Source organism: Chenopodium album, chromosome 23 (assembly GCF_948465745.1).
Source record: "Chenopodium album chromosome 23, dcCheAlbu1.1, whole genome shotgun sequence".
Lineage (NCBI taxonomy): Eukaryota > Viridiplantae > Streptophyta > Magnoliopsida > Caryophyllales > Amaranthaceae > Chenopodium > Chenopodium album.
The window spans coordinates 38,714,531-38,857,316 of record NC_137856.1 but is presented as its reverse complement, the minus strand read 5'-3'; the positions used below and the strand labels follow the sequence as shown (position 1 = coordinate 38,857,316).

The following is a 142,786-nucleotide window of genomic DNA, read 5'->3' as shown; positions in this document are numbered from 1 at the left end:
TCAAGGTGACATTTCCTGTAACATAGAAAGGGAAAAAAAAATGAATATTATACTACTAAAATGAGATTACAAACGTGTTACAAGTGAAGCATTTGATAAATGGAACAATATAGTTTGAACATAAATTTAAATTTGAAAGAATTTACCATACTATTGCCAACACCACATATGAAATGAGTAAGCCAACATATGCTGTATTTATATATTATCTAATGTGACCTACACTGTTTTTGATCAATGATTAGGAATAACTAAGGCATTTATACACCCAAGATTGCTGGGTTTTCACTTTTTAAGATTCATAGCAGATTAAATGACCTATAAGAACTACTAAAATAATTTTTTTTTTTTAAAAAAAGAAGGAAAAAAAAAAAAAAAAGGCAATATACACAAGAAGTTGCTAAGACAAGGTAATTTAGCCAATTTGAGCAACTTGAATTTACTTGGTATCCAGATGAATAATGATACAATGGCAGTATGTTTAGGATAAGTTCAGGATCAAGGTTTTCATTTTATAGAGAGCCAACTATGTCTGTAGTGTTCATCTTGCACAACTAATAGCTGAGAACAATCAAAGTGTTTTCCAGAGGCAGTGTGCTTGGATACATAAGAGCATAGTACATGCTACAATAATACAGAGTACAAGGTAATGTCTCAAAGAAAGCAAGGTCATCTTCATTACCATCGTTTAGACGGAGGTGAAAAAACCTTTGTTGTTCATTGGCAAGCATGAAATGAAGATATGTAATGCTTAACATAAGACTCATACCTAGAAAACTAAGCAAGCCAGTAACATGGGTTTTTATAGTAATGGTATTCACTGCCTAGGAAGTAATTACTCAGCAGTGCTGAAAACACACCATTTAGATGCAATCCCAAGCTCAGCTAGTCATTAGAGCAAGGTCATTGTCGTGAAGTGTATAAGCATCGAAATTTTAGTTTAGGTGTAGCACTCTAGTGAACCAAAGTACCAAACGATCTACAATAACAACCACCATGCCCTAAAGATGGGTCCAACCTATATGTGTACAACCTTATTCCTAACTCGCCAAGACTAAGGTTAATATGAGTAGAAGCTAAAGATCAACCTACTACTCCTGAACATACTACTCCTGTCCCAATTTAGAGTACTCAACCAATCTACACTTCAATTCACTTGCTTGAACATACTACTCCTGCCCCAATTTAAACCAAAATGATATGAACTTGAAAAATCAGCTAAAGATCAACCTATCATCTAAAATGGATCAGCTGATATATCCGAAGTTTGCGATTTCAAAGTCAATAACATAGTCATCAACATCACCACCAACACATCAAAACAACCAAATTACTACATGTATTACATAGCTTACCATTTATCATAGCAAGCAATCTAACTTAATATCATCTCACTATAGATCCCACCTACCTCTAACAAGTATAAGTGCCTAATGACATCAAGTTTCAATCTAAAATTCTTAGCTTGACTATTGCTCAAATCCATAACTTCATAACCCAATCGAAATCCAATAGAAAGAACAACAATTTAACCCAAGGTCAAAAGCATACATTTCATCAACCATTGAATTTACCCATAAACATACATCTCATCATCAACATCATCCCCAAATATATCCCCAATAAACAACCCATCTAAAATCATAATCAATTGCAAAACCAAACATTTCCACTCAAAATCAAAACACCCCAAATTCCTCATGATTATCCAACACAACCTAACCCACAAAAATCATAATCAAATTTCATTACCCAACTCACAAATTCCAAAACAATCGAAAAACTAAATTAAAAAAGAGTAGAGAACAATAAATCATACCAGCCTTAGTAGGTTTAGGGCATTTATAACCATCATTAACAAGAGAAATATTAGTAGGCAAAGGAACATTAGGAGGAGCAACCCCAAATTGAGTCCCCTGAAATTCAACTTTAACAGTCGTTTGTTCAGAATCACCAGCAGTTTGAATCCCAGTTTTAAGATCCGCTTGTGGGTACCCACCAAAAATTGCCCCCTCATCTCCGACAACCTCCGGCAAAGTCGCACCGGCGGCGGCGACAGCATTCGAAGCAGATACCAAGACCTCTTTATGCTGAAATCCGACAAAAACCCTCCAAGATTTGAGTTCAACTTCGTCGTTATTAAGAATTGTGAGAGTTGATTTGAAGCTAAAAGGTTGTTTAGAAGGGGTTTTGAAGATGGGGTGGAGTTTTTTGCCGGAGTTGTAGGTGTATGTTAGGTATATGCCGTTGCAAGTGTCGGAAGATGGGGGTGGTGCGGCGGGTGGTTGGGCGGAGGAGAGAGAGAGGAGAGAGAAAATGAGGAGAAGAAGAAGGGGTGAAGTATTGGCCGCCATTGATGAATGGGATTGGAGCTTGAGGAGAGAGAAAGAGGGGAAGAAATAGTGAAGAGAGAGACGCGTAACAGCTGAGTAGAAGTAGAAGCAAGCTGTGAAATTGAGTAAAAGGGTATTTTGGGAACTGGAAAAAGTGGAGTGGTTTTTGAATTTGAATTCTTGTGTTTGATTTAGTGTTGTTTGTGTGTAAGAAAATGTGATGAGTGAAAGTGATGGTTTTATTACATAGAATAGACGAATGTTCTTTTGTACTCGCTTTCTTTTCTTTACTTTTGGGGGGCGTGGATTGTGCCGTTGAACATTGAAACGTTCACTTGCTTGTGGGGGTAGGAGAGGAAGGCAGTTAGGTACTCGAGAGTCGAGAGTCGAGAGACTCGAGACGAGAGTGATGAATCTAATAACACTTGTTGGTATAAAATTGTATTTAAATGGTACACTGTAATGTTTAATACTACTACGAGTACTAACTAAAAGATAATTAAAGCCTGATTAAACCTTTTATACACCCTCGATTAAATTAAGGCGATATCAAGATTTGAGAGCTAAAGAGCTAAGACTTAACTTATTTATTTAGGTTTTTTTTTTAAGTGCAAAGATAAGTGCTCTAGCCTACCAAATGTAAGGGTGTCTATTCGGTGTTCGGATTGAATTTGGCATGCGAGCGCAGAGCGTGGGGCCAAGATCTAACCTATTCATTTGGTTGTTTTTTATTTTATGTTTATACACATGTACAAAAATTAGAGGCTCAACCAAATTGTCCATGGAGCCAACTTTAGAAAACTAAGGAACTCGGGGTTGGGCCAATACTGAGGGTTGGGCCATGGGGACTGAGCCTCCACCAATCTCCTGGCTTTGCCCTTGATTCTATTAAAAAAGCTCTCATTTTTTCTCTCATCATATGACATATGTTAATAGTACTATACATTATATACTTGTATGAGTTGTATGTATTACCATGCTCAATATTAATTCATTGTTGATGAGAATTGATAAAAGTATATGGTAATTTATTTTCAATGGTGATTTATCATAGACGGGCTTTGTTTTGGACCGAAAATAATTGCTCAATTGAACATTGTATGAGATATCAATATTGTGCTAAACATATACATGAATTAGTCAATCACAATTTTGCAAGAATTAATATTTTACATTTTTATAAGAATTTTTATTTATCAATTATTTTTATAAGATGGTTTGTGAACGCAAGAAAATATATTGAATATTTAGCTAGGTAGGTGCATTTAAAAAGTCAAACACAATTTATACCAAATAAACTAATCTATGTTAAACAAGTACTTATGATGAAGCTAGGAAACCTACATATACTTATAAAAATTTAACATATCACCGCCTAATAGATAGTAGATTAGATGCCAAGTGGTGTGTAATAATCAAGATATAAGATCAAATCACGTCTACATTAAAAGAAAATTCATATATGGATAATTTAAAAGAAAGAGATAAAACAACATACCTTCTTTTACAGGTTTAGGGCAAATATATCCATCATTAGCAAGAGATATATTATGAGGCAAAGGAACTTTAGGAGGCTTAACTCCAAATTGTGTCCCTTCAAACTCAACTCTCACAGACATTTGATCTACATCCCCGGCAGTTTGAATCGCGGTCTTAAGATTAGCCATCGGATACCCGGAAAACACCGCCCCTTCATCGACAAACCCGGGAAGACTCGAACCATTATTGAGCACAACATTAGAAGCAGACACAAGTAACTCACCGTGTTGAAACCCTACAAACACCATCCATGACTTAAGCGCAACTTCGTCGTTGTTAAGGATTGTAAGCTCGGATTTGAAGCTGTAAGGTTGTTTAGGGAGTTTTTTTATAGGGTGGATTTTCTTGCCCGAGAGGTAAGTGTAGGATAACCAAATGCCGTTGCATAGGTCCGAGGAGGGGGCCGGGGCCGGTGCTAGATCGTCTAGGGGCGGGCTTGGGGGGGATTTAGGAACGACTTTTTGAGCCGAGGAGGAGGAAAAGAGGGAGAGTGTAAAGAGGAGGATAAGGAACATGGCGCGCGGAGGTGCCATGGATGATTAGAGTGGTCGAGGTCGAGGTCGAGGTCGAGATCGAGGTGAGATCATGAGAAGTAATTAAGAGTTGAAATAATGAAATGATGTTGTAGAGATGCAAATGCACGTAGTGGAGATGAAGAAGCTAGCTAAGTAGAAGCTGTGATTAGGTGTGCCGGCTTCTTATATATTTCTCTCAACGTGGGTGCACGTCTTAGGTGTTACTCAATTTATTCATAATTAATTTAAACGAATCTCTACATTTGTTTGATCTAATAGTTCAAGGAGATGACTTCATCAGTTGATCGAAATATCGAACCGCATGACACATAGAGGTATTAATTTGGAAGTTTGGGTCGGGTTTGATATTGTGTCTATACAAATCGAAATTTAAATCGGATATTTTTTAAGTCAGTTTCGAATCGGGTTAAAATCTGACAACTCTGTATACAATACCAAAGGCCCTAAAGCTTATTATCCAGCACATCATGGTCCACTTAATTTAGGCAGACGGCCCAATACAATTGCTTTTTTCACAACTTTTATTAACCCAATGGAAAAGTCCATAAAATAACATCTTCAACAAAATTGGCACAAAAAGATGGCAAAATGTTGAAACATTTCAACATTACATTATTACAGTAGTACCAATACATACTTCTTCCGTTTTTTAATATTTGCAACACTTTCCTAAAATGGAAATGTCATAATACTTACAATAAACTATAAATGGAAAGTTTTTGGGAAGAAGTTGTATTATTTCTCTTATTTAAAGCACATGGCTAACTAAATTATGCTCCAAAAAACCTCTCACCCCATTTTAAAGGGTATTACATCATGTGAACCTTACTTTTCTTAAATAGCGTGAAAAAGTGTGTGTTGCAACTATAAAAAAAACATAGGAAGTACGAGATATTTAAAATCTAAGAATATTTTCTGATATTTGATTCAAAAAGTAAGGTATATTAAAGATTCTAGTTTCACTATTCATCCTATCCGAAATTGTGGATAGATTGAGTTAATGTTGAGATACTACCGTACTATATAAGTGAATTGAGGGTATCATTTTAAAATCTTACAAGATTGTTTTCTCACAATCTTAAAACCCAAATAATTTAATATCTTGTGCTTGTTAAACCCCATAATTGTAACACTGCAACCATTAGGTTTGAATACCATGAATCAACTTAATGTATTTATCGGCGAGTATTTACCCACCACTAAAGGCTCTTACACTGGTGAAGTGGTGATAGTGAAATCCAACAAAAACAAAGTATTAGCGAGTATATATTTAGGTGTTTGCCGACTTGTAAAGTTTGATTTTTCTACAGAAGAACACAAGGTGATAATTTACTAATATCTAGCATAGTTATATCACATAGAAATGGATACAGCTAAGCAAACAATATCTATATTCTTATACATATGGACAGACATTCAAACTAAGCAATCATGTAATATTGACTTGTGATTTAAAGTAAGCCATTTCATGTTTTGCTCTACTATAGAGAATAGAGATCCGCCACACAGCTAGAAAGAGGAAACATAAAGGTTTTTTTTATGGGTTAAGGGAAAAGGCCAGGCAAGATAAAATTATAAAATTACAAAAAAGCAGAATAATCAATAATGATTATATATGAGCAAATTAAAGCTTCTTTGAATATCATTTAAAATTGATTACACATTTTGTAAAACATTCACTACAGAGTATAACTGTAAGATTGAGTGGGTGACAGATTGATGGTATGTAATTTTAATTTCCAATTCATGTCATGTCATTTTACGTGCTTCTTTAAACATGCAAGTTCATTTTATATGTTCGTATAGACCAGAGTTATCAAATAACTAACATACGATAAAAATGTACTACAAGCAATTTAAAATTGGTGACATTGTAAATAGCGCACAACTATATATTATCTTTATGTGAATTACTGTGAAAACTAAAGAAGCCAGACCTAATCCCTTTTTTTTTTCTTTTTTTTTTGACAAGTTAAAACAATCAAAATCATCTATGAATGTCATTTATCAGTTACTTAGCCTAGTAATTAAGTTTAAATTTATTATTTGACACGGTCTCAGTTCAGAAGACCGAGTTTTTATATACTTCGTATATATTAAACGATATTGATAACATTCTAACATGCATGTTAATGTACGCTATTCGTTGTTAATTGCCAGTTGATCGCTTATTGCAATCTCCTACATACGATCTGCTGATGTTGCGTGTCTTTTGGCTGCCAATGCTATAAGATTCTTTATATAGTAAGTACTTCGTATTATTTAAAAATAAGTATTGACCAATTATATACATCACACGATATTAGTCATGCTACATAAAATTATTAAATAGTACGGAGTACTTATAAAAAAATATTAGAAAAGATACGAAAATAATCCACAGGGCACCGAACCAGGCTGGAAAATGTAGCTGGTCGGCGGTCTTATTCCGCAGGCGCATGTATTCAGTTACGGAGTATATCTTTATTCTTTATTTTACTATTTTCACAACGGTTTTAAAAATACTTTACGAAGTTCTCTGTAGAAAATTTTAATTTTTTTTCATATATATATATATATATATATATATATATATATATATATAAGGTAAGAAAAAAGACCTTACTGAATTGGCATCTCTCACAGATTTAGCCAGCTTAGCGACTTCAAAGTTACAAGGTGAATTCTCCACCAGCTTGGTTTTTTTTTTTTTTTTTTTTTTTTTTTCTTTTTTTTTCAGCTATATAAAGAGTCTTATGTATATATATAAAAATTATTTTCCCTCAAAGCGTACTCGTATGCGTACAGTTAGGCTTTCTATTATTTAACTTTATTGCATATATTTTAACTAATATTGTATGATATCAAATAAGTTTGAAGAATTTAAATTCTTTTAAAACAACTTTTTATACATGTGCGATTTGTATAATTTTATAATTTTAGATAAAATAAGTTATGATAATATACCAGTATAAGTTTAGGCAAAAATAATTTCATAAAATGACTGGAAGGAAAATTACTCAATAGACTATAATGTAAGTACTCCAAGTTGAATTTCTTTAATTATGATCACTTTACACTAAACCATCAAGCTCAATAATGGTAATTTTATTAATTTGAGCTCAACTAAATCCAATTTGAATATTTTATATGCTTAGCCAAACTCAAACTCAAACTCAAGTTCACTAAATCACTCAATACTATCGATCAAATAATCGCTAAAGATGAATATATAGTTTCACATTGATACCTCTTCTGAGTTCTTACAGTACTTATGCACTTTAATTATAACGCAGGAGCAGCCCCAATCATGTAGAATAAAAATGGGTACATACATGGTCCTTGTTTGAACCAAGTTAGCTAGTGTGTAAGTGTGTTGTGTGCAACTGCAAGTGCATTGTCCACTAGTTTTAAAATATCACTCGTATGTTTGCATTAGCCTGTCCCAGTGGCCAGTATTGTAGTCTTGTGACTTGTGAGTACCTCGTGGTGTTAAATTTGCTATATGATACATATTCTTGTGCTCGTTCTCATTTGCTATTATGGGCATACCTACATATTACGGAGGTTTTTTTAATTTCTAAAGATTAATTATGTAATAGAATTATGAATTTAAATTACAAATCGGCCAACAAATGAACATCATAATCGTCCCTAAACCTTTTATATATATATATATATTATTGAAAACTAATCCTCCCTAAACGCGTTTTTCTCTCAACTCCATATATATTGTTCAATACCATTTTCGGAGTGATAATAAACAGTAACGAAAAAACGTAATACATAAAATTAAACGCTGATTCGCTAATTTTAAAGACTAACACCATATTTTACTGCAACATTGCAAGTTTATAATGTACTCCGTAGTACAATTCACATTAAATGTACATCACACCGTTTATTACCACTTATATTAAACAACTGGATGATTTAAAACGAATTATTTGGATAAGATTGGTCGATTGGATCTCTATGTTATCAACTTGTGTACTGAACTACGTGTTACACGTGGTAGAAATAAAAATTCTATAGTTAAATAGATTACAATTACAGTCAACATTTTCTTCCAAAAAAAAAAATAATTACAGTTAACAAATAAGAAATGCGAGTAGTACAAAAAGAAAATATAATAACGCTCTGTAACTCGTACTCGTAAATTATGTAGTCGTGAAATAAAGTGGACGGCTAAGATTCACAGTACAAAGACTCTTTCTGCTGTCTTTCATTAGCACCTTCCTAAATCCTACTCACCACGTTCAACTCACGTCTTCTTTTTTTTTTTTTTGGTTGTAAATTGTCATTTTTCTCTATGTCATACTAATTTAACCAATACTTTTCATACACGTTTCAAAGTTTCTTTAAATAGGCAAAGTTCAATCATAATCCTTAAACTTCATTAGTGAAGATTAAATCATAATGAAATTACTTTTGAACTAATTATTTTGCCCTTGTTAATTAATGCAAAATAAAAAGTACTTCGTAATAAGTTTTTCACTCGTTATAATAATTATAAACCTTGCTTATAGAGTTAGTTTGCCCTAAATGGAATGTGTCGTGGTCAAAATTTTAAAGTTAAGATGGAAAACAAATTGAAACGTACTATAAAACTATTGAGTGTTTCGAACAATGTTTAAAACTATTACATATTTTTGATGTTTTACTATTATGTTTAGTGAGTGTTTCGAGCGATGTTTCAAACTATTACATACTTTTGATATTTTACTATTATGTTTTATCATATTGAATAGAATAACCATCACAAATTGCGCAAAAATATCCTGACATTAAAAAAAAAAAAATACATGTAAATGCATAACTTGTCACTTGTCTCCTCTCCTTATTTATCCTTGACTCGTGTGTATGTTGACACGACAACACTGTTGAGGAACCAGTGACACAAAAGAATGAAAAGCCTCATGCAATGGATTATCAGTTATAGGTCACCTTCTACAATGGTAGGATTACTCACAACAAGGAGAAAGAAATGTAAAGAGTAATATACTATTATAGGTTCTCTTAGCTAATTTAGGTTTTAATATGTTACTTTAGGTATATCAACATGCTTAAAAGGAAACTACTAATTAAATATTAATATACCATTTTTGTACATTTTTAAAGCATCTTTTATCACATTTCTTAATTAGAACACTTAATTTTTAAAATAAGCATCACAAACAATCTAAAGTTTACACAAAAAATTAATAATTTAGACGAGATTTTATTTCAAGTTGTAATTAAATCGACTACTCCAGTACTCCATAATTAATATTCAAAGTGATTAATTAATCAACTACTACTAAACATAAAACCTTGAACCGAAAACAACTCTCTTTGTAAAAGATAAAAGAAATCAACTCCAAAAGTGAAAAACTTAATATACATGTCGGTGTCTTTTGACTCTTTTAAACACTCACTCAACACCTTTCTTTTCTTCCCTTTCATTTCATACCAATATAAAACCACCTTCACTCTCTTCCACTCCCACTTTCACTACTTCACTCTACTTCCTCTCTCTTTACTCTCCCTTTCTCTCTCCACAATGGAACACCACCGGAAACCACTCCCTCTCCTCCTCTTCCTCCTCCTCAACATCCTCCCCCTCGCCACCGCCAACTTCCGTGTCGTTGCCAACTACGACGTCGCTTGCACAATGTGCAACACATGCCAACCGTGTAATCCCCCGGCCATCTCCCCACCACCGCCGTCACCACCTCCGCCGTCTCCACCACCACCGTCGACCACCACAAGCGGTTGTCCTCCGCCGCCTACGCCACCGTCCAGCGGCGGCGGTGGCGGCGGAAGCAGTGGTGGCGGGAGTTACTACTACTCATCTCCACCCCCGCCGTCTCAACCTTCTTACATCTACCCACCACCAAGCGGTGGTGGGGGTATTATCGGGGGCGGAGGGGGATATTATTACGCGCCCCCGTATCATTACGGGCCAGCTCCACCCCCTCCGAATCCGATCGTTCCGTATTTTCCCTTTTACTATCATACCCCTCCACCAGGGAAAAATTCTGGCTCTAGTGTTAGAGCCTCTATTTTTTCTACCACATTTTTTTTGCCTTTATTCTTTTTCTTCTTCTTGTTATAAATAATTAAAAGATAGCATCATCAAAAAAAATAAAAGAAAGAAAAAAGAAAAATTAGCAACTGCAAAAGTTGTACAGATCTGATGCTAAAAATGGGAGGAGAGAGAATTTTGAGCTGAATTAGCTACTGGAAAAGACGAAAATGCCCTTGCAATATTGATTATGCTCGGGATCCAAGGTGGTGAAAGTTGGAATTTGCAGAGAAAAAGAGCTAACTTTGTGGATGGCACGGAAAGTAAAGTAAAAATGGGTATTTCATATTTTCTTTTTTCTTTTTTTATAATTATTTTACTTTAATTTTCACTCATTCACATTGTCTGTAGTCTACGAGTACATTTTTTTTAATAATCTGTAATTTTAAGTACGATTAAGATTAATATTTACGACATATTGCATATTATTATAGTCATAACTTTTTGTTATTAGCTCTTTCAAATCAAAGAAAATCTTTGAACGACATTTAAAGTTGTAACACTACTTATGTATGGATTCTCCGATAATTGCACCGTTTTTGCGGATTTAATTGTTACATTACTAGTTCAAATTGTGAATTATTCATTCGATAAATTATTAATAGTGTATTACTTAGTACAAAGAATCTATGAGAATATTGAAACATGTGGTCTTTCTCAGCTCCTATCTTTTTATTCACTTTTTGTTAAAAAGAGTCCATTTATTCTTTTAATAAAATCTTAGAGAAATAGACATTTAGCAAATGTAATTGTAGTTTAAACAATATATTAAGTTAAATATTTGGACTGATGTTATATTAATCATTTAAACACTCCTAAGGTGATTGTATTTTCTTTCATGATAATTATTGCCAAAAAAAAAAAAAAAAAAGTGGGGTCCAATGCATGAATGTCAATTGTCATCCCCCATTATCTTTGCTTAGCTTTTCTTTTGACAAATGCTAACATTTTATTTTAGCCATTCATTTTTGTATTTAACTATTTATAATGTTTCAACTGTAACAAAAGTTCTTGTACTTTTGTTGCTAGTAATTTATTTTGGTGTATATCAAATTATAGTGTGTATAGAAGCTCTTTAAACTTTAAACCAAACTTGAAAAGCTAATAAAGTTTGTATAGTACTAGTCACATTCAATCGTCTAAATAAACTCTATTATGCTTAATTGTCTAATTAAAGTTGTTTCGTAATGCTAATTTAGCTTTACGTAACAAGTACGATACCGTCATACCATGTACTCATTAAAGTGTTAAACAACAATCGCCAATGGCTCTTCGAGTAACAAGAAATGCGACATTAATCGTACATCGATGCGTATATAAGTGTGTGGCTATGTGCAAGTGGTTGATATTTTACGAGCTAAACAAATGCCACTTTGAGTAGATTGTTCATCGGTTTCACTCAAGTGTATAATAGAAATTTTGAATAACCATGACACGACCTAAGATGAGTACGTACGTAGGTAGACAAATTAGCCGAAAAGAAGGGTAAAGGTTGTGTAGATGAATGTTGGGGCTGATAAGAAGATGCAATTAATGTGTGGTGAGTTCATTTTTAGCATATAATAAGCTAAGCAATAATGACATGTTGATCGAGGTTACATCATAAATTATTAGCCTAAGTTAGAAATAAAGTCGTACCTAGTAACGACATTGTCGATAGAATTTGGTATGGCGAATTTGACATATTATAATCTTATTATTCTCATGCATCACGAGAAATGTTTTTTATTTATTTAATTTTAACGTAGAGAGATCCACAAGAGCAAATGATGTACACTCAATTTCGTAATTTTATTTTTGTGTGTAAAAAAAGGTACTCGTATAATAAAATAGCTGTTGTAATACACTTTACTCACTATAATTCTATGAATAGTTCTAAGGAGCTATGATTATACTAGTGTACTAAATTCGAAATAGGTAGTAGTATGAGAATGGAGAAGGGTCTAGATGATTCTAGAAAACTCCATATGTAATCTGATTTAGTCTGACAGACCGATTTCCAGCATTTTACTGAAACTTTGCTGATTTTCTGCAAATTTCGGTTAGTTTTCCATTTTGTTTGGATTTATTGATAATTTTCCAAATTCAATCATACATTAATTTTAGCAAACGAGGATATATAGTACAATCTCATTTTCTGTATTTGAACATTGTTATCTCTGCCTTTCCTAGCCTGCGCGAGTAGGGATGAACACGACACGAATAGAGCGACTCGTGAGTACTCGTAGTTCATAATAAATTTGTGTTTGATTTATTTGTTAATGAGCTGAACATTATAGTATGAATATGAAACTAGCTAATCAAAATAGGTCACATAAGATACTCATTAGGATAAGATAAATATTTATATGAAAAGGTTAAAGTATCAATTGAATGACAAAGATAGGAGAATATTTGAATGACTTTCCAATTAAGATTTTAACACTTTGTATTATTAGTTAAAGTGCCAAATAACAACATTATTATTCTTTATTGTGCTTATTGTTGGAACGTGTCATACAAACGAGGTTTTTAAATTTGTGTCAATCAACCTTGATCACTTTGGAATTCAATAAAACTACAACAAACTAAAATAACTATGTTAGAATCTAGTCCGTTTAATTAGATCATCTCCTCGTCAAGTGACTCAAGGCTAACCCTAGAATTTAACCACCTAATGCGTCTATTAAAATATAAGAGTCTTGTTGAACAATCCACATTACTGAATACATAATTAAATCACTTATTTGATCTGAATGAACTAACAAAAGACAATACAAATTACAAACGAAGATTAAAGGATTTATATGTACAACACATCTGATCACCGCTTTCAATTTTAACCAATAGAGCAAGATTTCATTAATAAATTGACCACTAATTGCAGTGGGAGAGGGTGTGAATGTGATGCATGGGTGTAATTTCACAAAGACGTTGAGTTAATGTAAATAGAGTGTGGTTATCTTTAATCCCAAAATTCAAGCCAAAATAGGGAAAAAGTGGGACCCAAAAGAGCAACCTTTTGATACAAGGGTGTCAACTTTGGTACGCATTTTGTCCATCATACCGTCCACCACGTGAACAAATAGGGCCCATTTTCCACCTTTTTTTTTTCCTCATCTTCGCGAAAATGCTTCTACTGTGATTGTGTACTCAATAATGCTTACTCCCACTACTACTTACTTAGCTTACTCCCTCAATTGGCTCAATACACCGGAGATAAGCCGTGTCCGCATTGTCATTCATTACGAGTATTATGGTTTATACTTTACACCATGTGCGTCTGAAATGCATAAAACTATTTATGAATTAAATATAAGTACCATCGCTTTAAAAACATATCGCATTCTCCTGGTGTGGAGGGCTTCCTAATGTTTCCTCATTTTCTTTTTTTGAAAAAAACATAGTATATACGAGTATTATATTTCAGTGTATTAAACTAGCCTAATGTATGAATGATAATTGTCGTCATTTAGGGTCTGTTCTTATACGTTGAAATTTAGTTCAGTTCAGTTCACCTCCTAATTTCCTCTCTTATAAAATATTCATTTCAATTCAGTTTAGTTCAATTAATGAGAACATACTCTTATGCTAATCTAAGGAAAATAAAACTCCGTAATGTAATATTAATTATACTTTTTAACTAAAAAAATCAATAGATATGTTATCCTACACATTTATGTTGTGAAATGAAGGTTGAAAGCAACAATATATGAGCATCTTGGTTGGGAAGTGAAAAACGATAAAAGTGGGTGAATCGTGCATAAATAACAAATGCAGTACAAAATTAAATTGAGATCTAAGCCATATTTCAGATTTTAGATAGATGATCAGCCAACTAGCCAATTTGGCAGCGCTATTGCTGGTGATTTGTCTATTCATGTGCCTTAAGCCCTTACCTTTGTACCCCTCTTCTTATCCACTTTGTTTTATTGTTGCATATGTATAATTCCACTAAATTTAGATTAATCATAAATGTTTTAAGGACATTATTTATATGCATGCAAGTATTTAATTGAAAATAAAAACTCGTCTTAGTGTGTGACTTGAACAATAATGACTTGAGTTGTTAGTTTATCATACTGAATTATTTAAATTTCAAAATAACGAAAAGTTGCTTACTATGTAGGAACTAATCACGATTCCTTTGGTTTTTTTTTTATGCAACTTTCCCTATTACAGTCAATTTTCAAACTCTATTCTTGTGATAAGTTCAATCTGTAATACTTCATTAATATTCTTACTAAGTATTATTTTTTTAAAAAAATTGTGTATATCTAAGCGTGAAATGTGTTTAGTGCATAAGAGGAGTGTCACGTGATACATAAACTTTCTTAAAACTTTATGAGTACTAATTGTACGAGTATATATGTGCTATAATTAATAAATTAGAATAGTACTATCATTAATCACCTTTTTAGCAATTCCGGTATGATTAGGCAAGGTGGACCAGATGTCACTTGATTATAAAACAGTATTCCTACACAGAATTGGAATCAATTAGTATTATTAATCAAATAATAATAATAAGTGTGGTGTTGAGAAAGTAAATAGTATCTTCCTTAAAAAGAAGTTTGGATTCATTTGGGGCTAATCAAAGAGACATAAAGGACTGAAAACAGGTGGATAAAATGCATATGCACACGAATAATAATTAGCAGAAAATAGATACACTATTACACTATCTTCTGATTAACATTGTTTATTTCTCTTTGTTTTAGTATGGAATTATCATCATCAATTTATGACATTTTATTGCATTATGTTAAACTCGATCTAACCATTCCATTCACTCGGTATAAGATGATTCTTCATATTGTCAACTAGAGAATGAAGGATCTTTATCTAGGCTAATAGAGACTCGAAGTCTTGAACCCTAATAATGTGTTTTTGAGATATTAAATAAATTTAAAACAATTATTGTGTTAGTTTTTTATATGTAAGAGATCCGCCACTGTTTAATACTGTACAATGTAAACATTGATTTTCCGAGGATTTAATTATTGTACTATGAACATTTGCACATGAACAACATTTTTTTGTGAGTGGGGGTGCTCATGAGTCATGACCAACTTATTGCTCAACATCGTTAAATTTGGTGCATAAGTGGCAATGCTCTAAATGTAGTATAATGTCGATATCTAATTGCTCTTGGTATATTGTCTTATCACCTTTTGTATTAGGTCCACAATTCCACATGTATGCTCTTGTCAACAAGGGAATTCGGGTACAATCTATCCTTATGTAGTAATAGTGGACAACTTAGTAATGGCCTTGTGCTGTATATTACGGTAGCTTGTATATTCACTTTTGTTTTACTCTGATGGATGCGAACTAGGTTAGTTTTACCCTACTGATGACAGTGTTGCAATGATATTTCAATCTAGTACGAGATGAATTGTTGATTCAAACAATTGGTCATCGCGCTTGGTAAAAAAGCCAGTGACGCGAAGCTACCGTGTGCTGGATTATGACTGAACACCTCTAAGTCAGAATCCGGCCAGAAGCGACGCATGCACCCACCGCCCAATTGCCGCCCTACAATAGGGGTTTCGGCCCCCAAGGGCACATGTTGTAGGCTAAGCTCGCGCGGTGGATGCGCCATGAGAGCCATCTCAAAGTACAATTTCTACCGAGCGGCAGGTTGAATCCTTTGCAAACGACTTAAATATGTGACAGGGTATTGTAAGTGACAGAGTAGCCCTGCTGCCACGATCCACTGAGATTCATCCTTATGTTGCTTCGATTCGTCCCCCCCCCCCACCATATTCCCTAAAAACACATATGCTAAAAAATGCTAAGTACGGGATCAAGAGGCGTCACAAAGCCTAAGTGTTGGGATGTTGGATGGTACAAGGGGTCGTGTGGCATATGCACAAGACATGTGCACCCAAGGACAAGGCATACCGGGTTTCGGGCACTATTTACGACTCCCAATGCTCTTAAGACATGATGATTAAGGATGAAATAGATGATTCTGGGCACTATTTATGACTCCCAGGGGTCTTAGGGAGCCCATGGAAGTACTTGGATGCATAATCTCGTTGGGTGAAAAAATGATATACGGAAGCCAAATATGAAGGCTATAATACATGAAATCGAAGCGATTTAGGAGGTGTCGGGATCTGGTGTCGGAATATCACGAACATTACGAGATGCATCTCGGGGTCATATAATATTGTTTCAACCCATACATGACCATTATTCGGCTACGTACATGCCCCGTGAAAGTTTATAGCCAATATGAGAAGCGTGTACGAAAACAGGTAAATTGACCGTTTTAGGGCAAATTGGATGGTTCCAGCCACCCGATTGGACTCCCGGAGGGTATGAGGGACCATGGTAAACATCTTGACAATTTTTATTTCTGGGCGAAAAAAGGTAAAAAAATTCCAAAATTGAAGGCTATTATCCACGCTTTTTGAGGAATTTTGGAGGTTACTGGACCCGGTGGCGAAAAGTCTTGAGACCTTAAGGGATACATGTCAGGGTCATATAATGTCGTTTGGAACAATATAAGACCATTATATGTTGTCATAAATGTCCGTGGTAAGCTTGATTTCACGAAATTGGTGCAAGTTGCGAACGGGTAAATTGACCGTTTAAAGGCATGTTGGATAGTTGCACCCAACGAAATGGACTCCCGAGGTGTATTAGGGTCCATAGTAAGCATCTCGGCAATATTAATTTTCGGATCAAAATAAGTGGAAAATTGTCAAAAATTGAAGGCTATAATTCACGATTTCGGGTCAGTTTTTCATTTTTTTAAAAAATGAATTTTTTCAAAAAATGAACTGAATGTGTTGGATGACTTCCTGAGGTCATATAAGGAGGGTTGAAAATATAAGACACCGATAAAGATACCCATAAAGTACCAAGAACGAGTTTTGACTCTATTTTAAAATTCATGAAATATAGTGATATCATATAAGTGTAATAATGTGATGTGACTTGACTATAATAATGTCATATATTTATAATGATGTTATATAAGTATATTGAAGTGATGTGACTTGACTATAACGAGTCATATTATGAAAGTAAATTTTTAATGATGTGATGTCATAATATGACGTGACTTGACAATAGTGATGCCATAAAAGTATAATTATGCTATATAAGTGATGTAAAATGGGTAAAATTGTGATGTGATCTAAAGAAGAAGAAGTCATGTCCTCGGTGAGTCAATGCATATCCTTTGTCAATTTACTAGGACAAGTTTTACTAGGAGCACATTTTAGATGTGAGATTCTCTTACCTTCTCCAAATCCTACGTGACTTGGATTCCTTTCTATTAAGAATAAGGAAGAACGACCAAACGCACACACTTGTACCTCACATATAATATTTCCGACTAATAGGCTTGAATGCTTGATCCTTGAATAGTTGAAGCCATGAAATTGGGGAAAAACTTTCAAATGTGTTTGTATTGCTACTGTAAAATTTTAGGTTGTGCATAAAAACAAGGATACAGACTTAAATAAACATGATTTGCATGTTATAGTTTAAACTTTAAACTTAGGACTTGTAAAATGTGAACATGAAGAAAAACAGCCCACATATACAAATTTCAAGATCTGATTCAATGTGGGCCTTGTATATATGAATAAGCTAAGAAGAGAGTTTGTTAATCTTGGATTGTACAATTGGTTTTGGATCCAATCTGAGTATATTGGGCTTAAATGTACTTGGACTGAGGCTGGATTAAATATTGAACTTTAAAGTATCTTACTTTTTTTGGAAGAAAGTGAATCACAATCTTTTTTTAGTTGTTGGTATTGTTTACGGTGAAATACTCTGTATGTTTTATTCCCCAAATTTGAGCATATTTTTACATAATTGTTTTAGAGTTTTAAGCCTCTCACTAGATGTAAGTATGTAACAGTTAAATTTGATATCAAATCATACATAAGCATAAAGCATCATATATAACATATATGATCACTTTTAAACTTCACATTGTACATAAGCATAATTTGTAACAATGCCAAATATAAAAAACTTAATCAACAGACAAACTTTCCTAAACAAATATCATACACGAAGTACAATTTTATAGAGCACGGGATTCATTTACATTGCACGCACACGCATTGTGTGTCTCTAAGCTTGTTTGGGACAACGATCAATGCATGCATGTAACTATCATTGTTGGAAAATTATAGCTGGAAGCCTGGAATATGAGACAGTGGGTCATGCGACTCAATTGATTAATCGAAGGACTATTAAACCTTCCTAGTCATTCATTATATTGATCAACTTTAATGGGGTAAATATTGTAAGAAACCTGCATAGTGTTGTTATACACTTATAATGCAGATGTAGATAATATGGATTATGGATTAGCAATTTAGGTAGGAAGTAAAATAAATACCAAAATTAATGGCAATAGACAAGCATTTATTCTTCTTCATATTCATTAGTACAATAGTACATATTGAAGATTGAACTGATAGAGAACACAAACTTGAAAATTGATTTGAAAGTCTCCGGGAAATTTTTGGTAATTTATTGGGTGACATGAAATGTCGCTATCAATCTTAATTTTTAAGTCAACGTCATAGTATTTATGGTAAATTAACCGTAAATTAACATAAGATTGTATGACTTACACGTAAACGTTATTCTCACAAATTTAAAAGAAACTATATAATTCATATTCCGAATATTCTATTACAAATGAAATTAGTATAAGACGATATCACGACTTAAAAGTGTGTCGAACTGTAAAAGACTCAAGGGCACAATTAAGTGAACACAAAACAAGGTGCGTAACAAAAAGAGTGAGCATACGACTTTGTTAAGGATATTTTTCAATCACTGGTAAAATAAGCACACGTAGTTAACAACTTTCCTAATTAGATTCTTTATAACAATGAAAAAGAACAACTCCTTATTACCCTTCAAAAAAAAAAAAAAAACAACTCCTTATTACACTTAACGAAACCTCATAATTTTGCCAATGCGCCGCAAAAACCCTCATCATTTTGTTAGAATTACAAGTGATAATTGACTAATTGTGCTACTACGCCGCAATTATCATAATATTGTTGTTGACCCATCAACCATAATCCATCTATCTCAATCAATGAAATACTCCCAAGTCTCCAACACAGAATTTTTTCTAAAATTGATCATACTATGACGATGATTGATAAGTTAACGCAAATAAGGAGCAACAACTACTCGTATCAGTGTACCCGAGAACAATTAAGAATTCAAAATTAACATTTATTAACAACTTTAGCTCACTCAAAACACGAAAGAGAGAATTTACTCTTTCAATCTCCACAATAAAGCCAATTTTATCACAAAAGCTTTAATAAAAGGAGAACCTTCTCTTTTTTTTTTACTCAACTTTTTCTTGATTCTTCAACCTCACTTTTTATCCATCTCACTAACTAAAAATTACTACTACTAATTACTCCTTAATCACCTAATTAATATGGAATTAGTTAACAAAAAACCCATTTTAATCTTGTACTAAATTCTAAGCATAAACAGAACCATAAGAAAGAGCCATTAAAAGAACAGCAGCTTGTTCTTCTTCACCCAATTTCTTCCTTCCTCTCTGTTGCTTCTTATCAACCGTTGATCTTTGCATCATCACTTCCCTTCCAAGCGCTATCAGCCGTTGATGAAGAGGGGTACCACCGAATCTACCAGATGATGATGATGACGACGATGATGATGTCATGCTGCTGCCATTGTTGATCTTCCTTGATTTCTTCTCTTCTGATTTAAATCCCAAAATTGCCCTTCTCTTCTTCCTGCTTCTGATTCCACATGCATTGCAGAGTGACTGCAGATCAAATCATAGCCGTTCAAAAAAATATCATCAGATGATCAGAATTAATCCAACGGCTATTTTTAGGAGAGAGAAAATTGATGAAAATCAAAATAAAACAAAGGTATACATACCTTGGGGCCCGCAGGTCCGCCTCTCCATAGTGGGGTTTTTGAGGTACCACAATCTGCACATCGTTTGATCTCATTCTCTTGGATTTCTGTTGATGAAACTCCATCTGGGTCTGATGATTTCTGCACCGTTTGATCAAAATTTATCAGTAAGATCATCACACCAGATAATTTCTATTTTCCGATTAAAATGATCAAAAAAAAAAATCAAAAAAATACAGAGGGTTTAAGGGGGGAAAAACAGGGGAAATGATCAACTTACTTTGTCATTTAGATCCACCATGATTACTGAACTAAATCAAAAATCCAAAGCAAACCCAGAAAAATTAACCACTCGAGAAATAATGGGTCGAGCTCAGATTAATCGAATGTTGAGTGATGAACACTAAAATCATAAACCCTAATCAACTTCCAGAAAACAGAGTAGAAAATTAAATAAATGATCAACTGATCAAAACGAAGGGAAAACTTAAAAGGGGTAAAATGTGATCAAAATCAGTGATCAAAGAACACTCGAAAAAAATTGGAGGAGAGAGAAAATGAAAGAGATAGAGCGGGAAGATTTGAGGAGAGAGAAAATAAGAAAAAAGGGGGAAAATTTTAGGGTAAAGATTAAACCGACATGCAAATATAGGAGGAATGGAGGAGAGAGAAAAGACCGACAGAGGAGAGTTATCCGCAGCCGAATGAAAGCAGAGGATATAAGAAGAATAAATAAATAAAAAGATGGAATTTTTTTTTGAAAAATAAAATAAAATAATTTTTAGGGTGTGTTTGGCTGCTGCTGCTATAGTTTGGGTAATTTATGGAGTGATCAAGAAACCCTAGGTTTTTATTTTGTTGGTTTTCTCTCTCCTTCTAAATTGACTAATTGAGGGTGTTTGAAATGACATATTTGCCCTTGGTCTGAAAACATTTTAATGTAAAGTTTTATAAATAGTCCTCCCGCCAAACATTTGAAGTGTGCAAAATTTTGACTTTGTTTTTGGGTTTTCATGGTTTGGGGTTTTGGCTCCATTTTCAAAAGTTTTTGGTTGTTTGATTTTGTGTTTCACATTATTGGGTTTTTTATTTTATTTAAATCGAGATTAAGCTTAATTCATCTTATTGTGAAGTATTATTTGTTCAAGTTAAGGGTTGGATAAGACCGCAATTGTCTAGCATGATTCTCCTACTTTGATACTCGTATATTCTGTGTAAAGGGTATCAAATGTTTAGATCTAATGTCTAGTATCGGTTGAATTATGCTTTGACATTGCCTTACTTGCCTATTTTTATACTAAAATGTTTTGAACAAGTGTTGCTAAATGAACCAACTTACTCTTAGTCGTTGATAAACGTACAAAATCAAAATAAAACCCCAAAAACTATAAAGAAAAATACTTTTTAGTATGGTTAACTAGTCAGTGATTTTAAAATTATCACCTGGTTACACATACTCCATATTGTAATTTAGTCATTATAAATTAATACTCCTATTAGTCTTCTAAAAATACTTGTAACGTACAGTTATTTTTTATGGACTAGATTATAATGCTGTTTTGACCAAAAAAAAAAAAAATAATAATAATAAATTATACTTCCTCTATTATTTTATTATTGCACCACTTGTCTTTTTATGAAGTTTTACAAATATTGCACCATTTTCTCTTTAGGAAAAAAAATTATTTGTGTTCACACTACAAATACCTAACATACCCTTGTTTTTTCACACTTACTTTTTAGTTTATCAATATGTCACATTAGCAATTTTGCATTTTAACCTCTCTTACTTTTTTCCACTACCAAAATATTTGTACCCAACCCCTATGGTGGAATAATAAAAAAAAACGGAGGAACTAATAAAATGAGAACTAAATAATGGGTTTAAGCGAAAAAAGTTGTAAAAAAAAAATTATTTATGTCTGTATTGTGTAAGAAAAAAGGGCAAATCAATTTTTTTTTTTTTTAATAATCTATTTTGTGTCTATATGGGATTTGAGATTTTGAGCTACAACTCCACTAAATTATGGGCCTGTTCATATTTACTTAATTTCAGTTCAGTTCAGCTCCAATCAATTCAGTTCAGTTCAATTCAGCTCCAATCAGTTCAGTTCAATTCAGCTCCCAATTTCCCTCTCTCATCAAATATTAATTTCAACTCAGTTCAATTCAGTTCAGTTCAGCTCCAATCAGTTCAGTTCAATTCCAATCGGTTCAGTTCAGTTCAGCTTAGTTCAGTAAATGTGAACAGGTCTTATATCTGTACGAGTATTTTATGTATTTTAGGCTTAAAGTCTCAATTTGAAAGGAAAATTCAAGAAGTCAATTATTTTTATTTAATTCAAAGATATAAAGAAACTTGGTTATTAATCTTATTATAATAGTCAAAGTTACAAGCCTTATTTGGTAATTTTGGTTGACTATTGGGAATTGGAATTGTATATGAAATGCTAAAATTTTAAAAAAAAATAAATTAAATGAATCTTAGCTGATTCAGTTACACCTAAAATGATGTAATGTTAGAGAATAACCCAAAAAAAAAAGGGTGGTATAAAATGTTTAAATGAATAAATAAGTTCAGTCGTATAGAAGCTAGAAATCTTACTGTTTACAAATTTATGAATAATTATTTTGTGTGACCGAGTCCTTGTTAATAGTTACTTTGTTCTTTAATACGTGGATCAAATAGTGTGATTAGCCGTACACAAGACTAAAGACGCACGCGCACGGAGCAAATAGACTCTTACTCTATAAAGATGTGAAGCCTCTCTGTAAGTTTATAACCATTTGAAATGGAGAAAAAGGAATATCCGACTCGTACTGTATGGTTGTATACAGTACTATAAAATTGTTTAAATTTTCAGGTTTTATGGGCAGTTTCATTGCTGATTTTTATAATAAATGCTTCGACCTCACTGACATAGCCAGCTCATCTTCAATTGGAAAAATCACCATAAAGCATGGAGTTTGTTAGTTTGACCACACACCAACACTAAACATTTTCTCTTTTTCTGTTTTTTTTTTTTCTTTATTTAGATTTTTAGACTTGTATTGAAAAATTAATAAAATAGAAAAGGTACCAAGCCCGCCAAATATTTAATATGGGCGCGCAAAATAGATTTCATCTAAGCAAATGGAGGGAATTTCTCTAATTTTAGGCGCCAAAATTTCTCACTCCTACTTTCTTTAATTAAATTATTAGTACATTAGTGTCTATCATTGTCATTACTTTTAAAGTTGAAAATTTTTATTGTTGTTATGTTTCCCTCCATTTTGCCTCTTGCTACAATTGGTAATTACTAATTAGACATTATATGATTACCAAGATACTTGCTAAACTTAGCATTAGCCATCATCAAGGATTGAAATGGATCTAATATCAATCCAATTTGGTATATAGCGGTAATCGTTTTAATTTAGAATCAAAAAGTTTAGTGGAGATTAGGTTTAGATCTCACAATTTCTATATAATTCAATATGTGCCCTTGGGTTGAATTCAATTTTAAGCCTAATGCCTTAATTACAAACTAAGCATCAACACAACTCAAAAATCTAGTGCGAAACAAGCTTTATTCTTTAAAGATCTACATATCACAGATATAAAAACATAAATTCACTTATACACATGAAAACAACGTCATGATAAATAGTAACCCGTATCTTTTTTTTTTTTTTCCTTCTCATAATAGGAATCATCAAAGAATTCACATAAGACGCTTACATATGGCATGTCTAACCTTATTTAATAAGTAAATTAGTCAATTAGATATATAATTAGAATTACATATCAAATTTTATTAATTCAAAATAGATAACTCGTGTTATTCATGATTAGTGCATATAAGAACCAAATAGATTAAGCGCATGATAGGTTTATTATTGTCAAAGAAAACAGTAAATTTAATATTTAAAGGCTAATAAAAGACAAATGTAAACTATATAGGTTAAGATAATAGTGTAAATACATTGAAAACAAAAATTATTGTCTAATGAATAGCTAACAAATAAATATTTTGTCATGGATCAATCAATAACAAGGATAATTGATCGGGTGGCAATAAACTAAAACAAGTAGCTCAACTCTAAACCACTCCTAGAAGATTTTGAACTGGATCCTCCCCCAAAAAGGGGGGCGGCTGAGGTGTATGAGATTGAGCCCTATCCCTTGATTACCTTTTAATCTACTAGTATAACAAACAATCACGTAGATTAGATCTTAGAATGGTCGAGACTCGAGTAATTATCATCAAACAAGACAATATTTATAACAATATACTTTTTGTTCTCTTTTTCCTAATACATACAAATGTAATTGGCCTCCCTCAAATAATATCTATGTTTAAGGAGAAATATCATGGTTGTATTTTTAGATTGGGTTCGTTTATTATCATTCACATAAACTTATACTTCCTCTGTTTTTAATTAGATGCATTAATTTCCACTCATCAGCTTTTTTTTTTTATAGTTAATAAATTACCTTTATATCTCTTCTATTATACATTAGTACATGGTTTTTTTTTTTTTTTTTTGTTTTCTCTCTATCTCGTTGTACAATAAAATTTTTCAAGGAGTCCATAATTATAAAAATGATGCATGATAAAGTAATTAGATTCCATTTTACTTTTAAAATAAAACATAAAAAAAGAAGAGAAAACCTATTCGATTATACAAATTTTTTCGTTGTTAGTTTTCAAATAAATACTACGTTTGTTTATTCCGTATTAGTTTAGCAATATCATAACACTATTTGAGTAGGCCTAACTTTGTGTAATAAGCCTTTACAAGTTTGCTTTTATTTTTTTTCAAATCAACACAACATCATGATTATTAACTAAAAAAACGAAAGTTGCTATACTCGTGCGAAGTAATTTTTTTTTGGAGAAAAACTCATACATTTGCTGCCTTTAGGAAATAGATAATATTGTACATCTTCTAACTTCATTTTATTTATTTACTAAATATCGATAAGATTTAGGTTTGATCTATTCTTTCATTCTTTGTAACCTATGGGTGACTATGGTGAGATTCGAACTAGGGTCACAAAGACGATCATAGGATCTAAACAATCACCTATGAATCTCATCTATATTACGAAACTAAATGACTCAAATGATGGGAATGGAGGAATTTTGTATTGTGAGAGAGGTACAATTACAAATAACTATTGCAATGACAAAGTTATTAAAAGAAGGATGTTAACATATAATGATGATAATGAAAGCTCAAGACCACTTTCTTTGTCCTCAAAAAAAAAAAAAAAAAAAAAAAAAAAAAAAAAAAAAAAAAACTAAGAATGGACCTCAAATTGTCCCTACAATTTATTATACTGGTATTATCTTATACTCAATGTTCAAAAATACGCGCACTTTTATTTAATTGCATTGGAAGTGTTATTGTTATTACACACTCATTGTATTTTTTATTATACTGTTTTTTAGGTAAAATAGAATCTAGAATATGCAACAAAATGTCAAAAATCCATAGAATTATTTTTTTTAATTATAAGGGCAGTTCATGTACTCTTTTATTTGGTTAATCATTAGATTATCATTCAGTAGTACGGATTCACTTAAAAATATTTAACTATATTTGGTTATGGTTTCTACTATCTGAAGAAAGGAACAATAAAACAAGGCTTAAGAATGGTAAAGGGTTAAATAAAGGTGGAGACAAAGACAAAGAAAACTGTACTCTTCCTCGATTGCATGAAATCATGCCATTAATGCTTATATATAGCTTTATTTAATGGTTTTGTTCACTAATAACGATTATGTAGTTTATTCATTATCTACTCTATCTTCAAAGTTCATGTCATGGTAATTGACTCGAGCAATTTGCACTTTTCAAAAAGGTGGACCGTGTTTTAAAATGCTTGATATACAACTTGTTATACTGCATCATATCGAATTTGTGCATTATTCATAAGCTAACTTATTAATTATTCTTTTACTAATTTATAAAAATAAATTTTATTGCAATATTTTTGATGTAATATTATTATGTAATATGTTGTTGCATTGATCACAAATGTATTATCATAGCATCAATTTTGAATAATGTATAATTCAATAAATTAATGATGGAAGTTATGCACTGGCATCAGATTGATGCACTTATTCAAACAACTCATTTTTCACATAATCAGAATGATGCACTTAATCAAAAACACAAGAGGTATCAAATAACTCATCTTTATTCACGTACCTAATCCTTATATATATGCTGGTATATTACTTCATCTGTTTTTAAATACTTGCTCCACTTTTTTTTTTTGGCCGTTTTTAAATACTTGCTTCATTTCCTTTTTTGAAAGCTTTTACAATATATAGTCATTTCTCAAACTTAGTGGACCCAACATAATATATTATCTCCTCCTATTCTTCCACTACTTTTGTTTTTTACAACTTTTATTTTCTCAACTACCCCACTATCACTATATTTTATTATTTTCTCCAAATTCTCCTAAAACTCAGCGCATGGAGAAATGGAGCAAGTATTTAAAAACGAAAGGAGTAATACGGAGAACAAAGTAAAAGAGATTTCAAAAACTTACCCACAATTTACCGATTCGAATCTACAATTAGTCGATTATGCGCTTGAAACCGAAGCGACTCATTCCTTTTCACCATTAAGCAAACATCTCAATCAAGTTTTACTAGTATGAAGTTTGACTTTGATATATATGTCCCATTTAATCCCCAATCTCACTACCAAAAAAAAAACTAAAAAGCTAGAATAATTTGATGGGATAAACTTTGGTGTGATTTGCTCAATAGGATTAGATCATAAAGACATAGTCAACACACACAGCTTTTATCTGATGTAAATGGGCTACCATCGACTGCGAATTCATAAACTTTTTCAGAAGTTCTTCGAAACTGGGCCCTTGTGCATATGTGATGTTGCATCTAACAACCAAGTGACATGACCAGCAGGGCAACTATATCATTTGTTTTTGGTGCGCTTCTAACAGTTTCAATGCTGCTTAAAAGGTTATTTATGTGGACAGCAGCAACGGTAATTCAACAGTAGCACCAGGCAGGCGGCAGCAACGTCGCTATGGTAGAACTGCTTAACCACGGGAAATCCTTTGATATACATGTTCTCTGATGAGGTTATATACTCTCTTCGTCCCCTTTTGATAGTCCCTTATGAGCAAATTTTAGCCCAAAATGTTCACCCCATTTGCCTTTTCCAACAACCACTAATATTAATTTTTTACTAAAATTCCCTCCAATTTACAACAATACTTGTGCAAAGTTATATTTCCCATGTGAAATTTATTTTCTCATGTACTTTTATTACTTTCTCTCTCTACTTTTTTGCATACCTAATGTCAATTTACTTTTTCAATGTACTTTAACTATTCTTATTTGTGTTTATTAATTCCCGTGAAAAATGCCCATAAGGGACTATCAAAAGGGGACGGAGAGAGAATCTAATATCCAGCTGATATAATTACTGCATAGACAATGTATCATGAATCTATCTATCAAAGAGTTCTAGATTTATTATGGCATTTAGGTTCTGTAGCGTATACAGCAGTAAATTTTCGAGTCAGTTAGAAATTATCATTAACTTTTGAGCAGCAATTGAAAATGTTGGTATATGCAACTAACCATTGATGAATGCCAGAAATATCATACCAAACACCTTCAGGCCTCAAAACATCAAAATTTTTATGAGATATCGAGCATCATAACACATTTCGATACTTCATACATGCGTATAACACAAATATCATCTAATATTTCTCTATGATCATTTGACATATATCCTTGAGGTTAAGAAATGTGTCACAGGAAACAAAAACTAGGGTTACCTGAGAAGGATAAACTGGCAAGTGCCAACCGAAAACAAATATCCTGTGAGAACCTATAAGGCAAATTAACTATTACTACTTGTATTGAACACGAAATAATGGAAACTACAAAACCCCTCTTTTTCAAACCAACATACCCTACCAAACTCCCCCAAATAATAATAAAAAAAAAGACCCAATAGAGAATCCACTATTTGACATATAAACCCCAACACAGAAGGGTAACAATACACGGAGGAACACCATACCAGAGCACTATCACCATTAGTTTAACATCTGGCCCTTGACAGACCCATTGGCCGCCCCTCCTTGACCACAGACTTGACACATGCAATATGACATAACCAAACCCAGCCCGAGCAGAGCTGGACCTCGAAGTCCATCTGATGCCAAGCTAGAGTCCAAGATCCATCTTGTTAACTTCAACATACTGCTACTAATGCATCCATCCCAAACCTGTGTTTGATTGAATAATAATTAGCCTCAAGGTATAAAACAAGCAACAGAAACATGCTGAAGAGAGCGAGACTTCCAAACTTGTTTTATGATATAAGTCTAGTGATTAATTGCCATGGAAACAAATATTCAGCATCTTTTTAATGTTTTAATTCTTACAAAAGAGGCTTTCTTAGTTTCTATAGAAAATTGGAAACAGGGACTAGAAAAGCTAGTTTCTACTGAAAAGATTGTTAGAAACAACTTGAAAGATTGTCGTGAATGGTTTCAAGGGACATAAACACCTGCCTACATACTGGGGCCGTTCACTTCATCTCAAGTACCCATGTCAAAAACTCAGAAAAGTCCTCAAGCAAGTTTTTCATGCAAACTAGATATACAAATTACTTAAGTTTTCTACCTTGGCCCTCAGCTATATCTAACTTAATCATGTATCGCACCTTTGGTTTCTTTTTTTTTTTTTTTTTTTTTTGGGTGTATGTGTCAGTGTGTGCGCGCGCTAACAAATAACAGATTTAGGGGTTGCAAAAATCCAGTCGGGAATCAATCAGATAAGAGCCACGCTACCTTCAGCCAAACTTAAATCCACCAGAGGGGCCTTCATTGCTCCACATCTGGAACCCAGCTTGGGTACTATCACCAGATGGTACAGCAGAAGCCTCTGCCTCTTCCTCTTCCTCCAACCAATATGTCTCGAGAATTTTCACTGCTTTCTCATAAATCTCATTGTTATCATGACTTTGAAGATTTTCAATCTTTTCCAATCCCTCAGCTTCATCTATCATCTGCGCATAGAAATTAACATCTCCGGTGGTGCCTGAATTCTTTTCTGCTTCACCTACCTTCAGAATGTTCTCCAACCCTTCCAGACACACAGTGATGATCCTTGGATCAGGGCACACTAGCAGATCACATAATGGCTTTATGCACCCATGATTTACAAGAAACCTAGAACAAAAATAGCCAGCTTAAGGTTACAATCTTGTGCACAACATAGATGAGAACATAATGCTCCAACACAATAAAAACATACTTTATTTGCTCTGGAGCTCCACCGGATGTAGCATTAGATATCGCCCAAGCAGCTTCTTTCTTTATATCGAATTCTGCAGTTTGAAGCAAGTTGACTAGAGGGCCAACCAAACCAGCTTCAATGACAGCCTAGATTATTCGGTAATAGCAGTAAGCACAGAGCCCTACTGAGTAGATAGTATCATAGAAATGCACAAAAAAGAAAAAAGTAGAGAGGCTACACTATGTAAATAGAAAATATACTCATATGTTACAGGGACAAAACCATCCCTCCAAAAAAGTTTGTAGGATAGGACTGGTTGCAATACCTGAATCTGTGCCTTATTTCCAGCTGTAATGTTTGATATGGTCCAACAAGCTTCCTTTTTTATGCTCTTTTTGTGATTATTACTCAACAGGTTCAAAAGACATGGCAATGCACCACTGTCGATGATAAACTGCAAGGATGTTAAATTGCAATGATAAGCCAAGGTAATTTCAATGTAATGTTAAAGATATAAATACAACAAAATCTCCCACAATGCACATTCCAAATAACAAAAGCTCACTATAAATTAGAGCAAAACAGGGAGCAATAGAAAGCAAAGAATTATGTTTCTTGTTCATTCATCTTAAAACAAAAAAAAGACCTCCCAAATCAAGGAAGCTGATCAGTGTAGACGTAAATTCACTCAATTTTTATTCCCTTTTTGGGATGAAGTCATGGCTGCTTTGTTTCCATTTTGATTGGAAAGAAAGAGATAAGTAAACAACTAAACATGCACACCAGGATTCCATCCTAGAATAACATGACAATGTATTATTACTACCTCAGCATACTTGTCTTTAGCATCACCCATAAGGCAGCAATCAGTGCATCACATAGATAAGATGTACAGATATTGCAGTCAGATTATAGATAGAGCAGTGCTTGATTATATCATTGTTTACACCCTATGTACCAATTCAATCTGAGTACTGATATTCAAATAAAGTAATGCCTGATTACCAAACTTAAATAAAAACGAATAACATTAATATCATAATCTCCCACAGGGAGATGCTTTCTTGTACATTCATTCTTTTGAAAATCATAAAACCATGGAATGATCTAATACACCAAAAATACTTTCTCACACGCATTTCAGTTTTCAAATAATTCAATTCAATAAAAATATGGTTTCCCCATTATCCTCTGTATAAACAACCCGTATGAGCCAGCAACAATCATTTTTATGTTCAGTATTCAACAAGTGGAACTTCCAGATTAGAGCAACAGCAACACAGGTATTTCTCATAATAACAACCTATGTTACATTGACACGGGTACGGGTATCCGATATTGGTACGTATCCGAGTGTCGGATACGCCATTCTAAAAAATTTAGGACACGGGGACACCGTCTTAACATTGGACTCGGGTACGGATACGGCAATAATTTTGTCCATAATATATCAAAAATAGTACTGTATATACAAACACTCAAAAGAAAAACACTCGAAACCTTGCTTGGGAAGCCAAAGTAGTGCCAACAAACTAGTAATAATCTAATACTAGTAATTTGTACCACTTTTCTTGGGAAGCAACAACTGCCCACACAGTTTTTTTAAAAAGTTTTAAAATTAAATTCAATAAATAAATAAATAAATATACTGCCCACTTTTCTTGGGAAGCAACAACTGCCCACACACTTTTCTTGAGAACCGTCTTCAACTGCCCACACACTTTTCTTGAGAACCGTCTTCATCTTCTTCAAAGCTTCAACTCCTTCAATGGCCGCCGTACCCGAGTACAAAATGGAGTATCCGGAACGGATTTCATACCCGGATCGGTGTCGCGTTGTATCGACCCGGGTATGCCGGCCAAAATGCCGTGTCCAGGTAACATAGATAACAACACTAGTTCCACACTTTCACTACTGATCAGCAAATCATATACAATTCCAAATATTCCAGCCATGAAGCAGGAAAGCGCTTCATTTATAAAAACCCCACATTAATTCTAATCAAGGAAGTTTCTTTTTGGCTAATCAAAATAGTTTCACTTTTAGATACAACTATATAACGGATGTTATCCAGCACACATCATCAAATAAGAAAAAAAAAAACAAAAAAGCATAAACAAAATAAGCATACAGTATAATGACATCACTTCATTATAATATAAAGTAAAACACAAGTACTGAAAGACGCTTCCTCACATATAGAAAGAACTAGACACATCTGACCCCAAAACTAATTCAAACACGACCAGCAAGGAAAATATTAAGGAAAAGGAAGCAGACATTTAGCTGTTGTAACTAGTCACAGTCATCATTAATGTTATTAACATCAAACAAAAACAAAACAGAAACAGGACAGGTAAATAAATGTGAGCTGTCCATCAGCATCAAAGCTAGTATTACAAACGGTCCATCTATGCATCACTCATGCAAAAAAGGTAAGCGGGCTTAACAAAATCTAACCTGCGTTTGCGAATCATCTCCAGTGACAATATTACCAACTGTGCGGAGGGCGGGAATCAGCACCGAAGGAGATGGGTGCCTGGACAAAGACCCAAAACTTGTAACTAAAAGCAAAAACAAGAAAAGAAAAAAAAAAACGTTTCCCTGTACAGATAACAGAACAAGGGTACATACATGAGGAGCTCAACCAATCGTGAGCATACACCTGCCTCAATCACAGCTTGAATCTTCTCATTTGGTCCATCGGATAGGTAAGAAAGTGCCCAGCATGCATCTGTCAACACCTCTTCATCATTTGAATGAACGAGTCGTTCAAGGGCAGGAAGAGCTGGCTTCACCTATTCATGGATTTCATAGAATAGGATTTCAACTTTAAGCCATTTAAAAAGTGATAAATATGCATACAAGAGCACTGACCTGCTCGAAGGGAGGTTGTGGTTTTCCTCTACAAAAGTTAGACAGAGTCCATGTGGCATTTCTAAGCATGGACAACTTGGAATGCTCATTGAGTTGACCAAGCAATGGAATCAACGCACAACTACTGAGAACCAGATCCCGACATCTAGGAGAGTCCCCAGCAACATTACCCAAAGCCCAAACTGCCTGCAAATTCCAATAATGTCAAGACCAAAGAAGCAAAAGTAGCAACTGTTGGGACTTAAAAATACATCAATAAAAAAAAAACAGAGAGAAATCCAATAATTGCTGTCACACCTGCTCACGGACATCATCACTAGGAGAAGCAAGAAGCTTCACAAATATTGGAACAGCCCCATGATCAATCACCACCTTAGTGTTCTCTGAGGTCCCTGATGCAATGTTTGTAAGAGCCCATGCAGCTTCAAACTACACAACAAAATCCAAATATTCAGTAAAAGAGCAACCAACTTGCCCATAATACTATAACTAGATATGAATAACAACATATACAACAGGAATAAGGACCTGTAACTGTGGATAATCCTCCCTTTGAAGAAACTCCACAAAGCGGGGTACAACTCCAGCTTGTATAACTTCCTCGATCGGTGGGCTTCGTTCTACATAAATCAAAAGCCCAAGCAACAGTCAATAACAATGACAGATTACTAAATTTTACAAGCACAAAATAAAAAAAAGATAGCACGCCAATACCAATGGAAAGCAGTTTTCGGAACTGTGTTGTGGCCTCCAACTGCAATTGATTATTATCAGAACAAACCCCAGCCACCATATTTGGCAAACTCTCTAGCTGCAAAAATACAAGCAGCCATTTCAAGATTCAGAGAATAGGAACAAAAAAATTCATAGCAAGAGTTAGTACCAGGCACTGAACAAGAAAGGTTGTCTTTTGAAAGAAAAAAAAAAAAAAAGTAATATACAGGTCAAGATTAAAGGAAGAGGACAGATTGAAACAACAGACAAATGTTACTAGAACTCATACATCAACTATTGAATTCTGAACAGAGACTACTAAATTCCAAATATAAATTCACTACCACAGTACCACTCAATGAGGGATGGGACATCAAGCCAACAAATTCATCTCTTAAGACCAACCAAATCAACACTTGGCTCACATTGACAGATTTTTGTTTATAATGATCTTCCTTTACTATTTAATAAATCAATACTCCCTCCATCCCTTGAAAAAAAGGTCACATTGGACTTATGGTTGAGGTCAAACCATGTCAATCATTAAAGCTAAAATTTTGCAAAGGATTCCTCAAAGTAAATTTCTAACTGTTTTTCACATAGTACCTCATTATTTCATTTGAAAATTTAGTCAGTTTACTCAGTTATTGAACGATTACTCTAGAAAAATGCAACAAAATTGTAAAATATTCACATTTTGCATCTATCTTGAAAGCAACTACGAGTATCATGATAATATCCACACAAGAATGGTTCACTAGTGCATTTAATTTTTTCCCAGTTAAACTTAAATCTACTAGTTGAGTTAGTGGTTTAATGAGCAAAAATGTAAAATCGCCAACTCAAATAACAATTTAATCACAATAGAATTTTTTTTGAATTAGAACGAGAAGTATAGAAGCAAAAAAAAACTTCACAGTGAGACTACAGAGATTTAAACATGCACATTATACGAGTATCTGCTGCTAGACTACTAAACTCCCCACCAACTGAGCTGCTTGATGTCAAATGTACTACATTATATTATTATATTTTTTTTATAAACCGTGTATGTTGTGCACAATGCATGAGAAAGAGAGGAAAGAGCGCATAAATTTCTTAAACCGCTAACTCATTTACTGAATTTATCCTGTACCACAATTTTCTTTAAAAAAATTAAATTACAAAAGCACTCTAACTGAGCTAACAGTTTACATTGAACCAGAAAAAAATGCAGTATCTGCTGCCGCACAACATGGTAATTACTTTACAATGCAAATCGAAAGAATACTGAATTATAGAGCTTTAAATGTCAAAGACAATAGCGACCAATTTTTATTAGGGGTGGAGAACATAGCGAGTTTCTAATTACTAGACTCAGCGCTCCACATTCATTCTACATATTAAAACATTTTGCAAGCAACACTATAATGTCAATAAGAGAAGCATCAAGCAATTGACTACGAGCATCTAGAACTAGGATCAAAACAAAAAACAAACACCAAAATTTCCTAGAACACTCTACAACAACAACAACAACACAATCAATACTCCACAATTTTGGAAAAAAAAAATGATAAACAATCAATTAAGCAAAGCAACTTGAAATTTCACACAAAACCGAATTGAAATAACAACACAAACAACAAAGCTTGAATATCAATCAAACGCTGAAAATCAATCAACTCAGATAAACAAATTATCAATCAATTACTCAAAATTCAAGAAATTAAGTCGAAAAGAATTCGAAAACAAAAGATCGGAGCAAGAATTAGACCTTCTTATTATCAACAGTAGAAGCATGAAGAGAAGGAGTAAACTGCTGCTGAGCTTGAAGACCTTCACGACGCTTCTTGAGCAAGCTTTCCTCTCTCTTATTCTTCCGGATCTCCACCATATTATCCTCTCTTCTCCGGCGACCTTCATCGGCGTCGACGGCGACTTTGTACCGATTCCGGCGAACTTCCGTCCTAGCATTTGGCCTCAACGACATCGTTTCGTTCAAAATTCAATCAACCTACAATAAATCAGCAAAACATAAACCCTAAATTACTTTACCAATTCAAAAAATCACAGCAAATGAAACAAGAATTAATAAATGAATCAATCAAAATTAAGTGAAAATGATGGTGAAGATGAAGAAATTGGAGAGAGAATGAGTAGCAGAATTACCAGTTGAGAGGAGAGAGAAAATGAGACTTAGAGAGAGAAAGCAAAAGGAGGCAGGGTTTTGGAGGTGAAGAGAGAGAGAGAGAGTGAGGGAAATGTTAATGATATAAACCGTCATTTTCAGAAGGATGAATTTAAAGATAATTGAAGATTATGTTTTTAGCTTTCGTCTAATCATTTTCTTGGTAAAAAAATTAAATTAAATAAAATAATTGTTGTAATTCTTGGATTTGAAATTTTGTAGCCGCTCCCTCCTTTACTCATTTTTTATTTTCTTTGAAAAAGGATTGGATAGAGAATATGCTTTTTGGACTGTGTTTTGGAATGGGATAACCCCTTAGGTATAGCCCAAATCCAAGGCCCAACCTTATGCAAGTTAGAAAGATGGTCTTGGGTTCAAAATCATTTGTTTCATAAACCATTTTCAAGAGAAGTTTTAAAGGGTATAATAGTAACTTAATACAATAATAAAGGTGATGGGATTACATATTTACAATACTTGTATAATTTTCACGTTTTAGGGCATGTTCTCTTCAGATTATTTCCAGTTCAGCTTACTTCCAATAAGTTCAGTTCACTTCAGTTCTTAATTCACTTCTATCATAAAATATTCAGTTCAAATCAGCTCAGTCCAGTCAATTACAACAAGCCCTTAGTTGTACCATTGTATTCATTTTGGCACCACTACAGCCTATTATTATACTATTACACTACCAATGGCACAATTTCACACCTAATGATATACTACCTCCGTTTCATAAAATCTGCAACAAAGAGGCATTTACATTTCCCAAGGCAAAATTTGTTAAAAGTGTATTAGCAAAATTAAGGGCAGGTTATTAAGGGTTAAAAAAAATTTGGGATGTTATAATTAAACCACCACCGACATCCAGAACCTCTGCCCCCACCAAGCCACCAACCAGAATGTCCACTTCAGCACCCAGAATGGCCACCTACCACCACTAACACCCACATTCTCCACCACTAACATCACCTTGGACCACCCTACCACCGCCAACACCCACATACTCCAGTAGCAGGACCACCGCGCAAACACCTTTTCCACCCTAACCACCGTATACCCACTCTCTCACCACCACAAGATCCGAAATATGCCCAAAACCCACCCTACCCAACTCACAACCACCAAAAACCCATCGCGTAACCACCTTCTCACATACCACCACAAGATCTGAAACCACTCAAAACACACTGTGCGTTCTCACCCACACCACCAAGATCGGAAACCCCCACGCACCATAATCACCAAAAACCCCACCCTAACTAACTCGCAGCCACCAAAACTTACCCACCACCAAAACTTATCCCCGTAACCACGATCTTTTCACCATTTTTACTTTAGATTTGAGATTTCAAGGAGGAGCGGCAACGACTTTGACAAGGGAAGCAAGAAGCCGGCGACTTTGATTAGGGGAGGAGAAAGCGCCGGCGACGATTGTCATGAGTGAGGGTGACGACTGCCACGAGTAAGAGGCGGCGATTAGATCTGAGTGGTGGGGATGAAGTGTGTTGCTGGTGGCTAAGAGGGAGGAGAGAGAAAAGGTATGTTGCTGGTGGCTGAGAGGGAGGAGAGAGAAAAGTTGGTGGTGGTCTGGTGGATGTGGGTATATGAGGGAGGAGAGAGAATATGGGTTTAGGTATTAATTGTGAATAATTAATTTAGATTAATAAGTTAATAGGTAGTTTATTGACGTTAAGTAAGGGTATGTTGGTAAATTCACACAAAAAAATTTACTATATTAGGAAAGTTTTTTTTTTGTTGCACATAATGTGTAGTTTCCGTTTTGGGAAATTGTTGCAGATTTTATGAAACGGAGGTAGTATGTATTAGCTTTAAAAGTATAACATTGTAACAACCTTTAGTACCATTATATAATCATTTATAGATTTATTCCACTGTCAATAATACATTTCACATATTAGTGTTACCAATGTCAATTTATAAAATATCTACGAATTAGTCCCCTTCCTCCATTTTCAACCACTATCTTTTTATGATCATATATGTAACACAGTTATAATACCAAGATTTGTATGTTGGATTAAGCTAAGGCGTTTGGTTGCTAAGGGGCCGGGCCTCTTTTGAGTCTTTTCAAGATGCTCCATAAGCTAAGGAATGGGACAATTTTATTTTTGTCCATGTACTTTATATTGTTGTCTTTGTCGAATTGAAAATAATGTTCATGATTGATTAGATCTTAACACGCGACGTAATGTAAGATAGACCATAACCTCAAGTATAATAACAATGTGTGAAAAATTCTTTTAATGTATATTTACACTCTTTAAGACAAATGTACATTTGGTATATTATGTATTCCGTATACAATTTTCCTCTTTCAGTATAACAATCTCAAACACTCTTCAATTATTGCATCTTTATTTACACTAAACTACCTTGCTTGTTATTTATTAGGACCGATTGATGTTGTTGTTGTGACAACATAGACGTCTGATCTTGTCTAACAACGTCAGTAGGTGCATCTCGAGCCACTCGACTATGTCGTGGTGATCGAGGTGGAGATGCATAAGTGGAAGAGGCTTCCAAGATCTCTCGCCGGATAGTCTCTTGTTGTTGGCCTAGCCATTGGACTCGTAACGCTGTGGCGTATAGACCAGCTGCTAAGAAGACTGATAAAAGGGAGAAAACTCCTGCAGCTGTGAACACACCTTCTCGTATTATAAGGCAGCTTGATTTTGGTGTAGACCAATCGTTTAAATGCCCTGATTCTACACTTAATCCTATTAGTAGCATTATTTCTCCAACTGCAAAACACAACCTGAAATTGGAAAGCATATGGTTTAATTTTTGTCCTAAAATCAATTTCTAATGAAAAACCCTAATAAGGTTTAATCACGAACTCTTATTAGAAGAAAAGTCATATATTGTTGTATGCCGAACTCAAATTTATTATTCTATCTAGTTGTACTGTGTTAATTATTATTTCAAATAAATATAAAAAGAACTCGCAACAATAGTAATCATGTATGTAAAAGGTGTACAATAACGAGTAAAAACACGTAGGTAATTATCGGCTTTACTGCCATAAAGGAGCATGAGGATATAATCTCCCACCTGTGATATGTTTATATTCCTTTATGCTCGTACGAAGAACATATTCTTATGCGTTACGTAAAATCTGGAACTTTAGTGAGGCACCAAGCAACTTTTGGAGTTTTGATAAAATAAAGATAAGTTAATGGGTTTTAATTTTACTATTTAAGTACTATTTGGCCTGGGATGTGTATATAACATGAGGACACGAGAAATTGCTATGGTTGTTACAATATTCTTTTTCTAAAAGGAAATCCCATATATTATCATTCTTAACCACTGAAATTAATATTCATAATAATAATAGAATATTGAATATATACATATATAATTAATTTAATTGTAATCAATATCATGTATTCATGTCACAATGAAATAATAATGTACCTAAATAATTATCATGAATGCATGACGAAACATGATTCCACAAAAAGAAGCCACCTACTGCACTACACTATTAAATTTATTTATTTTTTTAAGCCATCAAACTAATGAAAAATAAAATTATTTCTAATTTAATACGACACACCTAAAGTACTTGTGCATTGTCTTAAACTCCTTTTTTAATACAAAGTACATGAAAATTTTGGTAATAGCGATTAATGAGATTGTAGAAAAGTTTTGACCAAAGTTGGCGAATGACTTTTTGCCACTTTAATTTCCATTATTTAGTTATTTTAAAGTCCTCTTTTAGTTAGGTATGTAGATTAGTTTGGATTTTTGGAATGAAGCTAATGGGTTGTGATGTTAATTGACCCACAATCCACATATTTAGAGACTGGTCAAAGCTTGGTCAAGTTAAGAGAGGCCAGAATTGATTCACCGGCCACCTTACTCTACGGTTAAGGATTTGAATTCTCAACCCTACCTCATACATAATGCCCCGGCCCAACCTTTAATTTTACGACCAAAAACATCCATATAACATATAACGCTTACAAGAATGAACACACAGACATAACCGATCACATTATCATATCACGATATGAAGGCACGGGGATAAACTTACCAAGTAGAAATGAAGAAGAAGCCAGCTTGCCAAGTTAGAGACCTCATAGGTATAGAAGATTGAGGGTCCCAGCTTACATACACCGGAGGAGTAGTTTTGCTAATAGCAATTAGTAAAAATGAATGCTGAACAAGCATTGCAATAGCCAATGCTACAAATGCAACGGATGCGCATATCAAAGGCACTTTACCACTTCCACTATACATACACTCGTAATCCCCTTTTTCCTTATGCCCTTTCTTTGTACCATTATTATTGTTGTTTATTAACATCCATGTCACCTTCAATAAACGTTACATCATAGGTTAAGATCACGATTTTGTAAAATTGATAATAAAACAGAATAGAAACTACTAGTCTTTTCATACGACTTTTTAATTGCTTGTATTTATTTACTTCTTTTTTATTAAATTAACGATATAATTCGTGCAAAGTATAATTTTAAACGTGTATATATGAGTTTTGGTTTTGGTTTCATATTCAGCCTATTTAAGGCTATAAAGAACACAATTCAACCTGTATTTACCATACCCGGCCCCCCAAAACCCCCCTCATGCTATGGAGCTTACTGTTTATTCTTGTTAAAGGACCAACCCATGAATAAGTTATATACTCTATTAATTCTCTTATGATTAAAAATTTCAAACTAATAAATAAGTAATTGGATGAGAATCGAATATTTTAATAGAATACCATCAAATTGTTTCCAAAATTCGTTATGATTGCAAGTTTGGACATGAATTCTTAAGAATTATTCTACTAGCCTAAGTTACAAAATTACATGAGGATGATTGAGATTTGAGAACAATATATATGCAAGTAAATTAAACATGGCCTATTAGCAAATTTTTGACGAAACTAATACTAATTTGCACTCCTACTAATTCTACAATATTATTTTCTGTAATTGAAAAAAAAAAAAAAAAAAGGCATGACACACTAATTTAAATTGGTTGGAATGAAATGCACTAACTTAAAACAATAACTATTAATTCCGAACAAAAGGAGCAGTAAACATAAGCACATACCTCGGAACGAGTAGCTTCGGCGAAGAGGGAGAGAATGAAGCAAAGAAGACCACAAAGGATACAAAGAATGGTAAGAAGAGCTCCAGTTTTGCTGGAGAGTTGTAGGCCTTGTGGTTTAGGAGCCAAGTCTGCATGCGTTACACCTCTTGCTCTTGTTGTACCAGGCATCCTCATCATCTATCAATTTATGAACTAATTAATATAAGTCCAATATATAATGGTTCGTTTAATTTAATTACATAAATGATGAGAATTGAGAATGAAAAACTGGGAAATTTAGAGGTTTTAGAGAGAGTGATGAAGGTAGGAAGGAAGAATGTGTAGGGAATTGCTTGGAGAAAAGGTTGCTTTAGAGTTTAGATGAAGGAGATTCTTTGTGCCAAGTTAAGGCCTTCTATTTCTTTTATACTTGCAACCTTTTTTCGTAAGATTTCACACCTCGTCTAATTTATACTCTTATTTGTTTCTTCTCGAACATGTATGTGCCTTTTAATTTAAAAAAATTATTTTTTAAATGTGTTTGATGGTTATAAGTGCTTTAATTTTTCTGTTCCTTTTTGTTTGTCTTTTATTATGTTTCACAAGTTTACGGTTTAATTTTAATTCTTTTAACTCCGACAAGATTATGTGGAACATTAGTATCTGATCATTATTATCTTCATATTATAAATAAATTCTAATATTTAAAAATCACTAAAAATTAAGTTATTATTTTGAAATTATACACCAAGGTCATACATGAATATGTTTTTTTTTTTTTACTCTTATACATCACTGAATACTTATTATGACAATGATTTCTTCCTATCAAATAATGGAATTTGAATGAAATAAACAAAAAAAAAAAAGAATTGAGGGATTACTACTATTATTATTGTTGTTGTTGTTGTTATTATGTTCAATGTAAAAATTCTTGGTAATTTAATATTTTTAACATTTGTTTTTGTATTACTTTTTTTTTTTTTGTTGTGTGTTGAAACTGTTGATTGTTTGTTTGTTTTTCTTTTTTTAAAAAAAATTTATGGTGAGAGATTTAAATGATGAATTGATGATGGCACTGTTTTAGTACGCCGTTGCTTTATTTAGCACCATTAAATTATTAGGTTTTCATTTATTTTTGGTCCCTGGTATGGACTACTCCCTCCAATTATATACTTGTATACATAAAATAATTGTCAGAAAGTGCAAAAACAAAATAAAACAATTTTCTTGAAATTATAAAATATATGTATGGGTCCTAAGCCTCCTAACCACTAACCTAATAACCTTATCTATATTCTATACTACCAATACACTTTTACTAATTTCATTTGTATAATTGAAGGGACCAAAAATAAATTGTTACTCCGTATAAGATACATTAAGTCTCATTCAGCACTCTCTCTTAATAAATATCCTTCGTTCCGTACAAGAAGATAAAGAGAGATCAAGATCATTATGGACGATTTAAAGAAAAATGTATTGCTAGTTCAAAAATAAAGGCATGTGTCAATAGACAACATTTCGACAACTAAAGGACATGTGATGATACAAGAGAACTTAATTAATCTAGATTACACATGCATTTTAAGTGAAATTAATTTCTCGTTGTATGTATAGTACGGGTATATATATATAATTGAATTTATTCTCTATATCTAAATTAACCCTTATTGTCGATTGATTTACTTAATTAGCTTGTTTGACCAACTAACTTTTTAGCCCTTATACTTAGTTGTTTATATATACGACTAATAAGAATAGTTAAATATCAATATCAAAATTGATAATAGAGCTGACCAGACCCTAACTCCTTAAGAGCCATTGTGCCAAGTACATCAAAGACAAAAGTGCTGCCACAATCAAGGCAATACAAAATATAATTCAATCATTAATCACCTAACTACTTTTGAGATTATGTTCTTCATCACCAATTATAACAATAATTAAAGTTTTTAATTCTATATTTATTTCACCTAGAAAAAAACAATTAAAAGTCTACGACATATATGAAGCTTCTACGTATTAGTTTTTTAGATTCGTGATCTTCAACCCTGCTTTTCTATAATCAAACCATAATATATCTTAATTTTTTTCGTAGTGGTTCATTCAATATTCCACTTCCACAAACACACTATAATTGGTATGCCGGAAAAAGGTTTTCTGACCAACTAGGCTTTATCTTATTATAATAACTATAATAATTATCAATGCAAATTGTAGAAGATAATTAATGGTGAGGAGATTTGAAACTGTAACTTATCGTACACATACCATTGCATTAGTCTTAACTCTTAAGTTCTTAATCACTTGATCAATATCTCATTAGCATGTGCCCGGAAATAGCCGATTTGACTCACTAATAACTAGTCACAGACTCAAATTTTATTCTTAAAATTACCAAGTAATATATCACTATTGATCATTAGCATTGACAAGGTCCCTTAAAAAAAATGGTTAAGTTATTTATAACCTCTTTTTTTATCAAAGAGTGGATATCGACTAACTTTGTTGGTTAAAACATCATGGAATGATATACAAGATATAAAATCAATGTATTGTTTATATTTTGTGGTTCTTTCTATCTAAAAAAGAGAGCTCACGGTAAATATCTTGGGTTTAAACGTGTACGGTAGCAAATTTTACCCCACTAGGCCACCACCCCAAGTCCCCAACAACTAAATTTCATACGTATTCCGGCATACAAAAGAGGATGCAATGGATGGATTAATCAATCGCATAGCCATCGTTTTGGGTGTTTCCGATAATATAAAACTTCTATTGATTATTCACGCACACAACACAAAAGTGATTACCATCCTAAGTCCTAACACATGTTTAAATTTTTATTTATTTAAAAATAAAAAAAAATAAAAAAAATAAAAAAAAAGAAGTAAGAATAAGAATATTCTGAAAAAAAAAGGAGATAAAAATAATTGTAACGATAAATGAACATTGTCCGTTGAGTTAGCAATTCCTTGTCTCTCAACTTTCAGACAAGTAGCCTCTATTCAGTATAAAATCTTATGCTTTTATCTTTCTCCTGTACCAAAAACATAAACTTAATTTTCAATTATATCATCTGACCTAACAAATATGGTACTAGCAAAATTAATTATAAGTATAATAATGTTCCTTGTTAAAAGCATAGTCCGTATTCAACATAATTTCCTTTGACTCAATCATAAATTGACTTTTCTTATACTTTGTTATTATGTATTAATATTTTTGTACAGTAGTACTAGTACATACTTTAGCTTAATTACCTAGCTCCATGCATTTGATAGTTATTATTCAAAGAATAAGTTCTGATAAACATTTTGAGAAAACACTGCCTCTAATCATGATAAGTCGGAACCTTTATCGGCTTCTCTGTCGTAGGGTTCGAGTAGGGACTGGACAATCAATATAAATGTTGTTTGGTACTGATAGAGGTCTCGTTTGCTCTGTTGCTAAGCATGACAGTTGATAACTTGATATGGCTAATCAGGGGTACGTATCATGCATATAACTTGTTAAATGATTGTACTCGGGTCCCCTGATGAGCCTTGAGCTTGTGTCTTCGTCTGGAGTTTGTAGGATCACGAATTCGCTTGTATTGGCTCTCATTATCTCCTCTCATTTGGAGATGTACTTCCTCTGTTGCTCTGTCACATATCAGCTGTTGTACTTAGCAACAGAACAAATGAGACCTCTATCAGTAACAAACAACATACTCAGTTGACTTACAAAGCTGCTGCCAGAAAACTGCACTCAAGATGGATATAGAATATACTCCATACGTGGAGAGCTTTCGCAGCAATAATAGGTTAAATAAGGCACATGAATAACTGATCTACTGACTGCTCATGAAAAATCAGGATGATCCACATATTCGGGCCATAAAAATGTGCTTAAATCCGGTAATTCAAGCGAAAGAAGCCTAAAAAAAACAAGCATGGCAAGTTTGATAAACTCTAGAATTGACCACAAAAGGTGAGTATATATATACATTTGTTTTGATAAAATAGGCAGAATTCTACTTACCCCTATATGATCTTAATTTACAAGAAGCCAAATGCATCTCCATCTGTATGCAAGCTATTACCTTCAATAATTGAATTATCACATGCATCATGAGCATATTGTTCACAACAAGGAATAGCACGCCTTCTTTTTCGAGACATAATATCATCAAGCCCAGGATTTGGATTTTGTTCTTTCAACTTGACCAGGAAAGACTCGTGAGGATTTCCAAGGGCAAAACTCTGAGCAATACCATCAGAACCTTCGACTCCTGGTATAATCAGTGAACCTGTTGAGCTGTTGATACCCATCTCATTTGCTTCGTGATGATTGTTCAGTTTAGGGAGTTGTTTGATGTGAGCCAGTACCATTGACATATGCTCACAGGCAAAAGTCAGGCGTTCTTCAGTTACCACAGATTCTGAAACAATTGTGGAAGTTATGGATTCCAGAATTTTGACCTTCTCTGTTTGCTCTTTTTCAATGTGCTCATTCAATACAAGGCGCCACCTAAAAGGCAGATAAGGGTCTGGGATGCGAAAACAGTTATTTGCTGAGAGAACACGAAGAATATGACGACAAAGGATGCCTAAAAATTCAAACTGATGGCAACTACAACGAATGAGTTCTTGACTAGAGTCCCACATCACTTTGAATCCTCCGTCCATCTCTGTGTGGTGTCTGACCTGGAAGCAACCTTCGTCAACCATAATGGAGGCATATTGAGGGGCTGAAACGAGCTCTTCTTGGAGGAGAGAAAAGGCAAAAGGCGTGAAAACAGTAGCAGCATGCGACTCCATTGGGGAACCTGTTTTTAAAGAGACTTTCTGATTTTGCTGCATCTTCAGCTTTGATCCACCATGGTCATCATACTCTGCAATATTGGCTACCTACAATTACAAACATATTAAGAAAGAGGCTCAATATAGCAAGTAAACCACCTTTCTCTTAGACAACAATAACAACTTGGTGGTGTCACCAATATGACTGATAAACCATGACAGCAGAAAATACACTCCTTGATTATGACCCAAATCGAGATGGACCTTACCCGAAAATTTATGTGACATACAGTCTTATAATGATTAATTTAATATAGTAAGCAAATTAAAGATAGACCCCAGTATGACTCAACCTAAGACCCGACCTGTAACCAAATGAAGTAACTCATTACTAGAATATGATCTAATCCAAACTGACTCGTTTGCTACCTTTAATCACTATTAGCAAGATTTGAAATTCTGTAGGTAAAAAGGTAATATAGCTTTACAACTTGCTGATCTGAACTGGTAGAGAAACTATTATCCAAGAAACGCTAGTTTCTAAGGAAATAAATTACAAAAGGAAACAACATTGTTTAGATAGGAGTATGCAGACACAAAGTTGAGAAACTACTTGAAAAACTTTTTTGCACGAATTACAGCAGATGTACGCAAAGTAGTGCTCTGTAGAATGACAAAAGAGAACTTACTTTATCAATAAAACAGTCAAGTGTGGATTGTGCACTTAATATCCTTTGAATGAGATCATTAATGGATTCTGTCACGGATCTACTCATGAGTCCAGCAAAGAAGTAGCGCCTCAAGTAAGATAGAGCCCAAAAGTCCCGTAATGCATAAAGGCAGATGATGTGTTTATTTGACTGTAGTCCATATCTATCAACCATCTCCTTCCATCCAGCTTCAAATTCATCAACCATTTCCAAGCTATAAAGACGATAAAATTCGGTCTTCCAACCATCATAATGAGACCCAAGTGGCAAAGAAAACCAGTCTGACAAGTTGGCAATTATATGCCATATAGAGAATGCATGTTTGGTTTCAGGCATTTCACAAGCAATTGCCTCTTTGAGCCACATATTTTGATCAGTCAAAATGGTTTGTGGTGCTTTTCCTTTCATAAAACATAAAAATGTCTGCACATATTAATTCAAAGAGATAAGAAATATAATTACAATGAAGGAATAAGCAACAGAATCAAGCAGGATTCTTCTTGTGCAGCTGCAATGGTTATAAACTAATAGATTTAATATTTAAGATGTTATAGGTACCTTAACTCCGCCAGTGGGTTTCCCGCTGCCAGTCCCAAGCCTGGATAAAGGAGGAGGGTTACGGTAGGCCAGTGACAGCCAGTATAAAACTTCGTCACATCCCATGACATGAGCCAAACAGATATTTTCGTGGGGGCGTTCCCTACTCAGCGACGCGCTGCACTTCCTAGACCCGGGTGTAGTGATAAGTATGCAAGGGTTGCTAGGTCGTCGCCCAGAAGCGACGCGCCACATTGCCCGAGTGTGGTGTCAAATGAGCAAGGGCGTGCCATTGGGGCGTTCCCTACTGAGCGACGCGCTGCACTTCCCAGACCCGGGTGCAGTGATAAGTATGTAAGGGTTGCTAGGTCGTCGCCCAGAAGCGACGCGCCATATTGCCCAATTGTGGTGTCAAATAATCAAGGGCTTGGAGTTGGGATCAGGAGGGAGCGTGGGAGAAAAGAATTTAGTTTGCGGATTGGTTCTTGGAATGTGGGGTCTCTTACGGGAAAATCAGCAGAATTGGTAGAAGTAATGAAAAGACGACGCGTGAACATCATGTGCCTCCAAGAGACAAGATGGACAGGAGAAGGAGCTCGAGGCTTGGTTTTGGGGTATAAGGTATGGTATGTTGGGCAAGAAACGAGCCACAGAACAAGGAATGGTGGAGCTAGGAACGGAGTTGGTGTGGTTCTCGATGAGAGGTTGGCAAAAGAGGTGATCGAGGTCTATCGGAAGAACGATAGGTTGATAAGGCTGAAGTTGCTATGTGGCAAGGAGATTGTGAATGTTATCAGTGCTTATGCTCCCCAAGTGGGTTTAGATGCAGAAGAGAAACGACAATTTTGGGAGGACCTAGACGAGGTGGTGCAGGGTGTCCACCACTCAGAGAAGTTATATATGAAGTTGTGGGAAAGGGTGATTGAACAAAGGTTGAGGGCATGCACAAGCATTTCAGATAACCAATTTGGTTTTATGCCTGGGAGATCTACTATGGAGGCAATCCATTTGATAAGACAAATGATGGAGTTTTATAGGGTAAAGAAGAAAGATCTTCATATGGTCTTTATTGATTTAGAGAAGGCATATGACAAGGTGCCAAGAGAGATACTTTGGTGGGCAATGTTGAAGAAAGGTATCCCACGAAGGTATGTAGACCTAGTTAAGGATATGTATCGGGATGTGTCAACAAATGTGAGGACATGCGGAGGGTTGACAAAAGATTTCCCTATTACAATCGGATTGCATCAAGGGTCTGCATTAAGCCCTTTTCTTTTTGCAACGGTTCTAGATGAATTAACTAGACCAATTCAAGATGAGGTTCCATGGTGTATGCTGTTCGCAGATGATATCGTTTTGGTGGATGAGACTAAGGATGGGGTTAATGTCAAGTTGGAGCAATGGAGGCAAAGGTTGGAATCTAGAGGGTTTAAGCTAAGTCGGAGTAAGACTGAATATTTGGTATGTCGTTTTGGCACTCAGAGGGGGACAAGCAATGAAGTGGTGAGTTTGGATGGAAAGGATTTGACCATGAGTGAATGTTTTAAGTACCTAGGGTCGATCATCCAGAAGAATGGTGACATTGATCAAGACGTGACCCACAGGATTAAGTCAGGGTGGCTTAAATGGAGAGCGGCCACGGGAGTGTTATGCGACCGCAGCATTCCCTTAAAGTTGAAGGGAAAATTCTACAGGACTGCCATAAGACCAGTGTTGCTCTATGGTACAGAATGTTGGGCTTCTAAGAAAGAGCATATTAAAAAGATGGAGGTTACGGAAATGCGCATGTTAAGGTGGATGTGTGGAAACACTTTAAGAGATAGAATCAGAAATGAGGTTATTCGCAAGAAAGTAGGTGTGGCGGGCATTGTAGATAAATTAAGGGAAAATCGTCTGCGTTGGTTTGGACATGTAAGACGGAGACCCGAGGGTGCACCGGTGCGAAGAGTGGAAGAGTGGGACCATGGAGGGATTAAACGAGGAAGAGGGAGACCAAAGATGACTTGGTTGGAAGGAGTGAGGAAGGATATGAAGTGCATGGATTTACGTGAGGATGAAGTTTTGGATCGTAAGGGATGGAGGAGAAAGATTTATGTTGATGACTACACGGAATAATCAAATTTGGTTCATGTTAGCCGACCCCACTTTTGGGATTAAGGCTTTGATTGATTGATTGATTGATGTTATAGGTACCTTCAATGCCCAAGTAAAGGACTCCAGGTTTTCATCCCGCAAAAGAACACAACTATAAAGACAAGCCTTTCCATGATTATCAACCCCAATCAAAAGGCCTAAAAGCATATCATAAGCATCCAGACGATGATTAGTGTCCAGCAATATTGCATCCCCAAAGGCTTCATACTTTTGGATGGATGAAGGGTATGACCAAGCAATATGCTCTAATCTATTATGACCATCTAATTTAAAATCATACTTGAAATAAGAATTTTCATCTTTTAATCTCTTACACATGCTGATGAGGTCAATAGCATCGTTATCTTTATCAACATGTCTGAAAGACTGTAGCAGGTCTCTGATATTTACTTCAGTGAATGGTAAGCAACCTAATTTAACGCCTTTCTCAAGCTCCATCAATCTCAACATCTGGCGGGCTGACATTCCAGCTTTTGCAAACATGCAAATCCGACTTTTGTCATCAGCAGATATGGTGCAATGAGATGGAGGGATTTGTACTTCAACAGATTTAAGAAGTTCGTGATTGTGATTGTTACTAAATCCAGTGACACGCCATTCAGGGACATCCAAATCTGACCGTTTCACTATTCTCGTGTATGCTTGACAGCCACATCGTGATGATTTCCTATTCCTTTGTAACTTTCCTTCCTCACTAGGTTTCGCCTGTGGATGTCCACCACGATGGCAGGTGAAATCCCTTCGTGTGACTCCCCGACCCACCCCATCTTTTCCCCTAGTGCGGTGGCGCCTGATTGAAAAGCCACATTGCTTGGCAAAGCTGCAATAAAATTCATAGGCAGCATCTTGAGAAACAAATCTCTGGCCGATAAATGGAACTAGGTTGACTGATGTTTGTCGTGACAATATAGCATCCTCTGGTATCTCCTCTACAGACTCAATGTTGTCCTGTGACAGATCTGTTTCATTCTCAGAGGATTCCATATTCTGACTTCCATTAACAGTCATTTTTTGCAGCAATCATTCAGAACACTGAAAGCAGGTAGTAAGCACATAAGCAGATTAGTTCTAATGAAAAACATTGAGATTTTTTTTTTTTTTTTTTTTGAAAAAAAAAAATACAGTAATAATTTTCATTTTCCTTAAGGTAAGAAAGAATAAAATGCAATTTATACAAGAATAGGCACCCCCATTTCCAACAGAGCACACCACCACAGATGTTGCTACACTCAAAATATAAATATATAGACCGAAGGTTACAAAAATCTCAACCTCCAGACCCCTCTTTACTAGAAATGACACTGTGGCTTCTTGTTGTGTAGAGATAGGGCTTACGAAAGTTCAATTGTGCTCAAGTTACACTAGGCTTCAAGTTTTTAAACACCTCAAGCTGAAAACCTAGATTTTGCTTTGTTCATATTCTGGCAGTGCATCAATTCGAATCTAAAAATTATGAAAGATGGGAATGTGTTAATGAGCCTGCCTGTCACTTATTATACTATATTTCTTCCTTCACTCCTTCAATGATAAAGACACGATAACTACTAAGCTTAACCAGCTAGGTAAGGTGAGAAACAGGGATGGAGTCTAATATGCATCATCCTCCACTGAAAGTAGACACAAATAAAATACAAAGTACAACGTCGGGAACCAGGATACCATCACGTAATCAAGACTAAAACAATCACCTAAAAGATTTGGCAAATCCCAAGCAAATGTGTATTAATCAAACCAAGTACTTTGTCATAGGCACAAAATTTAGAACATTGTCAACAGAGAAACATCTCACATATTTCTTCTCCATGCTTCAACTACACCATCAAACAACGAACTTCATATACAACGAATTTATCTATGTGGATGTCAACTAACTTAGCCGGTGAAGTCTTGGTAATGCAGCCCTAGGATTAAACCTCGTCCTCTTAATAATCCTTTGTGGCTCTATTTACACCCAAAAAAAAAAGAAAAAAAAAGAGTGTCTGTACATTCTTACCCCATTAGTAAATTGGTGATTTAAAGCTCAAAAATAGTTCAAACATCAAATTTCAAAGTTCAGGCCATTGTTTCAATTAATTTCGACGACGGGCAACAGTCTCCTCCTCAGCTTAGTACAATCTTTCATTACTATAAATTCTAAAGATTTCCATGTAAATGCTAGTTATGAATACCCCACTGAGCCTCATGCAAGAAGCATCAATTAAGCTCAATTACAAGCCACTCCAATTGTTAATTTCTTGCTGAAATAACACCCAAAAACAATCACCAAATAATCCATTTATAATATCATTTTTCTACGCGAACAAATCTAACAATAACTGAAAATTTCTCTTGAAATTTCCAAAACATCATTTGGGTTTTGGGTGTATAACCAATTTTTAACCCCAAAAAACCCAATATTCAATTCAGAATCTCAGATCTAAATAATACCCAAAAAAAAATCAAGTAAAATATATATTAAAAAAACAATCTTTTTAATCATCATCAAATCAGAGCAATTCAAACAAATTAAATGACTAAAACATGAAGAAAATTTAGTAAAATTAATTACACCCAGAACATAATTATATCAATAAGCAGAAGCGTAATTAAAGAACATACCTTTACAATTGATTTGAGGCTGAAAGGCTGGAAATTGTAAAATTAACGGTAAAAAAATGGAGGAGGGGAGAGTGGAAAAATGGCGGGGACGAAATTTATGAGTTTGAGGGGTGGAGTAGAGCGCATGAAGGGGGAGGAGGATAACCTTTTAACTCTGGGAATCAGCTATCGTGCGCAGGACCGGTTCTCAATTAATCAATTTATACGCAGTAAATGAGATTAACCATAGTCATTTAAGTACTTGTTAGAGTCGTCTGCTCGTCTCAACGTATATTTTCAAGAGCAGTATAGTGTGTAATTTATGTGGCTGACTAAGGGTCTGTTCATATTTACAGAACTTAGGGATGGCAATCCAGTCCGAATCCGACCCTACTCTGCCCCGATCCGAGGTAAAAAATCCGCTCCGAGTCCGAGAAAAAAGTAATCCGAGTTCGACTTCGTTAAAATAATCCGACTCCGAGTCGGAGGAGGGTCGGAGTCGGATCCTAGAAAAAATCTGAGAAAAAAATCCGACCCCGACAAATGTCCGACTTTGACGGATTATCCGACTCCGACTCTAATAGATAGTGGATTTTTGTGTGGGTCATGGTGGCATTGGGTGCGGGTTGTCAAGGCCCAAATAGCCCAACATCTCAAAGTATATTAAATAATGTAAAAGAAACTCAGAGTCAGGTCGGATCGGAGTCGGAGTCGGAGGTCGGATATTGAAGTCGGAGTCGGAGTCGGATTTCGGAGTCGGATGTCGGAGTCGGATGTCGGATTAACATCCGACTTCTTGTCGGATCGGAGTCAGATTTAGCATAATCCGCTCCGAGTCCGACCCGTTGCCATCCAACAGAACTGAGCTGATTTGAACTGATTGGAGCTGAACTGAATTGAACTGAACTGATTGGAACTGAACTGAACTGAACTGAATTGAGCTGAAATGAGTATTTTATGTGAGAGGGAACTGAACTGATTGGAACTGAACTGAACTGAACTGATTGGAACTGAACTGAACTGAGCTGAACTGATTGGAGCTGAACTGAACTGAAATTAAGTAAATATAAACAGGCCCTAACACACACCAAAACACTAAATGGGTCCATTCAAAAAAAAAAAAAAAAAAAAAAAAACACTAAATGGGTAAACCCAGCCTAACTCCTGACCAACTAAGCAATCCATGACCGATCAAGTAATATTGTAATAACTCCTGAATAAGTAACTCCAGTTATATGGTGTGACCGGCCACATATAAAACTATGTGTTTTTTTATTTCAAAATTTAAAAGTTTATATTCATTGATAATTGAAGATATTATTTGTTGAAATTTTGCGTTCACAAATTTTCTGATCAAGCTAGGGCTCTTTAAAAGGTAGAGGGATGTTATTGTTCTATGTAAAAGGTAATTGTCGTATAACTCTCACAAAGTTTTATTAGGGATTTCATCGGTGGAAAGATTCATATGGTCTAGTCGTCTAGATTTGGCGGGTGGTGGCAAATGGGGCGAGGTTGAGATTGAAATCATATCCGCATGGGTGGTGGGAATAAGGTGACTTATAAGTTGTACCTGCCCCAAATCCGATCCGCCCCGTCCCAACCTACTTAAAACAATATAACAATTGCCTTGTACTTACTTTTTATAAGGAAAATTAATTCTAAGAATGGGAATTTCATCTTTAGATTGAATTATATATAGTGAACTTGTCTAATATTCAAGGATAAATTTAGTTTTGAGATTTGTTGATTCATTGAGGTTTATCTGTAACAAAACGGTATAAAGTTTTAATGGATGCATACAAGTATTACAAGGCCGGCGATTTGAGATGGGGATTTAGTCGAGGAGGGGATGGGGATTAGGCAAGTGGGCGGTGGCGCAGTGACAAAGTAGTGATGGAGATGAATTTTGGATTCACCATGGGAAAGGGATGAAAATATTAGGTGGGGATGGGAAGACAAAAACCCACCCCGTTTCCCGTATTGACATCTTTATTGTGTTTAGTTTTGTGCTTATAAAATGTCATAAATATGCATATGCATAACGAGATATTTGGAGTGGCTGAATGATTATCATGAAAGGGGGAAATTTTAAACATCAACATAACTAAATGTGGTTAAAAATTACAATATATCATGCAAATTTTGATAATTGATTTAAAATTATAACTAAGTACAATACAATGCCACTAGAAAGTAGAAAGCAACAGTTACAAAAACAAAACAATGGATTGTAATGTGTTTTTAAACCACTAGGTATTTGAGTTGTTATTGGACTTTATTTAAAGTAATTTAAAAGTAATTTCTTTAAACCACTAGGTATTTGAGTTGTTATTGGACTTTATTTAAAGTAATTTAAAGAAATTTCTTTAATCTCCTAATTTTGGAATTCGATCATGATAATGATTGACTTACATTTATCTATACCGTGGACACTCTAAATTTAGTTGCATCTATTTTTTTTCTTAAGTATAAAAACACACCTTGTAACTTTAATTATTCTTTTATCTTTCTAATTTGTCGTCTTATTCTCCTACATATCTCCCATCCCAACTTTTTTGCCGTTGTTTCTCAAGAGTTGGGGTGGTGGGATTACATTACAATTTAATTCAATTAAAAAAAAAAAATAAAAATGAAAGGGCCAAAAACATTACAAAATGAATACATTGTTCATGATGATTTTGAGCAATATAAGCTACAAATCATAGATCATTACATGTTGGAAATACAAAATTTTGATAATGCAGCTCGTTATTGTACCTACAATGATAGTCCAACATTTAGTAATTATAATCCACCCGTAAAATTACAACCTTCTCATAGGTATGTAATCACTCCTTATTTCAAATCATCCTTAACGACGTCGTCTTCGCCATCTTCACATCGTCGTAGGACTCATAATTGGAGCTTTGATGAAAATGATTTGAGGAGGAAAACAAGGATTACTACATATAGAACATATACAATGGAAACTAAGTTTAAAGCTTCTGTAAAAAATGGTTTTCGTTGGGTTAAAAGAAGGTGTCATAGAATAGTTCATGATCATTAGAGATGGTTTAATTAAATTTATGCATGGATTTCTATACATCAAATCCGAAGGTCAATTTGATCAAGAAGTGATTTTGTGGCTTAAATGTGCTCGTAATTTTAGTTTTTTTGGCATGCATGCAATATGAAGATGTAATCTTTTTAGATTAAATTTCTTATTATTCTGTTTTTTTTTTTTTTTTTTTTTTTTTTTTTTTTTTTAAAAAAAAAAAAAATTGTATAGGAGATTGCAAATACATTATGATGTAGATGCTAAGACAATAGAACTTGTAATTCATTTACATTGCTATATATTTAGAATTGATGATTAATTTACATGTTCTCGTATTGTTTAAGGATTATTATGTATTGTATATAACTTTGTAAAATGATAAAGTTTGATGCCAAAAGAAAATAAGGTCAAAAGAACAAAATACAAGTATTTTTTTTCTAGAAAATAAGGTTAAAAGAGCAAAATACAAGTATTTTTTTTACTTCATTCAAAATTATTCATGTCACCCTTCAACCTTCACCCATCACCTATAAACCAAGCCAATAGAATCATTTACTAGATTAGAGTCTAGCCCAATATGTGGATCATGTAGATTTAGCCCAATCCCTTTAATACTTTGTATCTTTTTTGGTGCACATGAGGGGCTAGGCCCCAAAAATGAAACAATGGAAATAAAATCAAGGAGGAACAAAACGTGCACATAGCCAATCCAACCACATCATCATAAAAAATTCTACCTAAGGTTGAAGGAGGAAGGGATTTGAAACAACTCGATCTTTAATGGAATGTCAAAGAGATGATTAAAGAAATATACTCACTCTAAAGTATATAAATTAGAAAGAGTGAACTCATTAGCCAAAGTTGGGAACTATTGCAAATCAAATACGAAGTAAGTACTAGTATTATTATTTTATACGATGTATTATTTAAACATTTTTTCATTTAATTATAAGTTGTTATTTAAATTCAAATTAACATTTTAATTTTATAATTAAACATTCATTGCTTGACCCCCATGTTAACGTAACAATAAAATTCAAATCCAATAAAAATATACTACCAAAAAATTATTTTGAAAATCCTTCAAAAAATAAATTATGGGAAAATAAACTTCTCTCACTAGATTTGGTCCATTATGTTCGAATCTAAGACGCACCAAGGCAAAAACATGGGCCCATTTCACCCTTAACAAAATCCAAATCCCAAATATTTTAACCCCTTTTTGTTTCACCCATTTTCCAAAATTGTTTTGACTTTCTTTAATCCACGTGTCATCACATTACTTGTCTGTCATTCCCCATCAAAATCCTACCCCTTGTAATTTTATCACCCTTGTATAATAAAAAGTATACTTTTTGTCCCTCTTTCTGTTTTTTTATCTGTAATTTGAAATCTCAATCTAAGCAAAGAGACGTTACAAAATGTTTGGAATTATTTTTTTGTTTTTCAATTTTAATTTTTTAAAAATCCCAACTTTTTTTTTCTTCCCAATTTAATCAATGCTTTGCCCCCCATTTAATGCTTGAAACATGCTTCACTCTCTCACTAAAAATCACAACTTTCTCTCTCTAAAATTTCTGGTATTTCCAACAACTGCGCACCCCTTTAATTTATTGCTTTACAAACTATTCATTCTCCTCTGTTTCACAAAACCCCAGAAAAATATAGACGTTGTCAAACATTTATATAGGAGAGAGAAACAAAGAAGGTTTTTTTAGAGACGTTGGAGAAATTCTTCTAAGGAATTCCTCATTTGTAAGTTATAATCATTTTTGTAATTGTAGTTTTAAATTGGGTTTGAATTAATTGTTTCTTCAATCACTGATTTTGGTCATGGAATGTGTGGTTTTACAATCAAGTTTCTGTCTTTTGTACTGTTTGGTACTGTGATTAATGAATTTTGGTGGTAAATTGATAATGTGAGATGGGTTTTGCTTGATTATGAGATTAGTTAGCTTTATTAAAGTTTTTAGTTTTGTAATTAGGTGGTGGAAGGAGGTTAATGATGATGTTGTTAATTGATTTGGATTTTAATTAGCTGATTGATATGATTGTGATTACTTTTTGATGGCAAATTTGCATGATTAATGGTTAATATTTACTGTTTTAACACTGTTAAACACTGCTGAAATTGTTCAATTGTAAATTGGAAATTGATGTTACTTCCAATTTGTAATTGTGAATGTACATTTGAAGTAGATAATTTGCAGAAAATGGCTGTTAGGTGAAGATCAAATCATGTTCAAATGTGCATGCCCAAGTTGTTCATTAGTGTATTTAATTTTTTGAGGGTTTGCACTAATAATGTTATTAATCAAAGGGTGTTAGTTATAATCCTTGGATTTGGCATCAGTTGAAAGGGCTTCATCTTTGTTACCATCAAATTTGAGCATATATTAGTATAGAAAAAAGTTGTGTGACAGGTAAATTAATTGGAATGTAGATTCTTGTAATGAGCTTTATTAGAGATGATTGAGTAATTCTGAAGTTATTTGTGATTGCTGTTAGTCATATGTGCATTGAGTTCATAATCTAAACTAAGGAGTTTGGAGCTATATTAGAGTAGAAGATACTGCTCCAAGCGAAATCGTTTCGAGCTCGATGCTATCTTAGTAGAAGATACTAGGGTGTTAAAATTGATGTACTTGTGGATTATGCTACCTATATCTTAGCTATACATGTGCACTGAGTTCATTATCTGAACTAAGGGAGCTGTTAGAGTAGTAAATACAGGTTTGACTGAAATTGTTTTGAGCTTCATAATATCTTAGTTTATAACTAGGGTTTTATCATGGATTATTTATGGATGATACTACCTATATTTTAGTGCAATTTGTCTCATTACTTGAATTGTGTTGAGCAGTTTGGAATATCCATCATTCTGCATATGATTAGGTTGAAGATTCATCCACCTATCACTGATTGTTGAAGTTTTTGTAACTGGGCCTGGATCTTTAAATGTCAAGAAGTGTTTTGAGTTAGTAAATAGCTAAAATGGGTGGTGAAAAGCATGGGTCGAAGAGTGGACGTTATGTTGGCGGCTTCTTTCAGCTGTTTGACTGGAATGCCAAGTCTCGAAAGAAGTTGTTTTCGAGCAGATCTGATTCACCAGGTACATTACAGCTACATTCATATATGTGTTTGTGTTGTGATTCTTTAATGTGAACTATAGATCATTCATTTTCTTTTGTTTGTTTTGGACAGAATACTCGAAGCAAGGGAAGAAAGGCGAGGAGAGTTTTCCTATGACAAGAAAGCGTGTGGTGAGAATTTATTCAATGACTGATATCTGCTGTGATTAATTGCCATTAAATTGATTTAAGACGAATTGATTAATTATTATATACCAGGAAGAAGAAGAGGAGTATGGTGCATTTGGTGCAGGATTCAGTGCCAGAGGAGGAAGTGATTATAGCTGCGCATCATCTGTCACAGATGATGACGGTTTTGGATCAAAAGCTCCTGGGGTTGTGGCCAGGCTCATGGGATTGGATTCCTTACCAATGTCAATAGGAATGGAGTCATATCCTTCCCCCTTCTTTGACTCTATCTCTCTAGGAGAGGCTCCATTTAGAGGAAGAAATCTCGACTTTTATCATGATCATCAAATTATGCATTCAAGCCACCTATTTGACAAAATGGAGCCTACTACTAGGAATAATGACTTTGAAACTAGATCTGTGAAGTTGCCAAACAGACCAATTGAGAAGTTTCAAACTGATACTTTGCCTCCAAAGTCAGCCAAAACAATCCCAATCACTCATCATAAGCTTTTATCGCCAATCAAGAGCCCTATTTTTATCCCGTCCCAAGATGCAGCTCACATAATGGAAGCTGCTGCAAAAATAATTGAGCCTGGCCCATCAGCAACTCCCCGAGCTAAAATATCTTCAGCTGGGTCATCCTCGGTTCCATTGAAAGTTCGAGAAATAAGGGAGAAACTGGAAGCAGCACAGAAACCGTCCAGGGCTCCTGTATTAACCCAAAGGCAAGTTGAATCCAATGCTGCCAAGTATCTAAAAGGACAGCCTATGAATAGGAGTTGGAATGGTCTAAATGAGACTTCATCATTTAGGGCATCCCCGAGTAGAGAGGATAGTTCTGCTGCTGTAAAGAAAAAGGGAAAGTCAATCTCGCTTGCCATTCAAGCAAAGGTTAATGTACAGAAAAGGGAAGGTTTGACTTCAAACAGTAGGAGTTTGGGAGATTCAGAAGAACAGGATGATAACAAGTCAAGTCAGTCATCAAGGAACCAAGCAAGTGGTCCAAAGTTCTCAAATAGGAAATCTTTGAACCAAAGTGCTTCTTCCGTGCTAAGACAAAATAACCAAAAACAGAACTGCCCTCCACATAGGGAGAGATCTTCTGCTCCTAAGGCTTCGGTTACTACTACTACTGGTAAAAAGCCATATTCTGAGGATACTTCTCATGGCCGACAAAAAAGTTTAGCTCGAGAAGCTGGGACCTCAAGAACAAGTTCGAGGAAATCTAGCTTGCATGCAAGGGACGTTGTTGATAAGGGAGTTCCTTATGCTGGAGTGAGAAATGTTCCTAGAAAGAAAAGGTCAATAGACGGGAATCTGCAATACAATAAGAATCAAGTTCCTGAAAAACCAAGCCAATCTAGTGTAATGGCTGATAAGCAGTTTAATTGGATAGAAGAAAGCCGAAGGAAAGGAATGGATGTTGTTTCATTTACATTCACTGCTCCTATCACCCGATCACAGCTTGGTTCAGAGCCTTCTAGACAGTTGGTTGAAAAAGGCAGCAACATTTGCTTTGATGATGGAAGCAAAATGCTGTCCAACTCGGATTTGACAAGGTTATCTTCTCCTGGATTAAACGGGATAAAGGGTGATGCTTTGAGTAAATTGCTAGAGCAGAAGCTAAAAGAACTAACATCAAACTTTGAGAATTCCCATAGCACCATTGTCAAAACGAGTACAGCTGCAGAATCAACAGTGGTACCTGGCAGTGCAGAGAGTGCCACAGGGAAGGCCCGAGAAAAAATGTCTCAACAAGAGCCACTAGATACGGATAACCATATCTATCCTAGATTGTTTGACTATGATGAAGCTGAGCAGCAGTTCACAAGGAAATTCAGTTTTCAGGTACAGAATTTCATGCATATTTTGATTTCCATCAATTTTATAGAGACCAACTTTTTTGCATTCAAAATCTACCCCTAGTTTATTGTCCTTTCTCTAAACCATTATCCCATATAAAGTTAGGAAGCAATGGCGTACTGATTTCAGCTCTATTCTATTGACAAGATACACTATTTTTTTCATCAGGCAGGGGAAGCAATGGAAAAATACAGCCACGACAAAGTTGAAGCTAAAAAATGGAATGACTGTCACTCACCTAGTCCTGTTTCCATTCTTGAACCTTCTATTTTGACAGAAAGTTGCTGTTCTTCAGAAAGCATAGCAAGTAGCATCACGGAAGGTTAGAACAATATCAAAATCATTCACCACTTCCAATACATGCACGTTCTACTCTTATACGAAGTATAATTTTTTTATATGGTAATGACTAAATATGAAAATTGAATTACAAAGCTTTATCTAGAGTCTATGACATGCAAAAAAGTTATATGTACAGGTGGAAAAGATATTTAATGAAAACTTAAGTTACGAATTTACCTAGAGAATATGGGCTGAAAAGCAGTAAGCAGAGAGGTACCAAATTGCTTAGTTTGGCTCTGGGTGAATTTTTCCTAGAGATTATGGGCTGAAAAGTAGTATTCACTCAAAGTTTCAGTAGTCACAAAAAATTTCAGATCAAGACAGGTAATCCGGGTGGTGAGGTGGTCAGTTTGCTAGATTTAGACTACCGAGTGGGAAAAGTATATCTATTCTTTTATATGCTATTAATATATTGGAATGCCTCAAACTACATGAGTCTTGTAATCTCAGTTTGTAATTTGTACTTGTAATCTTAGTTTTGTAATCTAGACTTTTTATCTTAGTGTATTAATACTGAGCATTTCATGGTTATTTTCAGAGAGCAAACAACAATGTTCATCAGTTCAGGCTCAGCAAGAAATTGGTCTGAATTCTTTACAAAAGTCACAAGCTAGGGAAGCTGATGCAGAGGTATCAGATTCAGCTTCATCCACATCATCTCAAATTACTACAGAAAAGTACTCCATGAAATCAACAGCATGGGAACTAGGATATGTAAAAGACATACTCTGCAATGTGGAGTTGATGTTTAAGGATTATGTAGCAGGTCGAACACGTGAGATAGTAAATCCACACCTGTTTGATCAGATGGAAAGACGAGGAGGAGGTGGAAAAGATGAGTTTAAACTAGAGAGGAAAATGTTGTTTGATTGTGTCAGTGAATGTTTAGATTTGAAGTGTCAGCGTTTCGTGGGTGGGTTTGAAATGTGGAAAAAAGGCATTGCAACATTGAAAAGAAAGGAAAGACTGGCTGAAGAAGTGTACAAGGAGATCCAGGGTTGGAGAAACCTGGGAAATAGTATGGTGGATGAGCTCGTCGACAAAGATATGAGCAGTAAATATGGGAGATGGCTAGATTTTGAAGTCGATGAATTTATGGTTGGAGTAGACATTGAAGACCAGATATTAGATTCTTTGGTCGGGGAGATAGTTTCTGATGTCTTATCTTTACAATAATAATTTGGCGTGTAAAATGTAATTTATAATCAAGTACAATTCTTTTGTAATACCACCTATTTAGTGGTTTCATTCTTGATTAATGATGGTTTTTGCAAAAACTTGGTCAATAATTTTTTTTTATTCTCGACTCAAAAATTCATTGTGGTAGCAGAAATCCACATCCATGTTTTGCTCATTGTGTAAAACTGCAAATAGGGTTACTCAGAAAAAGAAAAAATAGACCGAGAAAAATTAAATTATTATTACAAGGAGCAAAAGCAGAAGTAACAATTGAGTATTTTATCAAGGTATCGTGTAGCCAGTAACAATTGCTCATCCTAACGACAATGTTATGTGCTGAAGATTTGATAGATATTAAAACACAAAACAGCAAACTTTTGAGTATTTTATCAAGGTATCGTTCAGTCAGGTATGGTTTATCAAAACACAGCAGCAGATGAAACAAATTCACCAGATATTTCCCCAATAACAAAAACATTTACAGATATGATCAATTAGAGCTATACAAATGATAATGTTATTTGCTTTGATCTGAAAATTAATTTTCTAAATACAAAAGAACTCTGTAGGACACAGGACATTTATCGAAGATCGATTACATCAAACCTCAACTTTGGGTTCAAATAAACGTGTGAGCAGTGTTCATATAGTGGACTACCATCTGATGGTTCCTCATGAGGATGAAATCCACGCTGATCACAATTCCGGATCACAGAAACACCACCAGGATCAGACAAGTGAAATATACCATGCGGACTGCAATTACACAAACGAATCAAGTCAGTAAGCAGCAGGATATGCTAAGCTAGAATGCAGTGTATTGACTCTGATCTTTAAAACTTCTTCAACAGACACACAGAACCATGCAGTTCCAGGAAAATGGAAGTTTTTCATAAACCCTTCACTCTAAGTTGTCCAAAGAACTTCACATCTGCAATCCTTGCTGTTAAACAGTATTTTAAACTCAAGCTCCCTTGCCCAAGAATCTTAAGCAGCCATCTTTGAAGTAATGTTTCTTTTTTTTAGTGTCTTTTATTTGTCCCTAAATGACTATGAAAGGAAAAAGAAAGGCAACAACACATTCATAATAAATTTATACTTGTGTGAGGTTTGAACAGGCAACACGAAAATATATCACTATTTTCTCACTGTTTCATGAAACAACATTGGTGTCCAATATTCCAATCTCCTAACTACAATAAGATCAAGGGCTCAAAGTCTTCACATAACATTTTTGCTTCTCCACCCTTTCTATTTTCATCTTCATATATCATGACTACAGTCTATTGTCCCTATCATGCCCTCTTTATGTCACAAATTGCACCAAAAATCCAGGTAGAGTGACTAAAAAGTATTCCCTCCAGGGAAAAAAATAACTAAGTACACTATTCAGAGATAATTTCCCATTTCCTTAATCAGAAATATATAACGATTAGATTTTAAAAACTCCCCCTGTCCCCCACTTAAATGCAAGCACTGGAGAGTAGAAGGGAATCAGAGTGATTGGGACAACAAAAACAAAGCCTTAGTCCCAAAATAATTTGAGGTTGGCTAACATGAATTGTCATAACTCATAAGGGCAATAGATTCCAGAAGGAGGGAGTAATGTTCATGAGACTTACAAGCCCAGAAAAGAGCAATATTACAGCACAGCAAGGCCAACAGGCTACAGGTTAATACAAAACAAAAAAAAAAAATATATATTTATATCTTCATTTCAAAATGAGCTAAAGGAATGTTTTTTCATGATAAGTTTCTCTGTTTTCTTAAGCTTTTATTGTGTCCATGATTTTCAGGCCAGTTTTGCATTCTGCAACAGTTATGCACATTAAGATGTAACATACCTGGATGAATCTGTGGGTGCCATAACGATAGCAACTGCTTCCGGCAACATAATCTGACAAGCAAGTTAAAGAATGATTAGTTTAGCAAGGTATCAACATTAGCAAAGCGGAAAAAACACCTCTTAACATTTATAACAATGGTATCTCAAATACAATCCTGGAAAAAGAACTGCTTTGTTTTTAATACTTGACCTATATAGCCCCATTGGCACACAGTTTGATAAAGTGATTAGAGAAGATAAACATATTGCAGATATGTTCATACCCTAAAACCCAAATTTGTCCTCTAATTGGTGTTTTATTTTGGTATTAAACAAACCATTTAGTCGTTTACCTTATCTAATTCCTTCTTTAGATTGCGTGCTATAGGAATAGGAGGTCTTGCTAATACAGCAGTAGAATGATACATAAAGGCATGTAGAGTCTATACTCTATACGTTTGTAGCATAATAATTGACTTAAGAAAAAAAAAACCACCTCAACTCAAGAAGCCTTTTCTTATACCTGATATGAGTAATGAGTATGCAGGTCAACCGAGGACATAAAACATGTCTGTGTCGGGTGTGTCTGTCAGTACGAAGATAATAAGAGTATTAGTACTAGAACATCAGTGAGATAATAAGTAATATTTGAAGGTGAATTGCATAAGAAAATCCAACACTCATGCAAAGCATAGTGCTAACACCTTAGCTCATAGCCAACTAGACAAGCAGACAATACAATAAGATTGACGAGGAGAAAAAGGCAAATGCATAAAATTAAAACCATTATTATCAAGATTTTAGAAACTCACATGAATCCATCCAAGAGGAAATAGTGATGCTTTGTCCTGAACCTCAAATATTTCTTCCTCATTTAATGTCTGGCACTGTAAAACGTAAAAACAAATTTGTTCAGCTCACCATAGTAGTATTAGTGATAAAACATCAAAGTAGACCGAACAATCTCTAGGAAGAACTACCATATCATCTGACCCTCTAATGAATTATTTTGTATAGCACTATAGCTGAAGCCGAGTCATAAATAAAGTTGAAAGAGTAAGATCATATTTCCTACTTAAGTATCCCCCCATTCCTTTTAATCTACAGTAATGTTATGAGGTATCCTTGTAATGATATACAGCATATACGTGACTATCTGTAAGCATTTGCACCCACACAGGAAAGCAAGCACAAATACGGTTGATAAACACACACACACAAAGGCCAATAAATTTCTTAAAATTGTTCTCAGATAGTCCAAAAACTCTACACATGAATAATAGATGCCATTTCCTCCATTTATGTATATAATTAACAAGTACTTCCAATCCAAGGTATCCTTTCTGTTGGCCATCATGCTGAACTCACAAACATAAGAAAAATGCTACATGATTGGAGGCCACATTTAGCAGATCCTATCATCTACAGTATAAGTTATATCTGTTCACCAGGTTCCTTTTGATTCTCAAATCACACATATAGCTGGACACAACAATGATAACAAACTAATCCAAACACCAAGGGTCTATTGGAAAGCAAGCAATAACTTACTGAATCAGAAGTTGACTCTTGCTTTGGAACAATTAAAGTAGTAATGTGAAACACTCGGTTTTTCTGCATCCAGAAGAAAGTTTAAGCACTTAAGATAAACATTAAAGATATATAGTCTCTAGCAAAAGGAACACATGAAGAAATTGAGAAAAACAAACCAGGGAACCAGCTAGAACTCCACACGTTTCAAGATTTTTTGCAGTATTTTGTTGTGCTAGCCTCAAGAAATCTTCCATCATTCTCACAGGCTGCAATAAATGAATAAAATGAAGTCCTGAAACAGAAAGAAATGCAACAGAACCTAAAATTAATCTCTAAAAGATTGAGTAGTTGAAACCTACAATATGCAGATGTTGATATGAATTAGGATTCTGTGTCCCATTCTCTGAAGGCTTAGCTGGTCCAGGTCTTGGATCAGCCACTCTTGACGGAGAGATAGGATGGTAATCTGGATGAACTTGAGCAAGTACAGGGGGAGGAACTGGCTGCCTTATAATTCCCACAGACAAGTCCTCTTCACAGGGTGACCAGCTACCATTGTCTAAAGAGAGGACTGCTTCCATATCTTGTCCTAAACTATCATCCTTCTGAACTTGAGCTTCATTTTGTGTATCTTGAATGAGGCTGTCCATCACATGGGTTAGAAATAGTTAGAAGCAGCATGTATTTTGGGGAAAGGAAAAGATGAGACCTCTTTAAGTTTCAATAATCATCTTATTTAAGAGGCACAATTAATCTTTTTACTTTTTACTTTTTATTTTTTAACAAACATAAGTTTGAAGTAAAAGACATTTTCACAGCAAAGCTGCCAAAGTTCTAACCATAAATTTTCAGCTGGAGTTAAGTCAGCATGGCTAGGGTAAGACACCTGAACAGAAAAGAAGACAGATGAGAAAAAAATAAATATTATAAATAATATATATATATATATATATATATATATATATATATATATAAACAAACTTATCAAGGAAAACACCCTAGCAATTGAGCACCTTAATCTCTGTACTAGGTCCTTGCCATTGACGACGAAGTCCAGTTGGACCTAAAAAGGAGTGCCTCGACAACGTTTCTTGATTTGGAAGTGGCACCGCTAGAGACCTGTTAATAGTCATGATAAATAAAGGTCAATCATAAGAGTAGGGAATACATATAGACCAGGTAGTAAGGAAATTATAAGTAAAACATGACAGGATATCAACAAGTAGTTTAATAATAATATAGCACAATAAAGGAAAAAAGCAGCAGCAACTGTTGCTTGCACTAATATGTAGAAACCAAAATTTGTTCCCCTTTCCAAAACAATCAAGAATGAGGGAACTCGGGGTAGTAAATGTGAATCCCAAGGGTGCTCCCACGAGATGTGATATAAATAATTATTGCATAATCAAAAATTAAGATAATGCCTATAACATATTCCATATGGTACTGCTATCCTTGTTCAAAACTATACTTCCTCTTTAATGATGCAACAAGAATGTTTGCTACTTAAATACCTTTGAATAGACTATCACATTTGACTTATTAAAGTGTTTTCTTAACAATCTCAACAAGTGCCAAAGGTTTGAATAATTATACATACAGAGCTTGACCTTACACTAGACACAATAGAAAAAAAAAAAAATTAAAAAAAAAGTGGACATTTTTTGGGGGACAGTCTAATATAAACGTGGAAGTTGATTTTGGAATGAGGGAATACCATTTATATGCAGAGGTTTCATATTGTTCAACTGTGGACTTTGTTGTGCAACACACTAAAGCGAATATGTTAGAGTAAGAACAAGAGTGCAATTAGTTGAATTTAAGAAAGGACTACAGACTTTTTTTTTAAAAAAATGTATTCTTACAGCTTAGAGAAACTTTTCTCAAAAGGCATCGAAGTTGAAGCAGCTAGAAAATCATTGTTCTGTTTCCATGAAGACTGAGTTGTTTTGCTATCTGGCTGTAGCTGCGTTGAAAAAAACAATAAGTTCTAACAACTCTGAGAGACAAGGACATATAATAACATTGAAAAAAGGGATAAAAAATATGTTGCCCTTTAAGACAAAGTAAATCAATCACCAAATAAAACACAAGAACTAAGGTCAATCAGTAGAACAGAACCATTACAATCTTGATACCCCAACGGCTGTTGAGGATCTCACAACTGGAGAGACCAGCTTTCATTTACGTTTCTATAAAGTATTCACTTTTTATTAATTTATCCCAGTTCACCCCTTGTCAATGATTTTAATAGAAACCAAGTAAACCAGTAATTTATGAGAACATGAAAGCCAAACAATACATTCAAGTAAAATGATACAGGGACAGTAAATAAAATACATGGAAGTCTGGTGAAAGGCTGACCACTTAGCAAAAATAAAAGGATTCAACATGCATCAAGAAATTCAGCATAAAATAAAAAGAGAAGATATAGTTTCAAATATATACAACTCTAAAGATCAGGAGTAAAGTGATAAGAACAATTCGATTTACTCTTGTACTGAATAAGAAATAATTTAAACAGATACCTGTTTGCTCCCAAAACTAGGAGCATAAGCAGAAGGCCGTGCCAAAGATGTTTCTGAGCCATATGTGGTCTTCTCTCTGCCATCAAATTGTTTTAGTTGTGTTTCTGTATAAGCCTTGTTAAGTTCATTCACTCGACGCTGAAACTCAGGCTTCAATGATTCCAGCTCATTAATAACTGCCAGCAATTTCTACAGCAAAAAGCAGCAGGAAAATAACACTAGTCAGCAAGGATAATCACATACATTAGTTGAGAGTTTGAGACTGACAAAGTGGAAAAAGCCTAATACAGCATACCTTTCTGTAATGCACTCTTTCTCTAGAATGTAAAGCCTGGTAATCCCGATGGAAGGGTATTGTTTCAGAGACCAAACTAAAAAAACAATGAATGGGTTATGGATTTACATATATTTTTTTCAATATGGCACCATGATATAGACAGGCATATATGATAATACTTACCTTGAAAACCTAACGAGCATAACATACAAGTCCACTATATTATTCTCTTCTCGATACACATCGGCCTGAAAAAAGTAAGAATAACACATCATTACTTGAAGAAGAAAGATAAAGCTCAATACTGCTGGAGCAGCAACAGGTGTGCAAGAGAATTGGGTTTTATACAAGAAACCTCAACAAGCAGGTTTTATACATGAATAAGTTGGTACAAGAAAAGAAAACAATGAGTGCTATAAATAGTGTCCACTGAAAAAAAAAACCTCCAGTCAGGCCGCACAACATACTCCACGGGCACCACTGCACCATAGAGATAACTATAGCACATGTGCATATCCATGTTAGTATGTTACCACAACTTTTCATTGTATCTTAAGTACCCACATCATACACTCAATACTCCAAAATAGACACACCACAGTACAAATTTTGGTAGAACATGTGTCATTATTTTGAACAGACCAACAAGATGAAATATCATGCAAATACGTGCACAAATGGGCTTAAGATTAATATGTGGCAAGCATTAGCAATCAGCTAAACCTGAGTTTGCTTCAACGTAAATGCCTTTAGGGAATGACATATTTTATAAATTTTACGCATGCTATGTCCCAACACTAGTGTTCAATTTTCAAAACAAAGCTCCTATGCAAATGATAAATTAACTACATTCAGCTTTACCCACAGACATCAATATGAGTGAATAATATAAATCTTCAATAGCAATCTACAAAATAAAAAATGGCGGCATCTGCATTCTTCTCAGTGTAAATATGGGAGGGTGGATAATTGGGGGAAGATGGGTTTCACCTTGATCTCTACCCCACATATGAAAGACATAGCTCTAGTGAGACCCATGCGTAGTGACATTAGACATTCAGTAAGACAAGTTGAGCATATAGCTATATTCAAAAATTCCATTCCAGCTTAGACAGATGTTCCAAGAGTCAAGAGTCTGAAGTAAGACAACAATATCCCATAGCATGTAACTGCACCCGTAACAAATTCCCATCTATTCATCCTCTCCCACAACCCGTAGACATTCACGGTCCACCCACAAACTTAATGTGGATATAGGCAGTCACTTATACACATTAATGCAATTCGCCACCCAACCAAAGCTATAATCTTTATCTGTGCTCCAAATAAATTCTCCCATTCCAACATCTCACTCCAAAACATAGAACTACAGGTAACCAAATTCAAAATGTAGTTATATAATCATTCATCTAACTACCAAAACCGCGCCTAAAGTTGGTATCTTTTCCTACATCAATGCTAATCCTTGATCATAGTACCTATCAACGCAAATTCGCAACATACCCTCTTGCACGCAATCAAAGTAAATGAACTCCCCTCTTATCGAAGTTTAATTCAACCTTACTACTGTTACAACATTAAGATTTAAGAATGATATGAATACAAACCTGCAATTCTAGGGCAACACAGCAGCAAAATCGAACTATATACTAAAAGAAACTAGTTTTAGCTCAATCGAATCGTAAAATTGAATAATCTGCAATAAATTTAAAACCTGAACAATGCAAAAAAGAAATTAAAGAAACCTAACCTGTTTGAGAAGAGTATCAGCAATTCGATAATAATACCCCAAAGAAAGCCGATTATCAACATCAATCTTTCTAGTAAGCGTGTCCATATTAATCGGCTTCGCCGGCGTCGATAATTGACGACGATTCATGATTTACGGCGAGATTAATCGGTGATGTGATCAAATCCCGATGAAATTCCGGCGATGTAGAATTGAATAATCAATTTAAGAAAGTAATTAATTAATTAATCGTACTTCAATTCAATTCATATATGCACACGATGAATTGAGAATTGGTGATTTGGAGAGAGAAATTGATTGTTAGGTTAAGTTGGAGTGGTGAACAAAGAAGACCAGAAAACGGAGTTCAATGAAGATTTTTCAGAAGTACTCGGAATGTCGACATTGACAGAGTGGGGAATAAAGCCCAAGTGCTAAGATAGTTTCAATCCCTTTTGTATAAACCCGGTTTACACTAAAATACTCAACGGGATTTTATCTTTTTAGCGGAGGTTTTGTGCTAGATTGACCTTTGAAATTTTATTTGGATGGAAAGTTCTTTCGATACCCTAAAAACTTGATATACGAGTTTAATCTTTTTGATCAAGGATCGGCCTAGAAAAGCTTGTTAGATCGACCCAACATCATGCTAGTTACAATATCAGAAGACTAGAGCACGTCTACAAAATCACAATGTTAGGGTTCAAATTCTTCTTTACCTTTAATGATCCATCACTTACAAGTTACAAGTTACAAGTTTACAGCACCACACAACTTAGGTTTCCATCCTATTGTTTCGATCCATGTATGAATAGGGCAAAAGGAGGAGAAAAGTCAGAAAACCAAAAGATATTAAGAAGTTTCAGATGCAACTATGCAAGGATATAATCCAAGTTTTTTGAGGAAATTTTGAGGTTTTGGAGCCCGGTGGGGGAAAGTTTAAAGACCCTAAGAGATACGTCTCGAGGTCAAATGATGCCGTTTGAAATCATATATGATCATTATATGTTGTTATAAACGTCTGTGGTAGGGTTGAGTTTACGAAATCACTACAAGTTGTGAACGGGTAAAATGACCGTTTAAGGACATATTGGATGGTTCCACCGACCTAATTGGACTCCCGGAGGATACATCTCGGCAATTTTTATTTCCGGTGAAAAAAGGTAAAAAATTACAAAATCAAAGGCTATAATTCACGCTTTTTGAGGAAATTTTAAGGTTTCGGGGCCCGGTGGAGAAAAGTCTAGAGACCCTAAGGGATACATCTCATGGTCATATAATGTCGTTTGAAACCATATATGATCATTATATGTTGTCATAAACGTCCGTGGTAGGGTTGAGTTTACGAAATCATTGCAAGTTGTGAACGGGTAAAATGATCGTTTAAGGGCATATTGGATGGTTCCACCGACCCAATTGGACTCCCGGAGTGTATTAGGGACTATAGTAAACATTTCGGCAATTTTTATTTTTGAGCGAAAAAAGGTAAAAAAATTACAAAATTGAAGGCTATAATCCACGCTTTTTGAGGAAATTTTGAGGTTTCGGGGCCCGGTGGCAAAAAGTCTAGAAACCCTAAGGGATACGTCTCGTGGTCATATAATGCCGTTTGAAACCATATATGATCATTATATGTTGCTATAAACGTCCGTGGTAGGGTTGAGTTTACGAAATCATTGCAAGTTGTACGTGAACGGGTAAAATGACCGTTTAAGGGCATATTGGATGGTTCCACCGACCCAATTGGACTCCCGGAGTGTATTAGGGACTATGGTAAACATTTCGGCAATTTTTATTTCCGGGCGAAAAAAGGTCAAAAAAATTACAAAATTGAAGGCTATAATCCACGCTTTTTGAGGAAATTTTGAGATTTCGAGGCCCGGTGGCGAAAAGCCTAGAGACCTTAAGGGATACATCTCGGGGTCATATATAATGCCGTTTGAAACCATATATGATCATTATATGTTGTCATAAACGTTTGTGGTAGGGTTGAGTTTATGAAATCACTGCAAGTTTTGAACGGATAAAATGACCGTTTAAGGGCATGTTGGATTGTTCCACCGACCCAATTGGACTCTTGGAGTGTATTAGAGACTATGGTAAACATTTCGACAATTTTTATTTTTGGGTGAAAAAAAGGTAAAAAAATTACAAAATTAAAGGCTATACAAGGGTCAAACTGAAACAACCATTTAATTTATTCCAATACACCTAATATATGAAGAAGATTTAATTTGGATGTGATAATTATTCTCAATATCTTTGATTACAACAAACACTCATAAAAGATACTTCGAATGATGTTTTTACATTAAGGTACTTTGAAATTGTGGAACAGGGCAAAAAATAATCATTCCTTCATTGAATACATTTGGTTAAATCAAGCATAGCTACATTGTCTTTATTACATTACAAATGTATTCATCATTGTTTTTATGGTACATTTATTTTCATTCAAGCAGCTCTTGGAGACTCTGAATGAAGCAACTCATGTAAGAGTCCTCAAGACCTTCCTTCAAAAGAAATTCTCTCCACTTAGCATGGTTGGCCCTAACCTCTTTCCCAACTTCACTTTCTGCTTCCATAACCGTCGAGACCGCTTTTTCAATGGCCTCCTTAGTGAAGAAGCCATCATCATTCTCTCGTTTCTCAACTTCCACCCCAATCTTCAACTCTAAGCTCATTAACCTTGCATTGAGGAATTGATCCACTGCTTGAGGCATCAACACCAATTGGCATTCGCTTACCATACCCTCGGATATAGACCCTGCACCACAATGTGTCACAAAACAGCCTACTGAAGGATGTTGCAGGATCAGTTGTTGCTGCACCCAGCCCCCGTGCACGATTCCTCTTCCTTTTGTTCTCTCTACAAACCCTTCTGGCAAGGCTGACTCTATTGTTTCGAAACCTTTAGGCGGCTTTAAGGCTGCCAAAAATGGTCTACCTGCAAGAATCAATTAAGCAAATTTTTATGGCTACATTTATGATTTATGGACTAGACAAACCTATATACATATTTATATATATTCCCAAAAAAAAAAAAAAAAAAAAAAAAAAAAAAAAAAATTATATATATTCAACGAAGTCAAATTTATATAATCTTAGTCTAAAAACATTAGTAAGGGTTAGTTAAAAATCTTAAAATACAGTAGAGAAATAGATAAGTGTAAATAAAGAAAAATTAGGTGAAGAGAACTAATTAAATTTTAACCCATAACTTTGAAAAATCATAGTCAATAAAGCATACATGTGAAACACGCCCTCATTAATTAATAAAATTATGCAAAAAAAAAAAAAAAAAAAAAAAGGGTTAAAAAAATGTACCTGTGAGCTCCATTCCTAGAACAAGCTCCTGAAACTGATCCTTTTCCAGAATGCATTCACTCCCCAGAGCACAATATATGACACTAGCAGGGCCAAACTCCTTTAGCCAACTATCGAAACGATCATCGAGCTCGGAAGCTGGTGACTCAGGCACCACAGGTCCTATCAAAAGGATAGGCTTGTGCAAAATCTGTTGGAAAAAGTGACAGTAAGTCCCTTCCATCTCCCTACAAGTTTTAGCAGCAATAGCATCTCCTGCATCACAACTGAGGGTAATTCTTTCAGTAAGCGATATCCCTCCTCCGAATTCCAGCTTATTTAAATGTAACAGTGCCTGAGCCTCAGAGGGTTGTAGCCTGACATTTGTAGAAGGAAAATTGGGTGGTGGCTGTGTCATTTCAACCACCGTAAACTGGTGACTTGCAGGCTGATTTTTACACCGAGGGTTAGCATAAGCAAGATTCACTAAGTAGGTCCCATAGTAACAAATGGATTTGGACTTGTGCTTGGAAGCTACCTCAGGTAACCAAAATGCAAAGTCATAGAATACGAAATCAGGCTTGAGGTAGGATAGATGGGAGTCGATGGTGTTTCGAGTCATGTCCATTGCATCCATGAGGCGAGGCCATGTGGAGGGAGACGCATCGTTGGTGGTCTCCACTCCAGGAGGTAGCCCAGATACAGTCGGAAGAGTGATAGGGATGAAGGTGATGAGATTGGGGTGGTGGTTGTGTGAGGCTAGTTTGGACTGTGTTTTAGTTGGAAGGAAAAAGGAGATTTTATGGGTTTTTTCAGCAAGTTTGTTGGCTAAGTGGAGGAAAGGAGTAAGATGACCAAAAGCAAACCATGGATACATTGCTATATGCAAAGGCTTGTTTCTATGGTCACCCATTTTCGATATGTATGAAATTGAGTGTCAAGTAATGGTATTTCCGGGGGGGGGGGGGGGGGGGGGGGGAGGAGTAGATTACAAAGGGTGAAGTGGTTGGATTGAAGAAAATAATATTAACAATGGAGTAGTGGTTGCGAAAAAGATGGTGAGAGTTTGTCAATATTTGATTACTTTAGAGTAACCTGGAGTCAATTATTGGTAGTGTTATCATTAACATCTAACTTTTTTTTTTTTTTTTTTTTTTTTTGGTGTTTAGAGAGCCACAAGGGCGGGGGTGAGAATCGATCCCAAAATCTCTTGGAATCGGGAGGGAAGCTCTTACCACTTGAGCTATCCCTCACTCTCAACATCAAACATATTATAGTTTGCTGCTTTTACACTTTACCTTTAGACTCAGATTTCTTCTGTAAGGGGATTCTGTATCAACAAGCGCGATTCAGCTATGTGTATCCGAATGCGTTCAGTTTTCCCCTGCACCAGCACCAAGTGAACCAGAACCAAAACAATAGTGTAAAAAAAGCATAATTATAAGCTGATCAATACATTCAGAAGCAATGATACAATCATCGCGATAATAACCCATGGGAGTCCACTGGAAGGCTTCAACCACTTAGTATATTACAAACAAAATAGTTCAACTTATATACATCAAGCTATTCAGGCCATTCAGCACACTATAAATAGAGACAATAGAGTTTCATACAGTCATGTGATGAGAAAAATTCACCATGAACCGATTAACGTCCTTGAGAACAGCCACACTTATGATTTGATTCCTTAATCCTCAGTACCACCCATTCCTCACACACACACACCGCCCTCCGAAAGAAAACCCGGAAACAGCCATAACTCCTAACAGGCAACCAGAATAGTAAATGTAATGAGCCTAATCGTTCTTGGACTAGGAGTATGTTAATTAAAATGGTGTATAAATTATTTGTACTGAGTACAAGATTTAGCTAACAACAAACCCCTTAACACAAATTAACACTAAAACCATCAAAATTCAACCTTGTAAAATTGTTCAGCCCAGAAATGATAGTTAATGATTGATAAAGCAACATCAAAGCCCCAATTTCAATTTTACATTACCCTTTTCCCAATTTTGCATCAGATTACTCAAAAATTTAAACAGAAATAAAGTAAAATTCACCTTTCATCAAACAAAAATATCAAAATACAAAAACATAGGAATAATTACCAATATTAATGTGATAAACATGAAATTGAAAATAGAAAACTAACATCATAAATAATCAAAGTTTTAATAAAACTATATTACAAGTAAGCAGTAAGTAAAGGGATAATTAAAAGCGGAATAAAACGAACCATGACAACAAATTCGTGGATGGATTTGGGTTGAGCTGAAGAGTCAGTTGCCATTGATTAGTGAGACCTAAAACTTTGAGAAATGAGAGATTGATAAAAAATGCCCAGAAGACAAATTATCCATGTTAGGTCGGACAAGATGTCTTCTTTTATCTCACGGATGACGGATTCAGTCTAATAAGGCACATTCTCATACTTCCTTTGTCCGACTGTCCCTATATTAAAAGACGCATTTTCAAACGAATCTATCTCTATATGCATAAAATTATAAATAATAAAATATATTATGAGACAATTCCAATAAGATCTCACATGAATATATTATTACTTATACGGAGTATATAAATGAGAATTTATGGTCAAAGTTATAATACTAGTAGTTTGATCTATATATTTGCTACGGGGCAAAAAATAAGGGATGGAGGAAGTATCTCCTTATTACGAAATATCTTACTATGTACGTACGAATTGAGTTGCCAAGCCCAAACTTATGCTAATTCGATGAGTATAGGTTACTTTGAGTTCTGAGCCTTTTTGGTGTATATGCATGAAAAAAATGGATTTATATATAGATGAGTAGATGACCTATTACCTAATTACTTTGTACTACCTCCGTTTTTTTTAGTTGATACGTTTTGACTTTAACACTATTCATAAACTCCCCTTTGATCGTATTGTGTGCTTAATACATGATGAAAAATATACTCATGTGGGATCTTGTTAGATTCGTCACAATATATAGTTTCAAAATATCAACTTTTCATAATTTTTGCTTATCGGTAATTAAAGATATGAATGGTTGAAGTTGTGCATTGACAAACGTGAGTAAAGAAACGTGTCAACTAAAAAGAAACGGAGGAAGTATATATGCATGTAAACTGTCCAACTGAACTAATCATAGTATCATACAGTACATGAATTGAGTAAATTGATTAAATATAGCTCACACACATGATGTGATACATGAATGGAAAGGCTTCATCACTTGTTATACCACAAACAAAATGGTTCAACATATTCACATACAGAGATTCAACACAAAATTAAAGAGACAATAGAGTTTCAAAGTTTACACCATTATTAATATACAAGTTTAAGAGACTAGGAGTCATGTGATGAGAACAATTCATCACAAAATACCGGCTTGTTCTCCAGACTAGGAGCATTAGCAGAGGGGCATGCCATAGATGTTTCTGAGCCGCCATCTGAGGTCTTCTCCCTTGCATCAATTTGTTTTTGTTGCGCTTCTGTATGTGCCTTGTTAAGTTCATTTACTCGACGTTGAAACTCAGGCTTCAAATTTTCTAGCTCCTCAAGCACATCCAGCAGTTTCTATATATAGTAAAAAAACACTCATGAACAAGAACATACAAATGATACAATCGCGTAAAACATTTAAGACAAACAGTATGGGATAAGCCTTGCATAACTGACCTTTTTGTAATGCCTTCTTTTCTCAGATTTTAAAGCTTGATAATCGCGGTGGAAGGGTATTGTTTCGCTCAACAAACTAGAAAATGAAGAATGAATTATGAATTTAAGGATTGTTATTTTCCAATTTTGCAACATGAAATACTTACCTTGAAAACCTTATGAGCATAATATACAAGTCCACTATATTCTTCTCTTTTCGAAACACATCAGCCTGAAAAAAATCATACATGTTTCTTGAATAAGACATATTATTCTACAACCATAAAAAAAACCCTCTAAAATTACCTTCCTCAAATCATGAATGTGAAGATTTTCCATAATTATGAAACAAAGTTTTAAATAAAGTGGTGGAAAATTAACCTGTTTGAGAAGATTATCAGCTATTCCAAAATAATTCCCCAAAGAAATCTGGTTGTCAACTTCAATCTTCTTAGTGAGTGTATTCATGATGATCGGCTTTGCTGGTGTTGACGGTTGACCATGGTTCATGATTTCAGACTATGCGCTCGATTTCCGATGAAATCGAAAAAGTCAACGCCTAGATTGAGCTAGACAACCCCTTGTCTTTTAAGATAAGAAGAACAAACTAATAAAATAACACTATAATATGAATTTAATATTAAGTGAAATTGACCTAAAATTTAAAGTGAAAAAAGTCCTTAAATGTAATCCGTCCACTTATTGTTCCTAATTGTCTTTTTAAAAATGTAAACTATAAACCATATTTAAAAACTTATAAAGTATTATTTATTGATGATTGATGAACCAATACGGAGGATTTAGAAAAAATGCAAAGTTAAAAATCAATTAGACAAGTATTCCATATTGAGTGTATATACGAACATTAAACAATGTTGGTGGATAACACACTTTAATTTTTGTTTTTAAGAAGAAAAATAAGTATTTCATCTTCTAGTCTACTGCTAAGTATGGAATTCTTTTTTATATTGGATAATTTAATTTAAACTCTAAAATAATTTCTTTCATACTATCACTACAACATAAACGAGCAAAAGCAATGGTCAAATGCAACGGTTAAATCTAATGCAACGGTTTAATGCAACGGTCATAGCTAGCTCAACAGTCTAATGCAACGGCTATAGGTAATGCAACCGAATTTTTGCCTATTGCAACGGTTTTAAAATAACCGTTGCAATAGCTCTTCAAATGCAACGAAATTTTCATCTATTGCAACGGCTGTATAATGACCGTTGCATTAGTTGCTCCGTATAACTTATTAGCATGTGCGATTGTGCGTGCCTTTCTTGAGCAAAATTACGGAGTAGTAGTAAAATAAAGTGTACCCAAATAAGCTCGAGAAACCCAAATAGGAAAAATGAAATTTTAATTCTCTCTCCTCCATTGAAGCCCACAACTCTCTCTCTTCCAGTGAAAAGCTCACACTCTTTCTCCTCGATCTGATGAAGCTTTCACTCTTTGCATTCTCTCTCCTCTTATGAAACTTTCACCCTTTGCATTCTCTCTCCTCCATTGAAGTGTGAATTCTCCATGGTACTGTTCGCAATCTAAATCCTCCATTGAATTGACGTCTTAGCTTTCTCCTCTGTTGAAGCAGATTATGAGCTTTCTCTTCATTTGAAGCAACATTTGAGGTAATATTTTCAATCAATCAAAACCAATTTCATCATCTAGGGTTTATCGCTATTTAATTGCGTCATTGTATTCAATTTAGGGTTCAAAGCTTGATTTGAAGCATAATTAATTTACCGCTATTGTTTAGCTTGTTTCAATGCTAAATTTGTTCCTTTTTTTCGATTTGTTCATTCTTTAGTCAAGAAATTGAGAAAAAATGGTAATAATTTTTTAAATTAGAAATGCTGACCTTAATTGGTTTTATTCTAATTTTTGTGGGGTTTGTTGGATTTTTTTTTTCTAGGTTTATGATATTTGTTCAATTGTTGATTACAAAAAATTTGATGGGTAGGGATTTAGTAACTGATTTTTCTTCTTTTCCTCCTGTATTTCTTTATTTTAATTAATACCTCAAAAAATGTCCTTCAAAATCTCAAATTTCTAAAAGATCAAGGAAAGGAAGCAAGGAAGAAGGGCTAAACTAGGGGCGTACTACTCATCAAGAGAGGTAACAAGAAATATCCCTTAGATTAGGATTTACTTAGTTTTGGGGATGGATTGATGATTATAAATGCCTAGGTTTATTGTGTTTAAAGAATAAGGAAAGAAACCCATTTTTGCTATAATTGTACTGTGGGATTGGGTGTGTTTTCCTAGAGTTTTTCTTATGCTTTTAATGCTTATTTTCATGTGTAAATCATGTATATTTGATGTTTATGCCTCTATCAAAAATTTTAGAAGGTTTAACATGATTTTTAATGAGTTTTGAGGTGGAAATTTGGGTTAGGACAGAAAGGAAGGCTGCTGTAATTTGTGCTTGTATTGTGGGTGTTAGATGCCTTGTATGTGATCATTCTATGCCTTTTAAGCCTATAATCTTGCTTGGACTTATAAGGTTACTATACCCTAATGTAATGGTATGATTTACAAGTGTTTTAGATGAGTTTTAAGATGATTTTATGCACTTGGAAGTCAAAAAATGTGGTTGTAACATTCCCCATGCTAGCCGTGTATATACGTTGTGGGCTTGTGGCTTCTAGTTTTGCCCAAGTTTTAATACCTTAAATTATGTCTAGTCAAGCCTATTATGTCTAGTTAAAGTTATATAAGGATTTAAGTCTGGGTATATTGTAGTTGTTATGGTGTTGTGAGGAACTTGAAATACGAGGTGAAGCTATAGCTTTTATTTGAGTCTTGGATGATCGAACTTGTACCATTGTGAACTAAAAAGATACTACACTTAGATGAGCATGTATATGTTTGTTGGCCGTATGACATATGTATATATTTGGCATACTTAATTAACTATTTAGTTCAACTTTTGCCTAATAAACTTCTAGTAATATTGGGCAGTTGTTTAATTTTATATGTAGTGGTGTGTTTGCTTTCAAGTGGCTTGCTTTCTCAAGGATGAAATGGTTCGAACATGGAATTAGTGGGTGAATGTGGTCCTCTAAGGACAGTCTGAACAATTTATAGTGTTATAAGGATATCCATGTCCTCTGTGTGATGATCTTGTCTATAGGTATGATGGCTAACTAAGATAAAATATCAGGTTTTTGTGCACTGTGATCACTACAGAATGAGTGAATTTTAGGTGCTTGTAAATATTTTGTCCCTTGAATATTACAAAGGGGATGAGTAAGGCGAATCAACGGTTCTTTATGTTGATGGGAGGTTTGTAAGGTATATGCAGTTGTATATCAATTATTGGCTAGGTGTTATTAGAGCTTTTGCTAATTGAAGCATGATTTTCAAGATGACATGTTCTCTTTTTTTTTTTTTTTTTTTTTTTTGAGGGAAGATGACATGTTCTCTAATGTCATTTAATTTGATTGTTTTTTTGTATATATAGGTACATGATAAACCACATTGAGTAGAGGAGGAAGAATGATATGATTATTGGTGGGATATTCTTGGTCGACGATCGTCAAAACTCATACTTCATTTTGAATTTACTTAATGTCCATATATAGGTTTATATATTAGTAGAATGTTATGTGAACTATTTAAATAAGTATTTTCGGTATAGAATTGTTTAGGTAAAACAATGTTTGCATAGTCTAACATCAATGTACGGAGTCAATTACTAGCAATAATAAATCGGTTGTATAAGTTTGTTTACATTATTTTTTTTTTATTATTTGTACTTTGTAGTTTTATTAATTGTCTTATTTATTAAACAATAATAATAATAATAATAATAATAATGATAATAATAATAATAATAATAATAATAATAATAACAATAATAATAATAATAATATAATATAATAATAATAATAATAGTAATAATAATAATAATAATAATAATAATAATAATAATAATAATAATAATAATGCGACGGTTCTAAAGAAAGCAATGGGTGTTGCACTAGAACTAAAATACCATTGCATTAGGTCTGCTGCAACGGTCTGTAAGAGTATAAATGAAAGGTTGCATTAGGTGTTATTGATCGTTGCATTCGGTCCTGATGCAACGGTCCATGGTTGATGGCATAGGAACGTTGCATTAGCTTAAATGGACCGTTGCATTAAATCTAGTGCAACGGCCGCAAATGCTACGGTCCACTAACCGTAGCAATAGGTCTATAGCAACGGTTTTTTACCCTACTGTAACGGTTTTTAGGGGTTGCATTTGCTCGTTTATGTAGTAGTGTATCATACAATATTACAATTAGTCAAAGATTGTCTAGAGATAACAATTGAAAAGAATGTAAAAATTGAAATTAATGAAGGTTAATTGTAATAAATCAAGATTTTTCTTTAAAAAAAAAAACCGACACTTTATAAAAATGGTGACCTATTGATTTTGTTACATATACTATTTCCCTCCATTTTATTTGATCATCAAAATCAAACTCCCAAAAACAGAGTAACAACAAATACATCATCTTCCTCTTTCTCTCTCCAATCTCTCTGCAAAAATGGCGCCATTAAAGAAACTCCCAATCACCCAAATTCTTCAAAGAAGAAGAATCCAATTAATCTTCACAACTTTTCTTCTCATTTTCTCTCTTTTCATCTTACTCAATTTCTCTTTAACACCCATAACAGAGACTACATCTTCAACTGTACCTCCTGAAACTTCCCACCTTCTATTTTCTTCCAATTACATCTCTTCCCTCTCCTCCATTGCTCGAAGTATTGCAATCGAAGACGAGCCGATTTCCGGGACTCCGAACCCAGATGAAATTGGATCATACTTTGCTAAGAAAATCACTTCTTTGAGCATTTTAAGGAAAAAAGAAGATTTTGGAAGTAAGAAGGGAATTTCTTGTGATATTTTTGATGGGAAATGGGTTTTGGATGATTCTGACCCGGTTTACTCACCTGGGTCTTGCCCGTTTCTTGATTATACCTTCAATTGCTTCAACAATGGCCGCTTCGATCTCGGTTATTTACGCTATCGATGGCAGCCTCATGGATGTGACATCCCTAGGTACTCTGTTTCTGTTCCCTCTTTAATTGAAATCTACATTTCAAATTTTAATTATTGATATAAAAAAAGTTAGAATTTTTTTTTAATTATAATTCTGGGAATTTCATAGGTTTAATGGGAAGAAGATGTTAGAAATGTTAAGAGGAAAAAGAATGGTGTTTGTTGGAGATTCACTTAACAGAAACATGTGGGAATCTTTAGTTTGTTCTTTAAGAATGTCTTTAGTTGATAAGAAGACAGTGTTCGAAGTTTCTGGCAAAAGACAGTTCAGAACTGAAGGATTCTACTCTTTCAAATTTGAGGTATTAATTTAAAACCGATTAAATCCTACACTTGAGAGTATGATGTGCATCATGCTTTTAGTTACTTAATTATGATTACTAAGTTATGTTTTTCTTTTGAATTTTAGGATTATAATTGTACCATAGACTTCATCAGATCACCATTCTTAGTACAAGAATGGAAATTGCCTAGTGTGAAAGGTTTCGAGGCGCGACGAGAACTGCTAAGACTTGATGTGATTCAAGCTACAACTACCATTTACCATAATGCTGATTACCTCATATTTAATACTGGACATTGGTGGACTCACAACAAAACTCGAAAAGGGTACGTAAAAATCTGAATTAAAGCTCATGAATTTTCTTAATTTCGGTTTTCTAGTACTTAAAACAATGTGTTAACTGTTAAATCAATTTTTGTAGGAAGAATTTCTTTCAGGAGGGTGAAATTGTGCATCCTGAATTAAATGTAACAGAAGCTTACACAAAAGCCTTAAAAACATGGGCAAAATGGGTTGACAAACATGTAAACAAGAACAAAACTAAGGTTTTTTTTGCTGGTTATTCAGCCTCACATTTTAGGTAATTAATCCAACAATTTAACCCCTGAATTTGTCAATCTGTAATGTAAAATGGGTTAATTTCTGTCAATGATTTTGTACAGAAAAGGGAAGTGGAATTCAGGAGGAAAATGTGATGGAGAAACAGAACCAATAACAGATGACAAGTACTTAGCAGCATATCCTTGGATGATGAAGACTCTTGAATCAGTGATCTCTAGGATGAAAACACCTGTTGTGTATCTTAACATTACTAAGATGACTGATTACAGAAAGGATGGGCACCCGTCGATATACCGGCTACCGGAGACTGAGAGACGGCCTGGGATGGCTCAGGATTGTAGCCATTGGTGCCTCCCTGGTGTTCCTGACTCATGGAACCAGCTTCTCTATGTTTCTTTACTGATGTCTTCTAATAGATCTCACTAATTAGTTTATTTTTTTGTTCAAATAATGTCTTGTATAGTATGTTAGATTGAAGAGATTTTTTTGAGCAAAATACAATGACATGATTTTTTGTAAAGAGTGGCATGTAAAAAGGGTGCATGGTCTCAATGGACTCTAAAGTCTATGTATCACATAGAATAATTGTTAGCTCTCGTTTGTGTATTTATGTACGTAGTATATTGTTAAAAAAAATAAATCGAAAGTGACATTAGGAAGTTCTCTTTACATTTTTTATTGGTACATGTGTTAACTGTACCAATACAAATACCTTTAAAAATAAGGAAAATCCGGACAAACTAGTAAGTTGTGGGGAGAAGAGAGAGATTTAAGAGAGTAAAAAAAATAAAAATCAACCGGCTTAACAAGTTGTAAATTAATTAAAAGGTCTATTATAGAAAGATATGGGTAAAAGATGAAATGATTTTGGGATTATTGAAAGGTAGGATTGTTTCGAGCAGACCAAAGAAAGGTGAGATTACAACTGAAAGCAAATTTAATAATTTATATTATCTCCTCAAGTATCTTATTGATCACATCATTAGCTACCAATTTCTCACGCCATTATATGACCAAAAGATGTATCCCTTAGGGTCTCAACACTTTTCTTCACCGGGCCCCGTAACCTCTAAAATTCCTCAAAAATTGTGGATAATATATAGCCTTCAATTTTGGAATTTTTTGACATTTTTTCGCCTGGAAATAAAAATTTCCGAGATATTTATTATGGTCCCTAATACCCTCCAGTTTTCCAATTGGGTGGGTGGAACCATCCAATTTGCCTTAAAACGATCAATTTACTAATTCGCAACTTGCACCGATTTTGTGAGCTCAAGCCTACCACGGACATTAATGACGTCATATAATGGTCATATATGGTTCCAAACGGCATTATATGACCCTAAGATGTATCCATTAGGGTTAACACTTTTCGCCACCGGGCCCTGTAACCTCAAAAATTCCTCAAAAAGCGTGAATTAGCCTTCAAATTTGGAATTTTTTTGACATTTTTTCGCCCGGAAATAAAAATTACTGAGATATTTTATATGGTCCCTAATAGGGGTGAGCGTAGCAGGGTACCCTGTAAAAATATCAGTACCCGGAACCGGAACCTGTTGCAACAGGTTCCTAAAAATAGGAACCGGAACCTGTTGTAACAGGTTCCTAAGAATTGGGAACCAGAACCGGAACCTGCAGGTTCCGGTTCCTAAACAGGGTACCCTGTCTTTCAAAGTAAGCTTAATAGTTACTTGATAAATTGTGACAAATTTATATTTTTAAAAATGGATGTTCACAATAAAAGCTTACAACTTTAGTATAGTACTTCAAATGTAACAAACCAACACTAATTGTCTAGAATATATAATACCATATAGGTTCCGGTTTCATTTACCCTATAGGAAACACGTACTAACAGGGTACCCTACAGGTTTCAGGTCCAAAATTTTATTACCCGGAACCGGAACCTGTTGCAACAGGTTCCTAATTTTATTACCCGGAACCGGAACCTGATCAACAGGTTCCGGGTTTGGACCTGCGGTTCTGAACAGGTTCTGGTTCCACATCAGGGTACCCTGAATTTTTGCTCACCCCTAGTCCCTAATACCCTCTGGGAGTCCAATTGGGAGGGTGGAACCATCCAATTTGCCTTAAAACGATCAATTTACACGTTTCCGTACACTCCTCCTGTATTGGCTATAAGCTTTCACGAGGCATGTCCGTAGTTGAATAATGGTCATATATGGGTCGAAACAATATTATATGACATGGGATGCATCCCATAATGTTCCGTGAAATTCCGACACCGGGTCCCGACACATGCATCCTAAATCGTTCCAATTTCGTGTATTATAGCCTTCATATTTGAGTTATAATTAATCATCTCACTATCTTAAGATTATCCTTGAATATACCACACTCACATTCTTGCATACGTGCAATCTACTACTATAGGCACGAACATTTTATATATAAGTGCCACATCGGATACATACGGGTCAAATCATATTATTGACTCGGTGTTATTTGACTTTTATTTAATTGAACTATTTTGGGTGAAACAAATTAAATTAGCCCAATTTTATTAATTTAATAAAATATATTCTTTTTTATATTTAAAGCCCAAATTCTAATGTACATCAAACCCTAACCCTAGGAGTCACCCACTCTATAAATAGAGCTCTCTAATTCATTTGGAGAGGAAAACAAGTAAAATCAAAATACAGAGAAAGTCTCTCAAATATTTAAAACAGACAAACTTTTAAATAAATCGAATGTACAATAAATATTGATCATCCGTTATAAAGTTACCCCTAAAATGAACAAAAGTTACCCTAATATGAATAAAAGTTACCCTGACATAAATAAAAGTTACGAAGTATTTATGCTTTACTGATAAAAGTTACCCAAAAAATTGTAAAAGTAACCCTAAACTTAATAAAAAGTGACCCCCGATGTACAGTAAATTACTGTACACCGGATGTATACAAAAGTTATTGTTTAAAGGAAAAATTTGACTTTTGCTACCTCACAAACACATCGATTTCACTTTTGCTACCTCGGAAAAATTTTATTTTATTTTGCTACCTGACAGTTACTCTTTTTTTAAGTTTTGCTACCACCTAACGGAATCCGTTAAGTGAATCCATAATGACACGTGTCGCGTTATTATTGGCCCAAAAAAAAAAAAAAAATAAAAATAAATAAAAATAAAATTTAAAAAAAAAAGTTAAAAAAAATAAAAATAAAATAAAAAAAAACCTAAACTACCCAGCCACCACCCCCACGCCACCACCCCCTTCCCCCCACCTCACCGCACCCTCCCCGAAACCACCAGCCGCGTCGCACCACCACCCCCTACCCACCGGAACCCTTCTCCTCCCTTTCCCGCAGCCGCCTCGCCCCAAAAACCACCAAACCCAAAAACCCTAGATCCCGAAATGGCTCGAATTTGGCGACGAATTTGGCCACAAATGGCCGAAATTGGCCGATTTTGGGGCTCAGTGGCCTTGATCGGCCGATTTCGGCCTTTTAAGGCCAAATTCGTGGTCGTTTTTGGGTAGTGGGTGGTGGTGCGTTTTTGGGTTTGGTGGTTTTTGGGGGCGAGGCGGTTGCGGGAAAGGGAGGGGAAGGGTTCCGGTGGGTAGGGGGTGGTGGTGCGACGCGGCTGGTGGCTTCAGGGAGGGGTGCGGTGAGGTGGGGGGAAGGGGGTGGTGGCGCGGGGGTGGTGGCTGGGTAGTTTAGGTTTTTCCTTTTTTTTTAATTTTTTTTTTATTTTTATTTAATTTTTATTTTTTTTTAATTTTTTTTTTGGGCCAATAATAACACAACACGTGTCGTTATGGACCCACTTAACGGATTCCATTCAGTGGTAGCAAAATTTAAAAAAAGGGCAAGTGTTAGGTAGCAAAATAAAATAAAAGTTTTGATAGGTAGCAAAAGTGAAATCGAGGTGTTTGTGAGGTAGCAAAAGTCAAAATTTCCTTGTTTAAAACATCTCTAGAGAAAACAAAAAGGAAGAACATCAAGCGCATCACTAGTCTGAACAAATTAGCACGTTCAGTGGGACAATTCTCGCTCTTCATCTCCACTCTTCAAAAAAATAAGATATCTTTTTCAAGATCTCGTAGAATATATAATAGCTATCTTGTTACTCTTTACGACACTTAGAGTCGTTTTTAGACTATAACAAGTCTCATCTCCTTCTTATGGCTTGTTCTCTTCAACTTAATTTCAGTTAGTTCAGTTCCTAATTTTTTTCTCTCATAAAATATTTAAGCTCTATTCAGTTTAGCTTAGCTATCTTAGAATCAAGAGATCTACGAGAGTTGTAATCCACACACTATTAATGAAATCATTGTTTCCGTAAATTTTTTACCTTATATATTGCAGGTTTGAATTTTTATAATACAACTACATTTATGAATTTCACAATCTAACAAAATATTTATATTACAATTATATTGTTAAAATGATTAGGTTACATTTGTAGAGTTTACCTTTACTCCGTACACGTATTAAATGAAGTGTGCAAAACGAATCTCGTCTCACCCAACGAGCCAGTGTCAAATCTACAACGTCAAGCTATTCAACTTTCCATATCTCCAATAAGAAAATGGTTTGAATTTGCACCTTTTGCATGAGTGTCGTCTCAATTATTTAAAAAATAGAGTGATAAAGAATAATAAACGTTACATAAAATTATAAAATACTATTTATAATATATTATAAAATACTATTTATAATATTATCAAAAAGTATAAATATTTTTTTTATTATTATTTTTGTTATCAACCACAATAACACGAATAGTAGTGAGTATTTTTTTAATTAAGAATGAATAGTAGTGCGAAAAAAGTAAATCGCCATGAAACAAATAATATTAAAATTATTCATGTATTAACAAATTACATGTAACTATATATAATGGTTATTAGTGTAATCATACTTCATTTATCATTATTCTAATGAGTGTCTTTCATTGCAAAATGAGAATAATGGAGAAACAAGTGAAATTGAGCATGGTCGTGTTGTTTTGATCGTTTGGGAGAAAAAGACACACTTGATATATCTAAATTCAAGGAGTCTAGAATGGGGTTGTGAAGCCAACTATGTGCAAAAGAAGACCGTTCAAGTACTCCGCCGACTACAAAAATCACCAAGGGTTTTAGCAGAATCACAAAGGAGGGACTTCATCATGTTTATTGTCCACAACTATTAATGTTATGCAATTACAAAATAGGGTTTTTACTTTTGGAAGAAGAAAGTGTTGAACAAACCTTTTTGACGAAGAATCTTTCTCAATTTCTGGAAATATTCATGATATCATCAACAAATCTCAATTCTTGTGGACCGAACCTTTTTCTTTTCAATTGGCCCCATGGCAATTAGGAGATAATCCTGTCCCAATTCCAATTGACCAAGTTGGAGGTTGGTTTAATAATCTCAATTTTTGTTTAATCGATCTTTTAACGTTACTTTATATATTCTCATTGTTGTTGTTGTATAATTTTGCATGAACTACGTACATTATTATTGTTTAAGTAATTTGGTGACAAATTTTTGTAATAAATTTGTTTATTTTTGGATCTATGAACTATGTACATTATTGTTTAATTAATTATGTATTAGATATTCTCTTGTTGTTGTTGTATAGTTTTGCATGAACTACGTACATTATTGTTTAAGTAATTTGGCGACAAATTTTTGTAATAAATTTGTGTATTTTTGGATCTATGAACTACGTACATTATTGTTTAATTAATTATGTATTAGATGTTTTCTTGTTATTGTTGTATAGTTTTTCATGTACTACATTGTTAAAGTTGTTAGACTTACAAATTTTGTAAAAAAATTTTAGATCTTTTCCACTTTGTTTGGATAGAAAGAAATGGAAGCTAAGGAAAAGAAGAGAAGAGAAAGGGAGGAGGATAAATTCTCTTGTTTGGGTAAAGGGTTGGGGGAAGGAAGGGGAAGGAGAAGGAGAGGGAGAGATCCATTTTCCCTCTCTTTTTAATAAGCATAATCCCTCCAAAATTTGAGAGATTTGAAGGGAATATGGAGCTCACCTTCTCCTTTCTTTCTTTTCCCTTCCCTTCCTCCTTTTCCCTTCCCCTTCTTTTCCTTCCTTCTTTGCTATCCAAGCAAAGCGTTAATTGGTAAATTCTTAATTAAAGATCTTGTATGAGTGTAATCATACTTCATTTATCATTATTCCCTGAGAAATTTTATTTGTTTACATTGGGAATTTATTTATTTACATTATTTAGTTTACTAATGATTAATTAATGTGATGTGGCAGCACTATGTATTCCCTATGCTACTCATGCCCTACTACAACTACAAAAGAACATCCTAATTAAATTAGGTGGACGTGCGACTTTTGATTGTGATTTTCTTCCTTCACTATTGAATGTCCATCTCTCAAGGTCAAGTGTTGAACAACAAACAACAACAAATCTCCTCTTTGATCTTCATTCTAAGGGAATTGCATCTAAGAATCGATATAGAGTGAAAAACAATATGGTCATCAAAGCAACAATGAACTACAATGTCCATTGGTGTAAGGGTTTGGATACAAGGTTATGCTCCGTGGAAGATATCAAAAGAGCAATTGTGGTATATGGAGGAGTTTTGGGTGAATTTATAGTCACCAATCGGTTTGATCATGATGGCTATTCACTTTTTAAAGGAGGAGGAAAAGTTGAGTGTTTTTCATTTCCAAATGGGAATAATGGAGAAACAAGGAATATTGAGCATGGTCACCTTGTTGTTTTGATTGGTTGGGAGAGAAAGACACACTTTGTATATCTAAACTCAAGGGGTCTTGAATGGGGTCGTGAAGCCAACTATGTACATCGAAGGCCAACAAAGAAAAAGAGTACGTAGATATCCTCTTGTTCGGCGAAGCAAAAGGAGATCCAAGTGTTTAAGTACGACTCCGCCGACTATAAATATCACCAAGGGATTTAGCACAATCACAAAGGAGGGATTTCATCATGTTTATTGTCCACAACTATTAAAGTGGTGGTGTTGACTCACATGAGGAGTTTATACATGACTTTTGTTCTAGTTTCTTATTGCTAATGTTGTTAGTTAGTTGTATTAGTCCGATGTTAGTTTGGTATTGTATATATTGTGTGTTGGTCATTATAGGATCATCATGTGTAGTAGTCGTGTATGTGATATTGTGGTTGTAATTGAAATTTTTTTGTTTTTTTTTTTTTTTTTTTTTTGAAGGATTGAAATTCTATACTATATAAAAAGAAGAGTAGCATCAAAAAAAAAAAAAAAAAAAAAAGAAGAGTTTCCCTTCAAAGTTTTTAAAGTAATTTTTGTTTTCCATTTTATCCCTTCCATTTTCCTATCATATATACACATACTATACTTATTGGCACATACCAAATAGTTATACTTGTGATAAAAAAATTCATTTAAAATTATTTATTTATCTAAAATATGAATATGCATTAAGCCCCGGCCTTTTCTCTTTGCAACGGTTCTAGATGAAGTAAGTGGACCAATTCAAGAGGAGGTTCCATGGTGTATGTTATTCGCGAATAATATCGTCTTGGTGGATGAGACTAAGGATGGGGTGAATGCCAAGTTGGAGCAATGGAGGCAAAGGTTGGAATCTAGAGGATTTAAGCTAAGTCGGAGTAAGACTGAATATTTGGTATGTCCCTTTGGCCCGTAGAGGGGGACAAGCAATGAAGTGGTGAGTTTGGATGGAAAGAATTTGACCATGAGTGATTTATGTTGATGACTACACGGAATAATCATTTTGGTTCATGTTAGCCGACCCCACTTTTGGGATTAAGGATTTGTTTGATTGATTGATTGAATGTAAAAGTATATGATAGTCACTTGATCAAATTTATTGTCCTACAGAAACATGTGGGAATCTTTAGTTTTTTCTTTAAGAATGTCTTTGGTTATGTGTTCCAAGTTTCTGTCAAGACATCTTTCAAATTTGAGGTATGTAATTTAAAACCAATTGGATTCTACACTTGGGAGTATGCTTCGCATCATGCACTTAGTTAAATTAATTGGTGATCGATAATAAGTAATGTAATTTCAGGATTATAATTGTACCATAGAGTTATGTAATTTTAGGGTTATAATTGTACCATAATTGTACAAGCTAGATAGGAAACTTATGCGTGCATTAATAACCTAACTAATTAATCCCCCTCCCCCTTCCCCGGACCCCCCCCACATTATATATCTACAACTTGTACTGAATTTAGACAACGACCAAAATGGATCATAGACTCATAGTAAATGATTTTGGTACATTGAAAATATTGATGTATGTCCCAATGAATCGTATCGGATAAATAATTTATGATCTATCATATAAGGTCGGATGAGATTGAGTGAAGTGGATTGACAAAATGCATATGTATCACCCTATATAAACTTTTCAATCAGTGTCCCAAAAAAATATAAACTTTTGCTGCCCACACCTTCCGATATCCTACACCACACCTTCCGATATCCTACACCACACCTTCCCCTGCTTCCTTCACACCAAAACACCAACTCTCCCTTGGACCAGTACACTGCCCACGGAACTAATTTTACTCTATGGTACAATTATAATGTGATGGAGAAACAGAACCAATAACTGATGATAAGTGTTAGCAGCATATCCTTGGATGATGAAGGCTCTTGATTTAGTGATCTCTAAGATGAAAACACCGGCTTGTTGCGTATCTTAACATTACTAAGATGACTGATTACAGAGAAGATGGGCACTTCTCGATATACCGGCTACCAGAGACTGAGAGGCGGCCCGGGATGACTCAAGATTGTAGCCATTGGTGCCTCCTTAAGCTGGTGTTCCCGACTCAAGAAACAAGCTTCTCTATATATGTTTCTTTAATTTACTGATGTCTTCTAATAGATTTCATTAATTATTTGTTTTGCTCAAAGAATGTTTTGTACAGTATGTTAGATTTAAGGGGCCTTCTTTAGTAACACACAATGACATGACGTATGAATTCTTGTATTATGGTGACATGTAACAAAGTGGGCATGGACTCAAAAGTCTATGTATCGTGTAGAATAATCATTGTCGTTTATGTATATATGTACAAAGTACATTATAAAAAAAAATAAGTCGAAAGTAACATTAAGAAACTCTCCTCACGTTTCTCAAACATTTGTATATGTGTTTAAACTGTACCAATACAAAAAGGCCAAAGAAAAAACAGGACAAACTAGTAAGTTGTTCTGTTAAACCCTTCAGAAGAAAATAACAAAGATGAAAAAAGAAGTTCATTCCAAGAGTCAGGAACTCCAGGGAGGCACCAATGGCTGCAATCCTGAATCGCTCCCGGCTTTTTTCTTCCCCGGTTTCTGTACATAGACGGGTGCCCATCTTTCCTATAATCAGTCAATTTGGTTATGTTGAGATATGTTACTGGTGTCTTCATTTCTGAGAGAACTTTTTCAAGAGCTTGCATCAAAAATGGATATGGTTTTAACAATTTTTCGTCTGTTATTGGTCCGGTTTCATTGTGACAGACTCCATCAGTATCCCAATCACCTCCCCTGCATCAGTTCAATAAAACAGAAGATTAATACTACACAATTTGAAATTTCAAGAAAAAAAAAAATTTGAACTTCAGAAAATTTTCTTACATGAAATGAGTTTGAGCAAAGCCTCTAAAAAAGACTTTGGTTTTGCTAGTGTTGACATTATTGTCAACCCAATTAGCCCAAGTTTTTAATGCTTTTGTGTATGCTACTCCCACATCCATTTTTTCGTGTACAATATCACCCTCTTGGAAATAATTCTCCCTGTAAAAGGTACATTTATCGTGTTATAGACTTATAGCAACTTCAAAACACGTGAACTTCTTTTTAATTAAAAAAAAAAGATGGGAGTAACTAAAAATGAGCATACGTATGTAACCACAAAATTGAAATTAATACGCAATTGAAAATAAGAAAAAGCTTGTGTTAAGATCAATTTGCATACCCATTTCTTGACTTGTTATGATTCCACCAATGTCCAGTGTTGAAGATGAGAAAATCAGCATCACGGTATTTGTTGACCATACCATCCAGAGTATCTAGCCTTAATGTTTCGTTTTTCTTTGGAAGATGACGTTGTTGGACTAGGAATGGTGCTGTGATTAGTGTTATGCTGCAATTATAATCCTGTAAACATCCCGAAAATACTAATCAAGATTTGACATCGACGAAACCTAACTTATATTATGAAATGGCGGGAGTACAATATTTAAAAGATGGAGACTTTTCTCAAGAATATACAATCAGGAAATTCATCAACGTTATTAATAAATAAATAGTGCAAGAATTTAATATGATAAATTTACCTTGAAATAATAGTTATAATTTAATTTGTTTCTAAAGGATTGTCCTTGAAACATCCTCAAAAAACAAACCAAAGATTGACACATATTCCTGTTTAGTGAATCTCCCACAAACACTAATCTCTTTCCTCTTAACATCTCCATCATCTTCTTTGCATCAAATCTATTTAATCAAATTAACAAAAAATGCAATTAATTTAATTTATAGAGTAAAAATTAAATAAAAAATATTAATGATTAATCTATGTTGTAATAAATATTGACCAAAATTTTACTTCATCTTTGATTTAGTATTACGTACTTTCAAAGACAAGTTCAATTCAACAATAATGTCATATTTCAATATTAAATTACACAATTAAAGAGACTTAAATCTATGTGACAACATTCAATGTTTTAAATCATTTCCATAAAAAAAAAAATAAAAAAAGAAAAAAATAAAAAAAAGAAAAAAAAAGAAGAGAAATTAAAGACTAGACCTTGGAATGTCACAACCATAAGGTTGCCATCTATACTTCAAATAACCAAAATCAGGGCGACCATTTCTAAAGCAATTGAACTCGTTTTCGACGTACGAGCACGACCCGGGTGCGTAAATCGGGTACGAATCATCAAAAACCCATCTTCCATGAAATATGTCACAAGTATTTTTGTTACTTGAAGGTGGATCATGAGGAACAGGATTGGAAAAGGAGAAAAATTGGAAAGTCAACGTTGATGCAGTTGACAATAATTTGTTAGTAGAAGTTGATTGGTAATTTAGTATAAAAAGAATAGAAGAAATTAGAATAAAACATGTAATGATGAATGTAGTTTTTGGTGATGGAAGATTTTTAGAAATTGACATGTTTGATAATTTGGACATGGTTTTAGAGAGAGAAAGAAAGAAAGATGGTGTTTAATCTTTGGGAACTATATTAAATGGTCAAATTATGAGATTAAATGTGTATTAGTCAACGGAAGAAGTAAATCCTTTATGATTGCAATTACACACAAATCCGTTATGATTGTATTATACGACTATATACACTTTAAGTGCAAAAAAGCCAACCAAATTAGAAGTAGATCAGAAAAAGTTTTTTTTTTTTTTTTTTTTTTTTTTTTTTTTTAATCTTTGAGTGAATAAGCAAGTAAAAATTCTTATATGTGATGCGAAAAGGCGTTAGTTGATGGGGGACCGTGTGAATGTGTGATGAATTTAAAACGAAGATATGAATAATTTGTACTTCAAATATGGAGATTATGTCTAGAATTGGACTGATTTGAAAGTTGAAATCGTTTGGATTGCAAGATGATAATAAATCATTAAATTGGATCAAAGACGGGTACAATTCTTGTCCAAATAAAATAGAAGCTGATTTGATCATTTTGTCCAACTTTGGATCTGATCCATTTGAACTTGTTTTGAGAAATGAGAATTTTAACATTTATAAAGTAATTTTGTGAGAACATATATAGATTTTAACATTTATAAAGTAATTTTGTGAGAACATATATAGTATTATGATTTACCTGAAATTATTTTACTTTGTCACATCATAGCTAATATAATTTTACCCGGTAATTAATTAATTAAAAAACTATGTGCATGTAGTTGAGCCTAAATCAAGACGTCATAAAAATGTATTTAATCAATATATTGTTCTATCAAAATAAAAATAAAAAATAAAAAAAAAAGCTTATTCTTATCTTGATTACTGATCATTTAAACAACTAAAGGCCTGTTTTCTTCAGTTTATTTTCAGTTCATTTCAGTTCCGTTCTAAAAAGTTCAGTTTAGTTCTTAATTTCCTTCTCTCATAATATATTCAGTTCAGTCAATCAGAACAGGCCTTAAGTCATTTTTCAATTACTTCCAACATTTTAATCCATGATTTGATCATTCTCACCATTTTCAAGCATTAAAATTTTACAAAAACTTGAAATCTTTAGCTTGAAGTTGCATGATCTTATCCTAATTTGTACTAGGATAGATAGATCAGGACAACATAACAAAATGCTGATTGTTGGTCCATTGCAACAATTTCTCAGGATATTTCATGTATGAAAGAAAAGGACAATTGCAGTTGCACATCTCCTCGACTCCTCCCCCTTTATACAACACTTTATTATGACCCATATTTCACAACACTGTAAATCAGAAAATATAATGACGATTATATACTACTTAAACTATAAAGTTGTATGGCTAAGATATATATTAGTCGTCATTTCATAACAGATTTAACCATAAAATCTTATCTAAGGTCTTAAAAAAAATTTAATACGTATTAATACTCTGTATTATTTCTCCAATCTCAAATACTCCTATATATACCCCCCCATTATTCTGTTAACATAACACAAGAAAAATATACCAAATATGAGTTACAAGAAGTGCTTCTTAGTATCCTTAGCCTTAGTAATGGTTTTCGGACTCTCTAAAGGGTTTGATTTCCAAGAGAAGGATCTAGGATCCGATGAGAGTTTATGGGACTTATATGAGAGTTGGAGTAGTCATTTTGCTGTGTCGAGGAGCCTCGATGACAAGCACGAGAGGTTCAATGTGTTTAAAGAGAATGTGCAGCATGTCCATCAAGTTAATAAGATGGACAAGCCTTACAAGCTGAAGTTGAATAGCTTTGCTGACTTGACGACCAATGAGTTTGCTACTTACTTTGCAGGTTCGAAGATTTACTACCATCAGATGCTTCAGGGCAAGAAGACTAATGGTAGTGAAAGCTTCATGTATGCAGGTGTCGACAATGTTCCTAACTCTGTTGATTGGAGAGCGAAGGGTGCTGTTACGCCTGTTAAGTACCAAGGCCGTTGTGGTAAGTTTAGGGTCACTTGTGAGGGACTTTTGACAGTTTAAGTCATCTAATTCTGCTTAGTTTGATTGTAGTTTTCCTTGTTTTGCTGAATTGTTTATACTGTGAATCTTGACAGGAGGTTGCTGGGCATTTTCGACAGTTGTATCAGTTGAGGGTATAAACCAAATCAAAACAGGAAAGCTAGTTTCGTTGTCTGAACAAGAGCTTGTTGACTGTGACACCTCCAAGAACAGAGGATGCAATGGTGGCCTCATGGATTGGGGGTTCGAATTCGTCGAGCAAAAAGGCGGCCTTACAACAGAAGAAAACTACCCTTACACAGCTACAGAAGGAATATGCAACATCTTTAAGGTTTAACTTCAGAAAATATACATCTTGTACTAATAATAAATCAACCACCATAAACTGCAAAGTTCTATTATATAAAAAAACAGAAGTTACTACTGCAATTTCCCTAAGTATAATAATTTTGTACATACTACTAATAAATCATAGTACTATGAATTATTTTTCCTAATGTTAATAAAATGCAGATGAATAGTCAAAAAGTATCAATCGATGGGCATGAGGATGTACCTGTGAATAATGAGGGCGCTTTGCTCAAAGTTGTCGCGAACCAACCAGTGTCCGTGGCCATCAATGCAGGGAGTCATGATATGCAGTTCTATTCAGAGGTAAGCAAATATCGAAATTCTGAACAGCTAGCTTAACATTGTGATATAAACTAAAAGTCTATAGCATTGAGACTAATTATACTTCATCAATGATGTGTTTTTCTAAAGGGGGTGTTCAGTGGACAATGTGGGACAGAATTGAACCATGGTGTAGCAGTTGTGGGCTATGGAACTTCCCCAGACGGTACCGACTACTGGATTGTAAAGAATTCCTGGGGTGAACAATGGGGGGAGAAAGGTTACATACGGATGAGGCGCGGTATCCCTGACAAGCAAGGATTGTGTGGGATTGCAATGATGGCTTCTTATCCTGTCAAAAACTCTGCCTATCCATCAGTTTCTAAGGATGGTTACTCCAAGTCTAGGAAGAATAGGTTTTATTAAAAAAGATTAGAGATGTTTGGTTCATGTCCTTCATGCATAATAATTCTTTCAAAACATTAACATGTAACATGAATTATACATTCTAATTGTTGGAAACAATTTACATACATGCTGTACTAAAGCAGGTTCTGTAATAGCTAGTGTTTTAAGTTTTTAATTACCTGCAGTTTTAAAGAATGACTTTTATATCAGGTTTTGATCTTATAGATTAAGATCTACAGTCTTTGTAATAGTAAGGTTATACTTTAAATTAAATATTAACTACTTCCTTCTTTTTTATTTTTTATTTTTTTGAGACATTTTTATTTCAGCCAATTTTTTATATAGTACTTCAACTATTAATCAAGCAAACCATTATCTACACTTCCAAAGAAATAAAAAAACCCTTCAAATTGCATGTGTAACTTTCTAAGTGCAACCAAATGGCAAATAAGAATAGATATGTACAAAGTATATAATTAGTCGTAGCATAACGGCCACCATTCAATAGGTATTAAAGAGTAATTCTTACATATGATGGATTAGAACAATGCGACAATTATTCCAGTACACCAAATAAGAAACAATGATTTCCATTATAAAAACATAATGTCAAATTATTGATAACATGTAAGATAGATCAAATTCATACACTTTAGTACTCCTCACAGCAAAAGTATGACATAAATCAACCTTCAAGGGGAGAAGGAACATAGTTACAGTTCACAATAAGTTAGAAATACTCAATAATTAGTAATTACCCTGATTTTACAGTAGTAATAGAAGTTGCCCTATGATTGATATCACAATGCCAGACAGTACAGGTATGGTAGCAAGGCTACCAGCGTTGAAGCCACTTTCGTCATCTTCGATATGCTCTCCTACATCAAAATGACCTGCACGAAAAGTTTTCAGATTAATAACTTCCGAGGAAGCAAGCAAGAGTGAACTCTTGAACGCCAGAAAGAAAGATGAGTCCTTCAGATAAACCAAGAAAAAGATGCAGAGTATATTACTACGTAGCAGAAGTAACTTGTGGTCGTTCTAAGGATCTTAGCAAATTATCAAAACAATCCTTCCCTATTTCAATTTTTACAGCTTCACCTTGCAAATATATTTTTCATATGAGTACATTTTATAAGGTTAAAATGGATTAGTTCGTGTTTTAACTTACTACATCTAAAAAGTAACCTACTCCGTATTATTTTGGAACGAAATATATTGGAATATAAGTGTAGTCTCCTGTACCTCTTTTCTCACCATGGCCACAGCCAGCTATAATTGTGTCCCTAACATCCCGAGTGGTGGCCTTGTTAAAGAACGTAAAATGATCCATGATCCCATCTATGCAATCTAGCACGAGGTTTGTTTCTTCAAGGCAAGGCCCGCTACAGAACTCATCAACGCGATCATGGGGTACATGGAGATCTCCACTCTCTGTAAGTCTACAGGACTCGTCACATTGGCTGTAGAGCTGCTACATAAAAATAGATTAGATATTACTCAGTGATGCATTCTGCTTGAGCTAAACAAAAAATTAACTTTTGAGAGCCAAAAACAGGAAGGTTTTGTTGAGATTCAACAACCCATTCAATTCAATGAGCTAACACATTAAACCCATTTCGTAAAAGAGCCGAGGTTTTCTCCCCTTTAAAATAACATCTGAAAGAATTTTAGAAGACATTGCAGTATGTCATCTGCATAAGTTGGCTAAGAAAGCAATATAAATTCAACTTGATTCTATGATGGATTGATTTTTAGGGTGCCTATATTATTTATAATAGAAAAAAAAAAAAAATCAAGCAATGCAACAGTAATAATTATAATACGAACAAAAGCAAGAATATTAACACCATTCTCAGGCTCTCAGCCAATATGTAGAATTTAATCAGTAAAAAGGTAAGGATTTGGAAGTGTTGTGTGAGCTTACATGTTTCTCGTGGAAGCACACCAAGGCTCCATCAACAATATGCGTTGGATCAGCACTCGACCCATGGTCTTCATCACCCCCTTCATGACCGCGACCCTCATCATACCCTTCATGACCATGGTCTTCTGCACCCTCACCAGGATTCCCGCCTAGAGATCCAATTTGTGGTTCATAATCATCCTCTCCTCTAACTGAAAGAATAAACAAAATTATATTAAAAACCCAAGATAATCTTCAATCAAATCATCACAAACATAACTAAGAGAATTGCTGATGTTCCAAGATCATACAACCTGTAGCGAAACTGAAAATGACAGTACAGACAACTACTGTCAGCATAATATACTGTCCAATTTTGATCATGTATGCCATTAGCGAAGATTTAATTAACTAATGGACACAGTTAAACCATAAAGTTCAGTAATTATATATAAAGAATGCTGTATGCCGATTATAGTATGTTAGCAATGTCTGGAAAAACAGAATTTTTGTTTTCTATATATATAAGTAATCAAATCCTCAGGAAAACAGAGCATATAATGCAGACAACCAATTGTAAAGTCATACCAACCAAAAACTGTAACTTCGGTGGGGATTGAAGATTTGAAGTGTTGCGTCGTTTTTCTTAACAAAAATGGGTGCAATTAAAGACTAAGTACCATCAAAACTAAAGGGCAAGACAAGTAGAAGTAGCTCCTTGCAATAAGAGGACAGTTGGGGAGGAAGTCACCAACTTTTACTTTAAATCTTAATTCTGATTTGCTTACTAATCACTCAAGTTACCTTATAGAACAATCAAGCAAATCTTAAGAGTCCTTTCAGGTAGTAAATATTTTTGTTGACATGATGTACAGTACTTTTCCTTTTCCTTTTCCTTTTTTTGCCTTTCGGCCATGGCCTTTTTAGGTAAAAAAAAGTTGACCAAGTTCATACATCCTTAACTTCGTGTCCAAAAGCTTATGCAATTATGGTAGCTTTGCAAAAACAAAGAAAAACAAGGCAGGGCTCAAGGAGAGTTGCGTGTAAAACAGGAAGAATACTATTATTTCATTTATAAGTATAACAGTACTGTAAGGTCTGTAATAATGTACAACAGCAGCAGAAAATTTCTTCCTCCAGAAATACAAGAGCCCAGTTCATAATCCTTCCTAAAAAAGATCATCTCACATTGAACTTCTGTTGTAGCATGACTGCTCTCCAGTTTAGATTAAAACAAACTATTTTTCATCATGCTACGGTAAACTTATATAATATCATACCAGCACAGCATATGACAAGTCACTATTGCCTCCATTCTCCATTGGTGTTACTGTTGTGTCTGCAGCGGAAAGTGAACTTTTCATAGTTTTTCCATTTGCATCTGCTTGGAGTCTTGGACTGCATCTCCAAGGTCATTCATTTCAGAGAAAACCGTGTCTCACAATGCATCCTTAAATTAAACCACTTCCTTTTAGCTGTGTCCCTCTTTGGAGCACTTTAGTAACTTGAGCACTTCATAGACCTTCACCTTGCTAGGCTGCTATACTCCTCCCACAATTGTCACGTCCTCCGAGGGGAACAATAATCTTTCAAACACAGCCACACCTCTCAATCTCTGAAGCTATAGTTGCTCCACAATGTATAGCTCCTAGAGCAAGCAGTCTTTTAATACATTGTCGCATAATAGCCATCTGTGCAGCGCACAATATGTAAAAATAATTACCACATATAATTCACAGCAATAGAATATAAAAACTTTAACATCTGATCCTTCCCAAAAATTAACTATGGTTTGATAAGTTAATGTGGGATATGCTAATCTGGGATATGCTAAAACTGAATAGATAATTCCACTTTCCTCAGTTGCAAGTTTGCAACAATCAGAGCTAATCTAGTATATAGAAAGACAACTAAATCAATGCAAAGTCTCTAATTGCCATTAAATAGACTCCTTTTCGAAGCAAGATGAGGAGGATTATATTTCCGAATCCTTACTCCCTATGATAGCAAAGATAGCAATTCTACAATGCACTTAAAAAGGCTACTTCATAATAAATAAGAGCCACAAATAGTTTTAAAAGCCATATTCATGTAGGCTCTCTTTTCCTCAGCTTATTTATATAAGTTTCAGCAAATATTCCCTAATATTGTAACTATAAGTTCAATCCCTTTTTTTATACATCATACTCCCACCATCTCAAATTACTTGCCCTATATTCCTACTTGGATGACTCAAATTAGTTAATCCATTCCTCTAATGGAAAGCTTATCTTCTCTACCGTTTTTTTCTTAATCTTGGTCCCATATAGACTCATTCACTTTGAACTTTCTACTTTTTCTTCCTTAAATTATTGTGCCACCTGCTCATGGAGCAAATACATTAAGACAAGGAACAGTATTTTATCTTTTTTTAGGTGCAACACACTTGGCCCCATCCTTTAAAAGTCCCCAAATAAGATTTAAGACTCATAAAGGAAGAAGTGAGCCTAGGTCACCAGGAACCACAAAAAATTGCCAAAGAAAATATGCAAATCCGGTAACATTTGACACAAATATAATATAACCAACAGTACTACAACTATTAACTGTCCATGAAATTATGTCTATACACAGATAGATATAAACATGCAAAAGCTTTATAATGTAACTAACAATTACACAGTAAGAAATTTATTTTCCATTCTCATGTTCTTTTCTTTATTTGCATGTTTTAGGGGGGATCTTGTTACCAATGGAGAATCTGGCTGTTATTATGTACTATTGTACTAATAAGAAAATTCAATGACTCCAATGAAGTAATCACCGTGTCAGCAACAATATTTTGCTAAATCAATACAACAATATTTTGCTAAATCAATACATAAAAAAGCTACAAGCACAGAATAAAGAAAAGTTTTGAAAAAAAGGTGTTCTGCTAATTACCTCTGATGCAGCCTGAGACAGCAGTAAATGGGGAACACACAGCATATGCTTTGGGACTAAACCTCCTTCGAGGCAGTGCAAATGCCAGAAGGCCCAGAACAGAATTTGAACTCAAGGTTCACAAAATTGAGGCAGACTTCATTGATACACCCCACTGGTTGCATTTACTGACAACTTCCTGGGCTTCTTTGAACTGACCCAATTTTACAAGGGTATCAACAAGTAAATTACAGGTACAAGAATCTAGAACACATCCATTAGCTTCCATTGACCTTAATATGTCCATCACCTCGTGAGATTTACCAGTATCACACATTGATTTAATTAGCGCACTATAAGTGGCATTGTCTGGAGCCAACCCTAAAGCAAGCATGGAGACAAACAAATTTTTTGCCTCTTCAATCAAAATCATTTTGCAAAAGCTTTGAATCAAAGCATTGAATGAATAAGCATCTGGGCTTATTCCATCAGCTTGCATCTTTTTAAACAATGCAATAGAACGAGAAATATCCCCAACAATGCACAAAGAGCGAATCAATATGTTGTATGTCACGGAATTAGGATTAACACCCCACTCCTTCATTTCCGCAAAACAATCAAATGCATCTTTAATCTTGTTCACCCGACAGAGACCATCAATTACTGTACTAAAAGTGAAGATATCTGGTTTAAATCCATGCTGTAAGAGGGTCACCAAGAGTTCGCAAGCCCTGTCTATTTTTCCAGTTTTAAAACACCCATCAATTAATGTATTGAAAGTAGTAAGGTTTGGTGTAATGCCTCCTTGTTGCATTCCTAAGAACATATTAAGTGCCTCTTCAGCCATCCTAGCTTTCAGCAAGCAATCAATTACCATATTGTACGAGTTCACATTTGATAGTAATCCGGATCGAAACATCTGCATCAAATACTGACTTCCTTCTCTCTCTTTCCCCCCTTTGAACAAAGTTTCAATTAAGATAAGATAAGTTTGAAAAGATAGACATAAACCTAATTCCATATAGCTATCCACTATTTCACAAGTCTCCTCAACATTCAGTTTCTTTATTAAACAAGTCATTGTGATGTTAAAAACAGAAGTATCAGGCAGATAGCCTCTTTCCCTGCATTTTCTCAAAAATGAAGCTGCCTCCCTGGCCATAGAGTCATCCGAGAGGCAGTGCAATATAGTATCACAAAGTACTTTAGGCAAAGTTGGTTCTCGCTCAACAAATTCAGATAAAAGTTTAAATGCCTCGTTTTTCCCAAGACCACGGAACACTCCATGCACCAATGACCTATATGTAGCATCACTTGGAGCCACTTTCCTAACCCTCATTGTCTCCAAAACCCTTAAGGCATCATTTACCCTATTAGCATTACAGTATCCATCAATTAGTATGGTATATGTAAACACATTAGGTGCGTAACCCAAACACGTCATCTGCTTAACCAACCGAAGAGCTTCATCGACAACTCCAGCCTTGCAAACCCCATGAATAAGGATATTATAAGTGAACCTATCCGGTTTACAATAATCAGCACTCATCTGCTGGAACTTTAAATACGCCAAGTCAAGCGAATTCGACTTTATCAAAGCATCAAGTACAGCATTATATAACCTAGTAGTAGGACTAAGACCCAAAAATGAAATTTGTCCAAAAATCTCAACACAATACTTAGCTAAACCTAATCTACCCCAACTTCCAATCAAAATACATATAAAATCCTCAGTAATCTGATACCCAGAATTCCTAATACCCTCAACTAACTCAGCATTCAACAAAACCGGACCTTTTCTATATAGATTATTAGCCAAAACACCGCGAATTTGCTGATTCTTTTGGAATAATGGATTAATATTCAATACCCAGATATAAAACCTAATTGAAATTAATGGGTTTTCATGATTGTGCAAAATACTAACCACAGATTGTGGGGATAAAACCACCCTCCCAGCCTTTAATTCATGGTTTAGCAACAAATGCCAATCTTTTCTCAATAAAATCTGAGTTAGGGTTTTATGATCAATTAAATTTGGGGGAAATTTGTGTTCAGAAGTATACCTAAAGCTGGAATTGTTAAAACGAGGATTGAGCGAAGACTTACCTCCCAAATTTCTCGCTTCAAATTGCTGGGATTTTGAAGTAACAATTGAAGGGTTTTGTTTTTGGAAGGTTTTTAATTGATTTGGGGGATTTTGAGTAAGGTTTCTAAGCGCAGGAGAAGCCCTAGAAGCTAAATTTGAGAAGCCTCTCATTTCTTCATGTCCCCTTTGCAGGAAAGAATGCAGATGAAGCAACCACAGTCGGATGGTTACTCGTTCTTGTTACTTGTTACGGAGTATTCCATAGTGCCACCGGACTGTAAATTTCTAAAGGTGTCAATTGCATATTTGGGTCGGGTTTGGAGAAGTCGGATCGGTTTGATAATGTTAAATTATTGTGTTCAAATAAGTTGAAATCTAAATTTGATATTTTCAACTCAGGGCCTGTTCACTTCAATTTATTTTCAATTTAGTTTAGCTTCAATCAATGCAGTTCAATTCAAGTCAGTTCAGCTCCAATCAGTGCAGTTCAGTTCAGTTTAATTTAACTTCTAATTTCCTTCTCTCATACAATATATTCAGTTCAGTTCAGCTCTAATCAGTTCAGTTCTGTTGAGCTCAGTTCAGTTCTGTTGAGCTCTGTTCAGTAAATATGAATAGGCCCTCAATTGGGATTTGGCACCTCATTTTCTACCTCAACTAATTCGAAGTGCAAATGATATACATATACTTGTAGATAAATTCAATTTCATATCTTGACAATCTCGTACGACCATACCTTTTCGGTTTCAAAGTAGAGGAAGTATACGGATTACTACTCCATATTACTTCTCGTACTTAATCAACTACTCATCCTTAATGGAGTCTTATCGTTTCCTATCCTACCTTTTAAAAAAAAAATTAAGATTTGACATTTATACCCTTTAAAATGTTTATTTACTTATTTGTCCTTTTTTGGTGTTAATTGTCTTGTTTTTTAAACTCTTAAGAATAGTGTATGGACATTTATACCCTAAAAAATATTTACATACATATTTTCCCTTATTAGTACTACCAATGATTATTTTTTTTTAACAAAAGTACTACCAATGATTATAAATGTGACATAAGACCAAATCAAAGAAGTTCTCCGAACATTGCCAGCTATGGCGAGTACAATGAAAAACAAAGAAATGTAACTTTGTAATTTGCTCTAGAAAAATAGTTCTTAAAAATTAAATAAACACAAACTAAAAATATGTGCCACACACTAGGTTTTGGCTTTAATATGATGCAAACATGCAATCGACAAAATGAGCACTTCAAAGTTTAATGGCTACATTTGGCAATGTAACAATTTCCCCGAATCCCCTCTAACATGCCGTTTTGGTTCATAACACGTTACATGCAATTTCCAATTTGTGTATATGTCAATTTGTTCTCCATCATCAACTCACTACTTTTCCTCAATCCTTAATAAGTCATGGAGGACATCACTTATTGAATAATTATCAAGGATTGAGTAGTTGAATAATAAGCTTCTCTTACTTTTCCTTATTTATTGTGCATTTGTTTTCCATCAACTTACTACTTTTCCTCATTCAGTCATTTGTATATTCAGCTGCCTAATTGCCTATATTAACCAATAATTCAGTGCTAAACTTACAATTCTTCACCCAAAAAAAAAACACACACACACACACAAAAATTCTCTCATGGCTAATGCATCAGTCGCATTGGTAGTAGGAGTCACCGGCATGGCGGGCCTAAACATAGCCCAAGCTCTTAAAAGCCCAACAGCCCAAGGCGGCCCATGGACCGTCTACGGTGCAGCCCGTCGGCCCAAGCCCACTTGGTTCCCTTCCTCAGCCGTTGATCACTTCATTGCATTTGACGCCGTTAACTTTGACGACACAAATGCCGCTCTTGCGCCTCTCTCCAACTACATCACTCACCTCTTTTGGGCCGCCATCTATGTGGGCCGTGACGAGGATGATAACATCGTCACTAATTCTGCCATGTTAACAAACGTAATTAAGGCTCTCACGGCCCATTCTAGGCCCATTAAGCTACGTCACATTTCTCTTCAAACGGGCTCTGCACAATATATAGGCCCAATCCATTTTTCGGGCCCTTCTGATGCGGCCCAACATGAACCCCCATTTCATGAGGATATGGGCCGGTTACCTTACCCAAACTTTTACCACGCGCTTGAGGACGTGGTGATTTCACACGGCTCAGATTTTACGTACACGATCCTTCGACCGTCGATTATTGTTGGCGCGTCATGTAGGAGTGTGTACAACGCGCTGGTGACGTTAGCGGTTTATGCTGAGATTTGTAAGTACCAAAACACGTCGTTTCGATATCCTGGGAATCGGTACACGTGGGAGCATTTTAGTGACATGACAGACACACGTGTGCTAGCGGAGCAGCACGTGTGGGGGGCTGTAAATGAGAAGGCTAAGAATCAAGCGTTTAATTGTACAAACGGTGACGTTTTTAGTTGGAAGAAAATGTGGGGGGTTTTGTGTGAGGAGTTTGGGGTTGAATTTGTGCCGTTGGATGATAGAGATGGCTTATTTGATCTTGTGGATGAGATGAAAGACAAAGGAAAAGTGTGGGACCAGATTGTGGAAGAAAAAGGATTGGTGAAGACAAAGTTGGAGGAAATAAATTGTTTTGGTGCGTTTCAAAATGTAACGAGGTTTAATTTTCAACTAGTGAGCAGTATGAATAAGAGTAAGGAGTTTGGGTTCTTTGGATACGTGGATAGTGTTAAAAGTGTTCGGTTTTGGATTGGGAAACTAAGGGAGATGAATATTATCCCTTGATCAATCAAGCTAAGTATCGAGAATTTAATTTTAAGTTGACTGTAACCAATATTAAAATAAAGTGGTAGGTAATGATTTTATTTTTATGATTTTAGTAAAAGTTTATGTTGGTGCTAAACCTTCGAGCCGAGCCCGAACGGCGGTGAGCTCGTTTGTCTCGAAGGAGGCTCGGCTCGAGCTCGACTATCTTCAGAAACATAGACTTAGGCTCGAGCTCGAGAATCTCGATTCGAGTTCGAGCTCGGATTGAACTTGTAATTTTTAGAACCTCATAATCAGCAATTTAGTGTGAAGTACTCTATAATTAGTAGAAATTAGGTATGATAAAACTATGCAATTACAAATTAAATACTCAGCATCTTCATAGATTCATTGTATCAACTGACCATATATAAAAAAAAAAATAAAAAAAAAATAAAAAAAAAACCTCATGTCCCTGCCATAGTTAATTGTTGTAGGCAGCTTGAAGTTTATGAGTGGACAAAATTCATCTTCACATTTAGTATTGTATTTCTGATCGACGATGATAAGCGAGTTGGCGACGATGACTCGGTGAGCCACTGGTGTTGTTGACGACAATTGGGGCAGTGCCGTGGTGGTGTATTGTAGTGAGTTGAAACTCATAAAAGGCCGAAGTTATGAGTTTATGAGTTATGACGAATGATGGCTATACTATGTATGAGAATAGAGCTATAGCCTAGGGTTAATTTAATGAATATTTAACTTTAAAAATATTTTTGCCTCAAAAAAAAACTTTAAAAAATGTGACATTTGCTATTTTAATTCATACTTCCATTTTATTAAGAATAGTACTCATAGTAAATTTACACTTTTAAAATATGTATTTTTAATATATATTTTTTAATCGAGCTTGTTCACTAGCTTTCGAGCTGAGCTTTGACTTGCTCAGCTTGGCTCGTTAAGGTTTCGAGCCGAACTAGAACTCGAGTCGAGCCTCATTGAATCGAGCTTTGACTGGACCGAGCTTGAACTGTTCACGAATAGCTCAGTCTCATTATCACCCCTACTCGGAGTCATACTTGTAAACAAGGGAACATATATACTCGTTCACCGGTTCACTGAATGATTCCTTACCCTTTTACTAGAGTATTTCTAAGATCAAGTGTGGGTGTTAGTTTAAAGTATTGTATTTTGTAATTGAGATGTTTTTGTTTCTAAATCTATTCATATCTATTCGATTTTTCTATCAAGGAGATTACACAACATAAATTCTTATGATTACTTTAGAGTACATGTTCGTTTCTCCATTCATTTCATTCAATTCAACATATCAACAATGTGTTTAAAACTCGAAATTGTTTTTGAAGGACTATTTTTTGTCAATAATGCACATTTTTGAAGTTTGAACAATGGAGGCCATATACATCTTTGACACTCACAACTGTCACAAGTGGAGCTATTGAATGTTTATGGCATGTAAAATAAGTGCAAAGAAACATCATATATATAAATTCTCCCCCTAATCCTTGAAAAATATTTACACCACCAATATATACCCTCAAAAATAAAAGAGTAATTTTATTGATTATTTTTGACGCTTCTATTCATAATGTCCATCGAAGTGGGCTGAGTTCATAGAAGACTAATCTACGTACCTGCATTTCATTCAAGCAACAAATTCTAGTTAAGTGGTACAAGTAATTCCTTTTGTTTTAATATGTATGTAGAATGTTAGATAACCATTTGACTTTTTTGTACATGATTTGATTATTGTAACTTATCTTAAAAAGCAACTAAATTAAAGTAAATCTAATTCTAATAAAAAAGTTTTAATAAGAGCGTATAATTTTCACATCATATCCGATTTTTTTATTAGCACACCATACTCCGTTTTTATTATTGGCACATCATACTCCGTTTGATTGACATATAAACACATACTTTGAATTAATTTAAATTTTCATCTTAAATAAATATTTTTTTACGAAAAGATCGAAAAGAAATGGAAAGAGAGACTCACATAATATTTGATGTTCTCTCAACCAGAGGTACATGCGGGTCTTCGAGGAGGTAGTTGTTGGTGAGGTGTTCTCTGTCATAGATGTTGATATTGTTACAACGTAACATAATTTAATTTTATAAGTATTACTTTAATTAATGAGCTTGTATGACATTAGGGTTGACAAAATACTCATTAGAGATGTATAAAGAAAATTCTTGGAGTAGTTATCAGTCCATGGTCAAGAGGCCCAATTCTAAAAGAAGGATAAAGAAAGAAACAAGCAGTTTTATTTGGTAAATGGTGGATCCTGTGACCCACCGTGACCATTAATGGTTCGGCCAATGATTTTCTCTATGCCTCTCGACTCTTATGATTTTTGAGAATTGTTAACTCTTAGCATTGATTACATGTACCTTGTATACTTAAAAAACTATCTTAGTACATAACCATAAACGCAAATATGTGCATATTAGCAATTTAGCATGCTTATGGAAGCCCTTGGATACCTGTAATTTTGGGCGTAAGGACTCCACAGCGGTTGTTGATTTTTGATTTGTTGCTCCTTGCTAAAATAAACATGTAAAACATTATATCTTGTTCAAAATATAAGTGTCTTTTAATATTATGCACACACGTGATTAGTGTCAAAAACATGTGTAGTTTAATTTCTATGATTGAAAAATATACTTGGTATATAACTTGCAAATAGCTTGGATCATTTGCTAAAAAAAAAAAATAGCTTGGATCATACCTTACAAAGAGCCCAATCTGCTGAATCAAAGAAAGCACGCTCATGATCCTGTTCCAAATACGCCAATTTAAAATATCAAGCTTATTGCTAGTTTTGCTACTAAAGCATAACAATTTCAAAAAAAAAAAAAAAAAAAAAGTAGTCAGCAATTATTTTTACCTTTGAGATTAGAGGCTTCTTCTTAGGCACAAGACCTCCATATTTCTTACTACTCGTAGTAGATGAAGGCTGCAATAGTGCAACAATCAAACAATTGCTTCAATACATAAAATACTAATACAAAAAACATTAACTCAAGTTTCTACTAAAGTAAGGATCGGAGTATATAAATCAAATATGATTGCTTTCACATTGAAAAGCATTGTACTTCCATTACTTAATCACATTTTTGTATACAAATATCGATCTCATCATATCCTCATAAACCTTTACTTAAGACCTGGATGAATATTTGTACCCAAGAAAATAAAGATGGTTGTGGAACATGCCTCATACAGCCATACATGCCGAGCCCACATCAGCCACATGTTTGGGGTTAGTTAGACTTGACATACAAGTTACAAGCCATGTGTTGTGTCATGTCATGTAGGAAATTTCTAGAGGTCGGTGCATATATGACCCAAGCCCACATGTCACCATGTCAGGTTGTGTTGTACTTATGTGCCTAAGTCAAATTTCACGTATTTTAGCTTACCTTATTATGCAAGCCTGTTGTGTTGTGTTGTGTTGTGCCAAGTGAACACAACCCAACATGCACATTACTGTGTTTTTTCGTGCTAGATTGTGCACCGTGCCTTGGGCCGGTCTCGCCCAATACCACCCTTAAGTGGGAGTGGCACTGCTCGTCTACTCCGTGTATGCCTCCCACAATGCATCATCTACTCATCTCAATTGTTGTTTCATAGTTCATACGTTGTATAGTTAGATGAAAATGTAGCAGCCAATTGCCGACAGTTGGAAAGAAATCCCAAAATACGACTTATGTTGTTGTTAAACACGGATATGTCGTGTCACAATCAGATTGGTTTACATGGGGAATGACCACAATAATACTTGGACCCGCCCACACGTGATCCATTTTCTCCACTCTTTAACACAATTGGTCCACTAATTATTGACCTACTTTTGTTAATTTTACCTTTTAAACATGTTTGCTTTACTAGCATTTTCATTTTTCAATCACATCATTTTTTTTATTTTTGTTTTATTATAATTGCAATATATTCCATTCATGCACATTTTAATTAAAATGATACGTATATTCATTTTAAACACAACACTGCACCTTTATAAATTTTTCCTAATTTTTATAAAATTAATAGTAATGTACTATAAGATGTTGAATATGCCTTTTATATTTGACGTATAAGTGATATTGAGAACTAGTATTTTAAATGTATATATCGATAATTATGAGCATAGTTTGTCAATTTAATACGTACAAGTTTTTGAAAATAGTACAACATCGTAAGGCTTGTGTTTAACAAAACCCTAAATTTATCAAGTGTAAATATATACTCCGTACATTATACTAGCTAGCTTCACACATTTATGGTATCAATCTAACTAATCATGTAAGCCAAAATTTTGTCTTTATTATTGTAACTACTGTTATAGTGGACAAAGTTTAATTAAATATGTTAAGCAATCACTTTCTTTACCTGATGTCTTTTTCTTTTTATATTTTTTTTTGAAACCATTTTCTTTTTATATATAATATAATTAACGAGGAATGAAATATCTTCTCATTTTTATAAACTCAAATTATATTAATACAATGATGTCTAATTAAAGATCTATTAAAACCTAGACTAATCATTTAGTCAACTAATTACTTGATTAATTGATTATTGACTTATTGTACATTATGTTTACTTGGTGCATTTACATGCCTTGTACATTTTGCTTGCTGACGAACGTTACAAACATAAAGTTGACACGTTAAATATTTAATTAAATAATTAAGGAGAAACTCATCAAATTTTAATTCCATGAAAAAGTAAAAAACTAATTACAAAAATTACAATTCTACCAAAAATTACCTAAAAACATGTAGGTATTTGGTACCACCTAATAGCAAAATTCTAGAACAATGCATATTGTCATTGCCCTGCTTCCAAATAATTTCGTTACAACAAAACTATAACCTTACTAAATTTATATGATTAAACAATCATTAAGAAATGTAATGCAACCATAGTTTTAGGTCAGAGGTTCGACTTTTCATGAGAAAGGAACAACATACACAGACACATAGTAGGTTATAATCAGGTCGTTTGTAAAAGGTATTATAACCGTTGTTGTACTTTTACATGACCAAACACGAATTTACGAAGAATTTGAGATGTAGTTACATACCTCATCCATGTTTTGTGAGGCCAAATAATTTTCTCCTCCATTATAATCCGCCATTTTTACAGCTTCCCCTGCTCCATATCTCATTCCCATTAGAAAATATAACAAGAATATGGTAATACAATATTTTATAAACTATATAAGTATGTATGTTTTGGATAAATAAAATAAAAAAAATGAATAAATTAAAATAGAATTAAGAAAAAAGACCTGGAAAATGTCTGTGAAAGCTGGAAAGACAACGAGTAGATTAACAGCACAAAGAGATGTGATTATAAGTGGCACGCAGGCACTTCTGACTTGTGGTATTTAATAGCACAACCCAATCCAACAAAACAACATTTTCATTTTTATAAAGAATTTTTTTTTTTTTTATTTTTTTTTTTTATACGAAGTATATAATAAAAAAAAAATTAAAATTAAGTTTTTTTTAAAAAAGGAAGAGGAATATTGTGGAGGGTTTTGTTTGGGGTTTGGTATAAAGAGTAAAAAAAGGAGGAGAAGAGATGCAAAGGTAAAGGAAAAAGACTAGTAGGAGATAAAAAAGAGATGTTTTAGGGAGAGAATGAAGGAAAAGATGGAGTAAGATTGTTAGATAAGAATATACGTCAACAAGCAACAATTTTTCTATAAGATATGTATGTGTCTATTTTTAGGAAGGTTTATTTTTAGGGTGTTTGGTTTGAATTTGGTTTTTTTCGAGATAATTGTGGTTAAGAGTAATTAATCTATCATGTCAACGTAATTAAAAGGTAGAAATATACGGTAGCTAATAAGTAATATACATCTGGTTAAGTGTAGTGCTTAGGCTATGTGATGTTACTATTTTAGTCCTTATTTACTTGACACGCTTTTCTTTCTTCCTATAAATGACATGGATCTAATCATTTATTTAATTATAGTACGTCTCTTACTATACTTTTTTTTTCCCCCTAAAATCTCATATCAATTAAAGTGTGTCAACTTGAAAGAAAGGTCGAAGTATATTTTGCACCATTAGCGTTACGTAAAACCCAACCCTTAATTAAAATTAAGATTATCTATTTTAATGGACACCAATACACCATCAACTTTCACATTCTTATAAGCCAATTACACCGACACTCTCTCTAGGCGGCTAAGCCATAGCAATTAAAATTAAACACGTTCCATTTTTCGGGTGGAAAGATCTTCTTTAAGACAACTTCATAATCTAATTATAATCAAGCATAATACATACACTTGTATTTTTGTACTACGTATATTTATTTTTTAATTTATATATATTAATCTTGGTTGGAAGATAGTTATGTCAAGTTGTCAACTTTAAGTGGTTGAAAGTGGACACTAACCCCTTAACGGTAGCGTTTGATTAATTCTCTTAGATTTTGATTTGTTCAACTTGTAGATTGTAGTGTTAGATGTCCATATGTTGTGGCTTTATTTTGCAACAACAATTATTTTTACTCTTTTTTTCATTTTTTTTTCGTTGAAGAGTGAGCGAGGTTGGTTTGAAGATGTGAGATTAAGGCCAATTCAAATCTAGATTCATGACAAAATCTTAACATTTTTTATTTGATGTTAAAATATATATAGAATATTATACTTTAGTTAGCTAAAATCCGACTTCCAAATTAAAATGTAAGAAAATATCATATGTGACAAAATCATTCTCATCTACTCCCTTTATTCCAATATATAGTTTGTCCCCCATTTTTATTTTTATTTTTTTACTTTGTGTCCCAATTCAATTTAATTTGTCTTTCCTAATATTAGTAAGAGCTCACTATTTTTAAACAATCAATTCTTTCCACTACTAGGGCCCAACACACCCTTTCATTTAGTTTTTTTGTTTTTTATTTTATTTTTTTTTAAAAAAAGAAAAAACGCATCTATATATATCTTTCATCATATCATTTTTTTAAAAAAAAAAAAATTAATCTAATAATTGAAGAGCATTTTTTTTTTGACGCAAGAGCATGGTGTACTTTGTGTTATTAAGCATGTAGTACGTAAAGCTTAATAATAGATAAAATTAAAAATAAGTCCTTTGAAAACAGAGTAAGGGCTTGTTCATATTTACTTAATTTCAATTTAGTTCAGTTCAGTTCAGCTCCAATCAGTTCAGTTCAGTTCAGTTCAGTTCAGCTCAGCTCTTAATTTCCCTCTCTCATAAAATATTCATTTCAGCTTAATTCATTTTAGTTCAGTTCAGTTCAGCTCAGCTCAGTTCAGCTCCAAGCAGTTCAGTTCAGTTCAGCTCAATTCAGTAAATGTGAACAGGCCCTAAGTACAAAATGTGTTTTCCTATCAATTAAAAGGCCAGATACACATCGTGAAAACAAATATGTTCATATTTGTTAATTATGGAAATCTACAATAACAATACCGACATGATTAATTTATATATGAATGTCTTATTGAAGTATAAATTAGAGATTTCTCTATCAATAGATGACATCCACTTTAATCTAAAAACTACATATATTCTAAATTTATTTCAAAAGCTCTCTCTAATACATAGTACAAGATATAATATCGGCTATAGGCGCATCTTAACTATGTTTGTGCTCACCTTCTAATTTTAAACTAAATTCGGCTTCTTCATTATGATATTTATGAGTGATGAAAGCACTATTATTCAAAAGCAGACACTAGCTATATCGTACTTATATTGTAATTTTTCAAATTGCAATTTGCAAATATTGCAATCATATATACGTTACTCAATTGTCTAAATATTTGTTATAAGATGTTCTTTTTCCATTTTGTGGATGTTGGTTTGATTAAACTTTAAAGTATATATAAAGTGTGTTATACTAGTACACAAAATTAGAGATTAAATCTTTAATCTTTATGCCTCACTCTGTAAATGAAAATTATTCATTGTCAGTTTACACATTGTATTAACCTTTTGCCCTTTTTATTCAACTAATTTTGAATACAGTTATAAATTAAATGTTATCATGCTATTGATTTTGAGAGCATATTATGTACACCCGGGTGTCACCGTACACCCCGGGGTCATTTGCTTATTCAACCAACAAATGAGTGAAAATTTTATTTGCTCATTTATTGATAAAATGAGCAAATGACCATGGTATACGGTACATTCAAGTGTATATAACAAATTCTAATTGATTCTGTCTAAATGTATATTCTAATCAAAGCTTTAATTAACTATAATTAATTTTCTTTATAAAAAGTAATAATTAATGGTCAATAATCTCAATATCTTGTCCTAAATAATCATTAAGATTGAACTTAAAAAGAACAAAGAAAATATCTCTAAATAATGTACCTTGTCATAAATGTCTAAATCAAACTCAAATAATTCATAGTTTCATTTAAATCAACATCATAAAATTTTAAGTTATTCACTTGAATAGGGACATTACATTCATATACTCTCCTCATACATGTGTGTTGGGCAAGTGGATTACAAATACATCCAAGACAGCCGAATTATTGGACCCATAAATTGTCCCTTTAAAAAACTTGGGTTGTCTAATTCTTTTCATGACCGTTTCTTACTAACTTGGGCGGTTATTGTGGACCATACCAATGAGCCAATGAGCAACACCATATTTAGCAAATGCCCTTGGCTAATGGCCATGGCCATTTTGTAACGACAAAAACTCATTTTCGGTTTGGGTTTGAGTTAGGTTATATCTTTTTCGATCTGCACATAGGAATATAGATTTTAAGTTATTTTTAATACTTATTTATCTATTTAATGAGGTTAGTTCGAGTTGAGTCGAGTTAAATTCATATTAGTTGTGGAAATGTGTCATGGGGCCGAGGCACGAATGTCCATTATTGGCTCAAGTACATTTGCGTGACTTAAGTGTTGATCAGCTAAGTGCCTAAGTACAAGTGTACAACTCTCCCAAGTTTTAATCAAAGTAGTGAAGCATTTGAGCTATGGAGTAAGTAGTTGTTTAGATTTTAATAATAATTAAACAAATTTAGGTCCCACAAATATTTGTTTCTAGATTTGGCTTAGCATAATGGGCTTTTCATGTTTATCACGTACTTACAAATCTACAAAGTGTTAGATTGGACATTGAAATATTAAGGGACATGGTTGGGAACAAAACTACTACGTCTAAGCATATCTTTACTGTTTACGTCTAAGCATATCTTTACTGTCTCAAGTGTCATCAGTCATGTCTTTACTACTCGACTGCTCGTATTGTTTAATACAACTATACTTTTATAGTTTTACGTGTGTTGTCCCCTTTCCGAAACTGATTGTCACATTATTCGAATTTCTTGTACTTCTGTATTGTAACTAATTTAAGTGTTCAGTAGTACAACAGACTAGCTATAATACTTACAATGTTCGAATTATTAGACATATTGTGTATAGGGCTGTGCACGGTGCGGTTTGGAGCGGTTTGGAGCTCAAACCGCAAAATTGCGGTTTGTGATTTTTTCAAACCGCACCAAACCGCAATTCTATACAAACCGCACCAAACCGCACCGCAAAATACGGTTTGGTGCGGTGCGGTTTGCGGTTTTTCCATAATTTTTTTACCTCACAAATAATGATTATTTGCTAATCTTTTGTTATGAATTTTTCACTTGGAAACTGTACAACTATGCAAATAATTCAATAGTAGTGCTTTACTTTAATGTTAATAGTGACCCAGTGACATGTCAAGGCAAACATGAAGCAAAACCATTAAGTAAACCACTCCATTACAACTCCAAAGCACAAGAAACGGAGAGTAATAAGAAAGGAAAACTTTGGTTTTCTTAATAATGACCCACACAAGTCAGTACATATAAATACAATATAATAGTCTTCTTTCCATATAAGAGACTTTGCATTAAATTGCGGTTTGCGGTGCGGTTTGGTTTGAAATTTTTTTGAAACCGCACCAAACCGCAAAACCGCGGTTTGGTCAAATTTAAAAACCGCACCGTAATTTCCAAATCGCAAACCGCACCAAACCGCAAAATTGCGGTTTGGTGCGGTTTAGACCGTACTCTGCACAGCCCTAATTGTGTACATTAAAGATTTCAATACGTCATATGATTCGGAATTTCCAACTTCAAAATAAAGTATTATTATATTGAAATCGGAAATACTGCAATTAATCAGTATATCTAGTTGACGCTATGAGAATTACATTTTTCAGTACTTTTTCTCTTGTTCAAAAGAACAAATACGAAGCAAACTAATGTAAAACCACACTTCATGTACACTTCCTTTTTTTTTTAAATGAACCTATGATTCTATGTATTGCATCATATCAACAATCAATCACCTTTAATAAACACTTGCAAGTGAATTTGTGTAATACCTAAATTTCCTTAAATAATACTCCATACCTTATACTAGATTTATTTGCCTAAGTCAATGTGAAGAGAAAGCTTATGTTTGAGGTCATCACCAATATGTAGAGTATGTTCACCCACTGGAATTCTTCTTACCCCTAACTCATCAGCTCTACTAAGATGCTTACAAACATGTATGTTCATTTTAACGCGTTGCTTGGAACCCGCCAACACATGGATCCTCTTAAACCCAATAAGTTGCTTCTCGGGTGACTTGGTCCCCTCGGGTGGGGTAGAGAACACGAGGACCGTGTGTGATCCGTCGACCTTGCCCTTGTTCTTCACATCAATGTGGAGGTCTAGGGAGGGTGCATTGTCACATTGTGTATGTAACACTTTTATAGCATTCTTGTTAAATGAGGTAACATTTGAGTTGATGTATTGGTTGGCTAGAGGTACCATGACCTTGGTAGGTGCTTGGGCCAATGATTGGGTGAACCGGGTGTAACTTAGCCCAAATCCAAACGGGAACACAACCGGACCCCTATAGAAACGGTAGGTCCGGCCCGGGTATCCATTTGATGGGCTAGCCCTCATTGCTAGGTCAGTCATTGCAATCTTTGACACATAGCTTTGGGGGTACCATGTATTTGGTAACTTTCCTCCTATAAAAAAAATATCGAAACATAAAAATTAGAAACAATAATATATTTAGCATAATAAACAAGAATTAGTACTACTAATTTATTTTTTTACCTGGATTAGTGGTACCAAAGATGACATCAGCAATAGCGGTCCCACCAGCTTGACCCGGATAACCAACCCATATAATGGCACTAATCTTTGGGTCATTTTTAGCAAAGGTGACATCAACAGGCCCACCACACATCAAGACCAAAATAGTTGGGCCTCTTGAGGCCAAGGCCACCTTAGAAATTAATTCTTGTTGGTGGCCCGGTAAAAGGACCGATGTTCGATCCCGAGCTTCGGCCTCAATAGATTGGTCCAGGCCCATTACCAGCACTGTTGCATCAGCATGAGCTGCTGCTCCTATTGCTGCACCAAATTGTTGGTTGCTAGTGCAAGCAACACCTATGCATCCTGCTTGGTGGATTGTTTTTGCATACCTTGCTATGCCTTGTACAGGTGATGTGTATCCACATGCCACACCTAGGGTAACATCATACACATTAGTAATAAACTTTTTTGTTACGAAACACGAGTGTTTTTTTTTTTTTTTTTTTTTTCGGGAGGGCCGAAAATATATGAGTAGTAAAAAAAAAAAAAAAAAAACTTACCGGCATAATTACCAATCATGGTGACCGTGGCATCGGCATTAGGCCCAATAACGGCAATAGTACGGTGGCGAGCAGTGGACAAGGGTAGTGATCGGGCCCGGTTTTGGAGAAGGACAATCCCTTGACGGGCCGCCTGGAGAGCCAGATCTTGATGGGCCGGGCTGCAGACATCTCTTGGGCCCAAGTGTCCAAATGGTTGGGCTGATGGTTCACCATCAAACATGCCTAGTCTCATTTGGACTGTTAAGGTGTTGGTTAAGGCATTGTTCACATCAGCCTCGGTTATTAATCCTCTAGCTACGGCCGCTTCCGTGTGGACCGCTAAAAAGGGCCCACAGTCCAAGTCCAAACCTATATGTATAACATCAGAATTTAGTACTTGCTACAATTTTAAATGTTTCAAATGTACACAAACTTTTACCTACGATTAATAGTCTTATTACTACTAACCTGCTTTGATAGAGTCGGCTGCTGATTCCTCAGGAGTCTTGGTGTAATGTTGATCATCATACATTACACCAACGGAGTCACAATCAGATACGATATATCTAACAAAAAGCAAATACAATAACAATTAGATTCCATGATTATTAACCTAAAAAAATTAGAAGAAATGAACATTTTAACAAAATTCATCAAGCTTACCCATTAAGGCGCCATTGGCCACGAATAGTGTTGCGAAGAAGATCAGGATCAGCACAAGTAGGCTTGCCATTAACTTGGTTGTATGAGCACATCACACTAGCAACATTTCCCTCTTGTACACAAGCCTTGAAGGGCACATTATATGTGTCTTCCAAATCTTGCTTGCTCACCTACGCACCAATTTAATTAATAGTTTTGTTACAAAACTATAGAATATAGCATTGATGATTAAGTTTTCATTAAAAACATTCAATAATTAAAGTTTAAATTTATTTAAGGATTAGGTTGACGTTCAAAATATTTGTCCAAATAGCCAAAACTCAAAACACCGAAAGATGTATCTTATTAAATATTGTGTTGAAACACACTTAAATATACAAGACATTTAACAATATGTACTAACTTATCAAAATTTATTATGATAATTTTTTGATAAATTAAATTGGATGTTCTTTTTAAATACTTTGACGTCCATATTTATCATTAGTCACATGTTATACTAAGGTGACAATTGAACAAGCATCATCAAATTAAAAAGAAAAAATGAGGACCATCCAACAAATTTTTTTTGTTTGTACATGATATAATAACTCTAGATTTTTAGGTTGGAAAATTGTGGATGAAAATAATTCCACTTAGATTAGTCCTAGTTAAATCCTTCAACATCATAGTATAGGCAAGAACAATCAATGAAGTTATGAATTTAGATAAACTTCGTTACAATAAATTCCTCTTAAATTGGTTGTTTAGGTTCTATCATTAATCAATAAAAAGATTGTCAAAGTTTTAATGAACAAATGTTGCGTGCAAGAAATTGTTCCTAGTTTAATTAGCCTCAATATCAAAATCAATCATACATCCAACTATCTAAAGCATACATGATATTCTTTTCATTTGATTTATAACACTACAACAATTTATAATCAACTTTTTTTTTTTTAATATAAAGTTTTCATATGTCAACTTCCATATCAATAACGAACTTACGTAAGAAAATTCTTATCCAATTTTTTATGGTAAGGTCTTAGAAAATTTCAAGTACTTGTAACATGTGTGCCATAGTGAATGGAACTCACTGTTGTTGTGTCTTGACTACTAATCCAATACTGTTGCATTAGATATTGTGCTTGTACATATGTATCCTTTTTTAACACATAACTAGAAACATATATTAATTAATTAAAGTTTTACAAAGAAAACAGCCCACCTCATTCTAAATCCTAAATCCTAAATGATGGTGACATAATTTTCACTAAAGAAACCAATTTTAAAATAATCGTCAAGCACTTTTTTTACACTTCATGTATTGAAGGATTGTGTCTAGTAGCTCTAAATAGCTTAATTTGTAAACGGTAAAGAAAAGTGCATTTTGTTAACACGTTTTAGAAACACGCTCTATACGTATAGGTTGCACACTTTTAATGTGTGCACAACACAATATATCAAAAGTAAAAATCGAATGTTATCATTTTTAATATTTTTTGTTACTACTTCTTTTTCATATGATTTGATAAAGGCAAAGCCTTTTTAAAAATAAAATAAAAAATAAAAAAAAAATTAAATTAAGATTTCAAAGTGTAATTATTGAAATGTAACCACTCAATGACTTTTACCAACAAAACAATCTAAAAACTACATCTTCCCTTTTTAGTTAAAAAACTTCAATCTCTTTTTAGTATAGTGACAATATAATAATTAATTAAAGGGACCACAAAAACGAAAAGAAGAGGACAACAGATCAAACGTTTTAATATAATAAACTATCTTATCGTTCAACTTTAGTTATCTTATTATTAATTTCGAACAAGAATGATTAAAACTAACAGAAGTATAAAGGTGACGTGAGTGTAAGAAAAAGGCGGCTTACCCGAGCATTAAAATGGAAGCGATCAATACCATTCCAATTGTCAAGATCATAAGCAGTGTAATGCTTGCAACAAGCAGCAACCTTCAAACGATTCTTGTTGTAAATACCTTGAAGACCTCGAACATAACTAGAAGCATAATGAGAGGCTAAAGTGGGGTCCTCTCCAGGAGTTTCTTGACCTCTACCCCATCTTGGGTCACGAAATATGTTCACATTTGGACTCCAATATGTTAATCCTGCTGTTCCTCCATTATACATTGCTCTTGCTTCATCTGACACTACCTGTTTTTTTATCAATAATTTCATTTTTATTAGCAATTTTCAAAATATACATTATATTAACCAAAAATTTGTTACCTTAATTTTGGACCTTTTTGTTTGGTTGCTACCTTGTTCATCATGTACATATTACATACTAATTAAGTATTAAAGAAGTATGTCATTTAAATGTTATAGCACACACCTTTTGAGTTCATATTTACTCCGTTTTTACTAAAAAAAAAAGTCAATAATATATTTATAGTACTGACAACTTTGAAAAAAACGAAGTTTTAACATGTCTTAAACGTGCGTATATAGACGTGGCCACGTGAAAGGCTGGCATTATGAAATGAAGGGAATAATCGAATGTTTGCTGTAACTTTCAATTTTTGTCTTTTTCTCTTATGTAAAGTTTTATATAAGCAGGTGTACTTTAGTTACACTGATTGAACAAGAGATAATCATGCGTCGGTGCATCTAACTAAAAAGTAATTATAGATTATGTTTTCTGCTTATAGGTGATTAGCAACAAGATAGAGAATCAAAAGGGATTAGTAAAAAAAAGTTGTACATGAAAAGAGAAGTAAAAGGCATGAAAGAGGAAAATTCTACCTAACTATACATACAAGTACTAAAAAAAAAAAAAAAACACCATGACTACAATTGTTGAAAAAGCATGAAATTAAAACAACAAAATTACTTAATCAGAAAGAATATTATGGAGCAACCTAATTTTAAAAGAATTGATTGGTAAAAGACTAAAAGCCACCCGAAAATAACCACTTTAAAATCGATAAAAAGGATAAGTTGAGCATGCAAATTGTATACTCATAAATTCATAATGAGTACTCAGTAACACATGCCAGCCACTATTGCCAATTTGAGGCCAAAATATAGGTGCAAATAAACAAATTAATTATTCTAACTGTCAAAACTTGCATTATACTATCGACAAAAACTAATAGTCATAATAAAAAAAAACTTTGCCTTACACTTAAAGTGCAGTATTGTAGCGGCGGATTCAGAAATATATTAACGAAGTTAAAATAATGGATAAACTTTTTCAAATATTTCTATGTTACAAAAAAGATTTGTAAATTTAAGTGGGGTCAATCTGGTTTAACTGCAATTAGCAATTTAGCGTCAATATACTTGAAGTATAAAGTATTGTGAAAAGACGAAAATGCCCTTATGAAAAAATAATTGTGTGATCACGACTAGAGCTAAATTATTAGCAAGGCCAATGAACAAGTTTCATGAGTCACGAGCTCTATTTTTTTTTTTTTCCTCTGTTTTGACCTCTAATATAACTTTGTTAACTTAGCATGTTTGTCGTTAAATATTTACCACAACTACTCACTTTTTAATGTGGATTACGTGACTGCATGTTTCTGTTGCAAATTATTTTCCTAATTTTCTTTTATACTGCTAGTACTTCGTAAATTGTATTCCCTTCGTCCCTTAATTATATGCTTATTTCTTTATATTATGTGAGTAATAAATGTCTATTTTATGCAGTACTCCATTTTATTGAAAAATTACATGGTACTACACTACTACTCCAATATATAGTAAAATTATATACGAACTTACGAAGTACTTCTTATAATTACACTGATCTATCGTAAATTTTTCCTAATTATTATTAATTTAAGTTTAGAGATACCTTCATTTAATCATGAAGTAGGATGTACGGTCTAATCTACTAACATACCTAAAGTAGATGTAATTAATAGTTGGTTATTTGTGTATTAATTATAAAATTATGTTACTTTTGTCATTAAATCTATATCAGCATGTACTCCAAAATTATGAAATTGCTAATGTAGTATGTACCATAACAAAGACCAATAAATTATAAACAGACTTACTTTTTTTTTTTTTTTTTCAAATGATGAGCTTTTAGTATAGCATAAACACATTCGTGGACCCCTTATAACAATGAAGGAGTATTTTTCAATTATAGGACTTTATGTAGTTAAGCAAATTATACTCTTGAAAGTTATTTTTTTTAAAAAAAAATTAAAAAAATAAAAACATCGTATGTATCTCACCTGTCCTATAGCTTCCCAAAGAGAGGCATTGAAGGAAGCAGCAGTGGTAATGACTTGAGGGAACACTACAAGAAATAGGTCATTTTGCGACGGAAACCTTGCAACGGACTACAATTCCGTCGCAAAAAGGGTTAATTTGCGAGGGAATAAATTCCGTCGCAACTTTGCGACGGAAACAAACTTTTGCGACGGAATTTCCGTCGCAAAGTTTGCGACGGAATTTATTCCCTCGCAAAAGTTTGTTTGCGACGGAAATAATCGTCGCAAAACAATATTAAAAAAAAAATAAAAAAAAAAACATTTTGCGACGGATTCTGCGACGGAAATTCCGTCGCAAAAAGTTTTTAAATTTTTTTAAAAAAAACTGAAGTTTCGCTGAAGGAGAGAGAAAAAGAAAACGAAGAACAGAAAGAGGAAAGCGTAGAGAGAGATAGAGGAAAGCGTAGAGAGAGAAAGAAAATCCGGCCACTTCACCGCCGCTGTCGCCACCGGAACGACCGGAATCCGGCCACTCACACCTACTAACGCCCACCCCTTCCGTTCACTCCCACTCACGCGCACTCACGCCCACCCACGCCACCCCCTCCGTTCAAGCCCACTCACGCCCCTCCGTTCGCCGGCGGTGTGCAGCCACCACACCACCCTCCTTCCGGCAGCCGGATTTCCGCCACAACACCCTCAAATCCCGGTGAGTATTCCACTATCCCCCTTTGTTTTTGTTTTCAATTTAATTTTAATGTAAACCCTAACTTTTTCTAATTATGTTTTTTAATTTAATTTGTAACTAAATTTTATTATTTAATTACTTGTGTTTAGTGTAGTGTAGTTTAATTTATATTGCAATGTTAGAATTAGTTTAATTTTTAAGATATATTGCAATGTTAGAATTAGTTTAATGTATGTTAGTTTAGTTTAAAATACATGTTAGATTAGTTTATAATGTATGTTATTTTAGTTTAAAATATATGTTAGTTAGTTTATAATGTATGTTAGTTTAGTTTAAAATATATGTTAGATTAGTTTAAAATATATGTTAGATTAGTTTAAAATATATGTTAATTTAAAAATACATGTTAGTGTATGTATGTTTATTTGAATGTGGGTAATTGTGTGTTAATTATATGTGTGTTAATTATATGTGTATTAAGGTCACAAAAATAGGTTCATTAGATAACAAATGTGAGAAATAGGCAAGTTAGAACCAAAAACGCCCCATTTTCACCCAATTTTCCTAGTTTTAGGACCTAGTGAACCTATATTGCCACTTATGAACTATTTCAAGCCTCGAACTCAAGTAACTATGTTATTTAGGTGTATTATGGTCAAAAATAAGCTCATTTGATAACAAATGTGAGAAATAGGCAAGTTAGAACCAAAAACGCCCCATTTTCGCCCATTTTTTCTAGTTTTAGGACCTAGTGAACCTATATTGCCACTTATAAACAATTTCAAGCCTCAAACTCAAGTAACTATGTTAGTTAGGTGTATTAAGGTCAAAAATAGGTTCATTAGATAACAAATGTGAGAAATAGACAAGTTAGAACCAAAAACGCCCCATTTTCACCCAATTTTCCTAGTTTTAGGACCTAGTGAACCTATATTGCCACTTATGAACTATATCAAGCCTCAAACTATTGGTTCTCATTCTTTATTTTTATTTCTGCATTGTATATCCTTTGTTTGTTACAGGAGGCGTACCAACACAGACAGGAGGAATCAAGAACCCAGGGTTCCCAACTGTCTGAAAATGAAATTTTCTTTGAGGCGGCTGGTGGTCGTAATAAGAAGGGTCGTGTTAGAGGTCTTGGTGTTGGTGCTGACTTGTACTACGGCACATCTAGGGGACGAGGATCGGGTTCTTCGAGACCCCAGGAACGACCCGGGTGGTGGTGGTGGTGGTGGTGCAGGCCAAGGACAGCCAGCTTGTGTTTAGTTAGGTGTCATTTTTCGATTTTTGTATATGGATGACATTGTAGTTTAAAAAATTATATCATGTACCGTACTTGGTAGTTACGGCTACGTGTTGTATATATTTGAATTATGTTAGGGCGTGGACTTTTTGACTGAAATTATTTTAAATGCACGTATTTTATTAAACAAGATTGCATGAATACAGGTTCCAGGAAAACAAAACAAAATACAAAAAAATTAAACAGGATTGCAGGAATACAGGTTCCAGGAAAAAAAAACAAAATACAAAAAAAAAAAAAAATTAAAATTACAATAACTTTGCGACGGAATTTCCGTCGCAAAATTTGTGACGGAATTACATTCCGTCGCAACATTTGTGACGGACTATTCCGTCGCAAAAGAATCCATTTTGCGACGGAAATACATTCCGTCGCAAAATTTGTGACGGAATATTCCGTCGCAAAATGACTCCTCTTGCTACGGAATTTTCGTCGCAAATGTTGTTTTCAGCTACAACTACCTTTCCGTCGCAAAATCCGTCGCAATTCGTTTTGCGACGGATATTCCGTCACAAAAGGACTGTTTGCTACGAAAGTTCGAGCGACGCCATGCCTGTGACGGAAATCCGTCGCAAAGTCACTTTGCGACGGAATTTTGCCAGTTTGCGACGAATTATTTCCGTCGCAAAACGGCCCTTTTCTTGTAGTGGAAGCTGGTGGCAGCCGGGAAGGCGCCGCGGAACTTTGTCCCGGGACCTACGTTAGACACCCCATGTAATGCCTCGGACCACCACTCATACCCACCTATTCCTAGGCGCGGCACAGGGGCCGCATTGTTCACTAGTAGTTTCACCTTCTCCTGCAGGTTCAACCTCCCGATAAGGTCTTGGACCCTGGCACGTATCGGGAGGTTGACCCTGCAGAAGCGCAGGGTCCGAGTCAGCCCGTTCTTTGGATCACATGCCAATGGGGCTGCTCGGACCTCTGCGCTACAAATAAAAAGAAACAACACAAGAAAGTATAAATTACTACGAGACATAATAATTTTTTGTATTATTATTGGTTTGTGGATAAGAAAAATAATTATTACGAAGTATTATATATTGTGTGTTTGTGAGGAATCGTAGCGAAAATGAGAGAGGTATTTATAGGGAAGTGAAGGTAGCGTAAAGATATAGAGGAAATGATGTTTAAGTAGCTGGTTCATGGGTTGGATTTCCACGTCTTTGTGATAGTATTAGAAATATCAATCAAAGGTTAAGTACATGTTGCAAGTTGTAAAATTTTGAGAGAAAATAAAAGAAGATGAGAGAGAAAATTAGTGATTTTTTAGTGAGTGAGACAGTATGACACGCACTTAGCACTTGCGGTTTTTTTTTTTTTTTTTTTAAGAAAAAATTTATTTAATTATTTTTTGTAGCAGGAAATTGCACTTTTGCAGTCCAATGGAATAGTGATGAGGATATAATTTCTAATTCAGAAAAAAATTACAAGAAGTATTGATACAATTGTCAATACTGGTCCCAATTTTTGGAGAATTATTAGCCTTTAGATGATTATTTTTGGCTTATAGATTATATAATTGTAATATCATCATTTATGGTTATTTCTTTTATTCAAGATTCATCATCAATTGACTAAAAAGGGGAACTTGTTGGATGAATTTGCTCATATGATTGAGCATTTTATACTGATATGGTAACCTAAATAGCGTATTGTATCGTAAGCGATCGATCATATTCTTGTCTAGTACTATGTTACAAAGTTCATCAATTTTGTCAAAGGATGCATTTAAATTTTAACGTGCATGCTCTACTATATTAAAATTTTACTATAGGGATACGATGGCATGATAAAAAAAAAAAGCATATTGCTGTTTCTCGGAAAAAACTAAAATAATAAGGTGAGGATTGATCAAACTCTGTTTTTATTTGGACTCATACAGCTCATAAATTTTGTATCTAACCTAATTTGACTCGTTTTAGACCATACCATATATGTAATGTATTTTAAGTAATGAAATGAGATAATAATTCTCCTATGACATTATTACAAATTACTCCCTAAGTTCTAGAATATACGGAGTATATCTTTACACTTTTCTTTAGATATGTCGTAAATTATTCTTACACTTTCATTTTAAAAACGACTCACCAAAACCCCTCTCTTTCTACTAAAATGAATATTTATACCACATAGTATATGTGTAATGAGACATAGTTATATATTGTATCGAACATAAGTTTAGAAAATAGCATGTTAAACTTCTTTTACTAATAGGTATTGCGAATTTTAATCCGATCTAAACGTTTTACATCATTCATTCAACCCAATTTAGCTCAATACGAGTAAATTTGAAAATAACCAAAACCGTAAATAGTAAATCGGCCCGCCGTTAAGTAGTGTACAAGTCTAAGGAAAACTAGGGGTACATAATTATTTTTATGGGTGATGTTCACGGACGAGAAATTGAGAGCATCTTTATTTCAATTGGTAATGACGGCTACTATTGACTTAACAGTCCTATGTAGTCCTATAAACTTATATTCTTGCATATAATTTGACAATTAATTAGACCATCACTCTATGTTTAATTACATATACTTTGTATGATGACTAGACTATTGTTATTATGATAAGATAAAGTGTGTTTATTCTTTACCTAACTGTGTTAATCTATTTTTGCTGCCTAAAAATTAGTTCTTTGGAATATATGTTAATGTCACGAATGTTATCATCAATTTGAATCCACTCGAATTTCTTGTCAATAGATTTGGATGAATATATGTATGTCAAGCTGACAATTTAGACACCAAAAAAAAAAAAAAAAAAAAATAAAAAAATAAAAAATAATAATAATAATAATAATAATAATAAAATTTTTAAAAAAATTTAAAAAAAAGTGGAAATACTATCACTTAGCATCCATTATAATTATTAGAGGTCCAAATTAGAACTTTATATAGCAAGAGTTAGAAATCATGTAGCTCAAAGTTTTGTTCTTTTTACCGTATTTTGTAATCTCGCTCCTTATTCTGATAGAAAGCATGTAGCTCATACTAGGTCAAATTTTCTCATTAAATTTTTTTTTTTTTGGTGAAGCATGCAAAAATAACGAAAATCAAATAATTTATAGATTTATTCTTATGTATAAATCACAAACATAAGAAAAAGTAAATTAGATAGGCAGTGCTCTTAGTGGAAAAAGTTAATACATTTCATTTATTTAAACATAGAAAAAGTACTAAAAATTGATAAAAAAAATTTAAATTAATAATCAATCGTAATTTAGATGAAGAGAACATAGCCTCAGCTCGTATGATATCTTTTCACGAGTGATTACGAAGCATTGTACATCACATTTATATGACAAATGCGACGAACAATTAGCGGTCGCGAAGTTCACGAGTGAAATCTTAGGAGCAGAATATTATTGGTGAATTAAATTAAGCTCTAAAAGTGATGAAACAGCCAAAAGTTGAGGCACAATTCACTTGATTTCGCAAAAATTCAAGATAATAATTTAACAGAGTTGGTAATTTTTTTGTAAGCACGTGAAATTTGGTCGCTCCAAAACAAATTTCTATCACGGTTTTTTACTTTTTTTTTACTGACTTTCTAAGTTTATACGAGTACTTTTCTAGCCATTCAACTCCTTTTAACTCTCATGGTAATTTATAAAGTCTGAGAAATGTGAGAATGACATCACATACACAAATTAATCAAAATATACATTATTTAAGCTTAAAAAAATGTTCTAAAAATTTGTCCAAATTTACCTTAAATAACAATAGGATAGGAGATGTACTCTTTTTGTCCTTAAATACAACTATTATTGTATGTGTACTCCGTATAGTATTTCAGCGCCGTACATAACTCAATAATAATTGACACGTACAATTGTCAATTGTCTTACTAGTTCAGAACCCCTCTTAGGGCCTGTTCTCTTACGTTGAAATTCAGTTCAGTTCAGTTCAGCTCCTAATTTCCTTCTCTTATAAAATATCAAAAGGTTTTGTGTGAGACCAGACTCACGTGAGACCGGGCTCAATAACAAAAGTCCAATAAAAAGGCGAGGGTTAACTAAACCCGATTGCGAGGCCCGCAACACCAAAAACATGATAGTGGACTCACGTGAGTCCGTCTCACCCAAAACTTTACCATAAACTATTCATTTTAGTTCAGTTCAGCTGAGTTCAGTTCATTGTACTTCAGTTCAGCTGAGTTCAGTCAATGAGAACAGACCCTTAGATTAATTTGACACAAATTAGCTGGTTGACACTTTAAGAATTGGGAGCGAGGGGAGGGTAAGGACTACCGGACTAGGGATCCCATACTCTCAAAGTACATACCCTGAGTGTGAATGCGTATAACAATTACTCATGCATGTAACATATTTGCTTAGAAATTAAGCTTGGCAAACTTTAATTGAGATTGGGAATATGCAATCAACCACTACCAATTGATCGAACTAAGCATGTATGCCATTAATATCAAGTGGGACAATTAGCGTCAAGTGGTTGAAAGATGGGATATATATATATTATATAGGCCAATAATTTTCTCTATATTCATTCTAATTTCTATTCTATGTTTTATAAAATGAAGTCCCCTTAAATTGTATGGATATAAAAATCAAATGATGGTCTTTTATTTTCTTTATTTTCCTCACATACCTTTTAAAGGTCTAACTTAATGTCTACTCTAGTCTTAGGTGCAAATTAATAAATATTCGAAGGGGACAAAAACTCTAAAACTTCTTTGGTAAACTCATTCTGTTTTCCTCAAGTTGGTTACGCATCAAAATCAACCGGTAATAAATCAACGGAATCATTAAATTTTTAATTACCTCATCATTTAATTGTTATGGGAGCGAGTTTTATAAGTCATTTGAGGTTCTTTTTTTTCCTTTTATCAAACGTTGTTTATAGGCCGGCGATTGGCTAGAAAAATTACCATGATAACCAACGTAGCAATACCTATACCTCAATCTTTTTCTATCCACAAGGGTGGTGACCACAAAGCTATTTGAAAATATTAAACTCATGATAGTATTGACAGTATTGCACCATGTACGTGGACTTTTACACTATTCACATGCTCTCATTTAACCGTTAAGTATAATTTATATTCATATTTAAAAGTAATAAAATTCATTAGATATTGTTAAACTCATCTATAAAGTATTAGAAAAAAGAATTCCATCGGGAATAATAGCACAGTAATTTTGCGAATCTTAGCTAATTTAATTAAAAGTTGTTTATCCAAAGCTATATAGTAGTATTATGTCTGAGATCTTTAGTTATAATAATTGTTGCTTTAAAAAGTGGTCAAGTAAAGTTTGCTCATTTGGACTAATGACAACAGGTAATGAAAGGAAGAGAGAAATGTGGTAATTAATTAAAGCATTATGGACCTATTAAAATTGGAAATTTATTTGACAAATGTTCTCTTTTGATCCAAATGAGTAAACGACGAGAGCCGCCGTCTTTTTTTTTTTTTTTTTCCCTTCTTCTTCTTCTCTCTCTCTCTTAAGAAAAATTTTGTTAAAAAATTAAAATAAAATAATCTTGTTATCACTTTCATATTGAAAAATTTACCAAGTACATACTAGTACATGCATTTCAACGTACATTTGCTTCAAGAGAAATAATATGGTAAGAATATTATCATAGATTATACACAAACTTCTCTAGATTATAAATCTTATGTTTGAATCTCGTATAGTATTATAGTTGTATGCCTTTTAACAATTTAGCTCTTAGACCACATATATACTTAATTAGCTAACCTCTTGCCCTCTTGGTTACTATAAATACATATATGTATGTAAGTGAGTGTTCGATATAAGTGTGAATGTTATGTGTTTTACTATAGAATGATTTATGATCCAAATAAGGTTTTTCTTCCGAACTTTAGATTTAATAATTAATCTCACTTTAATTCTTTTCACTAAACTTTATCTCAACTATCTTGACATAATACTTTCTATCATATATGCTCAATATCTATAACTTTATACTAAAGGCGAAACCAGGAATGACACATGTCATTTCCTGGTTAAAAATTTTCCCTCCAAAAGTTTTCTTTTTTTATTTTTTTGGCCAAAGCTTCTTAGAGAAGTTTTATAACTTTGTAATGTAATTCTTAGTTATTTTTATTAGTCGTGCATATATTTTTCTCTCTGTTTTCTTTAGTGTGATAATTTTTTTTTTGTAATTACAGAACTTTCATCTTATTTTGCAATTAGGCATAATTTTTTTATAATTAATTAGTAATCTTAAACTAACGATAAGTATTAAAAATTACCGTGCATGGCACGGGACTTAACCTAGTTTTCCAATAAAGTAGAAAAAAAAATTGTTAGTGTGTTGTACTATGTAACACTATATGATCCATTTATTTGATTCCAATAGTAATTTTGGTAGGGCTTAATAAAGTATTTCTTACACGTAAAATTGCACGTCCTTTTAGCTAACAGACGGCTTTCTTATCCGAATTGAAATACATGCAATCATCTAATTTAATCATGTAATTAATCTTTACATAAACCAATTTATAATTATGTTTGATCTAATCTAGTTGGCCATGAAATTGATGGCTAGCTAGTGTTAAAAAGTTTTTCATAGATTACTAGCTTTTTCACCCGTATGATGCACAAATTATTATGTTAGCAATATTAATATTTTAAAATCAAATTCTTGATTGCTTCACGTCTTTACTTATGAGAAAAATGACGAGTTTACCATGGCGATGAAAAAGTAAACAATGATAATTATTGAAATACTAAACTAGTATTTCATATGAAAGAAACAACATATTTCATGGAAAAGGGTATGATTTAAGTAGATGGAATAACGTGGCGTCTGGTATATGTGTTTTAAATATTAAGCTATTACAATATAGATATAAATTCTGTAATTTACGACGTTATCATATAATATGAAGATGAAGAAGACAGGGGTGAGCTTTCAACTACTAGACTAACAGCAACCTGGACCATGTTGTCTGTAATGGAAGTTGATCCAAAAACTAGGATTTTGTATCAATCCATCCATCCACATAAATGTTTATTTTTAACACGAAAGTAAGAAAATAAAATAAATAATTGAAAATGGACTTAACTACCAATTGTGGGCCTAACCTTAGCCCATAGTCCAACACACATAAGATTAAAGGGGTTTGGGACCCTCCAAATACAAGATTATGAGAAATTTTTTGGGATTAGATAAGATTTAAAGGAGGAAAAAAAAAAGAAAAAAAGAATATAAATAAGGCCCATCTATTCATCTCCACAAAAGCCACATCCATGCATAACGGTCGATTTACATTCAAGATGCTAATGAGTATTTTCAACCACCTTTGATAATCTTGTTGTCAATTTTATAAGTTGATGCTTCATAAGTTTTGGTGGTGAGTTGTTTGACAAAGCAAGGTTATTGATCATTATTTGATACCCCATTGGCCCCTTATTAATTTTTTGTGTCCCGTATTACTTTAGAATGTACTTAAATTTAATTGTATGTAATCTTATATCTTATAAAACTTTGAAATATTTAAATGCATGTATCGGTGTTCATTATAATTGTCACACCTAAGTAGGTATGAATCGTATGATGTCTATTTCATAATTTATGCACCCTTCTTGACAAAATATACTCCGTAGTTATTCCTTCCCTTCCTTGTTCAGATTCAAATCAATTATAATATGATTGTTTTGTTGTTTCTTTCCCTTTTCATATTGTTACTTTCTTTCTTTACGTATACTCGATGTCTAAAATTATATACTACTTGAAATTTAAAATAAAACTTTTAGTGAGGCTAACTTTCCATAGCAGACCGAAACTTCATACGGGTCACCGACCAGGATTAATTAATGAACAAACCCCTTTGAAAGTGAGGGGAACAAGTTAGGGTGTGTTTAATTCACCTGATGTTCACTAATCTTAACTTATTTGAACTTATTAAAACTTATTTTATTTGTAATTTGTATTTGAATAACCCTTATCAGAACTTATCAAACCTAATATGAACTTATTTGGACTTAACTGAACTTATCAGAACTAAACTGAACTTATCAGAACTTATTACACCTGAAATAAGAGAAAATAAGGTGAACAGAACATACCCTAAGAGAATTCCTACCCCCAAGCGTCTTTATTGTAAATTAATCACATTACCTCAAGGTTATGAAATATAGAGTACAACCCTTACCACCAGATCAAGTACAACTATATTTGTGAGGTCTCTAAAGAGGTTCGGTATTTTATTTGTGTACATAACTTATTTTTGTATATCCACATCAATGATTAGGATTGTGGATAGAGAAGATAGTTATGCCAACTAAGCTAAACTATAATATAATAAACCCAAAATCTTATCATCAATACCATTCGAATTTGCATGGGAACCTTAGACTAAATGGTATAGTGATGCATATATCGCTCAAACACCACTCGCACGCCGCAACCTTACAATAATACGTAGCTGCATTTAATATAAGATCATATCCATCGCTTTTATACAGATTCAAGAGTAGTGTCGTCTACACATATAATGTATGTTCAAGATAAAATCACTATAATAAGAGATACAGATAGCTTGAGACCTCATCTATCATTAACACATGCAATGCCGTCTTGCATCTTCAATTCTTGGGATTATTTTAAGAATTTAATTTGTGTCTCGTATTAATAGGTTTAAGTCGAGATGTGGATGTCAATCAGACAATTAGTTAAGCTAGTGTATGTAGGACTGTAGGTGTTATTGTGTTAAGTCATTTATAACTATATAGATCGATCAAGACGATCACTATCTTTATAATTCCCTATATATACGATTATGTATTTGAAAAAATTAAGACTTGAATATATCAATTTGTGATTATAGATACAAACACACACGAACACAAACCTCATCGGTTATCGGAATTATTTTAAAACAAATATATTAAATTATGATGTGGATGTTAATTAGCCTAACCGGTATTTAGCTTAGGTGTAAAGTAATATTTGAATGGTGATATCTAATACGAGTACAAGTATTTGTGACGACCTCATATAGCGTTATATCTCTATCCTTACGATTATATATTGGAAAATATAAAGATTTGAATAGATCAATTTGTGATTATAGATACAAACAAACATCTCCATCACTATTTATGACATTTTTGTAGAAAATTTTCATGCCATAAATATTTTTTTTTTTTTTTTTTTTTGGGGGGGGGGGGGGGGGTTGTTACTATAATGCAATGGTCATATACAATATAGCTGAACAGATCATTCAACCTCTCAACATATTAAAAGAATAGAAAGACGTGCATCTCTTAATCAAAAGATTGTAAGATTAAATCCCACTACGAGACACTTTAGGGGAGGGAATTCTATTTTTTATTGATAATTTAGTACAAAAATTCAATATGATTATCTTATAGAGCCTGGACATGTTGTTCATTTTATATGTACTACAAGTTCATCTCATAGGGTCTAGACACAGCATATAATAATTGGGTCGAGTTGGGCTTTGGTTCATCTTTGCAAAGCTAATCGGACCTGCCAGCATAAGTTGTTCAAAAAATTAGTCCTGCCAGCATAAGTTGTTCAAGTCTAATCGTTTAGAGTATTCCTGAACCTAGGAAGGAGTTCAGTCATGGTTCCGACCAGTACCCTGTGGGACTCATGTGAGTCAGGCCAACTAGTACGTACTTGTAAGTTGTAACTACATACAGCACCATAAAACATATTTTACACACCCCAACCATCACAACTGTCTACAACGCCAGATCATCATTTGACGAGGTACCACCATAAAACATACACCACAAACTATCCAAAGCACCACCAGATTCACCACAATCATTTCGAAGTACCACCAAATTATCATTCAAAATACTACCAAAACTTTATGATGTAATGCCACTTCTCCGCCCAAAACTGTCTACTCCGCCACACCAATCATTTGACCTAATGACTTACATTACTACAGAAGCAATTTATCAAAACCAATAATACAATGATAATACAAGTTACAAAACTATAAATGATAAAAGAAATTTAAGCCTATATAAAATATTGTATTTGAACAATGCTTCTCGATTGCTAGTAGAATGCTACTTGGTTCTTAGATTGCCAATCCAAATCCAAACACTGAATTTCAATTCTCATATATCATTGCCAAACCCATCAAAATCACCATTACAAATATGTAGTAAAGATAGTTCAATCAATAACAACACAAAACAATGTTGTCAACTTAAATTTTACAATGTTATACAAAGAACAGGCCTTCTTTTGTGCTTTTTTAACCTGAGGGGGAGGGGGAGGGGGAGGGGGCGGAGCGACAGCAAGCACAATTTATTGCTACTTATTTCAATAATTAAATAAAATATAGAGAAGAGAATAAAACAAACTCAACGAAGGTAAACCATCAAAGATATACTTACAGTCGACTCTGCTTCACAGGTCCCATCTCTTTAGCTTTTGACCTCAATACATGCTTCTGTATCTTTCCCGTTGCAGTCTTTGGCAAGGGACCAAATACAACAGATTTTGGAACCCAGTAAGCAGGCATTTTGGCCCGACAAAACTTCATTATGTCCTCAGCCAGACGCTGCTGATTCGATTGATCAACATCCGGCTTCAATGTGATAAATGCACAGGGGGACTCCCCCCACCTCTCATCAGGTCTTGCAACCACTGATACCTCCAATATAGCCGGGTGAAAGTACATAACATTCTCTACTTCCACACTACTAATATTTTCTCCACCAGATATGATAATGTCCTTTGATCTGTCTTTAATTTCAATATAGTTATCCGGGTGTTTCACAGCTAAGTCCCCGGAATGGAACCACCCATTTGCAAAAGCCTCCGCATTAGCTTTGGGGTTCTTTAAATATCCCTTCATCACTGCATTCCCTCGGAAAACAATTTCCCCAACAGTCTTCCCATCAGCAGGTACCGGTTTCATGTCTTGAGTGTTGACAACGTCAAGACCTTCTAAACCAACATACCTAACACCTTGCCTTGCATTAAGGCGGGCTTGTTCTTCTGGAGGAAGAGAGTCCCACTCTGGTTTCCATGCGCATATAGTAGAGGGCCCATAAGTTTCAGAAAGCCCATACGTATGGGCAACACGGAAGCCAATACGGGACATTTCAAAGAGCACGGAGGGAGGCGGGGCAGCACCAGCCGTCATGACGTGCACAACATGTGGTAGAGGAAGGATTTTATCCTCTTTTTTTGCATTGACGATAGTGTTGAGCACCACAGGAGCCGCACAGAAATGAGTTACTTTATGTTTGGCGATGGCTTGGTAAACTCCCTTAGCAGTCACCTAGAATAAAAAAAAATAAAAAGGCCAAGGAGAAGTGTACAAGTAAGGCCCAAATATATGTTACCATACAAGAAATGTCCAAATGAAAAAAAACATGAACATACTGGAATTTGGAAAATGTAAAATCATGCTGATTTACACTTGTAACTAATTTCGTGTTTTCTTTCTTCAAAAAGCATGCAATTTTAAGTCAATAAACTGTTATTTTAGAAAGGCCATATAAATTTTAAAGCAACTATCATTGAAGCCCCTGGAACTGACAGGTTTTCGAGCCAAACAATAAGAAAACAACCATCACATCAATGGTGAACTCATCACAGTTTTACAGACATGCTTTTACATTTATGTAACGCAGTTTAATTGCCTATTTGCCTTCCATAGAATTTGTCATTTGAAAGGCTACTCTTACTCCCAACAATGAATATTTAAAAAGGTTGTTTCCAAATGACCCTTGATCCAATCTACAACTACTTATGCTAAAACTGTAGTTCACTGTGAAAATAAAAGTGTAATTGTTTAATAAACCATCTTAATTAGTTTGTTGCCAAAAGTTTCAAAACCATCTTGATCCTATCTACAACTATTATAAATGGACATCTCCATTCTCCACCATGAGCAAGAAGGAACGAATGAGTTATCAGTTAGGGTACTAATTGATTCATTAACCATTGTAAAGATTCATAAACAATGGCATAATAAACACAGCACTATAACTCAAAAATGAAACAAGTTATACTGTATAAATTCCAACATTAGCTAGTTGTACAGAAAGCAGCAAAAAGTTTATGTATTATCCAAATTCTTATTAGAGAAAGGCCATGCAGTTAGACAAGGCCTTTTTCTGCAGGGAAAAATACTAAATGCAATGTCGTCATACTGCACTACTTAGATTTTCAAGACTGCTGATATTATAATTATCAAGCAAACTGAACCCATCATTTAGAATCAATAACAAAACACAATAAGAAGAGCAAAAGTTTACAACATAGCAGACTCCAATTTCAAAAGGGGGGTGGGTGAAGGCTGTGTATATAAATCTGTTCAGATGAAAGCAAATTGAATTACCTGCCTAAGACATATACTGGTTCCACACATAGCAGCTAGAGTCCAAGTGTAGCACCATCCATTACAATGGAACATAGGAAGAGTCCAAAGGTAAGTAGCTCCCTCAGTCATGTTCCAGACTAGAGCACAACTCAGGGCCATGACATAAGCTCCGCGGTGATGCAAGACCACACCCTTAGGGCTTGCAGTTGTACCAGAAGTATAACCTAGTGTAATACTCTGCCACTCATCTTTTGGTGGTTGCCAAGCATATTCTGGGTCACCTGTCTCCAGGAACTTTTCATACTCAATGGCACCTCTGCTCAATGCGTATTGGAGTCCTTTAGGATCACAACTTTCATCAGCTATGACAATCAAAATTGGTGGCTTAAAGTTGCCTTTGCTTGTATCAGCCACTATCTTCAATGCTTCCTCAGCCAAAGTAAAGAATTCTTGGTCCACCATTACAACTTCTGAAGCAGAATGGCCAAGCAAGAAAGCAATAGTCTGTGCATTAAGACGTATATTTACTGTGTTCAATACGGCTCCTGACATTGGAACTCCAAAATGAGCCTCATATATGGCCGGAATGTTAGGAGCAATAATTGATACCTGTATGTAAGAAACTAGACGTATTCAGCAACATTCCAGCTAGAGAAGAATTTGATGGTTAAATAACAAATATGTTTTAAGGGTCACCACACAAAGATAAAATGCATTTTAATGATCTATCAACCTCTATTGGTGAATATGATGATTCAAAGTTAAATGCAATCGATGTATTGCTTAATGTAGCAACATGACTTGAAGATAAAACACCTTCGAATTTTGACGACTTTCCTTGTGTAAACAATCGTAAACACAACTCATACTCAAGTACTCAGCCACAATACATAATTTAATCCCTTGTGTAAGTCTAAAATGCTACATATAGCCAAGAACTCAAACACAATGAATGATTTCCAACCATTACAATCTATCATAAAACCAATTTATCAGTTAACATTTTAGACAATAGCAATTAGCAAGTATGTCAGACCAATTCAGCTGCATCTGAAGTACAATTTCTTCCTGAATGTAATGATTCACGCCATCAGTTTACAGGCTTTTTCCACCAGAAGTATCAGTCAATCCAATATACTAGTATTACTCCGTATGCTATATTCCATTTATTTGCAATATATTAAAAATTGACCTCAGAATTATGTAAAACCTACGTAATTACGTAAGAGTTGAGACCAAAAAAATTAAATTTTGATACTTTCATGGCGTCCAATCCAACGCTTCTTTACTATAATAGGAAGAGGAACATTGAAGAAAAAATTTACTGAGTAAGAAAATTATTATAAATGAATCATACTCCACTTGACTTAAAAGCTCAGAAATTAATTCACATAACCACCAAAAGTACAGTGTTCAGTCTTTTACAAAGCTCATTTTGTATTGTTTGTCATATGCAGACCTTTAATTAAATTTCGTATTAATTAAATGAAGTGCAATAATTGTAGTTTATAGTTCTTTCTTATATTCACTATTGTTTAACACTAGAATATTCTCCCTCTTTTTTTTGTATTTTTTTATAATAGCTTTGGAAGATTGTCAACTTTGTCACGAAATTTAGGAAGAGGCATAGTTCATAAGGCGGCTAAGGTAAAGTTGACCGATTGAGTTTCCCAGCAAAACAAAGGCTAACAACTACTTGTATTTGCTATCAAAAGATAATTTTCATACAACTATATAATAGCATTATTAGTCAAACATTAGCTACATAATTCTAGGATTCTGGATAGTTATCAAGATCGCATGACACATCAATATCAAATAAAAAGTTTATAATATTATCTATTAAGACCTTACACCAATAATTCAGTAGACTATTCTTTTTGTATCAGATAAGTTCTAATAAGTTTTAACAAATTCTTAATATACAAACTGAAGTTGGTTTATAGACAGTGTAAAAGTCATAATATCACAACTAAATAGAAGTTACATAGTACCATTATAATATAAGGTCAAATTAAGTAAAGGTGATCAAACTTAGGGTCTGTTCTCATTGACTGAACTTAGATGAATTGAACTTAGCTGAACTGAAATGAATATTTTATAAGAGAAGGAAATTAGGAGCTGAACTGAACTGAGCTGAACTAAATTTCAACGTAAAAGAATAGTCTGGCTCACCCGAAATGGTAAGGTTTGGGATTTTGGCAGAATTGTTGAGCTCGGCCCGGCCCCCTTTTTTTTTTTTTTTTTTTTGAATTTGGACAACCTAAAAATAAGTTTATACTTCCTCTGTCCTCAATATTTTGCCCATTTGACTTTTCACCCAAAACATGTGTTAAAGTGGTTTTATCTCCATTTTGATAGTGTAAAAATTTATTAAAACTAGCTTTCAATGAAATTGATTAAACAACATCCCACGTGACTACATTATCTTTCATCGGTTAAAAGTATTTTAGAATCAAAGATATTAAAGTTTGACCCCAAAAATTTTGGAATGAAGGGACTAGGGAGTATCTTTTGATTAAAAGTTTGTATTGACCCGATAAACTGATAATGGCCCGAAATAGTGGGACCACTATATCGGTCCACACTTGGGCCCGGCCCGAGACATCGGCCCGACTTGAGTCACCTTATAGCATTGCCCTGGCTCAGCCCGAAATGGGCCACTTTATAGCATTGGCCCGTCTCGGCCCGATACAGGTCATCTTATATATTTGGCCCGGCTTGGCCCATTACCATGTCTAATTCAGGTTAACAAAACACTTCAATACTACTATGGAGTACATGTATATATCCCATTAGGAGAGAGAAAATTAAATTGACATGATCGAATGGTGAAATGTTGGATATCAATTACTTTTAATTTCCCAAGGAATTATTAAATAAATAATTCCCATCAAAAAAAAAAAAAATTAAATAAATAATTCATCATAACAAAAAATAAAAATTAAAAACCACTCGTACTTATCCATTGATTTTTTATTTTTTTTTTTAAAGTAAAATCAAATGAATGACACAACACATACCAGATAAATCAAAACTAATTACTGTAATTTAATCAATCAAACAAATAACAGTAAAAAAAAAAAAAAAGATGATGATTACCGTAGAAGCAGCAACGATGTTACGGCGAGAAAGAGCGGAAGCAAATTGACGGCAACGATGATAAGTTTGAAGCCACGTGTAACGAAGCGAGCCATGAACAATGGAAGTTCTGGTGGGATGAACAGTAGCGGCTCTTTCCAAGAACCAAAGAGGAGTGAGAGGTGTGTAATTTGCTGCGTTTTTTGGAAGATCATCAATGTCCTCCATTTTTTATGGGAGAATATTTTAGTGGAGAAGAAGAGAGAGAAAGAAGGAATATGATTATTTTGATGCCACTTTTGGCGTTGGTAGAGAATAGTGCTGATGGACGAGTGTTTATATATTGGTACTACTAGTGTCTCATCGTGCGTCCATCGGCTTTATTTTATTTCAACTTATATTTTTTTAAATCACAAACTTGTACTACATATTTGGGTATAGGTGATGCCCCGAGTCATTACATTTTATATATGAGTACATATTAATATTTCGTATTATAAGGTAACATAAAATATTATATAGCTTAGTGGTAAGATATTCATCTCTATAGAGATTACAGCGTCCAAATCTTCTAATTTACATAAGGTAAAAAGAGTAAGGCTTAAGCAATGCTTATAAAGTTATAAGAAGATCTGAACTAGTGGTTAGGCTCGGATTATGCGTAAGATTATAACATTACATTTGCAATTATAACTCTAATCACAAACTTCGTGAGTATTATAAGAGAGACCCGAACTAGTGGTTAGGCTCGGATTATGCCTAGATTATAACATTACATTTACAATTATAACTCTAATCACAAACTTCCTACACCAAGGCCCAAAACTGCCCTTTATTATGGAAATTAAAACTTGGTATGTAATATACTGAACAATTAGGGCCTGTTCTCTTACGTTGAAATTCAGTTAGCTCAGTTCAGTTCAGCTCCTAATTTCCTTCTCTTATAAAATATTCATTTCAGTTCAGCTGAGTTGATCAGCTGAGTTCAGTTAATGAGAACAGGCCTTTAGTACATACCAAATGCTTGTTATCTCATGAGTATTATACTAGTACGATACTAGGAGAGTACACTATTGTTGCTGCTGTGGATGGGAAATATTCTATGACGAGTGACTCACATGCGTTTTATTAATTTTAACGCATAATTTTGAGTAGATATAGCACAAGTTTTTTAGGGACAATGAATGAGTGAAGGTTAGGTGATGGAAATTCAAGTCTACAAAAAATGATAATGTGATTTTAAAATAATAATAATAATAAGTAATAATAATAACAAAACAAAATAAAAGTGTAGAACGATTCAAGCCCACAAAGTGCAAGTGGGCTCTGTTGTTGGGGCCTATCACAATATTTCAGGGTCTAAAAACAATTATATTTCATGTTATCAAAGGTCATTGTAATTGATCCATTGATTTATTATTATTGTCATTTTTTTTAGCATTTTTTTCCTTGCTAGGAAGCCTAGGAATCTTTGAGTAAGTGAGAGAGGTGTTCAAATGTTCATTAAGCATTACGGAATATTTGTTCTAATAATACTTTTTATAAGGATTGTATCTTACAACCATGACATTGTGTGATTAATTCTAATTAAAAGTGCAAGTTGGCTTTCAAAATTGATGATTAACTTTAATTTCATGACCCAAAATCATTTTCAAAACTTTCACTCGTTACCCTCTAAAATGTGGTCTTGGAATTAATGATTGGAACAACGTTTGACCTCTTTACTCGTGGTCATTACTATTTGCTTCTTCTACTATAAAAGTTAGAACAACTGCTAGCTAGTTATAAAACTATGTTATTTTAGTTCACTATATATATTTAAGAACCTTAAAATATCGTTTTATTTTTGACTTTCTAATCGCTAAATATCTTAATTTTGTAATAAGCAAAGTAATTGAAATTATATGATATCTACACATGCACAGATACAAATTTAATAAGATTCCATACATTTAATATATTTTTTACGTGATGAATTAGCATGCATATAAGCATATTTGTAGGTCTGATAACTAAAAATAAGGTGAAATAAACATAGTCTTGGTGGAACTAAATCCGATTTAAATTAGGATATACTTCATATATTACGTCACCCTTTTTTTTTTTTTTTTTTTTGGATTAGATATCACCCCGTTTTTAAATCAAGTCAAATGGTTGTATATAACTACTTAATCATGTTCTTGTTCAATAAACTATTCTACATCCATGTTATAAGATTCCTATGCTTTGTCAAACCTTGTTTTTCCTCTTTTTTTTTTTTTTTTGAATTATACGTCTACTACGTCTGCATCACTTTGTTTATCTAATCCTTAAGCCAATTATTTCATTTGGTACATTGATGATCAACCTACCCAATACCTGAGTAAGTTGGATTATGTTTGTTGATAATTTTCCATATCATGTTTCATATTAGTGTTATTAATTCTATACTAAACCTTCGTTATACATTTTGGTATACCTAATTTTAGGCGCATAGTTCACTAATTTTTTTTCTTTTTTGAGAGAATGAGAGATGGTTATTAGCTCACATGATTGTATAGTTAAACTCACATCTCCAATTTTCAAATATAAAGACAAATTATACACTAGTATATAGTTTTTTATACTCCGTATTACTATTACTATTACTATTACTATTATTATTATTATTATTATTATTGCTTAAATTTATAATTCAAATAATATAAGAAAGCATACATCAAATAAAAAATGGGATAGAGGCAGCATGACCTTGACCGTTTATAATCAATCAATTACCAACCAGCCAATAACCAAAGGCCCAAAAGATTAAAGCAATAAAGAAAGGAATACTATATGTTTGTAATTTTGGCTGTTTCTGTAAATGGGAGACAAATTGTGCAAATTGATTTTAAATAATTAATTCAAGAAAATACGGAGTAATTCCTTTTATTTAATGGGCAGCCCGCAGCCATATTTAATAAATTTTATAAAATGGACAGCCCTTAAAAAATACAAATATTAAAATAAATATTAAGAAAAAATTGATGATCTGCATCTAAAAGCTAAGGACAATTACATACTAAACTTCATCAATTTTCCATAATTATCTATAATCTATAAAAAATTAAAAATTAAAAATTTAAAAAATTTAAAAAAAAAAAAAACTTGTAAGTTTTTTTTTGTATTTTAACAATTTGATAAAACTCATGGGGACAACATGCAAACGACATGTGTCACCCATATGCCACATAATCACATATGCACTACGTGTCATCCTGCGTGTCATCCCTCTTCTCTCACCATATTGATGAATTGTATTCATGTTTGGTCTCTTTAACAAAAACAATTCATTGGTCTAACTTTAATGCTATAGTGTTTAATTCAATTAAAAAACTTTTCATATTAACATCTTATTATATGTTCATTTATTTATTATATTGTCATCAACCCTTCTAATAAATTAATTTGATCAAACGAACTTATAAATTTATGATGATTCGGAGCATCGCCCGAGTCAATAACTAGT

General features: G+C 34.1%; 16 protein-coding genes and 1 pseudogene across 23 annotated transcripts in view; 4 read left to right on the top strand and 13 right to left on the bottom strand.

The window, feature by feature from the left end:
- Positions 1–2,458, bottom strand: part of LOC145607861 (COBRA-like protein 7) — a 4,165-nt gene extending 1,707 nt beyond the window's left edge. Inside the window, exons 1-2 of the mRNA XM_081663455.1 lie at positions 1,820–2,458; positions 1–15 (exon numbers count right to left, since the gene is read on the bottom strand). The exon at positions 1–15 is cut by the window's left edge and continues 1,707 nt beyond it. Of these exons, the coding sequence (XP_081519581.1) occupies positions 1–15; positions 1,820–2,354 (550 nt within the window). The 5' untranslated portion in view covers positions 2,355–2,458. The remainder of the gene's footprint in view (positions 16–1,819) is intronic.
- A 17,333-nt stretch (positions 2,459–19,791) lies between these two features.
- On the bottom strand, positions 19,792–21,093 carry LOC145608547 (GATA transcription factor 15-like). Its single transcript, XM_081664160.1, has 3 exons — positions 20,614–21,093; positions 20,355–20,474; positions 19,792–20,235 (listed from the first exon to the last, which is right to left on the bottom strand). Exons 1-3 carry the CDS (start codon positions 20,632–20,634, stop codon positions 19,924–19,926), a joined length of 453 nt encoding a protein of 150 aa, XP_081520286.1. The 5' UTR covers positions 20,635–21,093; the 3' UTR covers positions 19,792–19,923.
- Positions 21,094–28,062: 6,969 nt separating this feature from the next.
- LOC145609214 (importin subunit alpha-1-like) lies at positions 28,063–35,459 on the bottom strand. The gene is made up of 12 exons (XM_081664755.1): positions 35,369–35,459; positions 34,974–35,213; positions 33,218–33,314; positions 33,032–33,123; positions 32,801–32,932; positions 32,504–32,689; positions 32,261–32,424; positions 32,087–32,165; positions 29,952–30,080; positions 29,645–29,772; positions 29,179–29,559; positions 28,063–28,611 (listed from the first exon to the last, which is right to left on the bottom strand). The coding sequence occupies exons 2-11, from the start codon at positions 35,187–35,189 to the stop codon at positions 29,181–29,183; spliced, it is 1,602 nt and encodes a 533-aa protein (XP_081520881.1). The 5' UTR covers positions 35,190–35,213; positions 35,369–35,459; the 3' UTR covers positions 28,063–28,611; positions 29,179–29,180.
- A 2,249-nt stretch (positions 35,460–37,708) lies between these two features.
- On the bottom strand, positions 37,709–40,776 carry LOC145609586 (uncharacterized). The gene is made up of 3 exons (XM_081665039.1): positions 40,479–40,776; positions 39,451–39,731; positions 37,709–38,166 (listed from the first exon to the last, which is right to left on the bottom strand). The coding sequence occupies exons 1-3, from the start codon at positions 40,653–40,655 to the stop codon at positions 37,770–37,772; spliced, it is 855 nt and encodes a 284-aa protein (XP_081521165.1). The 5' UTR covers positions 40,656–40,776; the 3' UTR covers positions 37,709–37,769.
- Positions 40,777–44,380: 3,604 nt separating this feature from the next.
- On the bottom strand, positions 44,381–51,396 carry LOC145609041 (protein FAR1-RELATED SEQUENCE 11-like). Its single transcript, XM_081664613.1, has 4 exons — positions 51,244–51,396; positions 48,685–49,677; positions 45,934–46,377; positions 44,381–45,352 (listed from the first exon to the last, which is right to left on the bottom strand). The coding sequence occupies exons 2-4, from the start codon at positions 49,651–49,653 to the stop codon at positions 44,501–44,503; spliced, it is 2,265 nt and encodes a 754-aa protein (XP_081520739.1). The 5' UTR covers positions 49,654–49,677; positions 51,244–51,396; the 3' UTR covers positions 44,381–44,500.
- A 4,401-nt stretch (positions 51,397–55,797) lies between these two features.
- LOC145609211 (uncharacterized) lies at positions 55,798–60,906 on the top strand. The gene is made up of 6 exons (XM_081664753.1): positions 55,798–56,014; positions 57,123–57,371; positions 57,464–57,522; positions 57,610–59,370; positions 59,554–59,707; positions 60,266–60,906. Exons 2-6 carry the CDS (start codon positions 57,254–57,256, stop codon positions 60,901–60,903), a joined length of 2,730 nt encoding a protein of 909 aa, XP_081520879.1. The 5' UTR covers positions 55,798–56,014; positions 57,123–57,253; the 3' UTR covers positions 60,904–60,906.
- Positions 60,907–61,343: 437 nt separating this feature from the next.
- LOC145609387 (AMSH-like ubiquitin thioesterase 3) lies at positions 61,344–69,219 on the bottom strand. Its single transcript, XM_081664880.1, has 14 exons — positions 68,820–69,219; positions 67,253–67,317; positions 67,088–67,163; positions 66,793–66,981; positions 66,130–66,230; positions 65,278–65,383; positions 65,104–65,150; positions 64,624–64,906; positions 64,441–64,530; positions 64,283–64,345; positions 63,544–63,618; positions 63,255–63,317; positions 62,751–62,803; positions 61,344–61,662 (listed from the first exon to the last, which is right to left on the bottom strand). The coding sequence occupies exons 1-14, from the start codon at positions 68,946–68,948 to the stop codon at positions 61,488–61,490; spliced, it is 1,515 nt and encodes a 504-aa protein (XP_081521006.1). The 5' UTR covers positions 68,949–69,219; the 3' UTR covers positions 61,344–61,487.
- A 1,921-nt stretch (positions 69,220–71,140) lies between these two features.
- On the bottom strand, positions 71,141–74,519 carry LOC145609388 (UDP-glycosyltransferase 79B30-like). Of its 4 annotated transcripts, none has more exons than XM_081664882.1 (3): positions 74,347–74,519; positions 72,126–73,869; positions 71,141–71,745 (listed from the first exon to the last, which is right to left on the bottom strand). In XM_081664882.1, the coding sequence occupies exons 2-3, from the start codon at positions 73,015–73,017 to the stop codon at positions 71,249–71,251; spliced, it is 1,389 nt and encodes a 462-aa protein (XP_081521008.1). In that variant the 5' UTR covers positions 73,018–73,869; positions 74,347–74,519; the 3' UTR covers positions 71,141–71,248. The 4 variants fall into 4 exon arrangements, with proteins under 4 accessions (XP_081521008.1, XP_081521010.1, XP_081521009.1 ...); XM_081664884.1 differs by having other exon boundaries at positions 72,126–73,488; XM_081664883.1 differs by lacking the exon at positions 74,347–74,519 and having other exon boundaries at positions 72,126–73,488; positions 73,745–74,336.
- Positions 74,520–75,303: 784 nt separating this feature from the next.
- LOC145609389 (AMSH-like ubiquitin thioesterase 3) lies at positions 75,304–76,344 on the bottom strand. The gene is made up of 4 exons (XM_081664885.1): positions 76,141–76,344; positions 75,927–75,991; positions 75,781–75,856; positions 75,304–75,678 (listed from the first exon to the last, which is right to left on the bottom strand). The coding sequence occupies exons 1-4, from the start codon at positions 76,267–76,269 to the stop codon at positions 75,448–75,450; spliced, it is 501 nt and encodes a 166-aa protein (XP_081521011.1). The 5' UTR covers positions 76,270–76,344; the 3' UTR covers positions 75,304–75,447.
- A 3,956-nt stretch (positions 76,345–80,300) lies between these two features.
- LOC145607602 (protein trichome birefringence-like 4) lies at positions 80,301–82,085 on the top strand. The gene is made up of 5 exons (XM_081663202.1): positions 80,301–80,815; positions 80,925–81,117; positions 81,225–81,424; positions 81,520–81,678; positions 81,761–82,085. Exons 1-5 carry the CDS (start codon positions 80,301–80,303, stop codon positions 82,083–82,085), a joined length of 1,392 nt encoding a protein of 463 aa, XP_081519328.1.
- An 8,738-nt stretch (positions 82,086–90,823) lies between these two features.
- LOC145607601 (protein trichome birefringence-like 4) lies at positions 90,824–92,931 on the bottom strand. Its single transcript, XM_081663201.1, has 5 exons — positions 92,425–92,931; positions 91,949–92,108; positions 91,588–91,769; positions 91,248–91,406; positions 90,824–91,157 (listed from the first exon to the last, which is right to left on the bottom strand). The coding sequence occupies exons 1-5, from the start codon at positions 92,808–92,810 to the stop codon at positions 90,824–90,826; spliced, it is 1,221 nt and encodes a 406-aa protein (XP_081519327.1). The 5' UTR covers positions 92,811–92,931.
- A 1,112-nt stretch (positions 92,932–94,043) lies between these two features.
- LOC145607648 (vignain-like) lies at positions 94,044–96,266 on the top strand. Its single transcript, XM_081663238.1, has 4 exons — positions 94,044–94,758; positions 94,874–95,109; positions 95,292–95,432; positions 95,541–96,266. Exons 1-4 carry the CDS (start codon positions 94,308–94,310, stop codon positions 95,814–95,816), a joined length of 1,104 nt encoding a protein of 367 aa, XP_081519364.1. The 5' UTR covers positions 94,044–94,307; the 3' UTR covers positions 95,817–96,266.
- Positions 96,267–96,372: 106 nt separating this feature from the next.
- LOC145607647 (uncharacterized) lies at positions 96,373–103,050 on the bottom strand. Of its 4 annotated transcripts, none has more exons than XM_081663235.1 (4): positions 102,715–102,973; positions 97,726–97,916; positions 97,044–97,272; positions 96,373–96,691 (listed from the first exon to the last, which is right to left on the bottom strand). In XM_081663235.1, exons 1-4 carry the CDS (start codon positions 102,863–102,865, stop codon positions 96,564–96,566), a joined length of 699 nt encoding a protein of 232 aa, XP_081519361.1. In that variant the 5' UTR covers positions 102,866–102,973; the 3' UTR covers positions 96,373–96,563. The 4 variants fall into 4 exon arrangements, with proteins under 4 accessions (XP_081519361.1, XP_081519362.1, XP_081519363.1 ...); XM_081663236.1 differs by having other exon boundaries at positions 97,044–97,269; positions 102,715–102,971; XM_081663237.1 differs by lacking the exon at positions 102,715–102,973 and adding an exon at positions 98,019–98,232.
- Positions 103,051–103,917: 867 nt separating this feature from the next.
- LOC145608724 ((S)-8-oxocitronellyl enol synthase CYC2 pseudogene) lies at positions 103,918–105,897 on the top strand (annotated as a pseudogene).
- Positions 105,898–106,912: 1,015 nt separating this feature from the next.
- Positions 106,913–111,056, bottom strand: LOC145608725 (uncharacterized). Of its 2 annotated transcripts, XM_081664330.1 has the most exons (7): positions 110,745–111,054; positions 110,538–110,605; positions 108,339–108,407; positions 108,180–108,227; positions 107,935–107,994; positions 107,447–107,518; positions 106,913–107,081 (listed from the first exon to the last, which is right to left on the bottom strand). In XM_081664330.1, the coding sequence occupies exons 2-6, from the start codon at positions 110,589–110,591 to the stop codon at positions 107,465–107,467; spliced, it is 285 nt and encodes a 94-aa protein (XP_081520456.1). In that variant the 5' UTR covers positions 110,592–110,605; positions 110,745–111,054; the 3' UTR covers positions 106,913–107,081; positions 107,447–107,464. The 2 variants fall into 2 exon arrangements, with proteins under 2 accessions (XP_081520456.1, XP_081520457.1); XM_081664331.1 differs by lacking the exon at positions 107,447–107,518 and having other exon boundaries at positions 110,745–111,056.
- Positions 111,057–115,564: 4,508 nt separating this feature from the next.
- On the bottom strand, positions 115,565–125,078 carry LOC145606726 (beta-D-xylosidase 1-like). The gene is made up of 8 exons (XM_081662551.1): positions 124,547–125,078; positions 121,925–121,987; positions 119,610–119,891; positions 117,743–117,912; positions 117,548–117,645; positions 117,098–117,448; positions 116,556–116,969; positions 115,565–116,464 (listed from the first exon to the last, which is right to left on the bottom strand). Exons 1-8 carry the CDS (start codon positions 124,871–124,873, stop codon positions 115,866–115,868), a joined length of 2,304 nt encoding a protein of 767 aa, XP_081518677.1. The 5' UTR covers positions 124,874–125,078; the 3' UTR covers positions 115,565–115,865.
- Positions 125,079–133,961: 8,883 nt separating this feature from the next.
- LOC145606793 (acetate--CoA ligase CCL3-like) lies at positions 133,962–139,624 on the bottom strand. Its single transcript, XM_081662622.1, has 3 exons — positions 139,321–139,624; positions 136,237–136,827; positions 133,962–135,171 (listed from the first exon to the last, which is right to left on the bottom strand). Exons 1-3 carry the CDS (start codon positions 139,525–139,527, stop codon positions 134,275–134,277), a joined length of 1,695 nt encoding a protein of 564 aa, XP_081518748.1. The 5' UTR covers positions 139,528–139,624; the 3' UTR covers positions 133,962–134,274.
- Positions 139,625–142,786: the final 3,162 nt, after the last annotated feature.

Coding starts and splice junctions, on each gene's coding strand:
- LOC145609041 (XM_081664613.1), bottom strand. CDS start 49,653: ATGACTGTTAATGGAAGTCAGAATATGGAATCCTCTGAGAATGAAACA. Junction 46,378..48,684: donor CCTTTACTTGGGCATTGAAG/GTACCTATAACA, acceptor TAATATGTGCAG/ACATTTTTATGTTTTATGAA. Junction 45,353..45,933: donor TTGACTGTTTTATTGATAAA/GTAAGTTCTCTT, acceptor TTGTAATTGTAG/GTAGCCAATATTGCAGAGTA.
- LOC145609214 (XM_081664755.1), bottom strand. CDS start 35,189: ATGTCGTTGAGGCCAAATGCTAGGACGGAAGTTCGCCGGAATCGGTAC. Junction 33,124..33,217: donor CCGAAAACTGCTTTCCATTG/GTATTGGCGTGC, acceptor TGATTTATGTAG/AACGAAGCCCACCGATCGAG. Junction 32,933..33,031: donor AGGATTATCCACAGTTACAG/GTCCTTATTCCT, acceptor TTTGTTGTGTAG/TTTGAAGCTGCATGGGCTCT.
- LOC145606726 (XM_081662551.1), bottom strand. CDS start 124,873: ATGTCTCGTAGTAATTTATACTTTCTTGTGTTGTTTCTTTTTATTTGT. Junction 117,913..119,609: donor GCTTCCATTTTAATGCTCGG/GTAAGCCGCCTT, acceptor ATTGGTGCGTAG/GTGAGCAAGCAAGATTTGGA. Junction 117,646..117,742: donor GGCCAATGGCGCCTTAATGG/GTAAGCTTGATG, acceptor GCTTTTTGTTAG/ATATATCGTATCTGATTGTG.
- LOC145607602 (XM_081663202.1), top strand. CDS start 80,301: ATGGCGCCATTAAAGAAACTCCCAATCACCCAAATTCTTCAAAGAAGA. Junction 81,118..81,224: donor TCTACTCTTTCAAATTTGAG/GTATTAATTTAA, acceptor TTTGAATTTTAG/GATTATAATTGTACCATAGA. Junction 81,425..81,519: donor CACAACAAAACTCGAAAAGG/GTACGTAAAAAT, acceptor CAATTTTTGTAG/GAAGAATTTCTTTCAGGAGG.
- LOC145608547 (XM_081664160.1), bottom strand. CDS start 20,634: ATGGTGGATCTAAATGACAAA. Junction 20,475..20,613: donor TGGTGGATCTAAATGACAAA/GTAAGTTGATCA, acceptor CAAACGGTGCAG/AAATCATCAGACCCAGATGG. Junction 20,236..20,354: donor GCGGACCTGCGGGCCCCAAG/GTATGTATACCT, acceptor TTTGATCTGCAG/TCACTCTGCAATGCATGTGG.
- LOC145607601 (XM_081663201.1), bottom strand. CDS start 92,810: ATGTCCAAATTATCAAACATGTCAATTTCTAAAAATCTTCCATCACCA. Junction 91,770..91,948: donor ATTATAACTATTATTTCAAG/GTAAATTTATCA, acceptor GGATGTTTACAG/GATTATAATTGCAGCATAAC. Junction 91,407..91,587: donor CATAACAAGTCAAGAAATGG/GTATGCAAATTG, acceptor TACCTTTTACAG/GGAGAATTATTTCCAAGAGG.
- LOC145609388 (XM_081664882.1), bottom strand. CDS start 73,017: ATGGGTGACCATAGAAACAAGCCTTTGCATATAGCAATGTATCCATGG. Junction 71,746..72,125: donor TCTAGGAATGGAGCTCACAG/GTACATTTTTTT, acceptor TGATTCTTGCAG/GTAGACCATTTTTGGCAGCC.
- LOC145609389 (XM_081664885.1), bottom strand. CDS start 76,269: ATGAACCATGGTCAACCGTCAACACCAGCAAAGCCGATCATCATGAAT. Junction 75,992..76,140: donor CTGATAATCTTCTCAAACAG/GTTAATTTTCCA, acceptor GATTTTTTTCAG/GCTGATGTGTTTCGAAAAGA. Junction 75,679..75,780: donor AAAGAAGGCATTACAAAAAG/GTCAGTTATGCA, acceptor TACTATATATAG/AAACTGCTGGATGTGCTTGA.
- LOC145608725 (XM_081664330.1), bottom strand. CDS start 110,591: ATGGCGGATTATAATGGAGGAGAAAATTATTTGGCCTCACAAAACATG. Junction 108,408..110,537: donor CCTCACAAAACATGGATGAG/GTATGTAACTAC, acceptor GCACTATTGCAG/CCTTCATCTACTACGAGTAG. Junction 107,995..108,179: donor CAGATTGGGCTCTTTGTAAG/GTATGATCCAAG, acceptor TGTTTATTTTAG/CAAGGAGCAACAAATCAAAA.
- LOC145609387 (XM_081664880.1), bottom strand. CDS start 68,948: ATGAATCGTCGTCAATTATCGACGCCGGCGAAGCCGATTAATATGGAC. Junction 64,907..65,103: donor ACTCCAGCTGAAAATTTATG/GTTAGAACTTTG, acceptor TGTGATGGACAG/CCTCATTCAAGATACACAAA. Junction 62,804..63,254: donor ATACTCATTACTCATATCAG/GTATAAGAAAAG, acceptor CTTGCTTGTCAG/ATTATGTTGCCGGAAGCAGT.
- LOC145609586 (XM_081665039.1), bottom strand. CDS start 40,655: ATGATGAGGATGCCTGGTACAACAAGAGCAAGAGGTGTAACGCATGCA. Junction 39,732..40,478: donor CCGAAGCTACTCGTTCCGAG/GTATGTGCTTAT, acceptor CGTTTATTGAAG/GTGACATGGATGTTAATAAA. Junction 38,167..39,450: donor TTCTTCTTCATTTCTACTTG/GTAAGTTTATCC, acceptor TTCCAATTTCAG/GTTGTGTTTTGCAGTTGGAG.
- LOC145607648 (XM_081663238.1), top strand. CDS start 94,308: ATGAGTTACAAGAAGTGCTTCTTAGTATCCTTAGCCTTAGTAATGGTT. Junction 95,110..95,291: donor GAATATGCAACATCTTTAAG/GTTTAACTTCAG, acceptor AATAAAATGCAG/ATGAATAGTCAAAAAGTATC. Junction 95,433..95,540: donor ATATGCAGTTCTATTCAGAG/GTAAGCAAATAT, acceptor GTTTTTCTAAAG/GGGGTGTTCAGTGGACAATG.
- LOC145606793 (XM_081662622.1), bottom strand. CDS start 139,527: ATGGAGGACATTGATGATCTTCCAAAAAACGCAGCAAATTACACACCT. Junction 136,828..139,320: donor ACATCGTTGCTGCTTCTACG/GTAATCATCATC, acceptor TCTTACATACAG/GTATCAATTATTGCTCCTAA. Junction 135,172..136,236: donor CCAGTATATGTCTTAGGCAG/GTAATTCAATTT, acceptor TTTTTATTCTAG/GTGACTGCTAAGGGAGTTTA.
- LOC145609211 (XM_081664753.1), top strand. CDS start 57,254: ATGGGTGGTGAAAAGCATGGGTCGAAGAGTGGACGTTATGTTGGCGGC. Junction 57,372..57,463: donor GAGCAGATCTGATTCACCAG/GTACATTACAGC, acceptor TGTTTTGGACAG/AATACTCGAAGCAAGGGAAG. Junction 59,371..59,553: donor CAAGGAAATTCAGTTTTCAG/GTACAGAATTTC, acceptor TTTTTTCATCAG/GCAGGGGAAGCAATGGAAAA.
- LOC145607647 (XM_081663234.1), bottom strand. CDS start 102,865: ATGAGAGGCTTCTCAAATTTAGCTTCTAGGGCTTCTCCTGCGCTTAGA.